This window comes from Primulina tabacum, chromosome 4 (assembly GCF_025594145.1).
Source record: "Primulina tabacum isolate GXHZ01 chromosome 4, ASM2559414v2, whole genome shotgun sequence".
NCBI lineage: Eukaryota > Viridiplantae > Streptophyta > Magnoliopsida > Lamiales > Gesneriaceae > Primulina > Primulina tabacum.
The window spans coordinates 8,528,301-8,670,254 of NC_134553.1; the positions used below are offsets into that span (position 1 = coordinate 8,528,301).

At 33.4% G+C, this 141,954-nt stretch overlaps 8 protein-coding genes and 3 long non-coding RNA genes across 20 annotated transcripts; 8 read left to right on the top strand and 3 right to left on the bottom strand.

Annotated features, from left to right (window-relative positions):
* Positions 1–10,839: 10,839 nt before the first annotated feature.
* On the bottom strand, positions 10,840–14,960 carry LOC142542995 (uncharacterized). 3 transcript variants are annotated; one of them, XM_075649949.1, is made up of 6 exons: positions 14,669–14,960; positions 12,049–13,257; positions 11,911–11,961; positions 11,733–11,831; positions 11,455–11,619; positions 10,840–11,051 (listed from the first exon to the last, which is right to left on the bottom strand). In XM_075649949.1, the coding sequence occupies exons 2-6, from the start codon at positions 13,204–13,206 to the stop codon at positions 10,902–10,904; spliced, it is 1,623 nt and encodes a 540-aa protein (XP_075506064.1). In that variant the 5' UTR covers positions 13,207–13,257; positions 14,669–14,960; the 3' UTR covers positions 10,840–10,901. The 3 variants fall into 3 exon arrangements, with proteins under 3 accessions (XP_075506064.1, XP_075506063.1, XP_075506061.1); XM_075649948.1 differs by having other exon boundaries at positions 12,049–13,233; positions 14,627–14,959; XM_075649946.1 differs by lacking the exon at positions 14,669–14,960 and having other exon boundaries at positions 12,049–13,459.
* A 12,308-nt stretch (positions 14,961–27,268) lies between these two features.
* Positions 27,269–29,743, top strand: LOC142542998 (uncharacterized). 2 transcript variants are annotated; one of them, XM_075649954.1, is made up of 2 exons: positions 27,269–27,420; positions 28,430–29,743. In XM_075649954.1, the coding sequence occupies exon 2, from the start codon at positions 28,436–28,438 to the stop codon at positions 29,516–29,518; it is 1,083 nt and encodes a 360-aa protein (XP_075506069.1). In that variant the 5' UTR covers positions 27,269–27,420; positions 28,430–28,435; the 3' UTR covers positions 29,519–29,743. The 2 variants fall into 2 exon arrangements, with proteins under 2 accessions (XP_075506069.1, XP_075506068.1); XM_075649953.1 differs by having other exon boundaries at positions 27,269–27,409.
* Positions 29,744–31,625: 1,882 nt separating this feature from the next.
* LOC142542996 (uncharacterized) lies at positions 31,626–34,704 on the top strand. 2 transcript variants are annotated; one of them, XM_075649951.1, is made up of 4 exons: positions 31,626–32,897; positions 33,024–33,833; positions 33,920–34,038; positions 34,126–34,704. In XM_075649951.1, the coding sequence occupies exons 1-3, from the start codon at positions 32,192–32,194 to the stop codon at positions 33,925–33,927; spliced, it is 1,524 nt and encodes a 507-aa protein (XP_075506066.1). In that variant the 5' UTR covers positions 31,626–32,191; the 3' UTR covers positions 33,928–34,038; positions 34,126–34,704. The 2 variants fall into 2 exon arrangements, with proteins under 2 accessions (XP_075506066.1, XP_075506065.1); XM_075649950.1 differs by having other exon boundaries at positions 33,024–34,038.
* A 77-nt stretch (positions 34,705–34,781) lies between these two features.
* Positions 34,782–36,420, top strand: LOC142542997 (uncharacterized). The gene is made up of 3 exons (XM_075649952.1): positions 34,782–35,366; positions 35,455–35,563; positions 35,670–36,420. The coding sequence occupies exons 1-3, from the start codon at positions 34,816–34,818 to the stop codon at positions 36,330–36,332; spliced, it is 1,323 nt and encodes a 440-aa protein (XP_075506067.1). The 5' UTR covers positions 34,782–34,815; the 3' UTR covers positions 36,333–36,420.
* A 4,418-nt stretch (positions 36,421–40,838) lies between these two features.
* On the top strand, positions 40,839–42,713 carry LOC142542999 (uncharacterized). Its single transcript, XM_075649955.1, has 2 exons — positions 40,839–41,055; positions 41,392–42,713. Exon 2 carries the CDS (start codon positions 41,417–41,419, stop codon positions 42,653–42,655), a length of 1,239 nt encoding a protein of 412 aa, XP_075506070.1. The 5' UTR covers positions 40,839–41,055; positions 41,392–41,416; the 3' UTR covers positions 42,656–42,713.
* On the bottom strand, positions 41,498–44,628 carry LOC142543001 (uncharacterized). 4 transcript variants are annotated; one of them, XR_012819615.1, is made up of 4 exons: positions 44,415–44,628; positions 42,707–43,047; positions 41,876–41,978; positions 41,498–41,786 (listed from the first exon to the last, which is right to left on the bottom strand). It is a non-coding gene; the product is annotated as an uncharacterized LOC142543001 (long non-coding RNA). The 4 variants fall into 4 exon arrangements; XR_012819614.1 differs by having other exon boundaries at positions 44,411–44,535; XR_012819616.1 differs by having other exon boundaries at positions 42,703–43,047; positions 44,411–44,535.
* Positions 44,629–66,081: 21,453 nt separating this feature from the next.
* LOC142541524 (uncharacterized) lies at positions 66,082–74,907 on the top strand. 2 transcript variants are annotated; one of them, XR_012819365.1, is made up of 3 exons: positions 66,082–66,268; positions 66,347–66,408; positions 74,662–74,907. It is a non-coding gene; the product is annotated as an uncharacterized LOC142541524 (long non-coding RNA). The 2 variants fall into 2 exon arrangements; XR_012819364.1 differs by lacking the exon at positions 74,662–74,907 and adding an exon at positions 72,887–73,000.
* An 852-nt stretch (positions 74,908–75,759) lies between these two features.
* On the top strand, positions 75,760–76,200 carry LOC142541802 (uncharacterized). The gene has a single exon (XM_075648261.1). It carries the CDS (start codon positions 75,760–75,762, stop codon positions 76,198–76,200), a length of 441 nt encoding a protein of 146 aa, XP_075504376.1.
* Positions 76,201–76,897: 697 nt separating this feature from the next.
* Positions 76,898–77,236, top strand: LOC142541803 (ATP-dependent DNA helicase RRM3-like). The gene has a single exon (XM_075648263.1). The coding sequence runs from the start codon at positions 76,898–76,900 to the stop codon at positions 77,234–77,236; it is 339 nt and encodes a 112-aa protein (XP_075504378.1).
* An 8,741-nt stretch (positions 77,237–85,977) lies between these two features.
* Positions 85,978–86,311, top strand: LOC142541525 (uncharacterized). The gene is made up of 2 exons (XR_012819366.1): positions 85,978–86,149; positions 86,238–86,311. It is a non-coding gene; the product is annotated as an uncharacterized LOC142541525 (long non-coding RNA).
* Positions 86,312–101,592: 15,281 nt separating this feature from the next.
* Positions 101,593–107,030, bottom strand: LOC142543002 (uncharacterized). 2 transcript variants are annotated; one of them, XM_075649957.1, is made up of 9 exons: positions 106,855–107,029; positions 106,581–106,773; positions 105,965–106,051; positions 104,938–105,318; positions 103,618–103,774; positions 102,496–102,897; positions 102,115–102,399; positions 101,912–102,042; positions 101,593–101,825 (listed from the first exon to the last, which is right to left on the bottom strand). In XM_075649957.1, the coding sequence occupies exons 1-8, from the start codon at positions 106,923–106,925 to the stop codon at positions 101,921–101,923; spliced, it is 1,698 nt and encodes a 565-aa protein (XP_075506072.1). In that variant the 5' UTR covers positions 106,926–107,029; the 3' UTR covers positions 101,593–101,825; positions 101,912–101,920. The 2 variants fall into 2 exon arrangements, with proteins under 2 accessions (XP_075506072.1, XP_075506071.1); XM_075649956.1 differs by having other exon boundaries at positions 102,115–102,897; positions 106,855–107,030.
* Positions 107,031–141,954: the final 34,924 nt, after the last annotated feature.

Below are 141,954 nucleotides of genomic sequence, written 5' to 3' on the forward strand. Positions count from 1 at the left end.
GTACCTCATTACTTTCTTTGCAGCATTCCAATGGTCTAAACATGGATTACTCTGATATCTTCTCAACATCCCAACAACAAATGCAATGTCAGGTCTAGTGCAAACCTGAGCATACATTAAGCTTCCGACAGCAGAAGCATAAGAAATGTTTTTCATTTGTTCCCGCTCTAGATCATTCTTTGGGCATTGGCTCAAATTGAATTTATCGCCTTTCACAACGGGAGCTATACTTGGTGAACAATCTTTCATCCGATATCTCTCTAAAATTTTGTTGATATAGGTTTCTTGAGACATACCTATAATACCTCGAATTCTGTCTCTATGTATCTTAATGCCAATGACATAAGATACATCGTCAATATCATTCATATCAAAGTTTTTAAAGAGGAATTGTATCACCTCATATAACATACCATTATCATTGGTTGCAAGTAATATATCATCCACATATAGAATAAGGAAACAAATTTTGCTCCCACTGACCTTCTGATATATACATTGATCCATGGGGTTCTAAACGAATCCGAATGAAGAGATAACATCAAGAAATTTCAAATACCATTGACGGGAAGCTTGTTTCAATCCATATATAGATTTCTTAAGCTTACAAACCAATTGCTCACCATTAGTAGAGAAGAATACTTCAGGTTGTTTTATATAAACTTCTTCCTCTAGTTCTCCATTTATAAAAGCTGTTTTCACATCCATTTGTTGCAAATCTAAGTCAAAATGTGCAATCAATGCTAGAATGATACGATGAGAATCTTTTTTAGATACAAGAGAAAAATCTCCTTATAATCGATTCTTTCCTGCTGAGTGAATCCTTTAGCAACGAGTCTTGCTTTATACCTTTGAATGTTGCCTAATGAATCTTTCTTTGTTTTGAAGACCCATTTACATCCAATGGCTTTTACACCATCAGGCAATTGAACAAGATCCCAGATTCCATTAAATGTCATAGAATTCATCTCTTTTTTCATAGCATTAAACCATAGTTTTGACTCATTAAAACTCATGGCTTGTGAAAACGTTTCAGGATCATTTTCGGCTCCGATGTTAAAGTCCGATTCTTGTAAATACACAACATAATCACTAGATGTTGCTGATCTTCTTATTCTAGTAGATCTCCTTAGGTTGTTTGGTTGATCAACAATTTCTTGTTGTTCTTCAGTAACAAGTTGATCTACTGGATTTTCATCAGCAATTTGTGAAACTTCAGTAACTGGTTGTCTAACACTCATTTGGTCTTGAGGGGTGTGAATAACGACCAATCTGTCATTTGAATAAGAGTGTTGTGCATTAATGTGAGCATTCTCAAGAATTATGTCATTTGAATTATCACTCCTATTAATCAAATCATTCTTAAGAAATTTTGTATTTCTTGATTCCACAATTCTAGTGTTGTGAGATGGTCACTAGAATCTGTACCCTTTGGATTTTTCGGCATACTCAATGAAATATCCATTTATAGTTCTTGGGTCCAGTTTCTTTTCATGTGGGTTGTAAACTCTTATTTCTGAAGGACAACCCCAAACGCGTATATGTTGCAAACTCGATTTCCAACATTTCAATAACTCAAATGGCATCTTTGGGACAGCCTTAGTTGGAACTCGGTGTAATATATACACAGCTGTCTTAAGAGCTTCAGTCCACAAAGATTTAGGAAGTTTGGAGCTATTTAACATGCTCCTCACCATATCCAATAATGTTCGATTTTTCCTCTCAGCTATGTCATTTTGGTTCGGAGAACCAAACAAAGTATATTGGGCAACAATCACATGTTCTTGGAGAAACTTCACAAACGGACCAGGTGCTTGTCCATTCTCAGTTTATCTACCGTAATATTCTCCACCTCTATCTGTTCTCACAATCTTAATATGTTTTCCACATTGCTTCTCCACTTCAGCCTTAAAAACCTTAAAGGCTTCAAGTGCTTCGTTTTTGTTATGAAGCATATAGATATACATCTATCGTGAGTAATCATCAATGAAAGAGATGAAGTATTTCGGACTTTGCATGTCCATATCTGGACAACAAATATCTAAATGTATGATTTCTAATATTTCTGTACTCTTCTTGGCACCTTTTTTAGACTTATTGGTCTACTTTCCTTTAATGCAGTCCACACAAGTCTCAAAATCAGTAAAATCTAAAGTACTGAGTATTCCACCATTTACTAATCTTTTAATTCTCTCTATGGAGATGTGTCCCAATCTCCGATGTCATCATATAGAGGAATCTTCATTTATAATACATCTTTTAATACCTCTTTGAACATGCATAGTGATGTTATTATTTTGTAAAAAAATAGAGAAAAGACCATCAACCATTGTACCATTTTCAATAAGATTTGATTTGTAAAACAAATTTATCGATTTATCCAAAAACTGAAATGAATAACCAAAAAGGTACAAGTTTTGAAACTGAAATTAAATTCCTAGAAAAACTAGGAACATAAAAGGTCTTTTCCAATTTTAAAATATAATCAATATTCAACACTAGACAGCAAGTCCCAATAGCCTCCAAATACGAAGACATCTTGTTTCCTGAATAGATGCTCCGTTCATTTTCTATTGGCTTCCTTAGGTTTTGCATACCCTGCAAGGTATTTGTAACATGGATTATAGAACCAGAATCAATCCACCATGTGTTATAAATCATATTAACCATATTAGATTCATAACAGACAAATGAAGTAGGAATATCTTTCTTTTCAAGCCAATCCTTAAATTTGTTACAATCCTTCTTCATGTGTCCCGTCTTTTACAGAAGAAACATTTTGATTATTTCTTGATGTCAGGTTGGGTTGAATTATTCCTTTCCCTTTTCCCTTGACTTTGACTTGTTTCTTATACTTTCCTTGTGTAGTCATAAATACATTATCAGTCGTTTCCATTAACAACCTTCCTTCCTCTTGAACACACATGGTCATTAATTCATTAATCGATCATTTATCCTTATGTGTATTGTAGGAAATTTTGAAGGGTCCATATTGTTGTGAAAGAGTGCATAAAATGTAGTGCACAAGAAAAGTTTCAGACATTTCCACTTCAAGTGTATTTAATCGAGCCGCTATGTCCCGCATTTTCATTATGTGCTCTCGCACACCTCTCACACTGGTGAGCCTTAATGAAGAGAATTTCATAATTAGGGTGCTAGCAAGTGCCTTATCTGAAGACTGAAATTGTTCATCAATAGCCTTCAGTAATTTTTTGACATTATTATGCTGATCGACAGAACCATACATACCAGCATAGATTTTGGTCTTTATGAACATTACATAGAGTCGATTAGATCGCTCCCATTTTTTTAAAGATCAACATCATCTGGAATGATGTTTTCAGTAATAGCATATGGTTCGTCTTTCCGTAATCATAATCAATATCCATCCATCCCAATTGAAGAAGAATTCTTAATTTCTTTCATATTTTATAGTTATCGTCCATTAGTTCGAGAATGTCACATTTCATATCAGAAAAACTCGCAGGTTGCATAACTGCACAAAATATCATATGCTTAAAATTTTGAGACAATATCATGTTTTACCAATGTAATTTATGTTTAAAAAACCTAGTGACATAAAATTTGCTTGTGGGCTAAAATTTGAATTCAATAAGATTTTTCTGTAACTTTATGATAAAACTATCAAAATATATTTTCCTTAACTCTTGTGGGTAAATTAAGAAACATATAATTTGATATTTTAACCTAATTAGTTATATAAATATAATAAAAATCCATGTGGGGTAAAATTTATTATGTTTATATAATTAATTACAATGGATGTCCATTATGTGATCGAAATCCACTTAATGCATAATTTTCCATAATTAAAGATGTTGTGGTTATTCCTCAATTATTTAAAATTATACGGTTCACTGGACAAAATTTTGGCTTTACTTTAATACTTTATATAATAATTATTTAGTAACATATAATCAACATTTTCCAAGAGTGCTACCAGGAAAGATAGGTAGTGCTAAGGCCCTTTAAATACCTAACTCCTAGTCAGAGCAACATTCCTCAGGGAGACCAGTGGCAAGTCAAGGAAGTTTAAACCGATCTATGAAAAACTCTCTCAGATCATGTTTTTTACGTCACCTTATAATTATTATTTAACTTAATTATCCACATTTATGTGAATCTTTGTAAATCAACATTTTTCATTAAATAACTTTATATTCACATTTTTACTTAATATAAACAAATACGTTCCCCATCAGTTTTTCTCTTCAATCAGAGTAGTGATAAAGTGATGATCACATTTATGTGCAAATGTGGGCTCCTTATCAGTTTTTCTCTTCTATCAGAGTAGTGATAAATTAAGGATTATTTGTTCATTTGTGAACATCTGAAATATTTTATAATATTATATTCATATCTTACTTGATATGTTCATTTCAAATTATAAACAACTTAATATAATTTAATATGAACACAATGTGAATATTGATGTACCAAATATTTATTTGCATTTTAAATTTCAAGAATAAATACAAACATAATATTAAATTTGCATGTATACATCAAACATTTATCCATAATATTTGACATTATATCTAACATGCAAAAATAATTTCTAAACATGTATTAGAAATTACGTCGAACTTGGAATTATTTTAATATGTACAAATTATTTAACCAAATACTATATAAATACCAAATTATATATATAAGTTAATTACACATTAATTAATTAATTATTTATTTATTTATTATTAAAAATAATAAAATAAATAATTTTTTTATTATTATTACCAATAAATCCAAGCAAATGTCAAATTATGTGGGTCCCACATTTAAAAAAATAAATAAATAAAAAATTGAATTGATTGCCGACATTATCTGTAGTAGTAATGAAGTATGTTTCCTTTCGTAAAAATTCACAACATATGCACGAGATTAGTGAATTCATTCATTTAGCATTCAAAGTCTTCTTCATCTTTCCTTCTGCAGCTTCTCTCCGAAAATATTTTGCTCTAAAAAATTTTCTCTTTTCATTTTTTTAAGATTCAAGGAAGAACTTCAAACTCCGATCAGAACACAATTCTAAGGTAAGTTTCTTAATATTATTACGTGATCCGATCTTTAAATTTCAAGTTTCTTACGCAAATTTCAGAAAATGAAAAACAAATTTTCAAGGCAGAGGTATCACGGCTCTGATACCAATTGTTATGATTTTTTTCTAAAAAATCATGTTTTTGCACGTATATAAACATGATAAACTATATGCGGAAATAAATCGAGTGTTACCTCCGACCATTAAATTTTTTTGATTTCTTTGTTTTTCCTCCGATTGATGTCTTCTAAGCACTTCACGCTCTCTGTAGATGATGTATATTTCTTATGAGGTGTGTTTAGGGACCTCAATCGTCTCTATTTATAGGCGTTTCTCATACCATCGATGAGTGTATCGGGACCCGAGAGTCAAAAGAAGAATCGTATATGCATCTCAATTTATAAAGTTGAGACGGTGTATGTATCATTTTTTGTCAAAAAATTGTAGGCAATAGCCGTCGCCATTTCCTACACGTCTGTTCTTCTTCTGATATGTGTCAATTTTTCTTACACATATGCCTCTATTCGAGATTCTGTGATGGCATAGGTTTCTTCATTTTTGTGTTAGAATAGGTGTCTAGTGAGTCAACTTGTGACTTGAACTTTATTGACTATTATGTAAAAACAATATTTATTTTAATAATATTTTAGAATTTTATCCAAGTATGACATTTATTTTATTTGTATACTTGTGCAAGCTGCATAGATAAAGTTTTTGAATATATAATAGGAATTATGAAGTCAGCTACCTAAATTAAGGATAAAAGTCGCTTGAACTTGAGACTAGCATATGTGATATAAACATCATCTTTCATTGGTAAGGGCAGGAAGATATTCATTCATACAGATGAGTGATCATTTGATAATAAATTGAATAATCTTCATCGGTATTTTCAAGTGGTTATCACTTATCGAGTAGAATAGTAAGTGGTTATGATTGTATATCATTAATCATTTGACCTGGGACAACGTGGACGGCTCTACGTACTAGAATGCACTGTGATTCATTTACCGACTCTATTGAGGGTCATAAGGTGAAGAATTTGGTGCAATTTCGAAATATGTTGGAGTCGATACATTGTACTCGGGGATTCACCAGCTCACCTATGGGTGTTGATACTTTTGTGATCTGATGAGTTAATAGTGCAAAGGATATCTGACCAGACATGTGCATTTTGGAAAGTTGCTTCCTCAATTGTACATGTCATGTCCCTGTTATTACTCAAAAATATATCACACCACTATCAAATTCATTTGCAATTCTCGATATACCATTGGTTGCATATTTGATCGGAATATATGACTTTAAGGGACCGTATTGTAAGTTAACCATAACTTAATTTTCTTGCACGTACTATCACTGATAGCAAGGGGATCATTGGACGATGCTACTAGACGCTCTTATCATGATCCGATGGGTGCAATCAGACTTGAGTTCTAACATTCTTTATCAAGGGGTTGATTAAAAGAAAAATGCTAATTAGGGTAAGTCTGAATAGAAACAAATATTGTTCTGAATCACATGTAATTGTGAACTCACGGCTAGTTGTATTTTTGAACCATTGAGGGTCATATAAGTATTGGATTTTGTGTTTCCTTTGCGACAGTTAAATTCAATGTGTTGAATTTGGCGACTGTGTTTTAATGGACATCAACGGATAACTTATAAATGAGTTTATATGCTGATTCCATACAATGGAAGTTGTGGAATTTAGCTTAATTGCTAATTAAGTGAGGAGAGTGAAACTATATCTTTTAATGAAGGAGTTCACAAAACTGGCAGTTGCAAAAAAATATATTAGTGAAAATTTGTTTTTCGAAATGTTCATTTTTTATTATACGAATGAAATTTGTACCCTCGATACTTCAACTATGTCTGATTATTGATCATGATTATAATGAGTTCACAATTTTTTTAAAAAAAATAAATTTAGAACCTAAATATTATTAGTAGTTCTGACTACTAAGGGCAAAATTCTTATGAAATATTCTAGAATAATCTAGAATAGATTAATTAATTAATTGAGTAATTAAATAAAAGTCTTTTAATTTAAAGCATATATATATATATATATATATATATATATATATATATATATATATATATATATACACGTGTTATTTTCAAGAGTAGAAAAGACATACATGAGAATTTTGAATGATAGGATTATAATATTCTTATTCAAGAGGATTCCTGACTTGATTAAGAATTAAAATTTATAAATATTTCATGAAGAGTTACATGAAATAACATAATTTTTACACACAAATTTTGTCCACAAAATTTCTCTCTCACACAAGATTTCGGTCATTCCTAATTTTTGAAAAAATAAATAGGTCACCTTTCTTCCATTGTGCGTCGCCGCCGCCGCTTTCCGGAATTTTGAAATTCTGGCGATCAACTCTCGACACAAATTTCGTTTAGATCTCTAGTGCAATTTATACAAGGAACAAAATTCCTGATCGTGGACCTGATTAGGAAACTGGAGAAAGTTTGTAGGAATTTAATTACAAGAAAAGCTATTACCGCCTAAACACCGGGATAAAAGTGGAGCAAGCATTCTTAAATGTAAAGATAAATCAAATCTGAACACCATATGAATGATTTAAGTCATAATACGTTCAAAAATATTTTGAACGTCAAAACAAAATTTTAAATTTCCATTACGTCTTCAATGTTTTGAACGTCAAAACAAAATTTTAAAATTTCTATTACGTCTTCACCAACAATTTATTGTAATGCACTATGCCTAGCTGCTATTAATAATAGATTGAAGGGCTTTAGAATAGAGATATGAGGTTAAATGTAGTTGCTGGGATAGTCACCGAACATATGCTCGCGTGTCCTCAGAATCAAAGAAAACAAAAGTGTATTCCACAAGCAAAACAACACATACGCTGAACTGTTATACTTTCAGTCAATTAGTACTGAAACAAATATAGGAAATTCAGATTTCCTTTCAAATTGAAATGACTACACAAAAACTATATTACAAGCTACGGAGTATATTGTCATGTAAGAGATGCATACTCTGCACACAAATATCGACGAGCCATGAATTCTGGAGGATTAAACCCTTTTAAGTGATAATATAGAGGTACAGATGCTCCAAATATAATCTCAAATCCATTTTAACTCAAAACAAGCTATTTTGTAGAAAGTTTGATCCAGAAAATAATGTTATTGAATGATGGATTTAAAAAGGATTCATGTGACTTAATAGTTGTCCCCAGATTTTTCTTATTTAACAATAAGGTCTGAATCACCTAATGAATCTAACATAAGTTGAGGAAGATTAAGAACGAAACCTATATTTAGGTGACATCAGGAGAAGAATTTCCACATGATGTATTATCCTCCCACCAGTACCATTTCCTTTTTTCGCCATCTTCGAAATAAAAATCAACTTCTAGAATGATATCAGCCACAGGTACAAGCCTATCAAATCATGTTGGTCTCGGGTGCGTTATCTCGAGAGAATTCAATCTACTATAGGAGATACATTAAAATGATAAAGTAATAAGGCAACATAATTGATGCAAAACCACCTTTGACATTGTTCTAGTGTATATTGATGATCGCATTTAAATTTTTAAGAGGTGTTTATAGCTGTTTAATTAATAAGAAGAAGCAATTTATGTAAGTTCAAAACCCTAATGAAGAAAATCCTCCCACTTTATTCGACCACTTTCAATCATTTCAAACATTATCATTTCAAGCATTTTCTCAAGATTGGTGCCATCTCTTCTTCCCATCCTTGTACAGTACTGTTATCAAACATACTAGAACAAAAAACTGAAAACGTACTTTATGTCCATTTTTGGCAGTTCACGACCGTGTGTTCTAATTATTTCTGGGACTGGGAATGATTTATGAAGTGTGCATGTACGATTCAACATTAAACAACCATTTTTACTATGAATGAGGTGAACTTAAACTAGGAAACTCGGTGTTGATGTACACTTCATAGTGTAATTTTCTGTTGCATGGTTTTACTAACAAAATATTAATCATAAATTCACACCTTCTCGCAATATCCCTCTTTTCACAAGACTTACGTGACATCCAACAAAAGAAATACAAAAGTCCAAAAGAAGCCGTACATGCAAACTTAAAAGGGGTGGAAGAATTAAAAAAAATAGTGAATATGCTGACAAACTTTGTTGAGTAGGTCTCTTGTGAGACGATATCACGAATCTTTATCCGTGAGACGGGTCAACCCTACCGATATTCAAATAAAAAGTAATACTCTTAGCATAAAAAAAATACTTTTTTATGGATAACCCAAATAAGAGATCCGTAGCACAAAATACGACTCGTGAGACCGTCTCACACAAGTTTTTGTCAATTTTGTTTTCAAAGCATAGTGAATATATAGAACTATATTGGTAGTATATAATAAGAAAAAAAATTTGAATGTATAATAAATATTTATATCCTTGATCTTCCAATTTTTATTTTATATCAAAATATTCATTTTTCAAATTTAATATAAAAAGAAAAACATCAACGTAAATTTAATTGTAAAAATAATTAAATTCGAGCATATATTTCTTAATTTAAAATAGTTTAAAATTCTTATATTAATTTTAAGCCAAGTTAAATTATATTTAAGAAATATTTGATAGAGTATAAATGTCAATCAACGAAATTTATAATTAATATCGGAACTTTTTTTTCCCAATCTTTTTCCTATGTTGATTGACTTTATTCAATAAAAAATTACTAAAAACAAAACTATAAAACTAAAAAATTCGTCTAAAATCTCAAGTTTGGAAAGGATATTTTATTCCAACAATAAAAATTTAAAGTCACAAATTTACTATTTTCCGGTAATTTTTTAAATGTGTATTGTATCAAATCAACCATTAAACGAAGTTAAGACTTATCAAATTGGGTTGAGCCCGTCGAGTTGATCTGTCCCACAATAAAAATGGGGCGAGCCAGTTGAGAAAATATCAATTAATTTGAAGATGAATCAAACGAGTTGAGTCCACTTGAGTTGTAGGTCAGGATAGAACAGGTCAGCCTGTCAGAATATGATTTTATTTTTTACTTTTTTAATAAAATTGTTTTTAAAGTTTTTTTAAGTTGTATTTGACTTATTTGAATAAATTTTAATAAAATTTATTTTATAATATTTATTTGGTTTTCTTTTTTTTTTTACTAATTAATTTCATACATTCTCAATTTCTTATCGTAATGCATTTAAATATTACTTGAACTATTTGATTAAGGATTATTTTTCATTTTCTTAGCATTTCAAATATTTTTAACATTATTTTATTAAAAAAATTCCATAGCATTTTTTCCAGTTTTTATTTTTAAATTAGGTTGGCCGGCTCACATAACCGGCGACGCAAGGTGAGTTGAGCTGGGTTGACCATTTAGCTAATGACCCGCGCAACCACCACTTTTTATCATAATATTTATCATATGATGAAAAACCGAATTCACAAATTAATCATATCACACTTACACATACTGAAAGTTCAAATCTGGGCATATTTTCAAATTTTCAATCAACCAAGCTTGTCTCAATGATGCTCAAGCCACTAAATATATTATCAGAAAAAGATTTGGAAAAGGGTAACTTATCTTAATAAAACAACCTCGGATGCCAAATAAAGAAATTTGTTTGCCTCAACCCATGAGCACGAGATTTGATAACCATAATATATTTAAATCCAGAAGAAGAAATTCAAATTCTGACTTCTGAGAAAGGTTCTGTACCATCCATCAATTTGCGTTGTGCATAAAAAGGCAGCCAGTGACCATATATACAACCAAATGCCTAGATATCTATCACTAAAATCCAAGAAAAGAGGGGAGGGACTTTTCACTAAGACGACGACGATTCCGATGGGGCCGCAGCAACCTTGCAAATGGGGCACCAATTCTTGAGCCGCAACCACTGGTAAATGCATGTAATATGATACCCGTGCTCACATTCCACCAATGCACCAATCTCATCCCCGAGAGCAAAATCCTCCTGAAAATTATGGTGGTTGTGTCAAGAGTGTCATCTTCCCTCTATTTCTACAACTTTAAAATTCGAACAGTATATGCATGTTCTCCTGGAGCTCTTACAATCAATTGAATCAGAGAATAGTGATCGTAGAGTAACACATGGTCATGCCAAGAGATTAAGATGGTTTAATCATCTAGTGTAAATTTTCAAGTACAAGTAACTCACCTTTCTTTTACATATATTTTTAATCTCTACCAACTAAGCATGGAGCAGGTTAATATCCTCCAAGATTTAGGTTTCAAACAAGATATTCAATAAGTGTTCCAAGTAAATTGTCTATTCTTTAACTTCATAATGTTTCCTCGGAGCTGTGGTGAGGAAAGTACAATAATCACGGTGAAATAACTAACAAAAAATTGATCACCTGACAAATACTGCATTTGATGTTGTCTCCATCTTCATCCATTCCGGAAGCTTGTACTTCTGATGAGGTAACCTGATATATGCTCCTCCTGAGGCATTTTGTCAGTGCCTCTTCAGGAACTGCTGTGCTCACTGAGCCCATCCTATCTTCTAGAGCTAACAGTTCCTGTCAGATGTCATGCATATTGAACTCCATTAAAACTGGTGCAAAAATTCATTGCAAGATATAAGATCACAACTCAACAAGGCATGGTAGAAGTGCATTAAGGCAAAACCAACCTCATATGACATATTATCGATATCCAGTCTCATATCTCTGTGTTGGTCATGGATGTTCAAACTACCCAGGAACAAACTCGAATCCAGGGCAAGGATTTGCTGTAAAAGAGAAGGCAAGGCATGCTCATTAATAAATATTTCAATTTGATGTTACTGGAGAGAAAGGGAGATAAGAAACCTCATGTGTCAGCTCCTCGTCTCGTTCCATCCTCTCAAGAGCTAATAATAACTGCACCATGATTTTATAATTTTTAAAATGATTATAGTTCAGGAAAACAAAATGCTTAGAAAATTTGATGAACTATAAGAACTATACCTCAGTGACTCCATCAATGTTATATCGTTGCAATGCATCATGACTCATGAATTGAGTAAAACCGAGTTCACCCGAAGTGAGAGGCATGAAAGTGGATTGGTAATCATCATTGCTGCTGGAAAGACTATAGGAGGAGCTTGAACCACTAGAAAAGCCGTTTGCTGAAAAGTGCTGTGAGGAACTTGAGCCACCATTATTGATAGGTGTTCCAGATTGAGAAAACTGAGGGCTACCTGAAACAGGTTTCCTAGCAGAGGAACTGTTCCTCATATTTGGTCTGGTAGAAAGCCTTGTCCTGTCGTTTATATTCACTGCCCTCTGAGTCCTGAAGGAAGTGACACCTTTGTTAACCTCTCCAGAAGCTCGACTACTATTTCTTGAATCACGGATGGAGATACTACAATTTGAAGGGGATATATTCCCATCAATGGATGATGCAGCAGTTGTTTTTCTACGAGACAAGAAGCCTTCCCTTTCTGGGATTTTCTTATCCATCAGATTCTTTCTGACTGGCTTTGAAAATGATGATGAACTTGATGGCATGACATCGGGTATGGAATTGCATTTCAGACTCTTGAGTCCATACCTGCTCCCACAACCATCCTTAGATGGGCCTTGTTTTGGGCTTTTAGAAACGGATGGAATAGAGGAAGCTGGCAAAACAATTGGCTTGTGCAAACCTGATCTGACCTGAGATATTTTTTGAGGTCTAATGCTCGATGATGCACTAGAACTCCCAGTTTCGGTCACAGTGAGTTTTCCAGTTTGACTCGTAATGGGTAAAGGCGTTGGCTCTAGAGCTTCTGAACTACCAGAAAGACCACCACCTGATGGATAAGATTCCAACTTTGAAGACACCTTTCTCGTTGAATCAGAATTCAACTCTTTTCCACTGGTTATCACATAATTGCCCCTGGAGGAATCTCCATATGTTTTGTTCCTATTCAAAGAACGTAAAGAAGGCTTAGAACATTTGGATATATCTGAGGTTCCAAGTTTTGCATTCTGACTATACTTAATTCTGCCACTGCATCCTATTCGGTAACAAAATTGAATATTTTGATCCCTTTCAGCAGCTGCATCTTTTAAACCAACATTATATCCTTTCTTGGATTTCGTAAGCCCACCTGCACTTCTTTTACCAGAGCATGCATCCATGGCTATTTGTTGTACTGAGATTCTATCCTGTTCCAGCAAAAGATTTGCAAACTTCATATAAATATTCGCGTGCCTAATTTAAACCACACAAAGGGGGCTCTCACATTTTGTCTGAATAGATAAAAGACCGCATAATTGCTTAAAACTCACAAGCATTTTGCAATTATGGGGCTTGCCAATGGTGAACATTACCCAAGCTTACCTTAGAACAGTTCAAAAAAATATAAAGAGACTAAAGTGTGAGACGAAAAAAGTGAATCGTGCAGATTAAAGAATAAAGCATGAGCAGATTATGTAAATAGTTATAAAACAAATAATTAAACAAGAATCATCCATGATCAAATCCTCCAGCTTGAGTAGTTCCGCTCAACCAACGCCAGCGGGTATGGACTGTTGCTAAACTTTAAATATTTACAAATTGGCATGTGCCAGCATCAATAGAACTTGGTTAGAAAAGGAAAAAGTAACAAATACATCAAAATGCAGGAGCTTAGCCAAAAACTTATCAACATTGTATCAAAATCCGAAAAAAATACAATAATAATCTACAGCCCACCTTAGACATTAAGAGTGTATCCCCATGATTAATATTTACAAACATACTCTACAGAAATATACCATATACACAAGATGAGACAGAAGAGGTCATATTGTCAAAGTTGTATTGCCTATGGAGTTTTCATATTTTAAAACTCCATGAGAGGCGGATTTCGTTCTTCTTTCTTTTAAGTAAATTATCTGATTTGATTGCTTCATACTTTTCAATTCCTCGAGAAATACTTGATCAGAATCGCGCCGTCACAAATTTCAAGCAAATATGACTTTGCACTCTCTTCAATAACAGGCAAGCGATACAAGCTGGAAAAGAGAACAAAAGGTGTGTTTTTCTACAAGAAAATCATCAAACTAAACATAGGAAATCGATGTAAAAACAGTCCCCCCCTATGATCGAACAAAAGCAAAACAAATTTTACAAACATTAAAAATTAAACCCCTCGGCAAGGCTGAGGGAAGAAGTCAAATTCCCAATTGAAATAAGAGGCAGCCCGGTCAATATTGTAAGATTCTATCAACCTTGGCTCAATAACAACCAATGAAAAAAAAAAAAAGCACTGCAGCGATTTTTAAAACAAAAAACCATGTCGGAAAATCAAGCATGGACTCAAAATTTACACAACCCAAAAAAACTCAAGAAACCTTTTAAAAAATATGGATTCCCCAATCAAATTCAAAACTCTGAAAAAAAACTGACCATCTAACAAGAATCAATCAAGAAAACAAACAAGAACTGATCGCAGCACAACCAAATAGATAATCCAACAAAACCAATCAAGAATCAGAACGATGACAATCAAGAAACCAATAAAATTCAAACATATCGATCAAAATGTCAGCAAACTCTATCTCTTCCACCCTTTACCTTTCTTCCTCCTTTTCCACAGTTCTCCCTTTTCTCACCAACACCAGAAAATAGAAGGTTCCAACAACTACACGATCAGGAGAGGGTCTTGGCCTATATTCACATATAAATACAGAAATAGGCTCTCAAGGAAGAGGTCTATCTATGGTCAGATATACTTAAATTTATGTATTTGAATCCATATATATCTAATTATCTTATATACGTATTTCCACGTGTGAACGTATATATGTACAGTGTTAACGATCCGAGGGTAACGGGAGACCGAGTTTTATGCAATTTGGGAAGCCATTAAACATAAACAAATCCTCAACAAATCACCGCTGAAATGCCGTCCACCCTTTTATGTCTCGTGAACAGATTGCGGCCGTTGGATATGGATACGCACATATGGTGGAAGGTCAACGATTAAGGGCGAGTCCACTGCCCTCCCATTATTATTGTCTTCCCCTGTGTCTACGAGTCTCGTGGCGTCAAACAATTATACTCTGGTAAAACTTGTTTGAACAAGTATACGATCTCATGAATTTTTATCTGTGAGACAGGTTAATCTTAGCGATATTCACAATAAAAAATAATATCCTTAGCATAAAAAATAATAATTTTTCATAAATGACCCAAATAAAATATTCGTCTCACAAAATACGATCCGTGAGACCGTCTCACACAAATTTTATCAACTTGTTTTTACTTAATTTTTAGGAAATAGTTAACACAAAAAATCATTCATTCATATAATAATTCTAGCATCTTTTCGTACAAAAACTTTTGATGTTCAATATTTTTTTCTTACTTTTTAAATATTTTTTTTATAATGTTTAAATTTTAAAGTATAGATAAAGATAAAGAGATATATAATTGATTTTAATTATTTTTTTTAAAGTAGATGAGATAAGGCAGTTATAATTAAATTACAAATTTATTAAGATTGATTTTATCTTAAAATAATGATATAAAAGATCAGATTTATTTTTCGTAGTTCCAAAATTAGTTATTCGAAGATCTTCGATCTTATTAATTATATAGCAAAAAAGAAACAATTACTTATGTATATAATTGTAATTTAAAAAATTTGTTTCGAATTTAAATGATTAGAAGTTTACCAATCACTCGTGAGTGATGACGACATGTAAATCAGTGGAGATAAAATAAGGTTTTTTAGGGCCACAAATCTATTCTATTTTATTAAGATTGAACACATGATAGTAACTACCTAGGAGGACATCAACTTTTTCTTCCAATTTTACCCTTATATGATACTAATATTACACTTTTGTTTTTTGTTATTTTGTTTTTTTTTTTATTTCAACACACACTTTTATTTTTTATTTTTGTTATTTCAACAATTCAAATATCAATTTAGTCACTTCATAAATTGTCAAATTACACTTTCGTCCATCGATAATGATAAAAAAAATTTATACAAACACGCATCGCTGTACTTAGCCATAAATAGATAGACACCAAATATACAATTTACTAATATTCACCAAAACCCACTGCCAACCTTAGAGTTGCAACACTTGGCCTCTTCCAAACCAATAAAATTTTGGCACGATGTTGGTAAAATATCGTTATATCAAAAATATATATAAAAAAATTCATGCTTTTGTAATTCAAAGGTCAGTAATTACTAATACTAAACAAATTCATCAAAACAGTCAAATAGACCAGGAAATATGTATACAAAACAAATCCATCAAGACAATAAACATCAACCGCAACATGTGTCTGGAATTCAAGACATCAATGAACACCAAAACTTCAACTGCAACATGTGCGACTTCTTCATCCGCTATCTTTGCAACAATGTCTGAGGTCTTGTGATTTCCGAAGCCTTTCAGTTTTTCAACAAGTCGAAGCTCATCATTCAATCCTCTAGCTAGCTGTAAGGTTAGGCTACAGAGATAAGACTTCTCAAAAGTTTAAATTCTCAACTATGAGTCGAGTTGCTTCACTGAACTTTAATTTGGACTATTCCAACATGATGAGTTCACACAGAAGTTAAATGCTTTATTTTGGTACGGTATCGATATATATTGTTTTATAAAAAAATACCTTATATTTTTAAAAAATTTAATTTTATTATTTAAAAATATTATATTTTTTTAATTTATATATATTATTTCGATATATACCGAAAATTTTAAATTTCATACCATTACCGTACCGAATATTTCGGTATCGGTACCATACCGTACCGAATATTTCAGTATATCAAAAATTTCAATAAATTTGGTATTTTTCGGTATGATAACTTCGGTATACCGAAAATTCGACATTTTTATCCACCTCTAAACTTCCCCCTCAATTGTGCATCCAGCAATCCACTAATCGAATTATTTTTGTGGAGCCTCTATGAGATGTAATATATATTAGCTCACCTTGTATACATGTTGCATATATGTTCAGTCAATTTTTTTTATATAAGTTAGTTTATTAAAAAATGAAATTCAATTTGAAAATTAAACTTTAAGGTTTTAGTGATTTTTTTAGCTTTTGTTTTTTACAATAAATACAATTTTTCATGCCAAAAAAATAATTAATATGGGACTAAAAAAAGAAAGTGTTGAAAATTAATATTTAAAAAATATGTATTGAATATTTGAATGTTGAAAATAAGAGTTGTAAATATTGAAAATTAGTGTGTGATGATGTATGTATGATGAATTTATATTTGAATTATTTGTAAAGAAATTCTATAAATAGATCTCTCATTTGTGAAAAAAATCACAATTGAGTAGAGAGAAAATTTTATAAAGTGTGTAGTTTGGTAAATTTTGAGAGTTTGAGATTTTTACTTTTTACCATAAATTTTTACTTTTTTATAACACGTTATCAGCACGAAGCTCAAAAAGTCCTCCATATTTTTCCAAGCTCCAAAACAGAAGAAAAAGGTAGCAAAAGTAATAATATTTATTTTACTGTTTATTTATTTATTATGTATATATTTAATATATAATATAATGTTATTCAGAAATAATAAAAATAAATTTTTCAAAAACTTGTTATAAATCCTGAGAGGATGTTAAGACGACATCCCACACTCCCGATAAGGGATACAACAAGTATAAAAGCTTATAAGATTTTTAAACAAAATAACTTATGACACCTCATTATAATAATGTGATATGATATACATAATTATTTAAACATGACTAATATTATATACATCATATTATTACCATAAAATTATACAAATACATACATTCTTTTTTGTACACCAAATATCATAAATAGTAAAAAAACGGCTAGTTTTTGCCCGATAAATATGATCTCACAAACACATTCAATCACTCCAACTTTCTCTTCTTCTCTAAACAATTATTCTTCATCAAATTTTTGAAGAAAAAAGATGGCTTTCTCAAGATTATTTTTAATTATATTAGTTATCATACTAACGAGTCTTGTATTTATCGGAGAATATCCTCCTCGTGTGTTTTCTTTATTTTTACGAATGCTTGTACTTTTTGTTTATCCATTACTTTGTATTGCAATATTCATTAACTAATAAAATGCATCGTAATTTTTTTAGTACCACATGTCAAACTTGGCAAAGCTCGAATTCATTGCTCTTGGTATTACGGGGAAAATATTATATGCCATGGACTATGGATGTAGAAATGTATCTTGAGTCATTGGTCTAAATAAGACCATAAAAGAAAATGGCATATCCACAGCACAAGAAAAGGCAAAAGCCATAATATTTTTTGCGTCGACATCTCGACGGGGGATTAAAATGTGAATATCTAATTGAGAAAGATCCCATGGCTTTGTGGAAGGGATTAAAAGAAAGATTCGAACATATCAGGGAAGTTATAATTCCGACCGCCCGGGATGAATGGAATACGTTGAGATTCCAAGATTTTAAAAAAAGTCAGTGATTACAACTCGGCGATGTATAGAATAATCTCGCAATTGAAATTTTGTGGGCACGAGATTACTGAATTGGAAATGCTTGAAAAAACATTTTCCACTTTTCACGCATCGAATATAACTCTACAACAACAATACAGAGTGCGTGGATTTTCGAGATATTCTGAACTTATCGCCTGTCTCCTTGTGGCGGAAAAAAATAACTAGCTGTTAATGATAAATCATCAGGCACGACCCAATGGTTCAACGGCATTTCCTGAAGTAAATGTCGTAAGCAAAAATGAATTTAAATCTGGAAACCAAAATCAAAGTTATAGACAAGATTTTGGTCGAGGACGAAATCGAGGTCGTGGACATGGACGTGGAAGTGGTCGTGGTCGTGGACACGGCCTTGGTTTCGAAAATAATCGAGATAGTTACTTCTATAACTCATATTAAAAGAACGTCCCAAACCATCCACTGACAAGGCATCATGAGAATATGAGTGTTAATGATAATCACTCCAAAATATTTGAAAGTTCTTGTTTTAGATGTGGTACTCCAGGACATTGGTCCCGTATTTGTCGAGCCCCTGAGCACCTTTGTAAACTTTATAAAGAATCAATAAAGGGGAAAGAAAAGGAGACCAACTTCACTGAACACAGTGAACTTTTGAGTGATTCAACTCATTTTGATGCTGAAGATTTTCTGATTGATTTATCGGACAATGATCAATTTGCTGATGGAATAAATATGTAAAATATTTTATTTTTCCATGTACTCGTATGATAATCTTTTATCGTGTGTTATATTTTTACATATGTATTGTATTTTATTTTATTTTTATAAATGTATTGTCAGTAATTTTATTTCATTGCATATTTTTTTGAAGTTCAAATATGGAAAATGATATGAACAAAGCTGAAGTTTGCATACCTGATAGTGGTACAACGCACACTATCCTTCGAGATAAAAGATATTTCTTGGAACTAAAACCAACAAAAACAATGGTGAATACAATATCAGGTCATGTAGACTTGATTAAAGGTTGTGGTAAAGAACAATTTTTGTTACCTAATGGTATAAAATTTTTGATCAATGATGCTTTGTATTCACCACAATCGAAAAGAAATTTGTTGAGTTTTAATGATATATATTTCCATGGGTATGATACTCAAACAATGAATGAAGGGAATGAGAAATATATGTGTATTACCACATATAAATCAGAAAAGAAATATGTGATTGAAAAACTACCAATGCTCCATACTGGATTGCATTATACACATATAAGTCCCATTGAATCAAACATGGTAGTTGATAATTCTTCAATATTAACCAATTGTCATGATCGATTAGGACATCCTGGTTCAACAATGATGCGAAGAATTATAGAAAATACGCATGCTCATCCGCTGAAAGACCAGAAGATCTTTCAGAATAATAAGTTTCAACGTAAAGCATGTTCTCTTGGAAAACTTATTATAAGACCATCACCAGCCAAAATCCAAACTGAATCACCAATGTTTCTTGAACGTATTCAGGGTGATATTTGTGGACCAATTCATCCACCATGTGGAACATTTAGATACTTTATGGTATTGATTGATGCTTCCAACAGATGGTCACATGTATGTTTATTGTCAACTCGAAATGTTGCATTTGCAAGTTTACTTGCTCAAATAATAAAATTGAGGAATCAATTTCTCGATTATACAATCAAGAAAATTAGGCTTGATAATGCTAGTGAATTCACTTCTCAGAATTTCAATGATTATTGTATGTCTATGGGAATCATTGTTGAGTATCATGTTGCTCATGTGCATACACATAATGGATTGGCTAAATCATTGATTAATCATCTGCAACTGATTGCTAGACCAATGATTATGAAAACAAAGCTACCTATTTCTATATGGTGACATGGAATTTTACATGCCGCTGCATTAATTCGCATCAGACCAAGTGCATATCATAAATACTCTCCATTGCAGCTTGCATTTGGTAAAGAACCAGACATTTCTCATCTGAGAATTTTTGGATGTATGGTGTATGTTCCTATTGCACCACCTCAACGAAAGAAAATGGGACCTCAAAGAAAGATTGGAATTTATATCGGTTATGATAGTCCATCAATCATTTGATATCTTGAACCTCAGACAGGTGACTGTGTTCACAGCACGTTTTGCTTATTGTCATTTTAATGAGGAAATCTTCCCAATGTTAAGGGGAGACAAGAAATATACCGAAAAGAAAATTACATGGTATGTATCATCATTGTTACATTTGGATCCAAGAACAAAACAATGTGAAAAAGATGTACAGCAAAATGTGTACTTGCAAAGAATAGCAAATCAAATACCAGATGCATTTACAGATGCAAAATGGGTAACTAAATCATATATATATGCTATAAATGCTCCTGCTCGAATTGAAATTCCAAAAAAACAAATTGAAAAAATTCATGATGTCGTAAAACGCCTGAAGCGTGGAAGGCCAGTCGATTCCAAGGATAAAAATCATCGAAAAAGAAAATTCATAGATAAACACGATCATCACAAAATAGAGAATGATGTTTCTGAAGAAACACATGATGATCACAAAATAGAGAATGATGTTCCTGAAGAAACACATGATGATGAAAATGTTCTGTCAGAACCACAAACTGGCGAGAATCGTGAAATCTCTATCAATTATATTAATACCTGGAAAAATATGGAACCGAAAAGATATAGAAAAAATTGATGATATATTTTATTATAATATGGCAACCGGCATCATAAATTGATGATATATTTTCTTATAAAGCTCGACTTGTTGCACAAGATTTTTCTCAAAGACCTGGAATTGATTATGAAGAAACGTATTCTCCCGTGATGGATACAATTACGTTTCGGTATTTGATTAGCTTGGCGGTATCTGAAAATTTAGGAATGCGTCTTATGGATGTTGTTACAGCTTACTTATATAGATCAGTTGATAGTAATATATATATATATATATATATATATATATATGAAAATCCCTGAAGGATTTAAGATGCCTGAAGCACAAAGTTCAAAACCCAGAGAATGTTATTCTGTGAAATTACAAAGATCATTATATGGGTTAAAGCAATCCGACCGAATGTGGTATAATCAGCTAAGTGATCACTTGATGAAAAAGGGATATGTAAATAATTTAATATGCCCTTGTGTTTTCATTAAGAAAACAACTTCCGGATGCGTAATTATTGCTATATATGTTGATGATTTAAACATCATTGGAACGAAAAAGGAAATTCAAGAAGTTGTGTCATACTTGAAGGAAGAATTTGAAATGAAGGATCTTGGAAAAATCAAGTATTGTCTGGATTTACAAATTGAACAAAAAGAATATGGAATATTTGTTCACAAGACAAATTATACAGAAAAGATCCTTAAACGTTTTAATATGGATAAATCAAATCATTTAACTACTCCAATGGTTGTTAGATCATTAAACATAGAAAATGATCCATTCCGTCCATGTGAAGATGATGAAGATATTCTTGGTCCAGAAGTACCATATCTAAGTGCTATCGGTGCCATTATGTATCTTACAAATTATACAAGGCCTGATATATATTTTGCCGTAAATTTGTTGGCAAGATTTAGCACATATCCAACAAAGAGACACTGGAACAGAATTAAACATATATTCCGTTATCTACGAGGAACGACAGACTTGGGACTTTTGTATTCAAAAGATGCTAATACAAGTATAATTGGTTATGCCGATGCTGGATACTTATCTGATCCACACAAGACACGTTCCCAAACCGAATATGTATTTACTCGTGGAGGCATTGCAATTTCTTGGCGTTCACAGAAACAAACACTCGTAACAACTTCATCAAATCATGCTGAGATTATTTCACTACATGAAGCAAACCGTGAATGTGTGTGGTTAAAATCAATGAGCCAACATATACAAATCTCATGCGGATTATCATTCAACGAGAAGTCTGTGATACTATATGAAGATAATGCTGTATAAGTTGCTCAAATGAAAGAATGATACATAAAAAGTGACAGAACTAAACATATTCCTCTTAAGTTCTTCGCATTCACCAAGGAGCTTGAGAAAAATAAATATATTGATGTTCGTCACATTCAATCAAGTGAAACTCATCAGATCTCTTCACAAAGGCACTTCCTACGACAATATTCAGAAAGCACATATATAATATTGGGATGCGTAATCTACGAAATCTATGAAGAATTGTTCGTGTCAACATAAGGGGGAGTTTACGTGACTGCATTCTTTTTCCCTTACTATGGTTTTTATCCAAATGGGTTTTTCCTATTAAGGTTTTTAACGAGGCAGTATAACAACACGTAATGAAAACAATCATTATGATCATCATCGCAATGGGGTGTATTGAAAATTAATATTTAAAAAATGTGTATTGAATATTTGAATGTTGAAAATAAGAGTTGTAAATATTGAAAATTAGTGTGTGATGATGTATGTAATGATGGATTTATTTTTGGATTATTTGTAAAGAAATTCTATAAATAGATATATCATTTGTGAAGAAAATCACAATTGAATAGAGAGAGAATTTTTATAAAGTGTGTAGTTTTGTAAATTTTGAGAGTTTGAGATTTTTACTTTTTACCATAAATTTTTACTTTTTCATAACAGAAAGAAGTGTATTTTGAAGATTATAAAAATTATACTAAGACACTGTTTTGTCTCTTTTATGACTCAAATATTATATATTATTATACATTATTGATATACTAGTGTTTCGCATATGAGTTGTATGCTTGTATAAATTTTTTTTTTGTAATTAATTTTATTAATAGTAAATAGAGGTAATATTATAATTGTAAAAATTAATAAGAGACAACAATACAATTTGGAAAAAACTAGGGGTGTCAAAATCAGACACGACCCATAACTCGACACGGTTCAACCCAAAAAAAATCAGGTTTGGGTTTGAGACTTTTTGGTTCGGGTCAGATCGGATTGAACCCGATAGCTGATCCGAAAAAATGATCGGGTTGGCTGGGTTGGGTTCAGGTTGACCTGAATTTTTTAATTTTTTTTAAGAAAAATATAATTAATAAATATTTTCTACGTTTTTATATATTATATATTTGAAAAAATATTTATTGTATATTTATATTATAAATTTTCATAATTTAATATTTATTTTGAACATTTTTTATTTTTTAAACAATTTTTTATTTGATTTCGTAAATATACTTTATTTTTCTACAATTAGATTTTCAAATTTAAATCATATATACGAAGGAGATTTTGTTATTATGTGTTTAAATTTTTTTTTTGAATTTTATTTAATTTTCTTTAAAAATTTAAAAAAAATTCAAAAACGAATTGATCGGGTTGATCCGGGTTCGGGTTCGGGTTGAGTGGTTTTTGAATACTCAACTCGACCCAATCCACTCGGATTGACACTCTTAGAAAAGAAAAAAAATAAATTGAAAAATCGAATGAGACATCACAGTTGATGACATACCGTATTTGTCGGTCTAACCCCTTTCGCATAAGATAATATATATTAATCATATTTTACATGTGTTGAATGCTTGTACAATATTTTTTTTGTAATAATTTGATTTATATTAAAACAAAAGTAATATTATAATTGTAAAAATTAATGAGTGAACATGACAATCAAAAATTAAGTCGAAAAGCCACATATAGACACCAAAATTAACGACAAACCGCATTTGTCGGTCTAATCCTCTTGTTTAATATAACACTAGTCACCGAGGCACACGCGTTGCGTGTGTCATGAATATATTGAGCTAATATATTAAACATTCATGATTTGACAACAGCATGACACCGAAATATTTTGTACTGGAATCATGAAAAGCAATGGATTCCAAAGCTTAAATAAATCTGTCAAACTCAATTTGTTACCATACATTATATAGGTTTTTATCATAAAAAATAATATTTTTTTGAAGCCGCAATAGCATCTCATGTGATATAATGATAAATGTCAACGTAAAAGAAGTAAACAAATAGTCGAATGATTTTCCAAAAAATATCATAATATCATCGAACTAAATTTTATTGAATATAAAAACCTCAAATTTGTCTCCTAAATTCAGCTAATAAGTTGACCAAAAACAATTAAAATTATATTTATCTTTAGACATTGTATGCATTAGTTAAACCTTCTATGTTCTAGCGTAATAATCAAATATTCATTTTATTGAATCATACTCAAGTACAACATAAATGTACAAAAGAAATAGAGCACTCTATTAAAATGTGCTATAAAAAAATTGACATGACAGAATAAAATGTAAATTACTGCAAAGATTTCGCTAAATACATGAAAAATAAAGTATAAATTGACAAACTCTTTTATTTACCAAAAAAACCAAAATATTGTAAGTAGATTATTTCACAAATATGAACAATACAAATTCTTGCAATAGTTGAAATAGAAATCAACAATTTAAGTAGATATAACAATGGAAATAATAATTTTGTAAATTCATACTAAGGTCAAGTTTATTACTGTAATATTAAGAATTTTAAAAACCCGTGGCATTGGCTATTTATAGAGACCATTGGTTGGATTCCTGCCTCTATCATCCACGTTTTCCATGTATGAATCGTCGGATTTAAATACATATGCAACAAAGATTCAAATATACCAGATTAGTAAAAATGCAAATGTGCCAGATAAAAGTTCAGATTTTGAGATCGGAACTATGCAACTCTACAACTTTCATTGGAATCATATTTCCAAAATGACGTCGAAAATCAACAACAAAGATCTCCACAAGTATGCTATTTTTTTCATTCCAAATTTCAAGAAAACATTTTAATACTATATTGTGGAAAATTTAAAAAAGATTTAATACTATATTGTGGAATCATATTTCCAAATTGATGTTGAAAATCCACAATATAGTATTAAAATGTTTTCTTGAAATTCGGAATGAAAAAAATAGCGTACCTGTAGAGATCTTTGTTGTTGATTTTCAACGTCATTTTGGATAGAAAACATGTTATTGACATTGTTTTCTGATCTATGTTATCTTGAACTTGTGGCTTTCATTTTTCAATATTTAGATATCTGCAAGAGAAATATATTCTCATTCCATCAAAGTCAACCTAAAGCATAACCTAACATACTGAAAGAAGAACCCATTGCCTAACTATTTAAAAAAATTCAAAATTCTGTCACTAAAAATGATAAATTTATTGCAAGTCGTGAAGAAAGAGTAGTAGAGAAACAGTTGAAGAAGCAGAAGATTAAAGTTTAAATATTTTTTTTTTAAAAAAAAAAGATGTAAAAGACATATGCAATGCAAAATCATGATAAATGGTCCAAAATTCGAGTCCAAATATTAAAAAATGGTCCCGAGTTTTGGTTCACGTTTGAACGCATATGAAAGGTGACGTCTCCTAAGGAATGGAAATATAATTCAAAAACTCTAAAAAACACGTACCTGGGAAGTATGATTCAAGTGCAAAATGGAGTAATACACCAAGATAGCCCGTCTCCACGATCCTCACATCAAGCTTTTATCAGTGAGATACATTCACAATAATATCATAAATTCATTCAAATACCTTAACAATATCAAACTTTTGCCTAATTGCTCACTACAAAAAAAACAATGTATTAAGACCAGGTCTTCCAGGAGCGTTTGCTTAACCGCTCCCAATAAGTGTAGCAGCAAGAGTGGTGGCACGGACCCGTTTGTAATGGGTTCGAATTGTAGGAGCGTTTGTGGAACCGCTTCGCCGGAGCACTTGCAACAACGGTTCACCAAAATCGCTCGTACCGTAATGAAATATAGTTGCGGTTATCCAAAACCGCTCTTATCGTCATGAAATATGAGAGCCGTTTTCAAACAGATTCATTTTTAATCCCGCCGGCACCAAGATTGCAACACTAGATCGATTTCATTGTTAAAAAATCCTAATATACCAGCAGTATATCAATCATAATTATACAATTTTTGTACTTTAAAATATAAATTTGTATAATATAATTTCCCGGCCCTAAAAACACTCACAAATAATACTGTGTATTTACATAATTTAGATGAGAAAGTCGTGAACCACGTGCGTTACCTTAAATTAGAGTTTGAAACTTCACCACATAACACTTGTCATGATTAGTCACCACGACAAGGGAGACAATTATTCTATTTTCTAATTTAATTTAGAATGTCAGAATCAAATATAATTGATTTACAAATGCAAATAAAAGTTATATTAAATAATTAACTAAATTAAATCGTAATTGTACAGATAATTTTCAATTTGACATGAAGCTCCCGTCGAGTAATTGTAAGTCAGATTGAATACCTTCATCGCGCAATTAGAAATTATAAACCATGTTTTAATAAAATCAAAATAATTTATTAATTAATATATATAGCTTTTTAAGAAATATACATTTGACTCGACATCTTATTTATAATATTATAGACAAATCGATATATATGCATATAATTAATTCGTAGAATTCAAGACATCCTTAAGCGAAACAACAATACGCTATCATTTTGCGTTTTATTATTCATATCAAACAGTGTTGTTTCAAATATTAATTAAAGGTTTACGTCTTATAGTAACCATCTTGATCACAAAATGAATATTGCCTAAAATAACCCAATTTTTATATATTAAATTGTTTTTTTCCTCGGTAAATATAGGAAATTTTTTATGATTAAATAAAATAGGAATATAGGAAATTTTTTATGATTAAATAAAATAGTTAGCAGCGGTTTAATAGACTCAGATCCAAATTTCCCAGTTCTTTTACCTACGTCTCACATACTCGCCGGCCGCAAACGTTAATTCTTCTTCTTGCTTTTTCAAAATCCAAGCTTCCGAGGTTCTTCAAAAAATAATAGCAATCCTCTGCGCTGTTGCTGTCGGAAATAAACTCACTTGGTAACACTCATGTAATCCATCTTCTGATTTCGTTAAAAATTGTTTTACAGATGTGATTCAGTGTTTTGTTTTTAAATATGTGATTCGCTATTTTATATTAAGGTACTTGGATACGTGTTTGGTCCGACATCTGTTGCTTATGAATTATTATGCGACATAGAATTGAAACGATACTGAAACGAGAATGATAAGTCCTTTAGTGAGTCTTCTCGATGATCCTGGAGTCGAGGTTTCAGGGGAAGCTTGTGTCGCGCTTACGAAGTTTGCTCTTAGTCGGCCAATTTTTTAAAGATTGCAAGTTAATCCCTATTTGATAGTTTCCGAGTTTCTGAAATTGTACATATAAAATCAGTTAATGTTTTCTAGGATGAGTAATCTACTTCATAGAACATATATATTAGAATGTACTCAAAGTTTCATACATTCATTCAACACAAAACAAGGGCAGAATCTGTTTTCAGCCCTCCATTTTCTTGCAAAGGGATTCAAGAAAACCGCAAGCCTTGCCATGGTTAGTCTCGTATCATACTGATTACCTTACCGTCCGCTAAAACAACATAATCAATTTCATACTAATTCATCAATCAATGACCCGAGCTAACATTTACTCCTTGTTGGATATGCAAAGTGGCCACTGTGAGAAATTCATTTAAAAGTTTGAATGGAGGGCTGAAAACAGATTATGCCCTTGTTTTGTATTGAATGAAGGTATGAAACTTTGAGTACTTATGTTCTACCTAAAACTTTTAGTAAACCTCCAACATATTTACTAAACGAGAAATAGATTTTTTTGGACAATGATTGGGAAAAATTCTTCAGTTTAGAAACATAGAATGTGATTTTAATTGATTTTAGTTGAATTATATTGGCATTCGATAAAGTTTAAAAATTATTGTACTCGATTAGTATAGTATAGATATTTAAAATTCCTTGTATGATTTTTTCTTTATTATGTCATTTACTGTTCGATGCATTCATTATTACATATATGTATTTGAATTACTTAAAATAATTTAATAGGTTCGAATGGAGAAAGCTTGGATGGACTATCCCCACGGTAGTCTTGAGTATCGGGTTGGAGTCCTACACTTTTTACGTTACGCATTTGATGACACAAATGACGAAGACACAAAGCCATGTCCTTGTCGCAAATGCATAAACTCATTGAATCATGATCGTCAGACAGTACACGAACATCTGTTGATAAATGGTATTTTACGAGATTATCGTATTTGGAGTTTTCACGGAGAAAAACTTATCATACAATCTCATGATAGCGTAAGTACCGATCTTCCGGCTTCTTCTAAGGAGGTTTCTAGTATGGCTAATCATGAACCTATGATACAAGACATGTTACGTGAAGCACTTGGGATTCCTGAAGAATCGTTTATGAATAATGAGAACTACGATGGTGCATCAACAAGTCATATGGGGTATGACTCTAATGTTGAAGATTTTTATCGATTGGTAGATGATGCTAAACAACCACTGTATGCCGGATGTACGGAGTTTTCAAAATTGACGTTCCTTGTTGAGTTATTTCAGTTGAAAGTGAGTGGGAAATGGAGTGATAAATCATTCACGACATTGTCGGAGTTTCTTCGCCGAGCACTTCCATTTGAAGCACAGGTACCTAATTCTTTTTATGAGGCTAAAAAATTAATTTCTAAACTTGGACTTGGGTATGAAAAAATACATGCTTGTCCAAATGATTGCATGATTTATTGGGGAGAAAATAAGAATGAACAAGCTTGCAAAGTGTGTAGCCTCTCAAGATGGAAGGACTTGCGGAAAAAAACCAAGAAGTCAAGTAAAGGTGGAAAAAAACGTCTTTTGGTGAAGACTCCAGCCAAGATATTTTGGTATTTTCCTCTAAAACCAAGATTACAACGATTATTCATGTCAACTAAGATAGCTGAAAACATGCAATGGCATTCTAAGAAACGGGTTGTGGATGGAATTCTGAGGCATCCGGCTGATTCACAAGCATGGAAGGCATTCGATGAACGACATCGTGACTTTGCATCTGATGTTCAAAATGTACGATTGGGACTCGCTGCTGACGGCTTTAATCCTTTCAAAAATCAAAGTATGTCACACAGTACTTGACCCATTGTCTTAATGCCTTACAATTTGCCACCTTGGGAGTCCATGAAATCTCATTCAATTATTTTATCCACCTTAATTCCAGGCCCAAAAGCACATGGAAATGATATTGATGTGTACTTACAACCTTTATTGGCTGAGCTGAAAGATTTGTGGGAAAATGGGATGCCAACATATGATGCTTGCACCAAAAAAATGTTTCAAATGCACGCTGCATTACTTTGGACAGTCAGTGACTTTCCTGGTTTGGGATGTTTATCTGGATGGAACACATATGCAAAGAATGCATGTCCAACATGTGCTGATAAGACAGATGCTTTGTACTTGAAGAATGGCAAAAAGTGGTCATTTAGAGGGCATCGTCGCTTCTTATCTCCAGATGTAGAAATTCGAAAAATGGCGAGTTATGGCAAGTCAGAGCTACGTGAGTTAGATCTGACACCGTTGTCTGGATCCAATGTTCTTAAAATGACTCAAAACAAAAATGTCCTATTTGGTAAGAGTGATGCATCAAAGCCAACTGTACGAATAAAAACTGGGTCAATTGAACAGATGTGGCGAAAAAGAAGTATATTTTTTAGTCTTCCTTATTGGAAGTTTAATTTGATTAGACATAATTTGGATCCCATGCATATTGAAAAAAATGTTTGTGACAATATCCTTGGCACACTTTTAAATGATCCAACCAAGAACAAAGATAATGTTGCTGCGCGCAGAGATTTGAAAAATTTAGGCATTATGAAACAATTATGGCTACAGAAACAACCAGATGGTACATATTATTTTCCAACAGCTTGTTATTCTTTGAGTAAACCTGAGAAGAAAATATTTTGTTCGGTTCTTAAAGATATACGTGTCCCTGATGGTATGTCATCCGACATTTCAAAGTGTGTTGATGTTGAACGTGGTAGAATAATGGGTTTAAAAAGCCATGAATGTCATGTCATTATGGAATATTTCCTTCCAATTGCACTTCGTCGAGTGTTGTCAAAAAAAGTAGTTGCACCATTAATCATTTTGTGTGAATATTTTAAGGCAGTGTGCGGAAAGTCCTTACGAGAAGATGAGTTACAGAAAGCTGAAGAAGGGATTATACATTGTTGTGAAAAGCGAGCGCCTGGCTGCGCCTAGGCGACAGGCGCAGCCAGGCGCACCTGTTGCGCCTGGGTTAGGACCCAGGCGCAAGACATTAAAGAAGCTTAACCCAGGCGCAAGACATTAAAGAAGCGCGCGCCTGAGGAGCGCCTCGGCCCAGGCGCGCTGCTGTAGAAAGGCGAGCTCCTGTCGCTTTGGTAATACACCACGCAATTCATAATTTATAACTCAAGCCCAATAAAATTTAAAGCCCAATAACAAATAAAAGCCCTTTTTAATGTTTTAAATAAGCCCTACAATCTGCATGTACGTTACCGTTCCTTGAAATTTTTTCTGGAGTAGCGCAGCGGCCTTTCTCTTCATCTGAAACTCTCTGGTTCTGTTCGTCTCTCACTTTTCTACTGTTTTTCATCTTCTGTGCTAGTTTGCTTCTTCAAAAACTGTGAGTATATAAGAGTTGGTGGTTTTGTGCCTTGTGGATTACAATATAGGATTTATTGTATATGGATCAATGATCATCTTTCTACAATCTGCATGGCTTTGCTTGCTTGATGTCATACACTCATACTGTTGTTGTGGCCTATGATTAGGAAAAGAATTCTGTCTAGTATTTCGAGTCCAATTAGTCACACACCGGTTGTAACTTTTGATATAAAGATAAGAGAGAGGAATCTATCATTTAGTTGATGTCTGATGAATGGTTAAATATTGAGGTATAATATAGTTAATCCAATCTGTTATGTTGCAGGCCGAAGTAAAATATTTGGGGCAATTTTCGCATCCCCATCTCGTGAGTCTGATTGGCTACTGCTTGGAAGATGATAATAGACTTTTGGTGTATGAATTCTTGACTCGAGAAAGCTTAGAAAACCATCTTTTTCGAAGTGGGTTTATTTGGATTATGCAGTAATAATATATAAATCAATCTTGGGCTTATACTGTTGTTGCTGCAGTTTAGTTTTACTATTAGGATTTATAATCGTCTGTAATTATAATCTTGTTGCTTGATTATTATAATCTTGTTTTATTACTAGGATTTAGGATCAAGTCTGTTATTATAATCTTATTATTATAATGTTGCCGCAGACTTGCAGTTTACTTTTCCTTACTGTTGCTTGATTTCAAATTTCAATATTGGTTTATTACTTTATTACTTTCATTGCTTTTCGGGTGATTGGATTAATTAATATATTCTATTGCATCAATATATTTATATTTTATACTTTGTATTTATATTTTTAAATTTTGTATTTCAAGCTCATTAACTTACTGCAGTATTCTAGAATAAAACCTGGTTTTACAGATAAAAATGTCAAATTCTGAATCACAAGTCCTTCGAAAAGATTCAGCATGGAATTATGCAACACTAGAAGACCCAAAAAATACCAATAAAGTGAAGTGCAATTTTTGTGGGAAAACAACTAATGGTGGGATTTATCGACATAAACAACATCTTGTCGGAGGCAATAGGAATACAAAAACTTGCTCAAAATGTCCAGAGCATGTGAAAGAAGAAATTAGTTCTTATATGTCGAAAAAAAAAAGAACTGAAAAATCAAATGGATGTGATTCCTCACTTTGATGAAGTTGCAGAACAACACGAATATTTGGATTTGGAAGTTGAAGAAGATATACCGGCAAAAGGGAAACGACCTAAAACAGTTTCATTTGGTCAGCGTTCTAATCTTGCACCTGATTTTCCCTGGGAAGAAACTAAAACAAGCTGGTCCAATAGATTTATACTTCCGACAAGATGTTGATGAGACTGTATCACAAGGAAAGAAAAAAGATGCAAAGACAGCGAAGTTGTATGATGAAAATAAGAAGAAACTGAGAGAGAATGCTGTGCAAAAGTTCGCTAGATGGATGTATGATGCAAGTATTCCTTTTAATGCCGTGAATTATGATAGTTTTAAACCATTTATTGAAGCTGTTGGACAATTTGGTTGTGGAATGAAGCCCCCTACTTATCATGAAGTTAGAGTTACATGCTTAAAAAAGGAGTTAGAACATACAAGATTGATACTGAAAGAATACACGGATGACCATGTTAAATATGGATGCACTTTGATGGCAGATGGTTGGACTGATAGAAAAAATAGGACATTGATTAATTTTTTGGTAAATGGTCCTAGAGGGACTGTCTTTATAGAATCAGTGGATGGGTCGAGCTATTCTCACACGGGTGCGAAATTGTTTGATTTGTTCAACAAATATGTGCAACAAATTGGGGCAAAGAATGTGGTTCAAATTGTTACTGATAGTGCAAACGCAAATGTTTTAGCTGGTATGGTTTTAATTTTTAATTTTTTATATTAGTTATATCACTTTATATAAATTATTATATTATTTAAATTAAAGTTGTAACTTCTAATGTGTAATTTGTATATTGCATTTAAATTTTAATGAACAGGACGTCATTTGGAAGCACAATATCCTCACTTATATTGGTCTCCATGCGCTGCTCATTGTTTAGATTTGATGCTTAAAGATTTTTTTAAACTTCCTCACTTGAAGAAGGTATATGAAAGAGCAATGATGGTTAATGGATATATATATAACAGGCCCCGAGTTTTAAACATGATGAGAGAATTCACGAGGCAGAAAGATATGGTCAGAGCTGGAAAAACTCGTTTTGCAACCGCTTTTTTGACTTTAAAGCGGTTTCAAAATCACAAAGCGAGTTTGAGAAAAATGTTTACATCTGAGAAATGGACCACTAGTATATTTGCAAAGGAGGCACCAGGTAAGCGGGCAGCAGAGGTTATACTAATGCCTTCGTTTTGGAATATGATTGTTTATGCTGTTAAAGTAGGTGGTCCTGTGGTGAAAGTTCTTCGATTGGTTGATGGAGAAAAAAAACCTCCAATGGGCTATATTTATGAGGCAATGGATCGGGCTAAAGAAGCTATTGTTGCCTCATTTGATAACAAAGAAGATAAATATAAAGATATTTTTGCTATAATTGATCATAGGTGGACGATACAACTCCATCGACCTTTACATGCTGCTGGGCATTTCTTAAACCCGGAGTTCTTCTACTCGAATTCTAATATAGAAAATGATAATGAAGTTGTGACGGGTTTGTATAAATGTATCGCTAGGATGTGTGAAACCGAGGAGTTACAGGATAAGATCATGGACCAATTGCCAATGTACAAAAGGGCCGAAGAACTTTTTGGGATGCCCATGGCAGTCAGACAAAGAAACAAAAAATCACCAGGTAATCAATATTTTATTTTTATTATATGATAATTGATATGTAATAGTTTTAATGCTCAATTTTTTATTTTGTTTCAAAATTACCAGCGGAATAGTGGTTGGCTTATGGGTGTTCGACACTCGAATTGTAAGTGTTCGCGGTGAAAGTTCTTAGCCTTACTTGTAGCTCATCTGCTTGTGAACGAAATTGGAGTGTGTTTGAACATGTGAGTACTAAGTATTAGTCTTTAATGAAATATTAAATAAAATTTATTATTTTAAATCTAAAATTAATTTGTATCAAATTTGTGCAGCTTCATTCCAAAAGAAGAAATAGATTGGAGCAAAAAAAATTGAATGATTTGGTTTACATCAAGTATAACAGGGCTTTGAGGCGCCGATATGATATGCGTGATAGGATTGATCCTATTTCTTTGGCTGATATCGATGATAGTAATGAATGGTTGATGGGAGGATTAGATAATAATAGTGGTGACGAAAATGATCTCGTATTTGATGATGATAGTTTGACTTGGGGTGAAGTTGGACGAGCTTCTGGGGTTGATGAAGATGCCTATAATTTTAGATCTCGAGGCACATCCTCTACAAAAGAAGCAGCGGCTAGTACGAGTACATTAAATACGTATAAAAGAAGATCTACTATCTATCGTTATAGCAATGAAGATGATGAAGAAATTGATTTTGGCGAAAACGATGAGGAATCAGACAAATCTGGAGCTTCAGCTTCTGGAGATGATGATGATGATGATACAGTTGGGGAGGATGCAGATGAATTTGATGATTTAGATTTTTGAAGTTTTTTGGTTAATATATTATGTTGCACTTAGTCACTTACGACTTACTAATGAATTTTAGATGATTGGAGTTTGTTTTTTTTTTTTTGCTATGATTTATGCTACATTATCTGCTAATGAATTTTTATTTATATTTTTTTATCTTTGTCAAAATATTTTATATATGTTGAATTTTAAAATTTGTGTTAAATGCGCTTTACTTCAATAAAGCGTGCGCTTCGCCTCGCGCCTCGCGCCTCAGGCCCCAAGACACCCTTGCGCTTTAGTGCGCCTTGCGCCCCAAATAACTATGGGATTATACTGGCTTTGTGTCAGTTGGAAAGAATTTTTCCACCATCTTTTTTCACAATAATGGTGCATTTGGTGGTATATTTAGCATATGAAGCAAGAGTAGTTGAACCAGTACATTATCGATGGATGCATCCAATAGAAAGATATCTTGGTAAACTTAAAAATTTTGTTAGAAATAGAGCACGGCCAGAGGCAAACATTGAAGAGGCATATTTGGCAGATGAATGTGTTGTATTTTGTTCTCGTTATTTAGAGGGCGATAACTCATTCTACAATAATGAAACAAGACACAAAGAGACATCAAATTTTGAGTTTCCTTCATTATCAATGTTTCCACAAGTAGGACGACCTACGAAAGGGCGTCAAGTAGTCACCTTGGATGTCAAAACTCTAAATCAAGCTCATAGATATATCCTTTCGAACCGTACAATGTTGAACCCATATCGTGAGTATGTATACTTTTTTAAATTTTTTTTGTTCATTGTTTTTATCATCGATGAAAATTTCTAACTTCTAGTTTTTGCTACCATTGAACAGAGAATTTAAGAACGAGTTGAAGAGAAGACATAGATATGGTCGTCGTCCAACTAATTCTGAATTGGATGGTTTCGTACGAATGCAATTTGCGGACTGGTTTGCAAAAAGAGTAAGTAATTTATGATTATGTATTTGTACATCACAGGTTCATCGATAGACAAATCAATTTTTAAGATTCATCTGTGATAATTTTTGAAATTATTTGTATATTGTAGGTTGATCGAACAAATGAACAAATTGATGATTTAGATCTAAGAGCACTTTCATGTGGTCCCAATTCTGTGGCATTCCGTTATCATGGGTTCAATATAAATGGTTTTGCATTTCGCATGGTGGAATCTGAACAAAACAAAAAAAATCAGACTAGCGGGGTCATGGTGCAGTCTGCTCATGATAATGATGATCTCGAGTCAACCTATTATGGTCGATTAACTGATGTTATCTCACTTGATTATGGTGGTCGTGGACGAATCGTTCTTTTTCGATGTGATTGGGTTAATATTGCTAATGGAGTGAAAATTGATCTGTTAGGATTCGAAATGGTGAATTTTTCACGTTTGATACATACAGGAGAACGTGAAGAACATGAACCTTTTATTCAGGCTTCACAAGCTCAAATGGTCTATTATGTATGTGATCCAAAAGATGAGAACTGGAGTTGTATCATTCGTCACACACCAAGAGATATATATAATATGGGAGATGAAGATGATTTTGATACAACGCATTTCACTCATAATAATTTTTCTGGTGTGCAGTCGCTGTTAGTTGATGTAAATGTAATAGATATTGAGTTAATAAGAACTGACGTAGAGGGATCAATAGTTGAGGGCATGTCAGTGCTAAACAATGAAACAGATGATGAGAATTCAGATTGATTTTTCTTTTCTTCTTCTGAAAACTAGGTGCGTATTCTTCATCTTGTTGGGAAACTTGTTTATGGGCAAACAAAAACATTAGCATTTGAAAGAATGCCTTAGTTTGAGCTTTCGAACTAATTTGAAAGAATTGGTTATGCAATAATCCTCAAATCCATTATCCCTCTGTTCCATTTATCAACACATTCTAAATTAGGCACATTTGATAATTTGCGTTATGAATCATTACTACACTAATTTATTTATATTGTAGTTTTTTTTTCGTTTTATTCTCAATTTTATCAATTCGATCCCTTTCATATGTGTGGTTAAATGACATTTATATTGTGTGTGCTCACTTTTATCAATTCTCAATTTCACTTATAAAACTATGTATCAAGACCAATTGCGGGAAAATGGTGGGTTCAGTCGCATTTTTTTTGGATCATTTGCTAGTTCACGTTGATATTTATAAAATTAGAAAAACCATAAAATAAAAGTGTTAGCTAATCAATTCATTTCACTCATTTTTATTTAAATACTCATCTGACCAAAATATAATAACTCATTATCAATCTTATTTTTTTTATCTATATTCTAAAATTATAGTCATATTATTATTTTTATTTTAAATTTTTAGATAGTTCATACATACATATATATATGTGTGTAACTATGATCATCAAATAAACTAATCCCTTTTTAAATAAAGAAAAATATTATATACCTAAATAATTATATTATTTTTAAAACTTTTAAATTATTGATAATTACAAGTTGGGAAAATTTCCAGTTCAGTTCCATCTCTTTAGGGTATTTCTCGATTCAGTCCCAAATGAATATCAACGGATTGAAAATGTCCATAATTATAGTAAAAAATAATAATTTTTAATGGTTCGTGTCGGTTCGAAGATTTGTCTTACAAAATCGATCCATGAGATGGTCTGATATAAGTTTATGTGTTCATTATATGGATGCAATCGATTGAATCTGCTAGCTACTAGATATTGTTTAGCTTGAAACTTTTCATAAAATTGTTCTTTTTCCTCAAATGTAATAGAACAATGTTTCCAAAACTGGATCGGACCAAGTCTATAAACCTTATTAGCGGTCAAACTGGTTAAGAAATGAGTTGGACCAACCTCGAACCGATTAAAAACTGGTCCGACTGATTCACCTCCCTTTTTTTAATTTCAATTTTTTTTAGAATTTGATTATTTCTTATATCTCATCCAAAAAAATTATTTTTTATATTTAAATTTTACATTTTTATTTTTGGTTTTATATATTATGTGATTATTTAGCATCAGTTTTGAAATGCTAAGGTGGAGTTTTTTTTATTATTAATTTTTTAAAAAAAATATTTCAAAATAAAATAAATTTGTAAAATTACTTTCGTGTTTCGTAAATACTGATTAGAGTGAGGTAGAGCATTATCCGTGCTTAGTAAGCACATATGCTCACGGATGCTCCACGTGGACGAGCATCTGTGCTTACAAAGGTATCTGTGTGATGGCCTGTTGTTGAAGAAGGGCCGGTGTTGGATATTAACAGACTAACATCTAACTCACACGCATTGCGTGAACGTATATTTATAAATATATTATTATTATTTATTATACTTTTTAAAAATTAATTTAATTCAAATGAAAAATATAAAAATTTATAATATATGATAATTATTAAATATTTTGTATTATTTGATTGGGTGATTGAAAAATAAGAGATACGAGAGGATTGAAGGGAGAAAATTAAGGAGAATAAAAATAGTAGTCGTTCACCAATACACTAATGAGAGGTTTAACTTTAGCATATATTATCGATAAATTTAGCATATATTATCGATAAAACTTACGCTGAATTATAATATTTTTATTCTATTCCTAAATTTATATTTTTTATTTTCTATTTAAGTTATTATTATTAATTAAATTTCAATCACAACATAAAAATAAATAAATCTATTATATGGAGTGAGATGTGTAAGCACGGATGCTCGTCCACGTGGACGGGCATCCGTTCTTACAAAGCACGGATAATGCTCCACCTCACTTTAATACGTGCTTACGAAGCACGGATTATAGTAATTTTGTAAAATTATTTTATTTTGAATTATTTTTGAAATATTTTTTTATTTTTAAATTAATTAAAAAAACCCGATAAGGTGACAATCACCTATTAGATATGATAAAACACAGAGTTATGCCAAATAAAATCATATAACTGGCCTAAATTTGTCTGCAAGAACACGCTTATAATCTTGTATGCCCTATTTCTTTGAAAATGCATATTATCTGGGAAATTGGGTAAATATCATTCATCACTAAACCAAATTACATGATTTCGGTGTCATTTCGATTTCGAAGATAAGACAATTCTCTACAACATTCATTGGAATAATATTTACAATTTTCCAGAGAACAATTCCCAGAATTTTAAAAAACAATAAGCACTTTGCACTACCGCAAGCCTGATTATGATGTAGGACCAGTTTCAGTAATATGAGCATATCTCTTTCAATTTTCAACCAAATGATGTTAAAAAATTGGCATCAAATTGAAGCAACACAGAGCAGTAGAGGCTTTCTTCAGACCATAACTTCAAATTCCATATGTAAAAGTCGCAGTAACATAAAAAAGGAGCCAATATGCTCTGTTTGTACTGCTACAGAGTACAACTACATGTTTCAGCATAAATTCAAGCCATATGCACAAATAAGCTTAGTTTCGAAATATAAATCCAACATTTACCCATATATCTTCAATAATTTCAGGTTTAAAGCTGATAAGCCTACTTAAATGGATCAAAATTAAATTCTTTCGCTACCTAATTCCGTCAATCATGAAGTAATGCTCTTGGTATTTTTAATTACAGCATCCAGCCGTGTAATTTTATATTCTTTTCATAGAATAATCAACAAACTCCAAACATTATACTCTAACTAATATTCAATGGTTGCAACTACTGTTTTTGTAAATTCGAAGCTCCATAAAACCTGAACACTGAGGAAGGAAGAATTTGATAAGCGAACCTGTTTCAACTGACGTTCTTCGTGATGTTGCACTAAATCTGCAACTCACAATAGAAAAAACACAATCAATAACATTTCAACCAATCATCTAAAAATTTGGTGCAATGAATTATAGAGCATGTAGTATCCAGAGGATCGTGAAGGAGGTTGATTAAAAGTAAATATCAAGCAAAATATGAAATTTAAAAAGTCATCATGCCAGTGTTAATGAACTACAAAAGTTAGCAATTCAGTTCATAGAACAGGTAAGGACCCAGAAAATGAATGAAGTTGATTGACAGAATTAAGCAACCGTAGGGTGTTGCAGCGGCGGTTGTGGGCAGATGAAGTGGTTTTAGATCATGCTCTTCTTTTGTTCAATTGGATGCTTCTCTTCAGAACATCATCTGTCTGTGCTTAGATTTTGAAAGGAAAGATGATACCGAAAGCTCTTCTGTGAAAGAAAGATATTTACCCTGGAAGATGTGGAAAATGAAGAACGCAGAGTGAAATTTGAGTGTCTCGTTTGGCAGTTGGGAGAGTAGAAATAATCTGATTGTATCTTGAAAAAACGTGGAGAGGTTACAGTGAGGGTAATTTAGGTAGATTAAAAAACAGACCAAGACACCATTTAGTTACTCTAAGATGCTTAACTTTAATAAATAGAAAAAAATACCCATTTTTTACACGTATTACGTGCTTCTACAGTTAAAATATTCAATCTAAATATGATAGCTTTTATTATAATTTTCAAATTAATGATTTTTTTCATTCTTTTTGTTAAGAGTGATACACTACTTAAAATTTTGAAAATTTAGATATACATATTAATTTATTTATTGTCACCATCTTAATTTTTTGGTCATATAATATCCACATCTTTTTTTTTTGGCTTGTTAGATGGTCTCACGAACCTTTATCTGTGAGACGGGTCAATTATACTGATATTCACAATAAAAAGTAATACTTTTAGCATAAAAAGTAATATTTTTTCATGGATTACCCAAATAAAAAATCCGTCTCATAAAATACGACCTGTAAGACGGTCTCACACAAATTCTTTGAGAATGGATAGAAATAATAAGTTAAAAAATATAAAGGATTGGGTCTCACGAACTTGTAATGATACGGCATCATGATTGAAGCTTCGAATTATTTTCAAACGAAATTGCGCATCATCATTCCGTCGTCACGGGTCCACTGCCAGTGTACTGTTTTTGTTGTCTCCCTCCGTATTTATTTTGTTAATGTTGTCTCCCTCCGTATTTATTTTATTGTGGATCAACAAATGTATTAACTAAATAATTGTCTGTCCATCGACTCCAAAAATAAGATAGGCAGAGATATTACATTATCGTCTATTTGTGTCTGTCTTGCCTACATGCTCTTTTTTTACACGTACGTATATCCCCACACATGCTTATACCAACAATATAATTGGCGGATTTGTTTCAATAGTATATATATATAGTAATTTGTTAAAAAAGGAAAAAAAAAAAAAAGAAAGAAAGAAAGAAGACTACGTGCTCTCCTTGCCTATTGGAATCTCAGGCTGTGCATGATTTACGCATTCATTCTACCAACAAACCCAACATCCAAAAGCCTCTCTTCGCCAACCATTCATCTCTTGTAATTTCTTTCATATATCAATCTTTAATATCACAATAACTTACCCATGTTCTTGCTATTTCGACATTCAATGGGGAAGGCATTCATCGTTTTGCATTATATAAGGTACGACATTTATTTGTTGCCTGTTTTTGTCTGCAGGTATTTAAATGTGAATTAATACGAATTTGTTCGTGATATCAATAACTTGACATAATACGTGCATTGGGAGTTATGAACACCCCCAAATTATAATTTCGTTGAAACTCGAGTTATACAGAATTGACCATCGTGATAGGTGTATGTGCTCAAATATCAGGATAATAACGTGCATGTATGTTAAATTTGAAGATTTTCTTTGTTTAACGGGGCACCATTTTTCTGTTCTCCCACATACTCCACAAACAGGGCGAGCAGTGGGTTTATATTCACAAGCATGTATATATATGTTCCCCAATGCAGGTAGAATATGAAGTGTTGGTTATAGATGGCAACAAGAACAAAAGACAGTGCACCTGGGATGGAGAAGAGGGGAACATCCCCTTCAAATTCTCCTCAAACTGGAACCGCACCGCAAGGCAGGAGCCGCCCCAGCCCTTCCAAGACAATCTCTCCTGGAAAAAACCGAGATTCAACTACATCAGAAAAGCAAATTCCAAACTATCTCAGGCCCACCTTAAGTTCTGGTAACGAGAATTCGAAGCAACAAGGCAAGAAAACGGTTGCCAGTGAAACTGCCCACAAGCCCAGTCTTTCAAGAAGAAGATCATTTGACAGGCCTCCATCGGCTTCTAGCACACAAAAAACACGGATTTCACCAAGTCCTACTCTTCGATCTTCCTCGTTTTCCAGCAAAACTAGTACGGTACAGAAGACAAAGAATGCTGGAAAACAGAGTTCCATGTATGTCAGGACAGTAAGTATTGTAAAAAAGAGTGGAACTTACGTTAAAAAGCAGGACGCCGGAAGTGGTACTGCCATAGTGAAGGAGCAGGTCACTATCCCTTCTGAGAAAATGGAGGCTTCCAATGCTTATGTCGTCCCGCAACCTGAAACAAAAGAAGAAGATGAAGAATCTGCCGTTGCTAGAGCTGAAGAAGAGGCACCTCAAGTCGAGAGCAACAATGAGATGGAAACTGAAATTTTGGTACTGGAAGACTCGGAGAAGATTAAAGAGGAGAAAGGCGAGGAGGTCAAGGTTGAGACTGAAGAGGCGTATACCGTTTCTGAACAAGATGATGCCTCTTTTGGTATCCAGACAGAAGAGCCAGAATGCGAGTCACATATTGAAGAAACCGGCAGCAAACATCAGGAATTAGAAGAACACACTTCGAACGAAAGTGATAACAATCAAACCGAAGAAAGTGTTTCAGATATTCCCGTTGTTGAAGTTGAGGAGAAGGATGAAGAACATGGACAAAAGGATGGAGAACATTTGGATATTCCCCAGGAAGCAATCGACCTTTGCACCAAGGAAGCAGCAGCCAGTGGAAATGAAGCAATCGAGTCTAAAGAAACGGAAGTGCAGGAAATCGCAGAGGGAAAGAAGCAGGAGACAGAAAGTGTGGGAGTTAAAAAACAAGTACCGCAAGGAAAGAAGGATTCTGCAGTTTCAAATGATGTGATCGAGGAAACTGCAAGTAAGCTTCGGGAGCAGAGGAAAAACAAGGTGAAAGCGCTTGCAGGGGCATTTGAAACTGTCATATCCTTGCAGGAGCCTAAGTAAAGCAACACATGGATAAAGTTCAGAAATTAAAAATATATACATTATACCTACTGGTACTGACAGAGGAATAGTTGGCAGAATGCTTTTACTTGAATTTGTTTTCACAGTTGAACTTCTTGTCTTAAATACTGCAGAGAATGCTATGACAATCAATACGTACTTTCCTCATTTTGCTTTCTTGTTTTTTATTTTTCAGTTCTCTGTACAAAGGCGCTAGTATACTATGTGCAATAGCAAGACACTCACTGATTATTGTTACCGAAAAATTTACATTTCCAATTGATGTTTCCTTAAGCTGTGACCGGAATCTCAGTTAAGTCCTTGGCATTTAACATCTATCAAGCACGTTTCAAGGGATTGCATGTTGCCACTGTGTTTACTGCATGGAATTTCTGCACATTCTCTAAAATTGAGGACCGCTGTACAAGCATGGTTCGCCGGAACGGAACGGGAACGGTGACCGCCGTTCCAAAGTTCCAAGGCAAATCGGTGATTGTTTTGTAGCGCTGTTCTTCGACGTTTTATCGGCGATTTAACGGCTGAGCGGAACGGAACGGAACGGCCGAGCGGAACGGTTTGGTGTTTAAAAAATATGGTTATGAGATATTCATGGTTCATTACGGTAAGGTATGGTAATGATTATTGTAGATGGTTATTGTTTATGGTTATGTTTATTGGAATGGTAATACAATGGTTATGTTATTGGTATTATATTTCATAGTTGTTGATGATTATGGAAATGAATGTGTAGAATAGAAAGTTGATCTTGAGCCAAATAGGAAATGGAAGTACAGAAATAGTATGAAAAATGTGGTAGTAGTTGTAGTTTTTAGTATAATGTCTTGTATATTGATCCAATTGTTGTGAGGTCCACTTCCATTAGAAAGATAAGATATAAGGCTATAACTTTCATGTTTTGATAGATCATTTGATTTTTCAACATCTGGTACACATGGAATTAGACATCGTGGATTTGATTATGGGTCGTCTCAATATATTGGTGATAGATACAATGAATCTTCATCATCTATATGGCGGGGTGTTGAACGTCATGGTCCCGAGTATAGATCTTCAAGTACAGCTGATAGTTCTACTGTGTATCGTGGATTCAGATACTATAATCGTCGTGACGAAACACTATTACAAAATTAGTCATCCTATTCTAATGATCTTTCGTCATCTCAATCTAATCAATATCTCTATAGACAATCACGTCAATATCCAAATGTTCGAAATCAATTTAATCTACGAGATAGTGATGAATAATATAACAATTATTCGCTCCTCCGCGTCACTCTTCATGGTATTAGCTTTGGTATGTTATAATTTTTAGTGTGTATTTCTTATTGTGCTATTATTGTAAAATAGTTTTGTATTGATATATTAATTTGTAATAACTTCATATATTTTATTTTTTAGTATGATGTAATTTATATTTAAATTTTTTTACCAATTTTTTGAATTTATTAATTTTTTTATACAACCGTTCCGCAACATAACATTGAAACTGGAACGGTAGTTGCCGTTCCAAGCACCGCAACCGTTCCGGCTAACCATGTGTACAAGTTTCCCGTCAACTTCTATTAATATTTCATACAAAAATAATAACGGTCTCTTCTATTTTCAACAGAATGCCTTCGCAGAAATGAGACGACAAAACAAGATTAGCCATATTTTGAGCTTTGCAACAAGGAAAACATGAAGCAAGTTCTTTTTCTCTTCAAAATTGAAAAGAGAAGACTTCAGAAATCATACTTACAAATAAATACTGCAGCTACCAAGTTGCATCATCAGAAATTTGCAGTGAAGTCTTCCAAAAAAAACCTGATATATTGAATGAGTTATTGAACTTGCACTTGCCAGTTATCCCATGAAACAATCACCACTCCAACACATTCCAGCAGCAGAAAGCTGAAGATGATCGTGGGCTTTTGTGCTAGGTCTTCTTCCACTGAATCTCCATCTTTAGCAAGTAGCATTGGGGCATTCAAGTGTTGGATCTGCAATCTTAAACATGTTTTGATGTATAGAAATTGCATCCATTTTTCAATGTTTTAGCTATGTGGTAACAAGCCTGATTGTGATGACCCCAATTTTTGCTCCCAAAAGCTCAAGAAGTGCAAGTCAAGGTATTTCAATATTGTCAACTCATGATATATCAAACTTTCAGCTCATGGACCCGGATCTCAGCTTCATTAGCTCGAACCAAGTTCAATCAGCTCAAGCCAAGAAATTCCAATATTTCTAGCTCATGAAGAACCAAAACCTTCAGCTCATGGACCCTTAATTTCAGCTCCAATAGCTCAAAAATAAGCTGTCATTTTAAGCTAGAATTTGGGCACATTTGTGGTGTAAGAATAACCTTTTAGTTAACACATGTGACCCGCAGTTTTGCTCAACTTTGACCACATTAATAAGGGATTATGGGGGCTCGCACAACGTGTGGAATGGGCAGCCAATCAGCCAAAAAATACCCCTCAAATCTGGAACATAATGATACACAAAAGCCTTCAAAAACACTCCAAGAAATCGAGCCATTTGGTGTTGCTAAACTCGTTCTAGCTTAGGTTGATTTTGGAAGCAGCAAGGCCATATTCTAAAGGGTTATTCTTCTCAAACTCCTACTTGAATTCGAGTTATAAAGTGTCCGAACTTGTGTCCAAATTCTGTCTGAAGTTGTGTCCAAATTCTGTACAAGTTCTGACCAAGTTATGTGATTCTGTCAGGATTCAGACCTCTCCTCAATTTTTTCATCCTTTATGCCAATCGCTGCCTGTGGGCAACCAACACTAATATATCCCTGCAAAGGAAAAAATATTTGGCAACTTAACTGTATGCGTATAACCCTTGGAATTGTCGAACATCAATGGCTTAACCAACAGTAGAAGATTAAGAGTTTCCTTTGTCAATAGGTTGAAACTCGGCTGGATGGTTTTCCACCTTCTTGAAGCACATGGCAGTACCTTGCAAGAAGACCATTTGCACGGCGGATGCACTAGATCGTCGAAGACAGAGAGGCAGTGTCAGTAAGCAGGGAAATGAAACTGTAGACAACTAATAGTGAGAGATTACAAGAAACAAAAATTGATCCTGGCAAGATAGATAACTTAGTTGTTCAAACTATCACATTGGCTAAAATTTATTCATGAAAATGGTTATTTTTTGTATTAAAAATATTAATTTTTATTATATATATGGACATATTATAATATAATATCACAAAATTATCAACTAAATACAATGAAATATTTAAAATAGAAATTTTGCTTCACGAAATAATATAAAAAAATGTAATTATTTTCTCGAAAAAAAAACACATCACCCATTCTCTTATGTTTTTCTGAATTTGAGTGTTGTGGATCACGCGAAAACAATGACGTTCATGATGATAATATATTATCAAAAATACCGAATAAAATAATTAACAAGGACATAAATATTTATGTAGTTCACTCAATATAGGCTACGTTCACGGAGCTATTGCAAATTTTTATTCTAGGGAGAAAATATTACAAGTATATACAACAATCAATCTCTCACAATCTCAACCTCGAGTATATCAGAGAAAATATTTTCTCTAACTCACACAAGAATAAGACTCAATTTTTTTCTTCTCACTTGAGTTGCTCTCATGAACTTAGGATGTTTAGAAAGTTTGGATGAGATGTCTAGCAAATGAGCAAATGGGCTCTATATATATCAAACTCTTCAAATGTGAAAGTCAGATGTAAACTCAAACTTTGTTAACCACTATTTGGACGATAGTGAGGCCGTTTGCGTTGGACGACACGAGTAAACATAAGCACAATTTTCTTACATATAATTTTGGTCAAAAATCATAAGTCCAAATCTTAACATTGAGTGTAAGCAATCGTGGAAAATATTTAGCATACAATTTTTCTTATGCTATTTCGAGTGCCAATGTCTAAAAGAGAATGACGATTAATCCTTTATTTAATTTTCTTATATTATTTAGAGAGAACTTAATGGAATATTAATTACCTTCTATTTACTTAATAGAATAACTGATTGTGAAATGACCTTTTCTTTTCTTTTTTTCCCACAAATTATTTCTAAAATATCCCTATCTATGATAGAGAAAATATTTAATTTCAACCAATATCACATATATATTATGTATATTTCATACTAAAACTCATTTAAATTATATAATTAGTTTTAAGATTTTATCATAGTAGCATTTCATAATCAAGTACTAAGATGTAATCAAGTGAATTTCATTTTTAAAAAAATCAAATTCCATCCGTGAGACGAGACAATCCAAAAGCTAGAATTTTATTTTAAAAATCTAATGAAAAATTATTTATAAAAATATTGAGTTTTAGTAAGAATTCGGTTCATGTGATTTAATTGATATTTATTATAAAAATAACCTTAATAAACATTAAATATTCATGTTTTATTCCTAAATACATTACTGGATTTGTTTATTCATTCCTAAATACATTACTGGATTTGTTTATTTATTTTTTTTTTGATCAAAGGGGAGGGGGACACCCAAAAGAAAGTGCCTAACTAATTGGCACTCTCCTACCGACACTCACACCGAGCTTATCTTCTTCTATTATCTCTTTCAATCTTGTCGAAGGGACTTCAATTTCTTTCCAGCCTCTGTCATAATTGAGTGATGTCGAAGCCAAGAAATTTGCTGCTATGTTTTGTTCTCTGTAGATATGCAATGCTTTGACTTCCCACTCCTTATCTAGTAGATTTTTACATTTGAAGATCAAATTATACAGTGAAGAGCATGGCATCCCTTCTCCATGTAGCCACTTTACAGCAACCTTTGAGTCTATTCCAAGCTCTACTTTTTTATATCCCAGCTTCCAAGTTAGTTCCAATCCTTATATATTGCCCATAATTCTGCCTCCTCAATGGTACAGATGCCTATATTGTAAATGAATCCCGTAATCCATTCCCCATTTGAGTTCCTTAAGATACCACCTCCACCTGCTTGTTTACCCTGAAATTTGACACTTCCATCAACATTTAAAGCACACCAATCATTTGGTGGAGGTATCCACCTGATTCTTCGATATTCATATGTAATTCTGTTATGAGGTATAACTCTTTTTGTTAAAAAGGCTACTTGAACTTCCAGATACTGATCCTTTATCCACTTTGCCTTCATCTTGACATCCATCTTCTTATTCTTAAACACATATTCATTCCTCCATTTCCAAATCCACCAAATTGCAATTGCGAACATACTGTTCCAGTTGAAATCAGTATCTTTCTGTGTGGCTTTAGCTAGGTTCGACCACATCCAATCATTAAAAGAGAGTCTTAAATTATCTTTATTCTTGCTTTCGGCAAGTAGCTCTCTCCAAATCCCTTTTGCCTCTTTGCATTTTCTGAAAATGTGGTCTACATCTTCAATTTCCTCTGTACATAAAGGGCAGTGACCCTCTGTAGTAAATCCTCGTTGGACTCGTTCTTCATTGCTCATGATCTTTCTGAGAACAACTAGACATGCAAAAGCTCGAACTCGGTTTGGGACCTGAAGGTTCCATATGGTTTTCCACTTGTTTTATTGTCTGTTGTCAACGGAATCATTAACCATCTCATAAGGTGACTTTACTGTGAATAAGCCATTACTAGTTCTTCCCCAGCAGCTACTGTCCTCAGCATTATCATCGTCCAAAAGGATGTAAGCCGCCAATTTGTTTTGGACATCAATTGGCAAGAGTCCTTCTATTGCTTTCCAGTCCCACCCTTCACCACTTCTCCAATAAGCATTTATTTTCTTGGTCTAATCCATTTCTGTAATGTTCTTGAGCAATACATTTTGCAAAGGTTCCTCAATTAGCCATCTATCCGTCCAGAAACAAGTAGACTTCCCATTTCTAGCAGCCATTTTTCTACCGTTATCCAGCACTGTACTAATTTTGGATATCCCTTGCCAGGAATTTGATGCGCCATGTTTTGCTATGATATTGTTCGGATTATTTACATTGCGCATATATTTACCTTTCAAAACTTTCGTCCAAAGGCTGTCCTTTTCCTTTAAAAGTCTCCAGCCCAGCTTAGTCATGAATGCTAAATTCATGTGGGCTAATTTTCTTATACCCAAACCACCATTACTCTTTGATTTATTCACTTGATCCCATTTCACCATATGGCATTTTCTTTCTCCAAATTTTCCCCCCATAGAAAACTTCTGATGATTTTCTCTAATTCCGAACAAATGCCTTTTGGTAAAAAGCATGTTTGCATAGTGAAGACTGGAATAGCATTTAGCACTGATTGTATAAGAACTTGTCTCCCTTCTAGGCTTAGGTATTTTGTTTTCCAGCCCTCTAATCTCGCCTTTACTTTTTTCCAAAACTTGCTTGAAAAGGCTTCCTTTCACTCTCTCATGAATCGATGGAACACCAAGATACCTACCCAAGTCATTTGTTAGAGGAATACCAGCAAAAGTTGATATAGGATTTGCCAAAGTGATATCGACATTTTTAGAAACAAGATTTGTGAATTCTGACGGTTTATTCTTTGTCCTGATCCTGTGCAGAACTTATTCATGCATTCAAGAATAACTTGTATCTGTTCATTTGAAGCATCCGCTAATAGCACCATATCATCCGCAAAGAAAAGATGCGAAAGAGGCGGCCCGTTTCTTGAAAGCTTGATTGGTTTCCACTTCCCTGAGTTCACTGCTTGACAAATGATATGACTTAGCCTCTCAATACACAAAACAAAAATGTATGGAGACATTGAATCACCTTGTCTAATTCCCCTTGTAGGTCTGAACCAATCAAGTTGCTCCCCATTCCAACTTATTGAAAATCTGCTCGATTCGATACAGCTCATGATATTTCTTGTCCATTCTTGGTTTAGGCCTACGTCCATGAGTGTTTCTCGGATGAAATCCCAGGAAAGTCTATCATAAGCTTTTTCGAGATCTATTTTTATTGCCATATACCCTTTTTTCCCATTCTTCTTCCTCATTGAGTGCAGGATCTCTTGGTATATCAATATATTGTCTGTGATTTGTCTTCCTGGTACAAAGCTGCTCTGAAAGTGGCCAATGATATCAGGCATAATTCCTTTGAGCCTATTCGTCATTGCTTTGGTGAGAATTTTATAGCTAACATTAAATAAGCTAATTGGTCGGAATTGTGTTATCATCTCTGGATGCTGGACCTTTGGAATCAACGTTAATATGGTATCATTTATGAGTCAAACTATGGATATTTTCTCCCTCTTCATACTTCAATATAATGTCTTTTCACATCATGTATATAAATGTTACTTATGCAGAAGAATGATACATATTCAAAACAATAAACAAAAATAATGGGACAGATGGATGCAAAACCAAACAATGCATGAGATCTACTTAATATCTTTGCCCTTTGGAATAATGTATAGGACAGTTACTCAAAAATGGGACGGTCCAAACCATTAAGAGAAATATGTACAGTTATGCAGCAAAAGTTTTTTTTACAATTTATTATATGAGTCAAACTATGCATATTTTTTCCCCTCTTCATACTTCAATATAATGTCTTTTCACGTCACTTCAATTGTGAATTTACTTTGACACCCTTATTAAATAGGAGTTAATTACATACTGTGTATTTATTTGCCACCTTTATTAATTGTGACTTTATTATATGAGTCAAACTATGCATATTTTCCCCCCTCTTCATACTTCAATATAATGTCTTTTTACATCATGTATATAAATGTTACTTATGCAGAAGAATGATACATATTCAAAACAGTAAACAAAAATAATGTGACGGATGGATGCAAAACCAAACAATGCATGAGATCTACTTAAAATCATTGTCCTTTGGAATAATATATAGGACAGTTACTCAAGAATTGGACGGTCCCAACCATTAAAAGAAATATGTACAGTTATGCAGTAAAAGTTTTTTTTTACAATTTATTATATGAGTCAAACTATGCATATCTTTTCCCCTCTTCATACTTCAATATAATGTCTTTTCGCGTCACTTCAATTGTGAATTTACTTTGACACCCTTATTAAATATGACTTAATTATATACTGTGCATTTATTTGCCACCTTTATTAATTGTGATTTTATTATATGAGTCAAACTATGCATATTTTTTCCCTTTTCATACTTCAATATAATGTCTTTTCACATCATGTATGTAAATGTTACTTATGCAGAAGAATGATACATATTCAAAACAGTAAACAAAAATAATGGGACGGATGGATGCAAAACCAAACAATGCATGAGAACTACTTAAAATCATTGCCCTTTGGAATAATGTATAGGACAGTTACTCAAAAATTGGACGGTCCCAACCATAAAGAGAAATATGTACAGTTATGCAGTAAAAGGTTTTTTTTACAATTTATTATATGAGTCAAACTATGCACATTTTTCCCCCTTTTCATACTTCAACATAATGTCTTTTCACGTCACTTCAATCGTGAATTTACTTTGAAACCATTAATAAATAAGACTTTATTATATATTGTGCATTTATTTTCACCTTTATTAATTGTTACTTTATTATATGAGTCAAACTATGCATATTTTCCCCCTCTTCATACTTCAATATAATGTATTTTCACATCATTTATATAAATGTTACTTATGCAGAAGAGTGATACATATTCAAAACAGTAAACAAAAATAATGGGACGGATGGATGCAAAACCAAACAATGCATGAGATCTACTTAAAATCATTGCCCTTTGGAATAATGTATAGGACAGTTACTCAAAAATTGGACAGTCCAAACCATTAAGAGAAATATGTACAGTTATACAGTAAAAGTTTTTTTTACAATTTATTATATGAGTCAAACTATGCATAATTTTCCCCCTCTTCATACTTCAAGATAATGTCTTTTCACGTCACTTCAATTGTGAATTTACTTTGACACTTTTATTAAATATGACTTTATTATATATTGTGCATTTATTTGCCACCCTTATTATTGTGACTTTATTATATGAGTCAAACTATGCATAATTTCCCCCCTCTTCATACTTCAATATAATGTCTTTTTACATCATGTATATAAATGTTACTTATGCAGAAGAATGATACATATTCAAAACAGTAAACAAAAATAATGTGACGGATGGATGCAAAACCAAACAATGCATGAGATCTACTTAAAATCATTGTCCTTTGGAATAATATATAGGACAGTTACTCAAGAATTGGACGGTCCCAACCATTAAGAGAAATATGTACAGTTATACAGTAAAAGTTTTTTTTACAATTTATTATATGAGTCAAACTATGCATATTTTTTCCCCTCTTCATACTTCAATATAATGTCTTTTCACGTCAATTCAATTGTGAATTTACTTTGACACCCTTATTAAGTATGATTTAATTATATACTGTGCATTTATTTGTCACCTTTATTAATTGTGACTTTATTATATGAGTCAAACTATGCATATTTTCTCCCTCTTCATACTTTAATATAATGTCTTTTCACATCATGTATATAAATATTACTTATGCAAAAGAATGATACATATTCAAAACAGTAAAAAAAAATAATGGGACGGATGGATGCAAAACCAAACAATGTATGAGATCTACTTAAAATCATTGTCCTTTGGAATAATGTATAGGATAGTTACTCAAAAATTGGACGCTCATAACCATTAAGAGAAATATTTACAGGTATACAGTAAAAGTTTTTTTACAATTTATTATATTAGTCAAACTATGCATAATTTTCCCACTCTTCATACTTCAAGATAATGCCTTTTCACGTCACTTCAATTGTAAATTTACTTTGACACCCTTATTAAATATGACTTTATTATATATTGTGCATTTATTTTCCACCCTTATTAATTGTGACTTTATTATATGAGTCAAACTATGCATAATTTCCCCCCTCTTCATACTTCAATATAATGTCTTTTTACATCATGTATATAAATGTTACTTATGCAGAAGAATGAAACATATTCAAAACAGTAAACAAAAATAATGTGACGCATGGATGCAAAACCAAACAATGCATGAGATCTACTTAAAATCATTGTCCTTTGGAATAATATATTGGACAGTTACTCAAAAATTGGACGGTCCCAACCATTAAGAGAAATATATATAGTTATGCTGTAAAAGTTTTTTTACAATTTATTATATGAGTCAAACTATGCATTTTTTTTCCCCTCTTCATAGTTCAATATAATGTCTTTTCACGTCACTTCAATTGTGAATTTAATTTGACACCCTTATTAAATATGACTTAATTATATACTGTGCATTTATTTGCCACCTTTATTAATTGTGACTTTATTATATGAGTCAAACTATGCATATTTTCCCCCTCTTCATACTTTAATATAATGTCTTTTTACATCATGTATATAAATTTTTCTTATGTAGAAAAATGATACATATTCAAAACAGTAAGAAAAAATAATGGGACGGATGGATGCAAAACCAAACAATGCATGATATCGACATAAAATCATTGCCCTTTGGAATAATGTATAGGACATTTGCTCAAAAATTGGACGGTCCCAACCATTAAGAGAAATATGTACAGTTATGCAATAAAAGTTTTTTTTACAATTTATTATATGAGTCAAACTATGCTTTTTTTTTTCCTCCTCTTCATACTTCAACATAATGTCTTTTTACGTCACTTCAATTGTGAATTTACTTTGACACCCTTATTAAATATGACTTAATTATATATTGTGCATTTATTTGCCTTTAATTAATTGTGACTTTTTTATATGAGTCAAACTATGCATATTTTCCCCCTCTTCATACTTTTATATAAAATCTTTTCACATAATGTATATAAATGTTACTTATGTAGAAGAATGATACATATTAAAAACAGTAAACAAAAATAATGGGACGGATGGATGCAAAACCAAACAATGCAGGAGATCTACTTAAAATCATTGTCCTTTGAAATAATATATAGGACAGTTACTCAAAAATTGGACGGTCCCAACCATTAAGAGAAATATGTACAGTTATGCAGTAAAAGTTTTTTTTTACAATTTATTATATGACTCAAACTATGCATATTTTTCCCCCTCTTCATATTTCAATATAATGTCTTTTCACGTCACTTCAATTGTGAATTTACTTAGACACCCTTATTAAATATGACTTTATAATATATTGTGCATTTATTTGCCACCCTTATTAATTGTGACTTTATTAAATGAATCAAACTATGCATATTTCCCCCCTCTCATACTTCAATATAATGTCTTTTCACATCATGTACATAAATGTTAGTTATGCAGAAGAATGATACATATTCAAAACAGTAAACAAAAATAATGGGACGGATGGATGCAAAACCAAACAATGCATGAGATCTACTTAAACTTCAATTTTGAATTTAATTTGACACTCTTACCAAATATGACTTTATTATATATTGTGCATTTATTTGACACCCTTATTAATTATGACTTTATTATATGAGTCAAACTACACCTTTATTAAATGTGACTTTATCATATAAGTCAAACTATGCATATTTTCCCCCTCTTCATACTTCAACGTAATGTTTTTTCACAACATGTATATAAATGTTACTTATGCAGAACAATGATACATATTCAAAACAGTAAACAAAAATACTGAGACGGATGGATGAAAAACAAAACAATGCATGAGATCTACTTAAAATCATTGCCCTTTGGAAAAATATATAGGACAGTTACTCAAAAATTGGATGGTCCCAACCATTAAGAGAAATATGTACAGTTATGCAGTAAAAGTTTTTTTACAATTTATTATATGAGTCAAACTATGCATATTTTTTCCCCCTCTTCATACTTCAATATAATGTCTTTTCACGTCACTTCAATTGTGAATTTTCTTTGACACCCTTATTAAATATGACTTCATTATATACATATTCAAAACAGTAAACAAAAATAATGGGACGGATGGTTGCACAACCAAATATTGCATGAGATCTACTTAAAATCATTTGCTTTTGGAATAATGTATAGGACAGTTACTCAAAAATTGGACGGTCCCAACCATTAAGAGAAATATGTACAATTATGCAGTAAAAGTTTTTTTTACAATTTATTATATGAGTCAAACTATGCATATTTTTTCCCCCTCTTCATACTTCAATATAAAGTCTTTTCACGTCATTTCAATTGTGAATTTACTTTGACACCATTATTAAATTTGATTTTATTATATATTGTGCATTTATTTGCCACTCTCATTAATTGTGACTTTATTATATGAGTCAAACTATGCATATTTCCCCCCCTCTTCATAATGTCTTTTCACATCATGTATATAAATGTTACATTTGCAGAAGAATGATATATATTCAAAAGAGTAAACAAAAATAATGGGACGAATGGATGCAAAACCAAACAATGCATGAGATCTACTTAAAATCATTGCCTTTTGGAATAATGTATAGGACAATTACTCAAAAATTGGACGGTCCCAACCATTAAGAGAAATATATACAATTATGCAGTAAAAGTTTTTTTTACAATTTATTATATGAGTCAAACTATGCATATCTTTTCCCCTCTTCATACTTCAATATAATGTTTTTTTCTTGTGAATTTACTTTGACACCCTTATTAAATATGAATTTATTATATATTGTGCATTTATTTGCCATCCGTATTAATTGTGACTTTATTATATGAGTCAAATAATGCATATTTTCCCCCTCTTCATACTTCAATATAATGTCTTTTCACATCATGTATATAAATGTTACTTATGCCGAAAAATGATACATATTCAAAACAGTAAACAAAAATAATGGGACGGATGGATGCAAAACCAAACAATGCATGAGATCTACTTAAAATCATTGCCCTTTGGAATAATGTATAGGACAGTTACTAAAAAATTTGACGGTCCCAACGATTAAGAGAAATATGTACAGTTATGCAGTAAAAGTTTTTTTACAATTTATTATATGAGTCAAACTATGCATATTTTCCCCCTCTTTATACTTCAACATAATGTCTTTTCACGTCATTTCAATTGTGAATTTACTTTGACACCCTTATTAAATATGACTTTATTATATATTGTGCATTTATTTGACACTCATATTAATTGTGACTTTATTATATGAGTCAAACTATGCATATTTTCCCCCGCTACATACTTCAATATAATGTCTTTTTAAATCATGTATATAAATGTTATTTATACAGAAGAAAGATACATATTCAAAACAATAAACAAAAATAATGGGACGGATGGATGCAAAACTAAACAATGCATGAGATCTACTTAAACTTCAATTGTGAATTTACTTTGACACCCTTATTAAATATGACTTTATTATATATTGTGTATTTATTTGACACCCTTATTAATTGTGACTTTATTATATGAGTCAAACTACACCTTTATTAATTGTGACTTTATCATATAAGTCAAACTATGCATATTTTCCCCCTTTTCATACTTCAATGTAATGTTTTTTCACATCATGTATATAAATGTTACTTATGCAGAAGAATGATACATATTCAAAACAGTAAACAAAAATACTGGGACGGATGGATGCAAAACGAAACAATGCATGATATCTACTTAAAATCATTGTCCTTTGGAATATTGAAGAGGACAGTTACCCAAAAATTGGACGGTCCCAACCATTAAGAGAAATATGTACAGTTATGCAGAAAATGTTTTTTTTACAATTTATTATATGAGTCAAACTATGCATATTTTTCACCATCTTCATACTTCAATATAATGTTTTTTCTTGTGAATTTACTTTGACACCCTTATTAAATATGATTTTTGTGGGGACCCGGACGCTAATTCATCTTTAATCATTATTAACGTCAAATAACAATTAAGAAAAAGTGGGACTAAAAAAATTTTCTTTTTAAATTATAAATGCGGAAACATAATGTAATCTATCTAATATACATGTCAGTATAAAAGTACAACACATGTACTACAGGTATCTATCTCAACTAGATTCAGCGTCTATACATCAAGTGCTGAATCCTACTCTGCTTCTGGGCCCGGATCTCCACGCTAACTCTAATCCCTCATCCTCTTCCTGATCATGTCCCACCTGTTGTCAAGCACACATACAAACAAGACAACAGCCGGATAGCTCCGGTGAGAATTACATTCCCAGTATAAATCATGTATACATGCATTTCATATAAACAGTTATAAAAGCATGAAATAAACATTCATAACCTGTATTTAAATCAGAAACATGAATCAATATAAACTCTGAATATAACATGTATCAAATCCGACACATGAATCAACACAAACTCTGAATCACACTCAGTGACTCATGGACTCTGACTCGACTTGTCCTAATCTAGGGATCCCGATCGGAATAAGAACATACACCCACCTACACTCCCGATCGGGGTGGTGGTATGTTCTTATTCACGGACTTTGGCCCTTTCCATATCGAACATCAATAATAGAAGAAACTCCAATTCTATCCACTTCGATATGACCAAACATCCGGTGTCTTGACCTATCCGTCACAGACTTTGGAATTTTCACCAATATCCTATCCGTGACAATGTGCAATGTGCCAGTGACGATTCCATCACTATCCGGCACTACTGTCACAAGATTACTCATTTACAATTAGACGTATCCGCTTATGACTCAAGACATAAATCAATAGATCAAAGATATCAATCTCATTCAATTGTAAATATCAATGCAATAAAGTAAAGTATGTGATTTTGGGAGACTCAAGTTAAATCCAACTCGAGTTGTGCAATCCCACATCAACATTAATTTATACCTTTCTCTTCTCGGTCTGACGAAGTCGAAGTCTCGAAGTCAAATCTGTCAATACCCAATATGTCAATGACAATATCGAATAGACACAATATCAATATACATCTCAATTCAAGGCCTGTTCTGATCAATACGCAAATCAAGGCATAATCTGTTCAATGTCAACGATACAACGATACAATCTCAATCACTACTGAATTAGATCAATATCAATTTGCTGATGCTTCGACGGCATAACAATACAGTCTCAGTAACCCGTCAATCTCAACATCACAGATACAATATCACTGTTTATAATCAATATCTGTATAATTCTGAATCTAACTCAAAATCAACGACATAACGGAATAATCTCGATATCCCCGTCAATACAATATCAACAGATATCAATTACAATCCATAACCAATATCCAATACCATCTAAAATCAATCAATAATCCAAATCTGTTCAATATCTATCAATATACCTCTGAAAAATCATAACAATTTCATAATCAATCTGTTTCTCAATCGGACTTCGATTCTATGATGTCTAACATGTCAAGAACACCATATATGAATCATATCCGATTTTGACAATACCATAATTTCAAGACATATCGAAACGTAGTAAAACTTACATCCGGTTGAAGCTTGTGTCGATAGAAACTCAGTACTGTACTCAGATTCAAAATCAGACGGGCAGATCGAAATATAAAGGCGTAAGGATTTTTCAGCCGTTTCTCTCTTCCCTTTCCTCGTTTCATATGTTGGAAATGAAGTATATATGTATATATATATCCTAAGTTGCATGTTTATGAAACGTGTCTACTTTTCACAACTTTCAGGTGGCGCTCGGGCGGTCATAAAGTACTGCTCGGGCGCCGAACACTCTGTTCGGTTACTCGGCTTGTTAAACACTGGCGCTCGGGCGGTCAAAAACAACCGCTCGGGCGCCAGACTTTCTGTCCAAGCCCTCATATTCTCATCCCATGGCGCTCGGCTTCTCCTCTCGCAACTTCCTTTGCTCTTGAAATCTCAATTATGTTTATTAATCAGCGTCTGATTACAGTAATCTAATCTCGGGCATTACAATTTTATTATATATTGTGCATTTATTTGCCAACCTTATTAATTGTGACTTAATTATATGAGTCAAACTATGCATATTTTCCCCCATCTTCATACTTCAATATAATGTCATTTTACATCATGTATATAAATGTTAATTATGCAGAAGAATGATACATATTCAAAACAGTAAACAAAAATAATGGAACAGATGGATGCAAAACCAAACAATGCATGAGATCTACTTAAATCATTGCCTTTTGGAATAATGTATAGGACAATCACTCAAAAATTAGACGGTCCCAACCATTAAGAGAAATATGTACAATTATGCAGTAAAAGTTTTTTTTACAATTTATTATATGAGTCAAACTATGCATATTTTTTCACCTCTTCATACTTCAATATAATGTCTTTGCACGTCATTTGAATTGTGAATTTACTTTGACACCATTATTAAATATGACTTTATGATATATTGTGCATTTATTTGCCACCCTTATTAATTGTGACTTTATTATATGAGTCAAACTATGCATATTTTCCCCCTCTTCATAATTTCTTTTCACATCATGTATATAAATGTTACTTATGCAGAAGAATGTTACATTTCAAAACAGTAAACAAAAATAATGGGACGGATGGATGCAAAACCAAACAATGCATGAGATCTACATTAAACCATTGCCCTTTGGAAAAATGTATAGGACAGTTACTCAAATATTGGACGGTCCTGACCATTAAGAGAAATATGTACAGTTATACAGTAAAAGTTTTTTTTACAATTTATTATATGAGTCAAATTATGCATATTTTTTCCTCTTTTCATACTTCAATATAATGTTTTTTCTTGTGAATTTACCTTGACAGCCTTATTAAATATGACTTTATTATATATTGTGCATTTATTTGCCATCCTTATTAATTGTGACTTTATTATATGAGTCAAACTATGCATATTTTCCCCCTCTTCATACTTCAATATAATGTCTTTTCACATCATGTATATAAATGTTACTTATGCAGAAGAATGATACATATTCAAAACAGTAAACAAAAATAATGGGACGAATGGATGCAAAATAAAACAATGCATGAGATCTACTTAAAATCATTGCCCTTTAGAATAATGTATAGGACAGTTACTCAAAATTTGGACGGTCCCAATCATTAAGAGAAATATGTACAGTTATGCAGTAAATATTTTCTTTACAATTTATTAGATGAGTCAAACTAGGCATATTTTTCACCCTCTTCATACTTCAATATAATGTTTTTTCTTGTGAATTTACTTTGACACCCTTATTAAATATGACTTTATTATATATTGTCAATTTATTTGCCATCCTTATTAACTGTGACTTTATTATATGAGTCAAACTATGCATATTTTCCCCCATCTTCATACTTCAATATAATGTCTTTTTATATCATGTACATAAATGTTACTTATGCAGAAGAATGATACATATTCAAAACAGTAAACAAAAATAATGGGACGGATGGATGCAAAACCAAACAATACATGAGATCTACTTAAAATCATTGCCCTTTGGAATAATGTATAGGACAGTTATTCAAATATTGGACGGTCCCAACCATTAAGAGAAATATGTACAGTTATGCAATAAAAGTTTTTTTTACAATTTATTATATGAGTCAAACTATGAATATTTTTCCCCCCTCTTCAAACTTCAATATAATGTCTTTTTATGTGACTTCAATTGTGAATTTACTTTGACGCCCTTATTAAATATGACTTTATTATATATTGTGCATTTATTTACCACCCTTATTAATTGTGACTTTATTATATGAGTTAAGCTATGCATATTTTCCCACCTCTTTATACTTTAATATAATGTCTTTTCACATTATTTATATAAATGTTACTTATGCAGAAGAATGATACATATTCAAAACAGTAAACAAAAATAATGGGACGGAGGGATGCAAAACAAAACAATGCATGAGATATACTTAAAATCATTGCCCTTTGGAATAATGTATAGGACAGTTACTCAAAAATTGGACGGTCCCAACCATTAAGAGAAATATGTACTGTTATGCAGTAAAAGTTTTTTTTAAAATTTATTATATGAGTCAAAATATGCATATTTTTCCCCCTCTTCATACTTCAATATAATGTCTTTTCACGTAACTTTAATTGTACATTTACTTTGACACCCTTATTAAATATGACTTTATTATATATTGTGCATTTATTTGCCACCCTTATTAATTGTGACTTTATTATATGAGTCAAACTATGCATATTTTCCCCCCTCTTCATACTTCAATATATTGTCTTTTCACATCATTTAAATAAGTGTTACTTATGCAGAAGAGTGATACATATTCAAAACAGTAAACAAAAATAATGGGACGGAGGGATGCAAAACCAAACAATGCATGAGATCTACTTAAAATCATTGCCATTTGGAATAATGTACAGGACAGTTACTCAAAAATTGGACGGTCCCAACCATTAAGAGAAATATGTACAATTATGCAGTAAAAGTTTTTTTTTACAATTTATTATATGAGTAATACTATGCATATTTTTTCCCCTCTTCATACTTCAATATAATGTCTTTTCACATCACTTCAATTGTGAATTTACTTTGACACCCTTATTAAATATGACTTCATTATATATTGTGCATTTATTTGCCACCCTTATTAATTGTGACTTTATTATATGATTCAAACTATGCATAATTTCCCCCCTCTTCATACTTCAATATAATGTCTTTTCACATCATGTATATAAATGTTACTTATGCAGAAGAACTATACATATTTAAAACAGTAAACAAAAATAATGTGAGGCCCATTTACTCTAACGACAATTAATGATCAAACAATAATGATTTGATTTAAAATTGCAGCGAAAAGAGGTTTAAAATACTTTAAAACGGACCTCAGGGCCTAGAAAAATTTCGGCATGACCTCCCCGTAAGTAGGATATCCCGAAAACTCAAGCAGCATTTTATATCAAAATATACTCCAACTAGAGTCATTAAAACAAAACCAAAGTCAACAACCTATAGCCGCACTGGCCAGGACTAAACAGAATTTAAAACTTACCAAATACTCGCCAGATCATTAAAATCACAGAGTCGCCTCAGAACTTAACCAGAACAACCAAATATCAATACAGATACACGGGGCATCTCTCCGGCAAATAAACTACAATACAAGACTGAACAAACTCAAGACATACATATAGACCAACTGGGAGACTCCACTGAACAGAACCAAGCAATCCAACCTCAATCCCGAGCTCCACTGGCGGAACCTCGGCCTGATGCTGCAAAACGACTCGGGAGATCTACCATGGTGCCCAATAGCAACCACAGCCCCCCCCCCCCCAAGTAAACAACTGAGGTTAGGATTCTGGTATGAAACAGTTCAACAATAACAACAATAAACATAAATCATGCATAATCATATAATAAAATGTAATATGCAATGCATGAAAGGCTCAACGAATAACCGGGATAACAGGAGCCAACAAATGGTACGATAACAACTTGAATAATGCTCGAGCAACAACACAGGGGAGCTACATCGTCATGCAGCCAAACCGCCCTGCCAAGTATGCGATGTATGCCAAGCTGTGCTGAATAACACCTCTGACTCGGCCTCCATACAGCTGATACGATATTACAGGATGGCACAACAAAACGAACTAGATGACACAATCCCAGCGCTCACCTCAAAAGACTGAACTAACCACGAGATTGTTCAATCACATCTACGGTCTCATGTGTATAGGCCTATCAGCCACACAATGATCCCGAGATAAACAACAGTGCTAGATAACAACGGATATCAACAATGGGCTAACAAGAACGATAGGGCTCAACATGAATTTCATAACAATATGTCTGATGCTAAATGCCAATAATATGTCACAATAATAAACATAGATCACAACGAAGGCATTTAACAATTTCCAACAGCCAACAAGTCATACACCCGATCAATGTAACACAGAATGACAATTAAACATAATTTACGTTTTACCGTCGTATGTTACCGAGCTGTAACATACCTATACCAACTTGACAATCAAATAACAACTTCACTTCAAGACTCTTGGCCTAAACAAAGCAACAATAAACAGATCATGAACTACATTCCATACCAATGTCCAATTTGGCACAAAAGAGCATAAAATTCGTATCTCGCTCAATATTAACTCAAATCAATATCCGCCAGTTGGAAATGAAAGATAACTCAAATATCTAACTTTTTCTAGAAAAAACTATTTCCAGAATCCTAATAGATAAATCTCAGAATTATCAAGAAGACACTGCCACTCAACATATTTTCGGGCGGAATCTCGTACTGAGCATTTTCGGAAAAATGAGCATAACTTGCTCAATTATTAATGGAATTTAACGAATTTTATATCATTATGAAGATAACACATAGCTCTACAACTTTGTTTTGAATCACAAGTCCAGAATCTGAGCGCATAATTGACGAAAACTCGAATTACAGTAGGTGTCCTGCACAGCACCATTTCAGAATTCGATTTGACACATTTTGGTAGAAAAATCATATCAATTCCGTTTCTTATCCAAATTTGATGATTCTAGCGGATATAGAAAGCTAACAAACAGAGCTACAAGTTCTTTTTAAGTCATATCTACAAATTCAAGTTGTAAAAATCGCAGCAACACCAAAACTCTCACCCCAAAACCGGAAGAATTCGTGCAGAAACAGAGCACCGGAAGAGCAGCTCGATCTACCCGAATCCTTGCTCAAACTTCGCGATTTCTGACTTGAATCGAAGCCTAGGATGTTAGGGACGGAGGAGATATCGCGACTTTCCCGCAGCTGCTACATGTGTTGCGAAAATTGGGTTGAGGGAAATGGGTTTTCTTCTTCTCTCTTTCCTTTTTCCTTCTTTTAAAGGTAAGTTGTGTGTATGTATATGTGTATATATATATTGTGTATTTGGTTACTAAAATAGTAACTCAAGCCCATCTATCCCGGTCTGTATTTATTTTGCTCTCGTGTGTTATTTAAACTCTATATGTATTTTATATCGTTAAATTCTCTGATATTCTAAAATAAATATTTTTAACACACTTCTAGAATTTATTTGGCATAAATAATTATTTTAATTTACAACTCAATAATTATTCTAATTATGCCAAATTACTGGATAATTAATTACAGGGCCTTACAAATAATGGGACGGATGGATGCAAAACCAAACAATGCATGAGATCTACTTAAAACCATTACCCTTTGGAATACTGTATAGGACAGTTACTCAAAAATTGGACGGTCCCAACCATTAAGAGAAAATATGTAATACATACACTTGATACAGTTATGCTGTAAGCGTTTTTTTAAATATTAAAACATTTATGCTGATTTATTTTATGGAATTGATTAAGAGTTGCATGTCCATGTAAACACTACTTCATATGGTACGGATGGATGCAAAACCAAACAATGCATGAGATCTACTTAAAATCATTGCCCTTTGGAATAATGTATAGGACAATTACTCAAAAATTGGACGGTCCCAACCATTAAGAGTAATATGTACAGTTATGCAGTAAAAGTTTTTTTTTTACAATTTATTATATGAGTCAAACTAGGCATATTTTTCCCCTCTTCATACTTCAATATAATGTTTTTTCTTGTAAATTTACTTTGACACCCTTATTAAATATGACTTTATTATATATTGTACATATATTTGCCACCCTTATTAATTGTGACTTTATTATATGAGTCAAACTATGCATATTTTCCCACCTCTTTATACTTCAATATAATGTCTTTTCACATCATTTATATAAATGTTACTTATGCAGAAAATTGATACATATTCAAAACAGTAAACAAAAATAATGGGATGGATGGATGCAAAACCAAACAATGCATGAGACCAAACAATGCATGAGATCTACTTAAAACCATTGCCCTTTGGAATACTGTATAGGACAGTTACTCAAGAATTGGACGGTCCCAACCATTAAGAAAAATATGTAATACAAACACTTGATAAAGTTATGCCGTAAGCGTTTTTTTACATATTAAAACATTTATGTTGCTTTATTTGTGGAATTGATTGAGAGTTGCATGTCCATGTAAACACTACTGCATATGGGGCGGATGGATGCAAAACCAAACAATGCATGATATCTACTTAAAATCATTGCCCTTTGGAATAATGTATAGGACAGTTACTCAAAAATGGGACGGTCCAAACCATTAAGAGAAATATGTACAATTATGCAGTAAGTTATTTTTACAATTTATTATATGAGTCAAACTATGCATATTTTTCCCCCTCTTCATACTTCAATATAATGTTTTTTCTTGTGAATTTACTTTGACACCCTTACTAAATATTACTTTATTATATATTGTGCATTTATTTTTCACCTTTATTAATTGTTACTTTATTATATGAGTCAAACTATGCATATTTTCCCCCTCTTCATACTTCAATATAATGTATTTTCACATCATTTATATAAATGTTACTTATGCAGAAGAGTGATACATATTCAAAACAGTAAACAAAAATAATGGGACGGATGGATGCAAAACCAAACAATGCATGAGATCTACTTAAAATCATTGCCCTTTGGAATAATGTATAGGACAGTTACTCAAAAATTGGACAGTCCAAACCATTAAGAGAAATATGTACAGTTATGGCGTAGAAGTTTTTTTTTACAATTGTTTACATGAGTCAAACTATGCATATTTTTTCCCCCTCTTCAAACTTCAATATAATGTCTTTTCACGTCACTTCAATTGTGAATTTACTTTGACACCCTTATTAAATATGACTTTATTATATATTGTGCATTTATTTGCCACTCTTGTTAATTGTGACTTAATTATATGATTCAAACTACGCATATTTTCCCCCCTATTCATACTTTAATATAATGACTTTTCACATCATGTATATTAATGTTACTTATACAGTAGAATGGTACATATTCAAAAAAGTAAACAAAAATAATGGGACGAATGGATGCAAAACCAAATAATGCATAAGATCTACTTAAAACCATTGCCCTTTGGAATACTGTATAGGACAGTTACTCAAGAACTGGACTGTCCCAACCATTAAGAGAAATATGTATTACATACACTTGATACAGTTATGCCGTAAATGTGTTTTTACATATTAAAACTTTTATGTTGCTTTATTATGTGGAATTGATTGAGAGTTGCATGTCCATGTATACACTACTACATATGGGACGGATGGATGCAAAACCAAACAATGCATGAGATCTACTTAAAATCATTGCCCTTTGTAATATTGTATAAGACAGTTACTCAAGAAATGGACGGTCCCAACCATTAAGAGAAATATGTATTACATACACTTGATACAGTTATGCAGTAAACGTTTTTTTTACATAATTAAAACATTATGCTGCTTTATTTTGTGGAATTTATTGAGAGTTGATGTCCATGTAAACGCTGCTACATATAAATAGCAAGTACAAGTTGGAACCAATTACAGCTTCCCATTCAAAGCATTCAAACATCCATGGAGTCGGGATCATAGCCAAGTGAAGATTCAGCTTGACATCCATGTATTCATTCAAATGGATCTTACATGCGAACCCCACCTTTGCGTGGTTCTGTTGGTGGACGTTGCTCAATAGTTGCCTTTCAAGTTTTGCATGTATGTCCGTAGAATTGTTTTTTTAAATCTCGTTATATAACGTATTTGATTTAGTCATCAATCACGCTTTGTCATGCGTGGTCGGCGTACCTCTGTAATTTCCACATATGTTGCAAGGTATGTGCTTAATTTAGTTTGTTTATCTATGGGTAGACTTCGATTATATGGTGTTATCATTTAGTTTAATGATTGCAGCAGCAGTCCTGTTGTTGGGTCTGGTGATGCACATGACGATCGGGCCGTCTTTATCTCCATTGGTGAGTTAACTTATTTATCTTTACACTTGCCATCTTTTTTAGAGTTCAAATTTTCTGGTTATGCTTTTGTGAGAAGTGTTTTTATTAATAATTTTGAAAATGAAGTTTTTTTGGTCTTTAACAGTACGCTTGTTTTTAAAATTGAAAATGAGAATCCTATTTTTTCACGGATATGTGGTACGAATTTTACATTATGAATCGGTTGAGCTTTCAAATTTTTTTGGTGTTTTTAAAGAAAAAAGTAAAATTAGTTTCATATATATGATTATCTATATACGAATATTGTAAATTGTGTCTTGGTTTTTACTCAAGTAAAGCTTGGACGTACTACTTTGAACATAACTTTTGAGGGGAAAAAATGTATAAAATCAAATTGTTGATATTAACATTAACTTGCTAGCTACTTCTAAGTGTATCGATTCTAAAATGGTGAAGTATATATTTTATTTTAAATTTTAAGGGTTATTCGAAAACAAAACAATTGCTTTTGAAGATTATAGACACATACTCAGATACTTGCATAAGACTTACATTCAGAACAACTAATTTTGAATATATAAAAATATGTCACTTCAATTGTGAATATATAAATATGTCACTTCAATTGTGAATTTACTTTGACACCCTTATTAAATATGACTTTATTATATATTGTGCATTTATTTGATACCCTTATTAATTGTGACTTTATTATATGGGTCAAACTACACCTTTATTAATTGTGACTTTATTATATGAGTCAAACTATGCCTATTTTCCCCCCTCTTCATACTTCAATGTAATGTTTTTTCACATCATGTATATAAATGTTACTTATGCAGAAGAATTATACATATTCAAAAGAGTAAACAAAAATAATGGGACGGATGGATGCAAAACCAAACAATGCATGAGATCTACTTAAAATCATTGTCCTTTGGAATAATGTATAGGACAGTTACTCAAAAATTGGACTGTCCCAACCATTAAGAGAAAATGTACAGTTATGCAGTAAAAGTTTTTTTTACAATTTATTATATGAGTCAAACTATGCATATTTTTCCCCCTCTTCGTATTTCAATATAATGTCTTTTCATGTCACTTCAATTGTGAATTTACTTTGACACCCTTATTAAATATGACTTTATTATATATTGTGCATTTATTTGCCACCCTTATTAATTATGACTTTATTATATGAGTCAAACTATGCGTATTTTCCCCCCTCTTCATACTTCAATATAATGTCTTTTCACATCATGTATATAAATGTTACTTATGCATAAAAATGATACATATTCAAAACAGTAAACAAAAATAATGAGACGGATGGATGCAAAACCAAACAATGCATGAGATCTACTTAAAATCATTGCCCTTTGGAATAATGTATAGGACAATTACTCAAAAATTGGACGGTCCCAACCATTAAGAGAAAAATGTACAGTTATGCAGTAAAAGTTTTTTTTACAATTTATTATATGAGTCAAACTATGCATATTTTTCCCTCTCTTCATACTTCAACATAATGTCTTTTCACGTCACTTCATTTGTGAATTTACTTTGACACCCTTATTAAATATGACTTTATTATATAATGTCTTTTCACATCATGTATATAAATGTTACTTATGCAGAAGAATGATACATATTCAAAACATTAAACAAAAATAATGGGACGGATGGATGCAAAACCAAACAATGCATGAGATCTACTTAAAATCATTGCCTTTTGGAATACTGTATAGGACAGTTACTCAAGAATTGGACGGTCCCAACCATTAAGAGAAATATGTATTACATACACTTGATACAGTTATGCCGTAAAAAATTTATGTTGCTTTATTTTGTGGAATTGATTGAGAGTTGCATGTCCATGTTAACACTAACACATATGGGACGGATGGATGCAAAACCAAAAATGCATGAGATCTACTTAAAATCATTGCCCTTTGGAAAATTGTATAAGACAGTTACCCAAGAATTGGACGGTTCCAACCATTAAGAGAAATATGTATTACATTCATTTGGTATAGTTATGCAGTAAACGTAACATTTATGCTGCTTTATTTTGTGGAATTGATTGAGAGTTGCATGTCCATGTAAACACTACCGCTTATGGGACGGATCGATGCAAAACCAAACAATGCATGAGATCTACTTAAAATCCTTGCCCTTTGGAATATTGTATAAGACAATTACTCAAGAATTGGACGGTCCCTACCATTAAGAGAAATATGTATTACATACACTTGATTCAGTTATGCCGTAAAAGTTTTTTTACATAATTAAAACATTTATGCTGCTTTATTTTGCGGAATTGATTGAGAGTTGCAAGTCCATGTAAACACTACTACATATGGGACGGATGGATGCAAAACCAAACAATGCATGAGATCTACTTAAAATCATTACCCTTTGGAATATTGTATAAGATAGTTACTCAAGAATTGGACGACCGTCCCAACCATTAAGAGAAATATGTATTACATACACTTGATATAGTTATGCATTAAACGTTTTTTTTACATAATTAAAACATTTATGCTGCTTTTTTTTGTGGAATTTATTGAGAGTTGCATGTCCATGTAAACACTGCTACATATAAATAGAAAGTACAAGTTGGAACCAATTACAGCTTCACATTCGAAGCATTCAAACATCCATGGAGTCGGGATCATAACGAAGTGAAGATCCAGCTTGACATCCATGTATTCATTCAAATGGATCTTACATACGAACCCCACCTTTGCGGGGTTCTGTTGGTGGACGTTGCTCATAGTTGCCTTTCAAGTTTTGCATGTATGTCCGTAGAATTGTTTTTTTAAATCTCGTTATATAACGTATTTGATTTAGTCATCAATCACGCTTTGTCATGCGTGGTCGGCGTACCTCTACAATTTCCGCATATGTTGCAAGGTATGTGCTTAATTTAGTTTGTTTATCTATGGGTCGACTTCGATTATATGGTTTTATCAGTGAGTTTAATGATTGCAGCAGCAGTCCTGTTGTTGGATCTGGTGATGCACATGATGATCGGGCCGCCTTTATCTCCGTTGGTGAGTTAACTTGTTAATATTTACACTTGCCATCTTTTTTAGAGTTCAAATTTTCCGGTTATGCTTTTGTGAGAAGTATTGTTATTATTAATTGTATTTGTAAAATCCAATATTTTTGCATAATCGTGATAATATTTTCGTACTAGGATTTGCGCAATCTTCGGGTATATATCTCATTATTTTAGATGTAAGATTTGCAAGATTATCTAAAGTTGTGTGGATAATTATATCGTGTACAATATTTTTGAGATTGTGCATATACTTTGAACTTGGGATAATAAATAGACCACGATCTAAGGAATTAAATAAGAAATATTTGGATATGAGCAGGTAAAGTCTGGGATATAAATTCAAAGTTGAAAAGATTTTTACGAGATAAAGATTTAAGATTTGATATAATATTGATATCAGATAAAGATATAAGATTTGATATGATAATTATCCTAGATTTAAAGTTTGATTCAAAAATTCAAATGCAAGGATAATACACGATCAGGATAGCAGCCACCTCCCTATAAATAGGAGAAGCTTTCATTCAGAATTTACACCTCATTTACACATCAAATTTTCGAATTTTTGCTCTCCAATTTTCGAAATTTCTCCACAAAATTCTGCACGAGTCATCAAAATTCTGTTCATGTTCAGAAATTCGTTTCTCTCGCTCAGTTAGTCGGAATCCGATCTCCAACGTTCAGAATATGCTTCCATATGTTTGAAACAACATATCCAAATTTCGGCAAAATCCAACGGTTAGTTTTTTGTTTATAGCATTCGCAAGAAAACTGCTCAGAGTTTACGCGGGAACAACATACCTACGGTTTTTCATCCATAAACATGTTAAAACGACTTCCAAACTCGATCTTCACCGTTCATAATGTATTTGACGTAATTTTGAACGTACTCTGAAATTTTGAGCTCGATCCAACGGTTTAATAAGGCGCAATGAATTTTTCAAGACTGCTGATTTTTCAAGCGATGGTGCTGCTGCGTTTTCGAAGTGTCGGTTACATGATTCTTCTATGATTTTCGAATTCTTCATATTTTTCTTCAAGGATTAAGGTAAGTGGGCTTGTTTTAAATGTGTGAATTTCGGTTATGCATTTCGTGTGTTTTAAAATTCGGTTGAGTGCAAATTCTTCTTCTACCCCTTCTGGTTACGATTTTTGGCATGAGTAATGTTTTGACACTATGAGAATTCAACTTGATATGGGTGGGAATCCCAATCATACGTACCCTTACGCGGTGAGGGAGATAACCGCTATACGGCCTCGCCCCCTTAGAGGAGTAAAAATTAGGAACTGATATCAGTAAACCATTGAAAGTAGATGAATCTCAGTGTCTGGTTAATGATGTGCACGTGGTATGAGTCATGTTATGAAAGGTGTGTGTTTCGAATTTTTATGCATTTTGTTATGTTGTGCTCGAACGGCCCCCACTTGCTGAGTATTTCCCAAAATACTCACCCCTTACTCTACCCTCCCAGATAAATCAGAAGAAGAAACAGAGAAAGAAGAATCAGACACCAGTTTTTGGACTGATAGTGGACGCATGAAGAATTTTAATTAAGAATATGTTCTTGTGAGTTTTAATTCAAGTTGTAAACGCTTCCGCAGATTTTTATCTTTTTCAGAGCTACTATTGTAAGGACGACTCCATTTTTATGGTATTTATGATATAAACTGGTTTTGGTTTATACTGTACTAAGAGGCTTGTTGTTTAGCAATTATGTGATTGTTGAATAACGCTGGTGTCGACTAACCCCGGTCTCGGGGCGTGACAGTATTGAAAATGAAGTTTTTTTTGGTGTTTAACAGTACGCTTGTTTTTAAATTGAAAATGAGAATCCTATTTTTTCATGGATATGTGGTAAGAAGTTTACATTATGAATCGGTTGAGCTTTCAAAATTTTTTGGTGTTTTTAAAGAAAAAAGTAAAATTAGTTTCATATATATGATTAGCTATATACAAATATTGTAAATTGTGTCTTGGTTTTTAGTCAAGTATATCTTGGACGTACTACTTTGAACATAACTTTTGAGGGGAAAAAATGTCTACAATCAAATTGTTGATATTAACATTAACTTGCTAGCTACTTCTAAGTGTACCGATTCTGAAATGGTGAAGTATATATTTTTATTTTAAATTTTAAGGTTATTAGGAAACGAAACAATTGCTTTTGAAGATTATATACACATACTCAGATACTTGCATAAGACTTACATTCAGAACAACTAATTTTGAAATTGTATACTCCTTATCCGAAACATATATATGATTTTACAATTACCTCCATAGTATATTAGATTTGAAGAAGGTGTAATTTTATATATGTAAAGGAAAATAAATTAATTAAATATTAAAATAAAACAACCCACAAATTAAAAAATCGATTTATCAATACATTTTAGTTATGCTATAACTATTTTAGTTTCACAATATATCACGGGAGGGAGTGAAAATGTGGATGTCTTCGAGCATATAAATTGTGGTTATAAGCTATACGCCACATTCAAAATGAACAAAAAAATTGTTTTGATTTAATTTTTTTGGCTCATTTTTATGTTTGTTGGGTGCAATAATTATCCCTGCTTGGTAGAGCGATCGAATCGTGGTGCTTGAGCTGTTGTGAAATTTACAAGATTTGAGTTGCACCATTACCATCAGCTATAGCTTTTGGTAAAGCGGCAAGCGCTCGGTCCTACAATTGGTATCAGAGCCAATGTCACTGGTTCGATTCTCATTGATTGCAAGGAGTGCAATTATTGGGAGGGAGATTGTTGGGTGCAATAATTATCCCTGCTTGGTAGAGCGATCGAATCGTGGTGCTTGAGCTGCTGTGCAGTTTAAAAGATTTGAGTTGCACCATTACCATCAGCTATAGCTTTTGGTAAAGCGGCAAGCGCTCGGTCCTACAATGTTCCTTATCATAAGAGAAATTTTTGAATGTTCATAGTATTTAACTTATGAATGAGATCAGCTGACAATTGCACGTATATGAAACCTTTGAAAATAGTATGTGTAATTTTAAAGTTAACTTATGTTGTCATATACATGCTTATAAGAATATAATATATTATTTTTTTATAAATTAAAATAATAAATTACGTGTATATTTTTTTAAACTTATTTATACCCTCATCATTGTAGTTATGTCTTTATTTAATTTAAGCATAATATTCTGATTATCATGCTTTAAAGCTCGTGCTGACTTAGATCAAGATTTAAACTTAGCATTGACTTGATGATTATTTCTCATCATGTGACGTTTAAAGAAAAAATATTGGGTGAAAATATACTAAACGTAAATATTTGAAATACAAAGAATTTAGTTATAAATTACATGGACCGACCGTTTTGTCCACAACATTCATAGTTTCATGTCATTATGTAAGAAGAAATACAGGTGCATCTAGCTTCTAATTGAATATTTATGGTGTCAGGTGTTGCATCCGATGCCTTGTTGCGGGTGGCTTGCTTTCCTGTTTGTGAGTAATTTGTTGTACGGTCTTTTCTTTAAGGATCATTTAGCTTTTTTGGTCTCCGTTTCTAACGTCTATCTATTCGTTTCATCTCTCTTGTTTTATTTCAGTCATAGAGTTGCAATTAGATTATGTTAATACACTCTCTGCAATTCCAGCCTGCCAATTTTTTGGGGCATTAAGATTTCCACATGAACCCCCTACATTTGCTGTGACCGTGGAAAAATTCGTCTTGTGTTGCCTATTGCACCAGTGGATTTGATTAATCTTTTCATCGATCCTTCTTCTCCGATGGATGTAGCATTCCGTAGTAAGATACACTTGTATAATAATATATTTTCATTTACATCATTCGGTATACGGATTGACAAAAGTCTAGCATCTCTTAATCATGGGGTGTACACCTTTCGTGCTGCTGGACAAGTGTTTCATGCATTGCCTCCACTTGCGCCTCAAGAAGGAAGACCTAAGTATTTTCAGCTTTATTTCTGGGATAATGACAATGAGTTACAGAATTGAATATCTGCAGTAAATGAAGATGATGTTGATGAGGCCACTATGATATTATTGATGGATATAATGAAACATAATCCTTATGCAAAGCTCCTTCGAAGAATAAATGAATGTGCTTCTATCCGAGATATTCGACTGCACATAAGAAAGAACGTTCATGCTGATCAGAGGTGTTATAATTGTCCTTTAACTGATCAGGTTGCGGCGTTTGGGTTGAGGGCAATGATAATACTAATATCCCTTACGATAGAGATATAGTTGTGCAAGCGAATGATGGCGAAACCCATCAAATTAGGCACTATTTGATTGTTACGATCCACAACAGTATCTTATTTTTTTCCTTTGTGGTGATTGTGGTTGGCAACAACATATTCTAAAATTTTAAGGAAACTTGCACAATACACTTACAGGCGCAGCTGTGTTGCCATCTGAAAGTTTTTCTTCATTTGATCAAATTGTTGCAAGCGAAAGTCATGGTAAGATTTGGTTTTATGTAAGTTTCTTTTTCAAAATGAGTGTGTCATGCATGTACATTGTTTTAATATATGTTTGTTATTATTTTACATTTTTTGCAGTCGTTCGTGGAAAAAATGATAGGATGGTATCATGTCGAGAATATTATTGTTATAGGCTTCAAATTCGAGAAAATGCATCTTCACTGTTGTTGTATGGTGGCAGATTATTGCAATAGTTTGTTATCGACATGTATATTAAGCTGGAAACTAAGAGACTTGATTACTACATGCGAAATCAAGCAGAAATTAGATCAGAACTATATCAAGGCATTGTTGATAGTGTGGTCAATGGAGAAACACGTGGTCGGGAGGTTGGTCATCGTGTGGTTCTTCCTTCTTCTTTCATTGGGGGCCCAAGGGATATGCGTAAACGGTATCTTGATGCAATGGCGTTAGTAAGGTATTTCGGGAAACCTGATTTATTCATTACAGTGACTTGTAACCCTGAATGGCCCGAGATTAAGAATAACTTGTTTTGTGGTCAAACTTCCCATGACCGGCCCGATTTGATTTCACGTGTAGTTCGTGCAAATTTGGTTGATCTGAGAGATCAAATAATTAAGAAAAAGATATTTTGTTCTGTTGCAACATATGTTTATGTAATTGAGTTCCAAAAGAGTGGTCTGCTGCACTGCCATTTTCTTGTTATATTGGACTCCGAGTTTAAAATTACTTCACCAGATGTATATGATAGATATGTTTCTGCAGAACTTCCCAAAAAGGATTTCTTCCCACACTTATTCGACTTGGTTTCACGGCATATGATGCATGGCCCCTGTGGACGTTTGAATAGAAGGTGTCCTTGCATGGTTAATGGACGGTGCAAACATCACTATCCTCGAGCTCACTCAAATCAGACAATACAAGGGCATGATGGATACGCAATATATCGAAGAAGAGACAATGGCATTTTCGTTGAGGTAAGGGGTTACCCACTAAACTCCAATGGGTTGTCCCTTATAATCCCTACTTGTTGTATTGTTATGATTGTCATATCAATGTTAAGTTTTCTCAGGCCTTACAACAGTAAAATATCTCTACAAGTACATTTATAAAGGGCATGACAAGATATCTGTCCATGTCTCTCCTTCTGGCTCGGACACGTATGTTGACGAAATCAGGAGCTTTTCAGGATGCTCGATGGGTTTATGTTCTCGAGGAAATGTGGAGAATTTTTGAGTTCAATTTGAATGATGTTTCCCCTCCAATGTGTTACGTTTTGAAATCATCAAAACATGAGAAATGTGTTGGATTCTGAACATGTGCAGAAAACTATGTTAACTGATTTTTTTTTTGGATTTGTTATGTAGACATTGATGCAAGGCAATACTTTTATTCAGAGTTTCCTCGTTATTTTATGTGGGATGGTGGGAAGAGAGCATGGAATAAAAGAAAGCAAAAGAAGGTAATCGGTCGGGTAAATGCTGCTAATCCAGTAGAGGGTGAGAGATTTTATTTACGTCTTTTGTTGCTTCACGTTCGAGGCCCTACATCTTTTGATGATTTATTAACTGTTGGCACAAGACTTTGTTGTACGTTCAAAGAATCGGCCCAGGTCAGAGGGCCACTAGAATGCGATGAGAGTAGTTTCCAATGTCTTAATGAAGCCGTTGATTTTCACATGCCTTATGCTTTGCAGAGATTATTTGCAACAATACTTGTGCACTAGCAGCCAGTCGATGTCCGTAACTTATGGGACACTTTTTACCGATCTTTGTTTGAAGATTTTGAAAGGGGTGGCCTCGTAAATGAAGTTGAGATAATGTGTGAGACACTCTGATCTGTGAGTAAAATTTTTTGGATAGCATGGGAAGAAATGCAGACATGTCTGATTTTCCGAAATTTCCATTGGTATCAAGACAACGTGATTTGGTAGAATCCAGAGAAATAAAGGATGAAAAGTCTGTCCCAATACCTTCAAGTGACCTACTTGCTCACCAATCTCTTAATCATGCTCAAGCGATAGCTTACGACATGATCATGGATTGTGTTGATCGAAACTCTGGTGGAGTTCTTTTTGTTAATGGACCTGGAAGAACTGGCAAGACGTACTTGTATCATGCTGTACTTGCAACTTTTCGCTCACGAGGAATGATTGCCCTTGCCACTACTACATCTGGTGTCGCAGCTTCCATTCTACTAGGCGACCAAACAGCGCATTCGCGACTTAAGATCCAATCGAGCTACATGAAAATAATTACTGTTCTATCTCGAAACAGTGTGGGCTTGCTGATCTGCTACGTTTGACTAGGCTTATTGTTTGGGACGAAGCTCCGATGTGTAGACGGTACGTAATCGAAGCAATTGATCGTACTTTGCAAGACCTTGTTGGTAACAAAAACCGTTTGGTGGGAAAATAGTCTTATTAGGAGGGGGTTTTATGCAAGTTCTTCGTGTTATTCCTAGAGCAACAATTGAAAAAACTATTGATGGAAGCTTTAATGAAAATCATTCTTTTACATGAAAACATGCGTGCGAAAAATGATTCTATTTTTGCGAGTTCTTGCTCAAAGTGGATACAAGGGTGGAGCCTGTCGATGATAATGGGAATATAAAAATCCCATCACATATGATAACCAAAGTGTGCCAAGGAAGTATTGAGATGTCAGAAAATAAATTGATTGAAAATGTATACCAAGGGTTATACGATAATGATAACCATCTTTCATCAACTTACATGACCGAGCGATCAATTCTATCGACGAAAAATACCTATGTCGATGCGTTGAATGAAAAAAGTATATCATTGTTTCTAGGAGAAGCCATACATTTCCTTAGCTTTGATGAAGCAATCAATGTAACACATATTTCATATCCAGAGGAGTTATTGAATGGTCTAACGCCTAATGGCTTGCCACCTCACTGACTGGTCCTTAAAAAACATTGTCCTATAATGTTGCTCAAAAATTTAGATCCATCCAATGGCATGTGCAATGGTACTAGAATGGTATGCCGAGCATTTCGTGATAATGTCATCCATGCAGAGATTTCGGTTGGACAACATGCTGGAAAAATGGTTCTGTTACCTCGGATACCTCTATCTCCAGCAGAAAATGAAGGGTACCCATTCCAATTCATACGGAAGCAATTTCCAATTCGCTTATGTTTTGCAATGACAATAAACAAATCACAAGGTCAAACAATTCCAATTGTTGGGGTTTATTTACGAGAACCTGTTTTCTCACATGGACAGCTTTATGTTGCTCTATCTAGAGGGATCTCGATGAAGAATACTCATGTGCTAATCAAACCAGACATTGCCAGTGGTAGTGATGAAGCATGAACGAAAAATGTTGATTACAAAGATCTGCTTGATACTGTTTTTTTGAATATTCATCGTTGACTAATCCTGTTTTTAACTCTTCGTTGACTTCTGATTTATATTTGAACATGTTTCTTTTTTACATTTTTGTATTTTTTTTTTCTTTGATTCGATAAATTTTTATATCGTTTAATTCTGACTTCGTACTCCTATGTTGTTGGAAAACTATACAAACACTAATAAATATAAGTTCAACAGTAATAGATACTTAAACATCATTGTACAAATAATATATTCAAAGTTAACAATATACAGTTGAACACGATATACAATTTTTATTTTTATTTTTTTGAAAAACGTATCAGAGTGGACGGATTTCTTCTTTGTTCTCTAAAACAACTTGTTACACCTCATAATTTATGAATGATGCGAATGAATGTTTACACCTAATGTCCTAAAAAGAAATCCATATCAACTAAATTCTCTGACGAACTAATTTTCATAAAAAAACAAATTATACATATTTTATCAAATTAATATGTATAATCTATTATGTTATTACCATAAAAGATATTTGAATTATACTCAGATTGAGTAGTTGATGTGTTAAATGTTATGTCGATGCATGTGTTTATTTATGAATTTGTTAGTTCGATGTCATTTTGTTTGTTTCCAAATTCCAAATTTTAATATCGTGTGCAATTTTAAACTTTATATATAATATAAAATTTTATTTAAAAAAATTAGTGACAGTTTAAGAAAAATATCATCAAATTTAGCAACCGTTCTTTTACAATTTGTTGCTAGAATTAGAAACAATTATGTATAAAACACCGTTGATCACTTTATGTCAATTTAATGAGAAATCGTCACAACAATTAACCTTGTTAGTCTTGCACGCCCCAAATAGTTACTAAATGGCCACAACCGTTGGTCACTTTACCGCCCGCCTGCTTAACTAATTTTTCGTTAATTAAAAACGAACTAATGTAATTGTTGTTTATTCCAACAACAATTTACGAACTAAATGTCGCAAAAGTATGAGACAAAAAACACCATTCAAAAATATCATCGCAAATCTATCACTAATTTTAATCTTGCGAAGATTCTTCCACGATTTAAAACGTCGTTAAACATCATTTTTCCTTGTAGTGGATTTATTAGAAATATTGTTAAACTATAATTTTTACATTGGTGCAAAAGTACTAAAAAATTGATTTACTTTAACCAAGAAAAGTTGCATTAGTATATGCTTATGTTTTAAATAAATAACCTTGATTATTTTGGATATTCCAATTGCTTTGTTTATATTTAGCTTTTCCCGTAACAGATTTACGAGAAATAAATCTATAATAGAATATAAGAATTTGAAATTTAAAGTTGGATTTTCTATCTATGCTTATTGTTATTTATTCAACTGAAAACTTATCTTTAACCAAATGTATAACGAAAAAACGATTTTGCAATTCTGAAGTACAATTTTTTAAAAACATTTGTCCAAACAAATTAAGTTTCTATTTCCATGCCGCACACACATCTTTTATATGAAAAATAGAGCATCTAAATTATAGATGAATGTATTAATTCATTTATTAAAATAAAATTACGAATTTAATAAGAATATAATATTTTTATTCTAAATATATAATACAATTTTTAATGATTGGACGACTATTTAAAGTATGATTTATATTTCTTAATCTCATTTAGGCTTGACAAAAACTCAAAGAAGTTCATGAGCCATGAATATATTTTTTAAATTAAAATTGAGCTCGCCTTGATTATAAATGCATCAAACTTAAAGACTCAATAATTCTGCTCGACTCAGCTCAGCTCAGCTCAGCTCAGCTCAACTCGATTACTTGCCTACTTGTATGTGCCTTTATTTATTCATTTATATTCTCTTTTTTAAAACTTATATTTTATCGTTCAAACGTTCATTCGTAGGCTAATGAATAAACTGTTAGATTTTATATATATATATATATATATTTGAGTTATACATTTTACAAAAAAAATATAATAGAATCAATTAAATTTATTTTTCATAATAAAATTAATAATTAAAAAATAAGAATATTATATTTTTTTTGTAAAAATATAATTCATTTTTTAAATAAATAATACTATTTAAATTTATGATTTATATTTCTTAAGCTCATTTGTGCTCGAAAAAAAATACGAATCAAAAGGTCGTGAGCCATGATATATTCTTAAAACAAAGTTTGACCTCGACACGATTATAAATGAGTCAAACTCAAACATTCTAGACCTCGGTTCGACTCAACTAGATTAATTGCCTACATTCACGTGACTTTTTTTTTTACCTCTTCATTTTTTTTACCGCTTGTTTTAAAACCTATATTTGATACGGATTTAAAATAAAATTGCAGAAGCTCTACTTCAATATAATTTCTTTTCACATCCTGTATATAAATGTTACTTATGCAGAAGAATGGTACATATTCAAAACGGTAAACAAAAATTATGGGAGGGATGGATGCAAAACCAATTAATGCATGAGATTTACTTAAAATCATTTCCCTTTTGAATACTGTATACGACAATTACTCAAGAATTGGACGGTCTCAACCATTAAGAGAAATATGTATTATATACACTTGATATAGTTATGTAGTAAACGTTTCTTTACATAATTAAAACATTCATGCTGCTTTATTTTGTGGAATTGATTGAGAGTTGCCTGTCCATGTAAACATTGCTACATATAAATAGCAAGTACAAGTTGGAACCAATTAAAGCATCCCATTCGAAGCATTGCAAACATCCAATTTAACCCAACAGCTTTGCACACAACCAATAAACTCATATGGATACACCCCACGTTGTCATGATTAAAGATCTTACGGAAAATCAATCGGATGTCGTCATTGAAGCTCTCATTCTTCGACAAGGCTATGAAACCCAAACAAATAAAAGTTCCCTAAGAATCAGGAAGTCGATACTCATTGACAAGCAGGTATGTAATTTATATCTTATTCAAGCCAAGCATCATAAAATCGTCACCTATGTCAAAATAAACTTATTCACTATTTTTTATATTGCTTCATTGAACTGAATTCAACATCAGCTTCATATATATTTGTAATAACCGTACGTTAGCCTTTATGTGTGTTACCTGTTGCTTTTTATATATTTGTAAGGGACTATGATTTATACTCTTACGTTCTCGAATGTGATCTCACAATTTAAGACCTTGTTGCACACCAATAAAACCTACTTGATTTGTATTCCGCTGGTGAAGAAAATAAACTCCAACTATGTTAATGTCAACCCGAGCTTCGAACTTACTATCCAAACAAGGTCTGTAATTACTGAATTTCAAGCTATGCGACCAACGATGCCAATGGATATCAAATTCAAGAGATTTAATGAAATCACTCCTGAGCTTAACGCAAATGAAGACCAACGTAAGATTCATCTTCGACAATTATTTCAAAATGTTTTCAAAAAAATGCTTCATTAACTTTGTGACAACTTTGCATATATAATTGTTTTTGTCAAGATCGTTTGACCACTTCGTACATTCACGAGACCGAAGACTGGAACAATTGGACATTTAAGAGAAATCGTCCTCATGAATGAACGGTTATTCATGATAAACGATGACTAAATACACCTAAAAAAATTCCTTTTCTTTGCTACTGTTCTTTACCCATTTTCTGCTGCACACTTTTAATTGTTAAATTTTCAACAGGTATGAGACTATAGATATTGGATTGTGGGATGATTTAGCTGTCAATGAAGGCCAATTGATGAAAAAAATGAGGCTCGTGCACCTATTGCGGCTATATGCAACCTCGGAATGCAAACACACAATAGTTATACTAACCATCACTTTCTTTATTGTTTTATCATGCTTACAAGTAATAACTCTCATTTCTGCTCTCGATGGTTAGATGTTTCTCAATTGAAATCTACACCAACGACATACGTTCTACTCAATCCATAATGCTCCAGAGCAGTTGAACTTACCGAATGGTAAGATCACTTTTAATATCTCTTCATCTTGAAGCATTGCATCTATTAGCTATGTTTCAAGTTCACAAACTTTTTCCCCTAGCTAATGTGTGCATCTAAAAGAAACGGTTCTTTCACGTGTCCTGTAGAAGATTTAGGACACTTGTATTTTTTTACTTAATGATATATTCCATGTCTTCATTTATGTTATAACATAACGGGATATAAATATTAGGTTGCACGTGACTGACACTATAGATGGAGTGAATGAACTTTGGACAAAGAAAAAGTTTCCGGAAGCAGTCGAAGTTACTCTAGAACAACTCGCTAAAAAAACGAACACGCTGACTGAGGTATTCTTTGTTTCGTAATCATTGCATAATATTAACCACTTCCTATATCTAAACTATGAAATCAACAAACACTACGACACTATCAACTTAGTGCTCTCGAAATATTATGCATGAAACTATAAAATAGCATAAAAGATATATAAAAAAATAACTAAATCTGCTCTCTCTGTTTTTTTTATAGAACAACTACTATTGTGTTCAGGGAACAATAAAGAAGATCAAAAACAACTCATCTTTATTTTATGATGCATGCAACCACTGAACAAATCAGCTACAAATACAACAAGTGGAATGTCTTGCTTTGAGTGTACGAATATACCCATTGAAATAGTTCCAATGTTTTAATTAACTCTACTTTCAATATTTGTTAAATATATTGTAATGACTACATATAATAATGCGCCTATTACATACACTCTTAGGTATAAACTTACTGTGTTGATTGAAGATAGAACTGGCATCGCAAAAGTAACTATGTTTGGAGAAATTGTCACATTTTTCATTGGCCGTCCTATTGAAGAATACATCAAAATCCGCAATAAGGTAGGAACAAATACGTGTAAATTACGTTTACTGCTTATTGGAGAGAAAAAACATTTTTACATCATCATATCATTTTCGAGTGTATAATCTAATATTTATATATCTCACATATGGTGCAGGACATCGATGATATCATCACTGGCAACAAAGAGAGCCATATATTTATGTTAAAATTGGATATGACGGTCACAAACAGTGAATACATGGTTTCAATAATTGATGAAAGTGTTCAAAAACCACGCCCGATTCAATCAAAAAATATCCAAACAAAAAAACAGAAATCAATAGGAAAGCTAAATAATGCAAGCAAAGAAGGATCAAAGAGCTACGCTTTCACATCTTCGAAGAGAAACATTCCCGGTTGAAGTGAAATACACGACACTACTATAGAACTTAAGGACGACGAGCTTCTTAAGGACTATAGAAAACGAATTAAGTGGCGGACTGCATGAAAAAAAAAACAAACAGTGCTTCTATGACGACCAAATAAGGGAGACGTTAAGAGATTTCTCATTGTGTTATCAACACCTGTTTAATTTTTTTAAGTACTCGTTTCACTTTTTATTTAACAACTTTCTATATTTTTTTGTCTTATTTGTATGTTTACATATCATATAATATAATTAGTTATACAAAAAATCAGTTTTGCTGTCTTAAAAAAACACGGTTTCATTATTATCACATGTGCAGCCAGTGGCGGAGCCACATGTGTAAATACCCAAGTTTGTTTAAAAAAACAATTGTATGTAAATTTTGTATAATTTTGGATTAACACGATACTAGTCCGTGTAGATCAATTTAAAATATTAACAGATTTTATAGTTTAAAATTCTAGCCCGGACAGAGCCATATTCCTGGCTCCGCCACTGCGTGCAGCGCACGTGCATCTTCTTAGTGTATATATATTCATTTTACACAACCAAAACTTCTAGCGGCAACGTAGAATTTGGCTTATGGATCATGATTTGCAAAACCAAAACTTCTAACGGCGACGTAGAATTTGGCTTATGGACCATGAATCAAATCGCCGCCCGTACACCACCGTTTCTCAAACCTAGACGACTCCAATAGCCAGGGTATATTTAAGATCCTGGGTCCGCCATTGATTATGGTGTACATTTTGTTCCTCTTCCAATCTTTAAGACATACACACAAAGCAATTTGTTCCAAGTAACTGGTGATCCAGGCAAGCACCATAGGCTACAATCTTGTGCATGCACAGTGGCAGTATCATGTTGCGCTGCCTGATAACATGGACAATAAAACAAAAGTTGGTAATCTTTTCCACTGTCTTATGTTTAAATTACATTACACCGAAAGTTCTCATACCCTAAAATCCAAGCTGGAAATTCTCGTCTTCACATGATACTTTGCGCCAAGTGTTGTTTTATTGAAGATTGCTTCGATGTCTTTGGCATTGCCATCGGCCCATCGGTCCACCCCTGCAAGCAATCGGATATTAAAAATGAGCAATAACCATTTCCATTGAATGATAAACCAAGAAAAAGAAATGTGACGATATCTAAGTTGAATAGGGTACATCATTATACTCTCTGTAATCATTCCTACTGCGATAGAACAAAGGCAAAAGCAACAGTTGCAGTTAAACCTAGAATATATATATATAAAAAAAAAAAGAACACAGAAAAACATAACAATGAGAAAAGAAATTAAAATCATGAACAAATAACTTGAAACTTTAGCCCTTCTTTTTCTCCACAAGCTTGTTTTGCCCAAAAAAATGGCTAATTGTTGAACAATGTTGACTGTTACAGTTATGGAAAGAGTCAAATTATGAAACAAAATGACATCAGAACGAACAAAACAAAGACTAGCCCTTAACTTTCACAACAACTATCCACCAATCGCATCAGCAAGCTCAGAAAAAAGATACAAGGACATTTCAGCATATTCATAAATAAAACTGACACTTTTATATATACAAGCATGGTGCACGTGCGTTGCACGTGAAATGTAATTGTCGGTGATTTATTTGAAAGGAGTGTACATAAATTTGTGTATTTTTTGAGTTTGTTTAATATTAACTTTTTTCTCAATGATAATGAAATTTCATGTAATCTATATATATATATATATATTTATAAAAGCAGAGTTTTTGCCAAAAATAGTAAGTTCCCGCCAAAATGACAATTCTAAAAAAAGAAAGATATATATATATATCATGAATATTGAAATATGTGTACTGTAATAAATGATAGTTTCATTTATTGTTTGCATTGATTATATCAATTCATTTAGTTCAAATTTGAAGTTAATTCATTTTTATATTAATTCAAACATACTTTATGTATTATATGTCTTTTATTATTTTTTTATTCAAAATGAAACTAAACTCTATTAAAAACATAAACTACATTAAAACTTTTGCATTGATTATATCAATCAATTTAATTTGTGATATGATTTGAAAAAAGTATTTCTCATTAGTTTTATTAAATTTGATTTAAAAATATTTATTTATCAAATGTTAAAAAATAATAATATATATAGTTTCTCAAATATTAAAGAATTAAATATGTATTTAGGTTGATAGTCGACATTAATATTTTAAACACGATAATAACCATGTCATTGCCTTAGGGTAACACAATTAGTCGACATACATTTATATTTAAGAATTTTTTTCAAAATTAGTGAAAAAATAGTTTTTTATTTTTATTTTTTTACAATTTAAATATCTATTATTTTTTTATAATAATTAGTTTTTAATAATATCATCCCGTGCATCGCACGGGTTAAATACTAATATATATTAAGAACATTGGATTATAAGCAAATATGTTTTTTTAAAGTAACAAAAGTCGAAATAGGTTCTTTCAAATGGCTTGATGGGTATCCTCAATATAATTTGCATATATACATATTTAATGCACCAAAAGTTATTATCCCTATTTTTCTTGTTTGATTTGAAATTTTCCTAGCAAATTCTTTGATTTTGACGTAGCTTACGAACTTATCCTTTTTGTATAATCTCCCAATGTTTCATCGTCGTCGATCTCTATTTGCTTCTTATTTCCTTTGGTGTTTTTTGGCGAGTTTATTGATGATGTATTTGTTCTCTTCTTGTCTTCTATGATGATAGATTAAGATCTGCCTTACTTTTCTTCGCCAATTTCCGTTTTCTGATATTCCTTTCTCTGTTCAAATTGTCATCGATTTTGTCAACACCTTCAGCTTCTATAAAACATATGGGGCCACGTTTGTCTATGAAATGATTTAATTTAAACAAGACTTTGTAGTTTTCATTCAGCAATGCGTCAATGGGATTTATAATTGTGGTATCAGGGGCAAGATGAAGGCAATAAGAAACAAAAATGTTTAGATTTATTGGGATGATAAGAATTATTACCTATATGAAATATATTGTAATATTTAGTTTTTACTTGATTATGAATCTTCATGTAGTCTTCAACAGAATATCCAATAATGCCTCGACAACTTCTTCAAAGATTGTAATCCTAGCAATATTTTTGTACCATCATCCAACAAAAATGATATTTAGGACCATCATCGCTGGGCACAAGAGGTGGCAAAGAATGAAACATCTGTCCCGATACACGAAATGTATACACTCCACGATTAAGAGACGCAATATCTTTATCATCAAGGCGAACTACGAATGATGTGAATGAAAATAAACTATTATACAACCGAATTTTCCAGTGAAACGAAATAGTTGAAGGACACGATACATCAGTAAATAAATCACGAAGACACGAAGGATAATAGGGGAGGTGAGCTGAATCTTGCCAGAATTAACCACAACAAAGTGTAGGGGATTCGTGTAGAAACCTCTATGCTCCACGATAACGACATTTTGGAACCACTGGAAAATTATGCAAGTGATCGATGTCCTGCTCGATAACTTGAGGATAACAAAAAAGTGATAAAATATACAAGGAGGGATTCCCGAAAAACAACCTTGATCTGAAAAAACAAGGAAACCAACCAATACCAAGAATACGAAAACATAACCTACAATGGCTTAAGCATCCCCGACCAATAGACGAACCACCAATTGCACAACATGTGATTTGTAGATAAGAGAGATGAAAGCAATTGTAAAACCCATAAATCCATTTCGAATTTTAAAAACTATAATTACAGAAGCTAACCAATCGGAGTAGAGAGTGTGTTCTCGCAACTCGATGAACTGTCCAACATTTCACTGCAAAAACACGAGGGAATGAGTAAGGAGGAACTAAAGAAGAAAAACCATTACAACATTGAGGAAGATGCGAGCAAGCGAATGGGAAAAAGCGACACACCACCCGCTGGCTTCAAAAATAGAAAACCGAATAACCGAAAGCCATAAAAATGACTGAAACAAAGTACACGAGAGCAGCACTTGGAGACAAAAGCAGAATTCGGCCTAGGCTTTCGACCACGAGCCATGGCTGGAAACAAAAGGCAAGCGTGAAGCGTGATGGAGTGACAGCAGAAAACAAGAAGCCACATGCAGCCAAGAACAAAACGAATTTGTGTATGAGGTGCTGGGGTAAAACGGGAGGCAAACACAGAGCCAACATAACGAGAATAAGGGAGTCAACACTTAAGCACAAATATTAATTTTTAATTAATGATAATGAGTAATTAGTAATTAATATGAGTATTAATATTAATTAATAATACTGAAACCGCGGGAAGAAAAGAAGGATCTTGTAGTCAAGGGCAGCCAACAAGTCGGATAATTAAATAAAAATTAATAATACTTAAAGTGTTGGAATTGGAATAGAAGAAGGGCAATGAGGTTAAAACACAATTAAAACTGGTATATTTATAAGGAAATATAGATAACTAATAATTAATATTAATAATTATTAATAATACTTAAAGTGTTGGAATTGGAATAGAAGAAGGGTGATGAGGTAAAAACACAATTAAAACTGGTATATTTATAAGGAAATAAATAAATATATATTTATAAGGAAATATAGATAATTAATAATTAATAATACTTAAAGTGTTGGAATCGGAAGACAAGAAAGGCAATGAGGTAAAAACACAACTAAAACTAACCCAACTATGGATTTCCTATTGTCACGACTGGAATACATGAAATTTGTCTTAATCTTGTGGTGTATGAGCATGAGGGTGTTAAATTTAGAAGCCTCGACAAAGAGAGTTCTTCGAGCAATATGATGTCTCAAAAATGCTTCGAATGTAGAAAAGTAGAAGCTCGGAATCTGAGACACCTATCAAAGAGATCAAAAGTGACCAAGCGTGACAGAATTGATCCCTCCTTGTCGAACATATGCTCTGGTATATCCAATTTTCTTGGGCATGGGAACTCTTCTTCCACCGATTTCAAATGATTTGAAATTTCCAATTTCCATTGTGTGGCTTCAAGAAACCCCTCCTGCAAACGAAGGATTTCCAGCAGTTAAAAATATCAATTTTTCCCAATAATTTGAAAATTGGTTCAATTTTTATTTTGGAAAATTGATTTTTAGAAAATTAATAATTTTTTTGTGAAATAAATAATTAGAATATGATTTTAATTATTTATGGTAAAAATGAGTTTTTACAAGAAATCAATTATTATTGATTTAATTGAAAATTAAATAAAGGAGTTTATTTAATTTATTAAATTTTTAATAATTGTGTTGGTTAGTGATAACATTATTAGATATATGATTGATCAATTAATTAAATTGATGTTAATATTTGATATTAAATGCATGAAGGATGATCGAGAGCCTTGACCAATGTGTTAGGTGTATGTTAGGATATTTTACTGTTTTATTCGTTTTTTTTTTAATATTTGATATTATTAAAGTGGGCCTGGTTTATGGCCCGTTCCCACCCCATGAGATGTATCCCTTATGTGCCATGGCTATTTAAATGTAATTATTAGAAATAGTGGGAGATCAAGACTGGAAGATGGTGGGCCCGATGAACGAGATGAAGACATGTAAAATATTGGAAGCTCTTGTAATAGTTGCATTTGCATCCCTGCATTCACCTAGGTTTTGGACCTGGATCCATGTATGGCTCACATGGATCTAATAGTATTGGCAATCGATCATCCTTATTTATTGTTGAATGTCATATTATGATATATGCGATATATAGTAGTATGCATGTATGTATATTATAAGATAATATAGTTGCATGAATCCGGCAAACATACAAACTCGTGGCACGCGATTTTTAAGTTAAAATGATGAGACAATTTTAAAATTAAAATCCCTCATTTTGAATATGATTCAAAATTTATATCAAACCGAAAAAGTAAAAATTAAAAGAGTTTAATTTTTTCTTGCCTTCCATCAACCGTGGTTGCATGTTGATTGCTACCCGCGGACAGTGTCTGGCTCATATTATTGGGGAGGCCTGTACGCCGGAAAGATGTGACTTCCACCGGACATATGATGTGAATTGAGTGGAACTCCCATGACTTCGGCTCATATTATTGGGGGAACTCATGGCGACCGTCTACTACAATTCAATATTGATGGGTCAGTTTGACACGCGAAAATAAACGGCGTCATATTATTGGGTCCTTATTAAACGTGAGGCAAAACACGCGGAGGTTGCATAGGGATGCAATTGGATTCTACCTTTTAGAAATTATAATTGGCTGATATTATTCGGGATTATAATTGGCTAATTGGACTCTACGTGCCCACTAAGGAAATACGATTTCTCTTTTTTCATCAGATGGTGGTGGAAATGTCAAAATAGTGGGAGGGAGATTTATAAAATAAAATCCATACTTTATATCTTAAAATTATTTTAAAATAATCAGCAACCATTATTCTGTTTCCATATCAGTATATTTTTCGATTTCGTCACGTAATAAATTTTTATTATTAACAAGCTAATCGAATCTAATTTTCAAGACTGGTTGGGAAAATTGTTCTGAATTCAGAGAAAATGACATACACACTAATGTCAGTCTTGTTGAACTGACAATGCATGCAAGATGGTAGGACCATAGTATGCAAGCTAAAGTGTGATGTGCTCGCTTCTATGTCAAATGAACTGTAGGGACAGTTTGAGGAAATTTTGAATGCTGCTGACATTCGAATGCACGTGCAAGAGTTACATGGTGCATGAAACTATGCACACCACTTTCAAGGAGCTCATGACTACGTGCATGCAAGATGGGGCTCTGGCCCATGAGCGTGGTGTACATATGATTGGGCTTATTGAAAATGTGGTGGGCTTGAAATATGTGATTCCTAACGAGTTAATTGATAACATCAATTTGTTGTGTTTATCTTCCTCATTTAACGGGGTTATGGTGAACTTCAAGTTTAATAAGATATTTGATAGCCTTGAAGAGCTAGTCAATATGCTTATAACTTATGAGATCACCATAAAATAAGAAAAATCGTTGTTTTTCTAATGGGCCTCTCGTCAGACGAAAATGGCCCACAAGGTAAGGGAAAGAAATGTTCTGCCCCTCACAAGAAAAACAATCCCAATAAGAGGCAAACTCTGAAAGACACTTAAAAGGCCTACAAAGCCCGATAAGTTAGAACATATTTATTTCACTGCAAGAAGTCCGGACATAAGAAATTATATGTGCCAGAAATGTTCTGAAAATGATAAGTGAATGTCCGAGTAAACATGATTTCAACAACAAACAAAAGAAAGTTAGATGATCCAAATCCCACACAAATATGGCACGCTAGACTAGGTCATATTTCCCAAAGAAGGATGCACAAGCTAGTGGGAGAAGGCATGTTTGACTTGTCAGACATAAATTCTCTACATGCTTGTAAGTCCTGTCTAAAAGGAAAAATGACTAAGACTCCATTCAATGGAAACGTGGAACGTGCACATGGTCTACTGGATTTGATCCATACAGACGTTTGTGACCCGCTAAGTGTTAGCACAAAATATGGGCAATCCTACTTCATTATCTTTACTGATGACCATTCGAGATATGGGTGTGTTTATTTGATAAAACACAAATCTGAAGCATTTGAAAGGTTCAAAGAATTCAGATCTGAAGTAGAAAACCAGCTGGAAAGAGTATTAAGACATTTCGATCTGATCGAAGTGGAGAATACTTGAGTGCTGAATTTTTGGGTTATCTAAAAGAAAATGTGATTCTCTCACAGTGGACTCCACCAGCAACACCACAATTGAATGGTGTTTCTGAACATTGTAAGCGAACCTTGTTGGACATGGTTTGATTAATGATGAGATTCACTGAATTGCCTACATCGTTTTGGGGCTTTGCGCTTAAAACTGCGGCAATGTTGTTGAATAATGTCTATACTAAGACAGTGGATAAAAACCCATATGAGATATGGATGGGAAAAACTCCCAAATATTCTTACATGAGAATATGGGGATGTCCTGCTTAAGTGAAGCAGACATTGGGAGACAAATTGGATAGTAGATCCACTTTGTGCTACTTTGTAGGATATCCAAAGAACTCTGTTGGATATTATTTCTATTATCCCAATGAAGCAAAAGTGTTCGTTTCAAGAAATGCCACTTTTTGAAAAAAAGAATTTCTATTAGATAGAAAAGGCAAGATGATAGAACTTGAAGAAATTCAAGATACTCCCTCAACTATAGTAGTTGAACCTAATCTCCAACAACCAGTAGTTGAAGTACAAGCTCCTAGGAGGTCTGATAGTGTTATTAGACCACCTGCTAGATATATGCTTCTTCATGAACAAGACCATGATGAGTCTTGTGTTGGATATGATCCAATGAACTTTAAGGAAGCAATATCTGATACTGATTCAACCAAATGGCTTGAAGCCATGCAGTCAAAAATGGACTCTATGTATTCAAACCAAGTCTGGACATTGGTGGATCAACCTGAGGGAATCGTTCCTATAGGGTGCAAATGGATCTACAAAAGAAAGCTTGGGACGGATGGAAAGATAATGACCTTCAAAGCAAGACTGGTTGCAAAAGGATATACTCAAAGGCAAGGAGTTGACTATGAGGAAACCTTTTCACCAGTTGCTATGTTTAAGTCCATTAGAATACTACTAGCCATAGCAGCATGGTACGACTATGAGATATGGCAAATGGATGTAAAGACTGCATTCCTCAATGGAGACATCAAAGAAAAAATTTATATGTCTCAACCCGAGGGATACACATCAGTAGGAAGTGAGCATAAGGTATGCAAACTTCAGAGATCAATATATGGTCTCAAGCAGGCATCAAGGAGTTGGAACCTCAGATTTGATAGCACTATCAAAGAGTTTGGTTTTGCTAAGAATCCTGAGGAACCGTGTGTGTACAAGAAAGTTAGTGGGAGTGCAGTGACATTCCTAATACTTTATGTTGATGATATCATGCTCATTGGGAATGATGTAGGATTACTGCAATCAACTAAAGTATGGTTAGCCAGTAAATTCTCCATGAAAGACATGGGTGAAGCATCCTACGTATTGGGAATACAAATCTATAAAGATATGTCAAGAGGATGCTGGGGCTCACCCAAGCCACTTATATCGATACCATTCTGAAGCAATTCTCTATGGAAGAGTCCAAGAGAGGATACTTACCAATGTGTCATGGTGTTACTCTATCTAAAGCTTTGTGTCCCAAAACAGATGAAGAGATAGAGATGATGACACGTATTCCATATGCGTCAGCTATTGGTAGTATCATATATGGTATGATATCGACACGTCCTGATGTTGCTTACGCTCTGAGTGTTACAAGCAGATATCAGGCAAACCCTGGTCCAATGTATTGGAAGGCCGTGAAAGATATTCTTAAGTACTTGAGAAGGACTAAGAACTTGTTCATGGTCTATGGGGTGGAGAATTGAAATTGGAAGGCTACACTGATTCTAGCTTCTAATGTGACGTAGATGATTCGAAATCGACCTCTGGCTTTGTATTCATGCTTAATGGTGCAACTGTCTCTTGGAAAAGTTCCAAGTAAGACACCGTTGCGGATTCCACCACTGAAGCTGAATATATTGCTGCATCTGATGCAGCTAAAGAGGTAGTTTGGATGAGGAATTTTGTCCAAGAGTTGGGCGTTATTCCTAATGGAGTTGATCCAGTCCCGTTGTACTGGAACAACACTGGTGTCGTTGCGCAAGCAAAGGAACCAAGGTCTCATCAGCGATCCAAACATGTACTGAGTAAGTTCCACATCATACGTGAGATTGTGGGAAGATGAGACATATCAGTCGAAAGAGTCTTCTCTGCAGATAATGTTGCTGATCCACTTACATAGCCCTTGCCAGGGCCATTGTTTGAAAAGCATCGCGAAGCAATAGGATTAAGGGTAGTTGGCTCTAGGGCAAGTGGGAGATTGTTAGAGTAGATGCCCTGCAAGCCAACGGTTGGCTAGGGAATTTATTGACTCAAGTGTAATAAACAATCTTTATTTTAATATAATTTAACTTTTTATGGTCTTGTTATACTTTATCTGTATACCCATGCAAACAGCATAGATAAAGTCCTTGATTATGCTTTAATACAAATGAATCGTAATTCGATGTTGAAACTCATTTGTAAACACTGCATATTCTAAATTCGTTCCTAGTCGATTCAGCCGCCTAAAACAGGGATAAAGGCCGCTTGAGCTCGAGACTAGCATCTGTGATGTTGTGTACTGTGTTTCTTGGTAAGGGCATAGAGATGTCCAAACATGCAGATCGGGTAGTCATATGATGATTATACCGAACAACCCTCCCTCGGACTTTCCAAGTGGTATCAGAGCCAAGGTTTTTCTAAATCGTATGGTTTTGATATTGAATAATTTATTTCTAACCACACAAGAAAATTTTTCAGAAAATTGTAGCACCATTAAAATTTATTTTTTCCAGAAAACAAAAAAAAAAATTTAATCTGCCCGGAACTGTTCCTGGCAGTCGTGTGCGCAGGGACGCCAGCGTAGCGCGCGCGGCGTGGGGACGCCAGCGTGTTCGTGTTCGTGTGCGCAAAAGGATATACTCTAAATCGTGTTCGTGGCAGCGCGTAGCGCGCGCGGCGTGGGGACGCCAGCGCGCGGCGCGCCCGGCGTCCTGCACGCCAGCGCGCAGCGCCGCGCGCACCTGTGCGCGCCTGAGCGCACAGGGGCTGCCGCCACTGCCCGAAACGTTCGGGCAGCGGGCGGCTGCCCGGGATTGTCTCGGGAACCGTTCTGGATAATGGGCTTGAATTGTTTGGGCCTAGGGTGCGATTTTCTGATTTTTCAAATTGACTTTAATAAATAATTATATTTTAATTGAGTTAAAATATATCTCATTAAGTTTTATAAAATATGGTATTGATTTATGTAATATGAAAATATTCATGATACCATGATTTTAAAATCTTTACATACAAAGAAAAATAATGCGTGATATTCTCATAAATATATGCATTAAAAGAAATCGAGGTTGGCTATAGTTGACATGCATTTTAGAATCTTTTGTTGACTTAATTAATTAGATTAATTATGTAAAGAAAAGATTAGAAAAAAATATGATAATGATTTTATAATGCAAGATTGTTCGGTGGACACAATATATCTTGCAAGGGCATGGATTTTGGAATATATAGTTTACTTAATTAATCTATCTAATTAAGTAAATGATGGATTAAAAAGAAATAATTAGAATTCTTTATTCCAATTGCACAGAATGAATTTTCGAGAGTACGGAGAACTCATTTTTTCGGCTCTTCCAAAATTCCAATAGGATGCTCTTGAAATCTATTTTCTTATGCAAGAAAAGTTCGGCTTGAATCGATTTCTTCTTCGTGTATCATCTCTACGCAAAATGTCTTCTAATTTTCTAGTGCAAGTTAGAAGAGGAACAAATAATCCGGTCGTGGACCTGATTTGAAGTTAAAAGAAGTAGATCGAAGAACGTTCGTAGGGATTTTCATCAAGAGCTATCTCCGCTAAACCCGGATTAGTTGGTGTCCAGTGATTTATTCACCAAAGGTATAATTTTTCTGACATCCTATGTATGTTTGATTATGAAAACCATACGAGCGTCCAAATATTATTTTGTTTTTCAAAATAAAATAAAAATTTTAAATCTTCCGCTGCGTTTGGGCACGTAGAAAACCGGGATCCAACAGATTCAACAATCTAGAAAATTTCAAACCATCTTAACTCCACATATGTAGACACCCCAAAAAGTCATGACAATCATCAACCAAGAAAATTGCAAATACACAGAAATAAAAATCTGGGCTAGTAAACCTGTACGCCTTGTATGAAATGGCTAGGACAAGAATGGTATATATTTGCATCCAGCACAACAGATGTTGAAGTTTGGTAAGTTTTTGTTAAGTTTCGAGTTCATACGAGTCAAAACCAGGATGTACCTCTAAGTTTAAAAACGAATCAATGAATCTATCGAAAAGCTAAGATCTATCGAAAAGCTAAGTAGCCTAAGGAATACTTATGGGAGTGTTTTAAGGTCATATGTTAAGTTTGGATTGATTCGGAACGTCGTTTCGATGTCTAAGGATAAATACGAAAAAATATGCTACTAGGAGTAAAATGGTCATTTTACAACCAAAACTTGATTAGGCGTCCTGGCAGTGCCCTGAATACTGTAAAATATAGTAATATGTTTATTTTAAATATTTACGAAATTTTATGATGAAACGTTAAAGCTAAAAGATTTGTTGCATGCTTGGTTTAAAAGAAAATTGATGTGTATATATATATATGCATGAATTTTTATAAATGGTGAAAATATGAAAAGTTGAAGGAGGTTAAATAATTGTGACTACTACGATGAATATGATAATATGTAAGGCCAAGGTTCAGCTGACGGGTGAGAGCAGTGGCGGAGCCAGAAATATGGCTCTGCCCGGGCTAGAATTTTAAACTCTAGAATCTTTTAATATTTTAAATTGATCTACCCGGGCTAATATCATATTATTTCAAAATTATACAAAATTTACACATAAATTTTTTTAAAAAAATTGGGCCACCTGGGCTAAAGCCCGGGTACAAGAGCATGTAGGTCCGCCCCTGGGTGAGAGTGTCGCTGATGTCCCCGTCGTCCAGTACTGTGGTTACATGTAGATGAATCCATCAACCTTCAGCTGATACAAAAGTCACAATTAACGATCCGAATTTAATAAAAAGGAAAACGTATACGTAAATGATGAAAAAGGAAATGAATATGATGAAAAGAAAAATGTTTAAATTTATGCATGTTCATGAAAAGTATTTTATATAAAAGTATTTTCACTGTTGCGTGTGATTGTATATGTATTACTTGTTATCATGGTTAAGGTTTGTTGGGTCAATAGACTCACTAGGTGTGATCGATGCAGGTGAACACGATATAGATGTTGTGGAGGGACTTGATGGTTGATCTTATTGGACTGAAGGTGCACATAATCCGAGGATCAGCGCTAGTTTTCCACAATTTAAATTAAGTTTATGATTTAAGTTTACGTTAAAGATTTTTTTGACTTTTATGATGTTTTTCAGAAGTTTTTGAGAGGATGTTAGAGTTAGTTTTATTTTAAAATATTGCTAAGTTTAGGTTTGGTAAATGATTGACGATTTTATATTTTGAATTCTTTCCTTTGAATTTTCAAATATAGTTTGTTGTTTTATTTTTAAAAATGGTGCAAAGCTGATTTAAAAATACATGTATATGTATATGTATATATATTCGGCCGTAGTAAAAGAGGGGAAAAAAATTTAGTATTTTATAAGAAAAACGAATAGTGGACGTTTCAAGTACGATCCCTTGATCTCATATATCATGATCGAATCTACTATAATTGATATATCGAGGGTTGATCGAGATTCGATAACTATGTGAAGCATATCAAAGAATACCTAGTGGCATCGTGCGTGCAACTAGAGAACCTTTGTGGGGACCCGGGCTCTAACTCACTTCCTTTCGGGATTTATAGGATCTTTATTCAAAAATGTGGGTCAAAATTTTGCTTTTTAACATTAATTCAAATGTAAACACTAAACATAATATCTTTCTTTATTTAATTACAACACATATAATATACATGTCATGTCTTACTACCAACACATCACTAGGGTTTAATACAAACCATAAACTACGAGTAGTACAAATCTAGTACAACATCACTAGTGATCTTCTGCGCCCGTGATCACCACGCTATGTCCATCTCTCATCTCTGTCGTGACCCTGATCCTACCCCACCTGTTGTTATGCACACATACAGACATAACAACAGCCGGAAACTCCGGTGAGAACAAATCCCAGTATAAAACATGTATACATGCTGATACGAAATCATAAATCATGCGTGAAAGCAATAACAATGGCTTCATAGTCTATGAAACCGATCTATCTAAACATGCAACTCAAATCAAATCATGTCCTCACTCGAATCGACTCTACTCTAGGGATCCCGGTGTGAATAAGACGTCACTATCTGTCACCTACCCTCCCAATCGGGGTAACTGTACGTCTTATTCCTAGACTTCGGTCAAGTCTGTATCGAATGTCTGCAATCGGAGTGAATCTGATCCGAAGCGTCGATACCACCGAACATCTAGTTTGGCAAGTCTGCCAATGACTCTCCTATCTCAAAGGCTTGAATATAAATCTATAAACAAGGCATCATCATATCAAGAGATTTGAATATAAATCTATAAACAAATCACAATCATATCAAAAGATAAACAATAATTCTAGTATGTGATTTTGTTGGGAAACTCAAACTAAATCTCATTTGAGTTGTGTCTTCCCCAAACAAAACATGAATTATACCTTCTTGTCGTCGAATAAATCGAAGTCTCGCAGTAGGGATATTGAACCTGTCAATCCAAATCTGAAATGACAATGTTGAGATGCACAATATCAAATCACAACTCAAACTAATACTAGTATAGCTCAATATCAATCTTGATACAATTCGACTGTATAACGGTATAGTTTCTCGCTACCGGTCCATTCAAATCTCAACATATCTCAACAATCATAATCCTCAACTCATAATCAGCACAATCTATGTGTCATATCTCAAAATCTGCATAAGCTCATGCACATGAAAGCTGAAATTCCATACAAATTGCATACGACATCCAATAACCGATCCGTTTACGATTCTACGACATCTATAATCTCAAGAACATATAATCACAAACATATCTGAATTTCCTCCACATGTTAACTTCAAAACATGCTGAAAAGATATAGAAATTATACCCTTTTGGAGCCCTTGTCAAGAGAAACAAGAATCTCAACTTGGATTAAAATTTGGATATGTAATTCTTTCAAAATCACAACCTTAAAGCATAAGGAGTTGAAGCTTCTCCCCACTCTCTCACGTTTTTAGCTGATGGAAATGGTGAAAGTGAAGACTCAGCACAATCAGATATATATATATATGCCATGTGTCTTCATGGAATTCAAAGGTGGATTTCTCGCATGCAGCACCGCGGGTGCGGTCACTCTTTACCGCGGGTGCGCTATGCCCACGGCATGCCTTTCATTTTCTAAATTCGACGACCGCGGGTGCGGTACATATAAGACCGCGGGTGCGGTGACATTACCGCGGGTGCGGTTACGTTTGCACCGCGGGTGCGGTGTCATTTTTGTAAATAATTTCCAACTCTCTGTCCATCAACCACGGGTGCACTCGTTCTTGGACCGCGGGTGCGGTGACCCTACTGTAACATGACTAATTTTCTGTCCATGCACCGCGGGTGCGGTGCTTCTCTAGGCGCGGGTGCGGTCCCTTTCTTCAAGCAACACTTCATCTTTTCATTTTATCCACATACACTCTAGGGCATTACATTTCTCCCCCTCTTAGATATTAGTTTGTCCTCGAACGTGAAATCAATTAATCAAAGTATGTACGAACAGCAGTAAAGTCAAAAGCAATAACAATGGCTTCATAGTCTCCAGATATGATATGACCCAAAATGTCTTCTAATTTTGGGTGATTAGATAAAGGGACCTGAATTTGGAATTAAACTTGCTGGATATGACAATCGGTGAATATTTTTGAACCTTCTGCAGAAAAATGACATCCCAGATTTCATAAAAACCTTGAATAATGATTCCATGGTAATGTTGGGAATTCAATTATAGGAAACATTACAACAGTTGCTCCAAGTATTTGTGTTCGAACACCGAATTTTCTACAATCATGTATATAATTGAACTTGAAATCCTCGTACGAGTCCTCAGATCTCTTCATGATCGCGAAGCTTTTCTTAATTCTTTCTGAACGAAGCATAGTGTCAACTTCATGAACATCGAAAGTCTCTTCGAAAACTCGTCCTCTGCTGTTGGGTTTAAAACCCGACAATTCGTAGGTTTGGAGAGTTTCCGTTCCTTTGTACTTAGGCGGATGATTTGTGTTTGAAACCTTTAACAACGGTGGAAAGAAGTGAAATTTCCATGGTGTAAGGCCATGTCCAAGGGACGACGTGCTTCAATGATCCAAGGAATTCCTCGTCCTACAAGGGTTTCTAGAGTTCCCTTTCCCTTGCACTGAGGTGGATGATTTGGGTTTGTAACCTTCATCAATGTGGGATGAGTTGAAATTTCCATGATGTAATCCGGTGATCGACCAATTTCTCCTTTCCATAAGACGACCATCAACTAATAGATTATTGGCAAGCGCCTCTGTAGTGCTTGAATTGAGGGAATCAAGCCGAATATGTGGCTACAAATGGAAATAAATTTTAGAAAGAGTTGATGGGGCTCAAAGATTGCATCAAGATTATTTCGACAATAGTCTCATATACAGTGAGAAATATTTTCGAAGACGGTTCCGAATGAGGAAATCTTGTTTATGAGAATTGTGGAAATTTTTTAAACAAGTGTGCCTTTTGTTCAATGGAAGAACGCAACCGGTAAGCTCGGATTGTCATCATTTTATAAGGTTTCTTTTGCGGTCCGACTACTTGCATATGATGTTGCAGGCGATGCTGTTGACGAATACCTGGGAATGGGTGTATCGACATCGTTGAAATGTTTGAAAACATTTTGCAGTGAGTGTATGATTTATTTTTTGAGCATTATTAATTGAGGCAACCAACACCTGTGGACGTTACTCGGATAGCTGTTGAAAATGCTGGAAGGAGATTTCCTAAGATGCTTGGAAGCATTGATTGTATGCACTGCTTGGAAGAATGTTTGACAACTTGGGCAGGACAATATCAAAGTGGAAACCAAACAAACCTTCAATCATACTAAGGGTGGTTGCATCAAGAGATTTATAGATTTAGCGTTCATAATTCGTCATACCAAAATGCAACAACGACATCAACGTGCTGGAGAGATCCAATTTGTACATAAATCTTGCAAATGGTGAAGCTCATCCACTGAGTTTTGAGGTAAACGAGAATGAATACAACATGAGATGTTATCTCTCCAATGATATTTATTCATCTTGGGCTGTCTTTGTGAAAATCATCCCTCAACCCATCTTGCAAAACATTGGGTTTTTACACAATATCAATAGGGGGCGTAAAAAAAATTTGAGCGAGTATTTGTTATACTCCAAACACGTTGACATATCACTGAAAGTTTCGTTTCACATATAAGATCTAATTGATTTAGATACTATAATAAAAAGATGTATCATTCTCAATAACATAACAAGATTGTGGAGGACGAAATAGAAGGTATGCTTGAAAATCGTGATTTCTCAACTCGAGATGATGAATACGTATTCACGGATGTTGTCCTTTCAAGAGATCCTACTTTAGAGTTCAAAGTCTTTTTAGAGTGACTTGTTGTCATTCAGCACTGATAATTGCATTATAGGTTTCAAAAGGACTTGATCGAACATATTTGGAGTTTACATTATGAAAAATAGTAGAATTCGAACACTTTTTAATCAAATGTCATTTTTAATTATGTGTGTTTTTTTATTATTTGTATTTTTTAAAAAATTAAATGTAAAATTTTAATTTTAATTATGTGTAATTGTATTTTTTAAAATTATATGCATTTAATTATATTTTAAATAAAACTTTATTGAATAAAATAAAATATAAATATTTCAGCATCATCTATGTAACATCATCTCACCCCTACAGAACTATGAGATAGAGTTATCAATGCTGACAACACCATGAAATGAAGTTACCATCCTTGAACAAGCTCTAATTGAGTTTTTAAATATAATAAATGTTATTTTAGTAATTTGGGTTGTCAAGGAGTTCAAACAAATAAAAATCATGGACTTTAAGTCCCAACTTGGGACCGACTGACATCAAAGTTTAGTTTGATATTTAGAGCAATTTACCCAATTTTCTATATCCATAAAAATTCAAGTGTAAACTCTCTGTAATAAATATTAGTAATTATAAACCAGTTAATACCTTGAAATTTTAAAATTATTCTCGATATCAAGTCAACATGCTTTCAGTAGTTGTTACTACAATTTAAAATAATGATAATTTTTAAAATTCGTCAAAACAAACTTTCGTAAACTATACATAATTATGTTTTGAGTAGGTATCGTATGAGACGGTCTCACGGATCTTTATCTGTAAGACGGGTCAATCCTACCGATATTCACAATAAAAAGTAATACTCTTAGCATAAAAAGTAATATTTTTTCACGAATAACCCAAATAAGAGATCCGTCTCACATATACGACCCGTGAGACCGTCTCACAAATATGACCCGTGAGACCGTCTCACACAAGTTTTTGCCTTATGTTTTTTAAACTTTCCACTACATGGTGCCGGTAGTCATCAGATAATAAGAGCATAATCGGTACATGAGAATGAGGTGGAAATGTAATAGGCATTCTCAACCTCGTTCCCATTTCCGTATTTGGTTCTCCCTTTGAATGTAAATACATATTCTAAAGAGAATGACTTTATCGAAATATCCTATTTGCGAACATGTAAATTTAAAAAAAAAAAAAAAAAAATCAAAACGTTAATCTAGTCACAATCCTAGGTTCTTGTTTGGTTGGGTAGTGGAATTCAACTCCAAGATCAACCACTAATTACATATTTCACAAATCAACTAGATGAAAATAGTAATTATGTATACAGTATTATATTTTTCTCTGTATTTCTTTAACATAAATCATTACACTATTTTACATTTTTCATATGCTATAATTAAATTATACTTTTTATATAAAAAAATTTATTTTCACAATTTTTTTTAAAAAAAATTGTGTCTGATTAAAAGAGCACATCGCATGCTAGGAAGTTTAGGTATTACTGGTTGCACGTTGCTTTTGGACTCGGGACTAGGTAGGTATGATTTATACCGTGATGCGTAACACGCATTTCAGTTTCAAACTATGTTGCAAATTGAAAAGCACGAGAGCTTCACAAAAAGATTGTGATTCAAAAGCTGACATTTGACCACACAAAGGGAAAAATACTCCATGTATACTATATAATAATTCCCATATACCTCAATGTTTACTATTTTCTCGTTTCGCCCCCTAAATAAGAAGGTTAACTCCGCTACAGGTTTGCCCTCGCTGTGATAACAAAAACGAACCAGCCCCTCCATTCACCCAAAGCGGATTTGGGAAACACGATTACACATTCGTTTAGGTATCGAAAAGGGACAATAATCTGGGTACCAAAGCATGTAACACAAGTGCTCAACCTTTAATTATATACCAAGATAATTTTAACATTTTTTTAATTATTGTCATTGCAAAACAGCCATCTTAAATCATGTGGTCAATCTCTCAGCGTGCTGAAATCTTACATAGAATATGAATGTCTCCAGCTTATATTGCCATATCATCTTGCATTAAGAAACCAACAAGACATTCTGGATTGCAAGTCAACTGCAATGAATTTGGCTTGCAACTTCATTCTGCAAATGTGATTTTAATTTACGGGAGTTGTCAAAATTAATGTTGTAGCATCTGATAACATTAACAGAATGATAAAAGATCTTACATGGCTTATTTATTCTCCCCCGCTTCCAATGTTGGCAGTTGGATTGCTTTGTAAATCATCATCCTTCATGTTTGGTTTAGGATTCTCCTGAATTTCCTTGCTTGCACACAGGTTTTCTGTCTTTGTTTCACCTAACGCATCAAGATTAAAACAGTCAGTTTGCAATCATAAACTTATCTTCAGGAGGTACCTGATATAATTACCTTCATCGACTTCTATGCATGGGAAAGGAATTTGATTGTCTGGAGTTTGATCAGAAAAGGAAAAAGTATTTTGATCTCCTGAAGCACTTTCCTTCGATATATTACTCGAGGCAGAGGATTGCTGTTTTTCGACTTTGTCTTCTGATTGAGATGATTGATCATCAACTGGAATATCATCTTGATTACAGCCTCCATCTTTTTGGTTGGGATCTTTCATCTCACTTGCCGAGGTAACAACTGCAACATCTTCTGTAGCTTTGGCAACTTCAGCAGATGGCATAGAAGCTGCAGTATTTGACACCCCAGCTGACATATTCAAGGCTGGGATTGTCCCGACTGGGTTAAGCTGAACTACTGGTACAGCAGGTTTGGTAGAGTTACCTTGTATTTTCGAAGCTTCGCCGGGTCTTGAAACAAGTGGTGTAGCAGCAGCAGGAGAGGAGATCAGAGCTTTTGCCAGGCCATTGCGAATGAAATGTACATTACTTGGCAGTTGATTTGTCGTGCTTGTAGAAGAAGATTTTATCGCAGAAACAGCTCCAGTTTTTATATGGACAACATTCTGAGAACGAGCAGCCTCAAGTAGAGATGAAGCATCAGTAGCCGTGGCTATGCGTGCCCCAGCAGCAACTGCAGCAGCTTTGACCATTGAATCTGCACTTGTGATAGGGTTAATTGGCAGCCCTTTTGTTGGAACTGAAGGTTTTACAGGCATTGCTGTTCCAGACTGTTCTGGTCTTGATGCCGAAGCTTTTAAAGATTGAAGCTGAGGTTTTGTGCCAACTGATTATGTGGGTAAAATGGGAATGAGAAACTATTGAGGCGCATTGTTAAACTAGTTAAGCCCAATTTCCAAACAATTAATAAAGTACTCAGGGGGGTGGGTTAGGACCATAAGCAAAATCTACCAAAGAGGATTGAGTTGGAAATAATTAAATGGAGAGAAAACAAGGAACGCCAAAGAAAGCTAATAGAAACTCAAGAACACAACCGGATTAATATCAACATAATCTATAAACCAGTTTTACACATGGACAACAATTATAAACAAATATCCACAAATTTTCTTCAAATGATTTACAATCTAAGTTCTGAAAGAAGTGCAAATGGCCAAAACAAGAAAGTGAATGTAGGAATTCCACTGCTGTAACATTAAGTCCACGGCAGGCACTAACAAAATGTGTCCTTTCTTAGAAGCAATTTAGATGTCAAACCACAGCATATATTCAATGAGATCTAAATAATCCTGAATCTATATACAAAACAGCAACCACAACCACAACCACAACCACAAATATGCACATTAGACCAACAATAATGAAAATATATAGAGATAGACCAACTTTTTAACTGCATCAGCTAAGGTGTTTAGGGCCTTTGGCATCAACCTACCCTTAGAGCACTGGCATGGTATTGCCAGGTCAAAGGGAGCTTTGTGCATGAAGATTTTCCTAAGCAACACGATGACAATAACAACAGACAGAATGAGAGATAGAGGGTTACTGGTATTGCTTTGACCGGCCATTTTCAACGTATCACCCATCGGCATATCAAGGGCTAAGGACATTGCCCGATGAGCGGCAGCCAGTTGAGTTTCAGAAAGTTGTGAACTGGTTCCCACATTTGAGTTGCCTTGTTTTTTCCTGAGACTGGCCCACCTCTGCAAATTTACATTGCACTTGAGAAAGAAAGAGCAAACCTTTTTCCCAAAACATATGAAACCTACTCAATGTACATACATGCTAAACGTTAACGGTGCTATTTTAACTGTCACTAAGATCCACAAGCAATTTATAGAAGCCTATTGGAAAAATAAAAGTTAATTGAAAATCGAGTTATGATTGATTTCGAGTAAGGCCAAAAATGAAAATACCGTACTAGGAAATTCAGAAGGGATCAACTTTACCCCAGTTCAAAATCGACTTGTAGTTAAGGGCAACATTTACTTCGTATCACATTAGGAGCACAATACTAGTTATTTTGAACTCAAGATTGTTTTCTTCGGTTTTGCATAATTTCATCGGGATTTTTTATGGAATAAACAAAACTTTTATTAAGCCAATACTATATTGTTAGTTTGGGTTTTTCAAGTAGTACAAGGTACAAACATTTGTTGTAGGGCACAATGCATACTATTATTAAACATTCCAAGTTTTCTTCAACTTAAGCATTTTCCCTTGCGTTCTTGTTGGACAAAATATTTGTCAAGAGTTGTTCTCGTGGCATTTAAAATCTTGATTTCTCATTTGTAAATCATACTCAAAAACCAAATTGAAATTCATTTTATTTTTTATATGATCATTGGGTCAGTTTATCATCTAGTTTACTAGATTGTGGTTTGATATCATGGTGTTTGTCATTGATTGAAGACATTATGAAGTAGAGTACGTGATCCACATCCCAATAGATCTATTTTTGGGGGTTTTATCAGGTATCTAATATTAACCAATCATTGAGTTTGGGTGGATCCGAAGTACTACAAGATGACAGATCAAATGTGATAAAAATAATCCCAAATAAGCTTGCTGTGTCGAAGACTTGGATCACATTGTATTGCATGAGTTTCTTAAACTACATAAGGGGAAAACATCTAATCTTTCAGGATTGATATGCAAGCATACAGTAAGAGCAGGATAGAAGCAATAGAAGGCTTTTTTTCTCTCAAATTATAGCCTTTTATGCCAGATAAACAGAACCCGTCCGTTTTTCCAGCACAAAAAGAGGACTTCGAAGAAGTAATTTACCGGTTAGTCCATCTATTAATTGTAACGGTAACAAAACAATAAACATTATTAGAGAGAGTGATTGCAATAAATCGAGAACCTGAGATAGCTCTGATGCTTTCCTATCATTCTTAAAATCTCCCCTAGCAATACTGGTCCAATTTCGTTCCCCAAATTTTTGCACAGCCGAAGTAAGCTTTGCATCATCTTCAGTAGACCAACCCCTTCTTCTTTTGCGGGGAGGAAAATTAATTTCAGTTGACCCATTGGGCCTTTTTTCACCACATGTTCCAGATGACAGTGGCTGTTTTTGAACAGTAACAGGAATGCTGACATTCGTCCCCAGAAATGCACAAGCGATAGATGAACTATCCGAAGTGGCAGTGTGTGCCTTGCTGTTCGGTATGTTAATAGTTAACGGTGCATCGATAGTAGAGCTGTTAGGGAGATGCAAATCATTTTGACCAGAAGCAATTAGAACCTGCAAAAGATAGCTATTCCCACATTAGATGTACAAAATAGGATTGGCATTGGCAAGCCAGTTAAAAGAAGAAACCATTTGTCATTATAATTGAAGATTGGGATAAAGAATTTTCCTAAAATACATTGACATGATGAAATTGTAGCAAAAAATAAGTATAAAAGTAAAAAAAAAATATTGAACTTAGCAAGAATTGATTTCCCATTGTAGCAAACAACATTCAATTTTTAAAAAAGAAATGACAAGGTGAACATTTGACTTTATGTAATTCACAAGATGTGGTGACGACAGTTTTCAACAAGAATTGGTTTTGCAAGTTAAGTTTAACCATAATACAGAATAGATGTATTTCACATATTGATAGACACTGAAAAGAAGAAACGCAGTAAATAATTTGGTAACTTGTAGCTTAAAATGTCAAGTGTAATTCATTGGACCCTAACATATCTAAAATCTAAGATTACAAAAATCTTCCAGTTTTTGGTAGATAAAGCCTTCATGCATGGTCCACAGAATGATAATTATCGGTCAGTGTATTCCTGTAATCAAGACAACAAACTTTAGCTTTCAAATATCCGGATAAGGGACTTGCTCTAGACATGTACGTCCAGACAACACTGTTGCTATCTCAGTGGAATCAACATACTTTAACACAAGCTGCAGCCTCCGCTGAAGCTTCACGGCTGACCGCAGGTGAGGCTTCCCGCTCATATTCCAAATCACTATCGTCATCCTAAATCCACAAAAACGTCATCCATGACAAAGTCAGATAACAGTGATATCCATAGATTTTTGAACCATTGGCATGGCCTAATCACAATAAATATTAATGTGTTTTAGTAGAATCCATCCATACAAGGAGAAATATCATCAATAAGCCTATTGGGATAGTGAAATTACAGCCAACAACATCGGCCACATCGTAACCAATTTATAAATATAATTCGTTACGGACATAAGACAAATTATTCCATATTTTCTATTTCAAATGATTCATGATACACATGAATCAAAAGTTGATGCCCACGCATAGTTCACGCTCGAACACTAAATATGAAATGAATATAACTGTGAACACAATAGCAATCAATCATACTTTGTGTACCGTGAAAGAACAAACTAAAAAATTTAATTTTTAGACAACAAAAAGGCAAGAATACTACATTTATCAATTAAACTTCAAAAAAAATCACATGATATAATTCACACATTCCCACACTTGCTAAAGTAAACAATAGATATCATTGCGACAAAGGGCTTGCCATAGGGTTTTCATCATCGTCTGACTGATCAAGTAAGTTTTGCCCATATGCAAGATGGCGCCACAGCGCTTGATACTCCTTAGCACTGGAAATTCCAGTAGCAGTGTTCTTCACAATTGCATTCCAATCAATTTTGTCCCCAGGAACTTGCGCCACCTCTTGCAGCAATGCCAGAACCGTTTCCACGGAGTACCTAAGATGCGGAATCCTTTGCGCATCAATCTTTGAAATTTTAACTAATTAGTCAGATAATGCTTGCGGAAGGAGAAGTTACCTCTGTATGAGATTGGAAGCGTCTTCTTCCGTGATAGTGCTCTTCTTTTGCTTCTTTGATTCATCAACCATTGCTGAATTGCTGATTCAGTAATTAGGGCAAAAGTTTATGTTTTGATTCAAGAAATCAGGGAGAACTAGGACGAGAAATTAGAAAATTAATTGAAACTTCTTAAAAAATAACAAATAAAAATCAATTTAAGCGTAGTAGAGAGCCGAACCAGTGAAAAACCGAGCTCGACCCACTTATTTTAGCTAGGCCTAATTGAAATAAAACTGGGTCAGAGGTCCTAATTCCTAAACTTGGCTAAATTTAATGAGTAAGTCTCTTGTGAGACGGTCTCACAAATTTTTTCTGTGAGACTGGATCAACTATACCGATATTCACAATAAAAAGTAATACTCTTAGCATAAAAAGTAATACTTTTCATGGATGACACAAATAAGAGACATGTCTCACAAAATACTATCTGTGAGACTGTCTCACACAAGTTTTTGCCAAATTTAATATTTGAATAATAATTTTTTTATTTCAAAAGATTAAACTGAGATTAAAATATTTACAATTATGAAAAAAATAGATAGAGTAAAAAAAAAATAATTTCATAGATTAGAGTGTGAAATCTTAACATAATAAAAAAGATTCTTAGCAAACCTAAATAAATTTTACATATATGTAGGGATTTCATTTATAAAGATATTTTATAACAAAAACTATTCTTTCTTGATACTATGTTTACAATTTTTTTAGGATTTTCTTCCTTAACAAGATTATTTTTTTTAGTAAATTATTAATTCATGATAAATTTACCATTAAGTCACACAAAACAAAGCGTGATATTTTCTTGCAATATAAGTTAGGATCGAATAGGAATATAATGCGATGCAGTTATTAAATTTCTAAATATACATATAACGTTTATACAGCATATAATTGTGCAATAAATTCTTAAAAATGACCAATATAACTTCTGCTCAGCTTTTTTTTTTTTACTTCAGAGATGAGGTTGTTACAATTAAGTTTTGAACTCGAATATTCATCCAAATATGAAACTTTGATGTATGTGCTACCGTCGTTGTTACTGAGAGTTTATTTGTTTAACGTAGAAATACATAAAATATTTAGATTGTGTGCATCAGATTTTGGGTGTTGTGTGCGAGTGTTGTAATATATATCCACAATACACAGCGAAATAAATTAATTAAACACACAAATAAACTTTAATTACTAAAATAAGACAGAATAAATCGTACACATGTATAAAAATTGAGTGGTGTCTCATAACAAAATATTCACTAGAAAATTGTAAATAGTTTACAACACTAATACTAGTAAAACTACGAAAAACGATATTACTTAATATATCATGGAAATAAATTGCATCTCAAATAAACAATTACAAAATTGTGGATGCAACGACTGTATTGTCTAAACTCGGAGTCACGAATAACTCTTGAACCAACAATTAACACAAGTGTTGTCTTCGAATGTCTCCAGACAACGAATGTCTCCAACATCTCACGACAACATAGCAAAACAACGTGAGTCAATCACGCGAAATCTTTACTTATAAATTCTTTTCTCTTCTTGCAATTCTCGAACATCACAAACAATAAAAGTCTCTGAAGTCGCAATGAGCTGCTCTCATGTTCTCTTATTTATATCATCTTTTTGTTCTAAACACATAAGAAATCAAAAATTTTATTAAGAAATAAACTCATTAAGATAGTAATATAATATCTACGGATCTTATGATTAATATCAATAAAATAACAATATTATTGAACAAAAAAATATCAATATGAAATCTGATAGACTTAATTTAATTGTGGTGATGATAGTCAAAACCTGTAGACCGCGTTAGTAAAATCAGAAATAGTATAAAAGCAGAAGTTCTCGTATCGCCTTAACAAAGCAATACTCTTCGAGTACTTATCAGCCTAGATAAATAGAAGCAGAACTTGACTTTTACTAAATCAGAACTTATCGAACATATATTAAATGTTACCGTTACTTTATCAAGTACGAGTATTAAATGCATCATTAATGCTGAACAAAGTCATTTAATACGTTTTATCAATTGTGGTATGAAACAAGACTGACTGTTCTGAAGCTTTTTGCTGGAACCTTTTTAGGTAATAAAGCTGATTCTATCAGAAGTCAAAGAAGCCGTTTTGTTTATATACGTTGGATTCAAGACTTCTATAAATACACAAGATCAACGACGTTTATAGGTTACCAAAAACAACGATCACATTCTCTAATATACGAACGTCAATTTGAGCATTTAGAACTACTTATCATCTTCAAGCTCAATATACAGAAAAGCACCACACGCTTCATAATAGTTATCTGATCCTTCGAGATCATATTGTGGTGACTGTTTCTTACTCTTTCTATAAGCTATTCACGTTACCATATATTTGAGAAGAGTCTGTAATCTGGAAAAGAGTCTTTTCCAGAACTTTGTTGTATTTGTTTTATTAGTGTTGAGAAACTAAGAGTTTCAGTAGGCAAAGGATAAGTCCTGCTGAAGTGGGTGTGTACAAGTGTTGTACTGTAAAATCCAAAGCCTTTTAGTGATACCTTCTGAAACAGAAGAAGGGGAGACGTAGAAGATTTCATCTTCGAACTTCCATAAACAACCATTGTCTATTGCCTACTGTTTTATCATTTTCTCCCTTAAACCATCATATCGTTTCCGCACTATACTATGGTCTGCTGGTTATATACTTGAACAAGATAAGTTATAATCTCTAACAGGATTCTGGCACCGTTTGCAAAAACAACCGTCAAAGGAAAGAGTTTATTAATCCCCCTCCTCTAAACTCTATATCGATCCCCAACAAGTGGTATCAGAGCGGATTTTTCTTGTTCTATATTTACAACAGATATGACACATTTTTGCAAGGTTCTCATGTTCTCAAAAGAAGACTTTGATGACTGGAAGATCCGGATGCAAGCTCATCTTACAGCTCAAGACGATGACATGTGGTTTGTCATCACAGATGATCCTTTGAAGATCTTAAAATCTAACACTGTTGTTGCTGTTACTGAGGGAGCACCCCAGATGGTTGAAAAGCACAAAAGTGAATGGACTGGTGAAGATAAAAAAAAGCCAATCTTGATAATGTTGCGAAGAACATTCTTTACAAAATCCTCGACAAAAATACCTTCAGCAAGATCAAAATGTGTTCTACTGCCAAAGAGATTTGGGAAAAACTCATCCAAATCTATGAAGGAAATGAGCAGAAGAAGGAGAATAAAATGTCTGTAGCAATGCAGAAATTTGAGAATCTCAAAATGAAAGCTGGAGAAACTCTGAATTAGTTTGATGAACGTTTCAGAAGCTTGGTTAATGAACTAGCAGCTCTTGCGAAAGAATATGGCAACAGAGAAATAATACTCAAAGTGATGAGAGCTTTACCCAGGGAATGGGACGTTAAAACAATGGCTATGAGAGTCTCTAAAGATCTAAACAAGTTGGAGCTACATGACTTGTTTGCTGACTTAAAAGCCTATGAGTTCGAACTGGAAGTGAGAAGCGGAGAAGAGCCCTCATCAAATCTACCTACCAAGGCTCTTGCTGCTACTACGACTACTACTGCTGCTGCTGCTGCTGTTGTAGTTGTTCCACAAGCATTACCTGCTACCACCATTGAGAGCACTTCTGAAAAGACTGCTGAAAAGATCAGCAATGATATTATGTCTCTATTTGTGAAGAAATTCTCCAGATTCATGAAGAAGAATCACCAAGCTTACCAAAGCCCTAACTGGAACTTCAAGAAGAATTCACCAGAACTGGATAAAGGCAAAGAGAAATTCATTCACTTTGTCAAATCCAATGTGGTATATGAACATGTAGTACCAACTGTTCGAGTTGAAAGGACTGTAGATCAGACGAAAAGAAGGAAGCATTATGGTCTGGGTTATGTTGAACCTAAGGGAAGAGTTCACCAGAGTTCTGGATCCAGTAGAGGATTCAACTCAGGAGGACAACCCTCTATGAAGGTTAAAAACTATAAGTACTATAATTCTAGACCTGTTCAGAAGAGATACAGACCAGACAACAAAAACAGAAGGGAAGAACAACATTCTAAGATGCATTCTGTTAGAAATAGTAGACCTTATGTTGCACACACCTCTTTGGATACCCGAAGTACAAGGTAACCTAGAATTGTACAAATGTGGATTCCTAAAGGACTGATAAGGATTGGACCCAAATAGATTGGACTAAAATTTGTGTTTGCAGGAACAGGAGAGGAAAGCCAAAATCAGCAGCTCCACATGGTATCTGGACAGTGGATGTTCCAGACACATGACTGGATAGAAAAATCTACTATCAGAAGTAATGAGTTGTACTGGACCAAAGATAACATTTGGGGACAACTGAAAAGGTAAAACCGTGGATAAAGGTAAGATTATCCATAGTAACATTTCTATCAATGATGTACTATTAGTTGAAAATCTTTGTTACAATTTGATTAGCATTAGCCAACTGTGTGATAATGGTTACTCTGTAGCTTTTCAAAAGCACACATGAACAGTTAAAAATGCTGATGAGTCTACTGTATTAACTGGAAAAAGAGAAGGCAACACTTACAAAGTTTCATGGAATAAAGATCATATTAATGTTCTTACATGTTTAGTTGCATCTCTTAGTGATAAACATTGGCTATGACACAAGAGATTGAATCATCTGAATTTCAAGTCAATCAATAATCTCAAGAAGCAGAACATAGTTGATGGTTTGCCTGCTATTAACTTTGTTAAGAATCATGTATGTTCTGCATGTCAACTTGGTAAGCAAGTCAGATCTAGCTTCAAGAATAAAGGTAGTAAATCAACTTCAAGGTGTTTGAAATTATTGCATATGGACTTATTTGTTCCAATCTCTATCATGAGCTTAGGGGGAATGAAGTATACACTTGTTGTTGTTGATGACATTATCTTCGGGTCAACTAACCCCAAATTGTATGCAAAGTTTTCCAAATTAATGCAGGAACAATTTGAAATGAGCATGATGGGAGAATTAACATTCTTCCTAGGACTGCAGATCAAGCAACTTGATACTGAAATATTCTTAAATCAGGCTAAGTATACTAAGGAACTACTGAAAAAGTTTAGGCATGGAAACATGGTCTGTTGCTTCTACTCCTATGAGCTCATCTACTAAACTTGACAAGGATGAAAATGGAATTTCAGTAGAGGTAACTCAGTATCGTGGTCTTATTGGTTCACTGTTATATCTTACTGTCAGTAGACCTGATGTTATGCTTGCTGTCTGTATTTGTGCAAGATTTCAATCCAACCTTAAGCAGTCACATTACATTGCTGCTAAGCGCAAACTGAAATATTTGAAGGACACTCAAAATGTCGGCTTATAGTATCCTAATGATTCATCTTTCAATCTTATTGGATATTCAGATGCTGATTATGCAGGTTGCAAATTGGACAGAAAAAGCACAAGTGGTTTTTGTCAATTTCTTGGTGATAGGCTAATCTCCTGGTTTAGTAAAAAGAAGACTTCTATAGCTACGTCTACTGCAGAAGCAGAATACCTTGCTGCTGGAATTTGCTGCTCTCAAATACTGTGGATACAACAACAACTTAAAGACTATGGAGTTCAAGCTTCTGAATCACCTATTTTCTGTGACAATACCAGTGCTATAGCAATCACGCAAAATCCAGTACTTCATTTCAGAACAAAGCACATAGATATCAGACATCATTTCATTAGAGATCATGTGCAGAAGAAGGAATTCGTCTGGAATACGTTTCTACTGATCAACAAGCAGCAGACATCTTTAAAAAGCCTCTGTCTGAGAATAATTTTTCTTATTTTTGCAATGTTCTCGGTTTAATTGATTTAACTAGAGTATATTGTTGCTATCAGTTTATTAATTATTATCAGTTATTTGTTACTCATCTAATAACAGTGTGTTTATAAGGAAAAGAGACAATTTGGGGCAACTACTGATATTTTATTGAGAATAAAATCGATGCCATACAACACTATTCAAACTACTTTCTACAGCATATTGCCACATCATCAACCAGTTGTTCAAATCATGACTCCTAATATTCCGAAAGTTTTCGAAATTGACAACAATATCAAGCAACTCTCACTCCCTCGACACCATCATGTGTAACAGCACGTCTTCCTTAACTAGCTCGGATATGTGATCAACTCGAGCAAGCCTCTTGAACCTCCTTGCAAGTGACCTCTGCCTAGCAGAAGCAGGAAATTCTCCGATGTTGATTAATTGGAGGTCATGAGCAGTAGTCCAAATGGACATAACCTCCGCAAAGATGAAGTCTTCAGCACCTCGTTTTAATTCTTGCAAACGTTGAGGAGTCCATGAAGGATGAGAACATGTGTGTTGCTTTCACAATCCATTGGAGTACAAATTTCATTACGAGCAGAAGTGATCTTTATTTATAGACAAGACTTGAAGAGATAATGGGAAGACAAAGAGTCATTTGGCCTTAAATTATTCAGACTAAGTTTTTCTGGAGGACATCATCATCAGGTTGAATCATCTTTCAGAAGCCAAAATCCTCAGGATGAGGATGCACTGTTCAAAGATATCGGAACTGATGATTAATCTTTTTGATTAATACTCTTTTGAACTCTGCTTTACTGCTTATTTACTTATCAATTATTAGGTTATAATTGCTATTTGTTTTTTATATAATTGTTTTTCATCATCATACTAACTTCTAGGTTTTGGCATCACCGCAAAGGGGGAAATTGATAGACTTAATTTAATTGTGGTGATGATAGTCAAAACCAGTAGATCACGTTAGTAAAACCAGAAGATAGTATAAAAGCAGAAGTTCTCGTATCGCCTTAACAAAGCAGTACTTTTCGAGTACTTATTAACTTAGATAAACAGAAGCAGAACTTGACTTTTACTAAATCAGAACTTATCGAACATATATTAAATGTTACCGTTACTTTATCAAGTACGAGTATTAAATGCATCATTAATGCTGAACAATGTCATTTAATACGTTTTACCAATTGTGGTATGAAACAAGACTGACTGTTCTGAAGCTTTTTGCAGGAATATTTGTAGGTAATGAAGCTGATTCTATCAGAAGTCAAAGAAGTCGTTTTGTTTATATATGTTGGATTCAAGACTTCTATAAATACACAAGATCAACGACGTTTATAGGTTACCAAAAACAACGATCACATTCTCTAATATACGAACGTCGATTTGAGCATTTAGAACTACTTATCATCTTCAAGCTCAATATACAGAAAAGAAGCACACGCTTCATAATAGTTATCTGATCCTTTGAGATCATATTGTGCTGGCTGTTTCTTACTCTTTCTATAAGCTATTCACGTTACTATATATTTGAGAAGAGTCTATAATCTGGAAAAGAGTCTTTTCTAGAACTTTGTTGTATTTGTTTTATTGTGTTGAGAAACTAAGAGTTTCAGTAGGAAATAATAAGTCCTGCTGAAGTGGGTGTGTACAAGTGTTGTACCGTAAAATCCAAAGTCTTTTAGTGATACCTTCTGCAGGGACGGATATAGGATTTTACTCTGTGGGGGCCGCTTCAAAATACAGACAAAATATTAAAAAAAGAAAGACAAAAATTCTATCAGTTATATTCAACTAAACAGAAATAGTACAGTTTTTAACAAGAAAATTTCTAACTAAAAGGAATTCGACGTTCCTTAAAATTTTCAAAGTCTTCAATAATAGTATCTATACAAATATTTTTAGCAATTTCTCTTTCAATAAATATCATCAATACATCCGAGAGAAAATCATCCTCCATTTTGCTCTGAAGCCTAGTTTTGACGATATTCATAGCTGAGAATGACTGTTCTGTAGTAGCAGTAGAAACTAGAAGAGTCAATACAAGCACGATCACTCTAAAAACAAGGTCATATGTAGTAGCTTTTTAAGTCTTCACCAATCATTGACACAACTCGGAAATGGTTGAAAGACTTTTGTAGTGTGACCCTTTGACTACATTATGCTCATAGTGCTTCAACTGCATCTCTAATCGTTCTTTTTCTTCACTAGTAAAATCTTGTGGATAAAACTTTTCAACCAGTTTGCATATATCCATATATCTCAATGAATCACTTGTATTTTGAGGATTTAAAACAGAACTAAGCATGAGTAACTCCATCGCGTCTTCACTAAAACGCACATTAATTTCTTGCAGTTGTGAATCTATAGTGGCATAAAAAAAGTTTACCCTATAATGATGCTCAATGGTGAAATTGCCTTGATGACGACGGGCTCGACCTCGCCTATCAACATACTGAGCACTAAAATCAGGAACATCAATGTTACGAGCCACACAAAAAGACTTCACTTTTTCAAGCAAATCATCCCATTTGTCATCCCTTAGCTCTTGAATTAATTTTTTTGTAGATGAATCTAGCTCCATTACATTCAAAATATCTTAAGACTTACTTTGCAATATCTGACAAAGCACATCTGTGATCTCCATAATCTCGTTCATTAGATGCAATATGAATACAAAATCAAATGAATTCATTTCATCATAAACAGACGTTTCTTCTGCTCTTTGGGAAGGAAGTCCATCTTCCATAACTTTGAGCAATACAGTACATGCTCCACTAAACATCTTGATCAAGCTCGATAATGATCTAAAATGAGAACTCCAACGCGTATCAGCTGTTCGTTGTAAATTACATATCTGATTAAGCCCACGTCCTGTCTCGAGTTCATTAATAGAAATCAAATAAGCAATGTCATCTGCGTGAGCTTCTTTCAATTCATCATTACGCTTGCACGAAGCACCAACCATATTAACTATGAAAGTTAATTTATCAAAAAACTGATGAATGGGAGTTACATTTTTTGCTGCCGCAACAAGAGCCAACTGCAATCGATGGGTAAAGCAATGAACATAATAAGCACTCTTACAATCTTTCATAATCAAAGCTTGCAATCCATTGAACTCACCTCTCATATTGCTAGCACCATCGTAACCTTGACCTCTAATATTTTGGACATCCAAATTGTAATGACTCAAATAAGAATATATAGCATTCTTTAATTTCAAAGCTATCGTATCTGACACATGAACAAGCCCAAAAAAATGTTCTTGTATGCATCCATTTTTGTCCACGAACCTCAACACTATAGACATTTGTTCTCTTTTTGACTCATCACGGGCTTCACCGATGATAATGCAATACTTGCTGTCTGCAATTTCTTCACGAATTACATTTTTCACTCTCACTGAGAACATGTGAAGTATTTGCTTTTGAATATCATGACATGTATACTTGGCATTTTTCGGAGCTTTATGTATTGCATCTTAAAGCTCATCGTTATATAAGGCCACCACATCAAGAAATTCAAGAAAGTTTCCACGATTAGATGAATTAGAGCTCTCATCATGACCTCTGAAAGGAACGCCCTGAAGCGCAAGCAACCGAACTACATGTATACCAACTTTCAATCTAAGGCGATTCCTTGCAACTGCTTTTGAGCTAATTTTGTTGAAAAATCTTGGTATATGTTGAGGTTGGTTGATTAAATCCTCACATGCTTTTTCAGCCATACGAGGAGGTGAAGATACATTATCTTTCCCAATATGACATTGGAAAGAACATGTTTTTCCACTTTGAGCCTTCTTCCAATTATCAATTCCAACAACAGTAAATGCAGTTTTCTTAAGAAATCCTGATGGCTTGTTAAAGATAAAGCAAGGAAAACAGAAAGCTTTATCTTTTACTGGAGAATAGTCCAACCAAGGAAAAAGCTCATACCAGGATGATTGAAACCTGCGGGGATGAAGATTGTTTTTATTTAGTGGATATTCTGAAAGTATAGGCTGATATGCTTTCAGATTTAGATAAGCCCGACGAATTTCTTCTTGCTCGTTGGGAGAGTATTCTCATATTTGTCGACGTAATTCTGGATCATGCTCTAAGAAGTTAAGATCAACCCCTGCACTTTCAACCTTTCTTAACTTTTGAGAATGAACCTCTGGTGGAAGATTATCATTTGATGGTATAGATGGGGCTGTAGAAATGGGAGAATCTAGTTGATTAGACCTCTTCCTCTGAAAGAATTTATCAATTGTAACAGATTTTCCATTTATGAATAAAATCACACCTGACACAATAAATAAAATCAAGTCATTTAAATATACTAACACCATAAATAAAATATCTGCAATAATACATTATCAATACTCACTGCTAAACTACAAAATCTCAACAAAATATAATAAACAAAGTGTATAAAAAAAATATAAACGAACAAACATCAAAGATAATGTATTAATGATAATGCTGGTTGAGTTTTAAGCAAAAAATACTCATAAAAAAGCATCAAAGATAATGTATTAATGAAATATAAAATAGATATAAGGAGCAGTATTTTTGATTCATGGCTTCCTCATTTTTTTATGTTATCTATTTTTCATGACCCCAGTTCTCAAATTATATACCTTTAGTCAAATTCGAAATAAGACCACATATTGAAATTGAATTAGCACTAAATATCCATTTTCCCATTTAATTGAATCGGCAATTGTGCATGTCATTAGCTAAGTCTTAACCATAAATTTAAATAACCTTCTACTTAAAAGTCATACTAAGTTGTCAAATTACATTGGAACTCCTCCCGTAAACATTCTGAAATTTCATGAACTTGATTACTGAAATTAACGAGTAGCAATTCAGTTCTTAGGATCATCAAACCAACATTAATAAATTATATTTTATGAACACCAAAACTTAACATTCCCAAATTCACTTGTTATCCTTTCTAAAATATTTGTCAACATATACATCAAGTTTCGAAAATAATACAACAAATCAAAAGAGTAATTGTGCTTACCTTAAAATAATAAAAATTAGAGGAAAATAGGAGATGAGTAAATTTTCTTCCTAAACCTTACTTCTCTGTGATAAAAGAAGACGGCGCTATAGTTTTGATGAGGCTGTCTCTCTCTCTTTTTTCATCAGTTTTAATAATATATAGGCTTTTACAAAGAGATTCTCAATTCATTGATGGGCCTAATCCATTTCTTTAGTATTTTAACTTAAAGTCCACTAAACATTTGATTAGTATTAAGATTAGGGGGGCCTTGGCCCACGTGGACCCTAACATAATTAATATAAACTAAAAAAATTTAAAGCCCACTAAAAAATTAATATAAACTAAAAAAATTAAAAATTTAGGGGGGGCCGTGGCCCACGTGAGCCCTAGCATAAATCCGCCTCTGACCTTCTGGAAACAGAAGAATGGGAGATGTAGAAGATTTCATCTTCGAACTTCCATAAACAACCATAGTCTATTACCTACTGTTTTATCATTTTCACCCTTAAACTATCAGATCGTTTCCGCACAATATTGTGGTTTGCTGGTTTTATACTTGAACAAGATAAGCTATAATCTCTAACAGGATTCTAGCACTCTTTGCAAAAACGACCGTCAAAGGAAAGAGTTTATCCTCCCCCCTCTAAACTCTATATCGATCCCCAACAAAATCTAATTAATCTAAAGGTAAATTTCAGAAAAATACATCTGTCAATCTTTCAATTAAGATTCAGTACCTAGCCACAATTTTTTAGGAATCAGTACCTGACAAATCTATACTTTTTAGTTTTAACTCCTCACAAAGCAAGATTTACATTTTTACACTTTATTATTTAAATAAATATATTATTTTATCTACAAAAACTTCATGTGTCGTATCCATTTAAAATATAATTTTAAAAAAATATTGTTTCTCAATTATCATGGAATAAAAGTAAATAAATATTTTTACATATAAATTACCTATTATGTGGTTTCAGATACTTGATTTCGCTATTTGAATACTCCAAATATATAAGAAAATATTATATCGAGCATTCACCATAAATTCAGTCATTGTTGGTCTTTTCATGAAAAATGCATTAGGATGACTTATTCATGTCATTTTATTTTTTAAAAAAACATAGGTCATCACTCATCGTGAAATAAGATTAAGTATTTATTTTGACCTACAAAATACCTATTTTGGAGTTTCAAATGTTTGATTTTACTCTTTGAATACTCCAAATGTGTAAGAAAATACTGGATCTTTGAGCTATCACAATAAATTAAATAATTGTTGGTCTTTTCATTGAAAATGCATTAAGATGACTTATTCATGTCATCTAATTTTTGAAAAAACACAGTTTCTCACTCATTGTTGAATTAGAAAAAGTACTTATTTTGATTGATAAAATACCTATTTTGGGGTTCCAAATATTTTATTTGGCTATTTGAATACTTCAAATGTGTAAGAAAAATACTTCAGTTTCAAGTAATATTAAGTGGTTTTTGATGGTGTCATTTGTGAAGTTAAAATGTGATACTTAAATTGGTACAAATAGTATCTAATTAGAGTCTATAAATACATTATTCTACCCCGTAAATACTCATATCAAATTATTTGAAGATGCCAAAATATAATTTGAAGTTAATATGAAGTGACACCGATAATGATATTCGTGAAGTAAAAATTTGATACCTAAATTAATACAAATAATACATAATTCGAGTACACAAATACTTGATTTTACCTTTCAAATACTCAAATTCGATTGAGTATGTAAAAATATATAGTTTGAAGATAATATTGAATGTTCTTTGATGATGATATTTGTGAATAAAAAACGTGCTACCTAAATTGGTACAAATAGTACCTAATTTGATTTCACATATACTTAATTTGATCCTTTTAAGACTCAAATTTGATTATTTTGGATATAAAAAATATAGTTTCAAGTAATATTGAGTGACTTTTTATGTGTCATTTGTGAAATTAAAATGTGATACCTAAGTTAGTACAAAAAGTATCTAATTCGAGTCTATCAATACTTAATTTTACTCCCGAAATGAGAAGTAATTAATTTGAGTTTGTAAATACTTGATTTCGTAAATGAGATACTCACAATATGTATTGAAATATTGAATATTCGAATAAGCAATGTAAGTTCGCCAAATGTTGCTATTTTTATGGAAGATACATTTGGATGATATATTCATCTCATTTAATATATATTTTTTTAAAAAAATGCTCAACTAAGCATGAAAAATTTAAAGTACTTATTTTTACTTGAGAAGTACATAATTTAAGTTTGCAAATACTTGATTTCGTAAATGAGATACTCACAATATGTATTAAAATACTGGATATTCGAATAGACGTAAGTTCACCAAGTATTGTTATTTCCATGGAATAAGCATTTGGATGAAATATTCATTTCATTTAATATTTTTTTATAAAAAAAAAACAAATTCCCAACTAAACATGGGAATTTTAAAGTACTTATTTTTATTTGAGAAATGCCTAATATGAGATTGCAAATATTTGATTTGGTACATGATATACTCATAAAATGTAATAAAATACTGGATATTCGAATATGCAATGTAAGCTCACCAAATGTTTATCTTTCCTTGGAAGATACATTTGGATGACATATTGATCTCATTAAATATTTTTTTAATAAAAACAAAAACAAATTCTCAACTAAGTATTGAAATTTTAAAATACTTAGTTTTACTTGAGAAATATCTAATTTGAGTTTGCAAATACTTGATATCTTGAATAAGATACACACAATATGTAATGCCCGAAAATTTAATCCTATTAATCTGTAATTATTGATTTATAATTTGATATGATTATGAGAGGAGTAATCGAGACACGATTTGATTCAGCATGAAAAGATGTAAGTGCGAGGACAGTGCCTTTCGCGCACATGCGCGACATGAGACGCGCACATGCGCAAAACGGGCAGAGGGTCTCGCGCATATGCGCGGTGGGTGTGCGCGCATATGCGCGAGCTGTGCGAGGATTTAAAGTCAACTCCAGAGAAGTGGGCGCACATGCGCGACGGGGAGCGCGCACATGCGCGAGATGTCCAGAGAACCTCGTGCATATACGCGACGTGTATCCGCGCACATGCGCGAGGGTACCCGAGAGTTGGGTAAAATGAACAAAGGCCTCGCACATATGCGCCGAGTAAGGGCGCGCATATGCGCGAGGTGCTGTGCAGAGGACGCGCCGAGACATATGGTCTCGCGCATATGCGCCGAGTGATGTCGCCCATATGCGCGAGACGTGTTGCTTCAAGGGATGTGCCACCTAGTCGAAATCATGCAATATATATATAACCTTCTTGCCCAAATCTTCAGAATGAAAAACAAGAGGAAAACGAGAGCTTCGAAGAAGATTTCCAATTCATGATTTTAGAATTCAGTTTGTGAGAAATCCGTCCGTCCGAATTAGAATCCGACTTCAGTACTGTGTTCCTATCAACGCAGGCTACAACTGGACGTAACTTTTGTTACGATTTGATATGTCTTGAAATTATGATATTGTCAGAATCGGATGTGGTTCATATATGATGTTCTTGACATGTTAGACATCGTAGAACCGAAGATAGATTGAAAAACAGACTGATTATAGAATTGTTATGAATTTCAGAGTTGATTGGGTTGAGATATGATATCAGATGTGTATCGTTATTGACCATGAGTTGCAGAAATTGATATGTATCGAGTTGTATGGCTGGGTATATTAAGATTGTGCAGTTATGCTGTTGAAACAGAATTTGATTGAGTTCTGATTATATCCAGTATTGATTGAGGAAGGTATTGATATTTTATTCCTTCGATATTGTCATTGCCAGATTGATATTGACAGGCTGTGAATCCGAGACTTCGACAGAGTCAGATAGAAAGCAAGGAAGGTATAAATAAATGTTGATTCGGGATTGCACAACTCGAGTTAGCTTCAACTTGAGTCTCCCAAAATCACATACTGAATGATTATTGCATTTGATATTTGCAATGCTTGATATTGATATGCTTATTCTATTGATTATAACAAAGCATGAGTCAGAATTGGGCAGACCCGCCTAGTCTTTGGCAGAACCGCCAAGTCACTGGACTTTTGGATATATATCGATAGACTGAGGAGAAGACCGACTCCTATTGCAGATCTTTGATATAGACAGCCAAAGTTTGGGACTAAGAACGTACCACCATCTAGCTGGGGTAAAGTAGATGGGAGAATGTTGCGTTCTTATTCAGATCGGGATCCCTAGATTAGATTTAGTCGAGTCAGAGTCTAGGAGTCACAGAGTGTGATTCAGAGTTTGTATTGATACATGTTGTTCAGATTTGATACATGTGATTGATATGTGTTTCATGCTTTTGTATATGCTTTTATATGACTGCATGTTTACATTGTTTATACTGGGATATTTATCTCACCGGAGTTATCCGGCTGTTGTCGTGTTTGTATGTGTGCATGGCAACAGGTGGGACAGGTTCAGGGTCGAGGAGATGAAGGGAGATCGTGATTAGAGTGGAGACTACGGACTTGATTAAAGATAGGGTTTAGACACTTGAGATTTATATGTTAAACCTTAGTTGAATGATTGTATGTAGTACAAGACTTGTACCTTTATACTGATATGTATATTAGATTGAATTCCATTACGTTCCGCATTTCATATTGTATTTAAAAAAAAATTAGACCCTGTTTATTATTAGTGATTAAATTGTCCCAAATGATGATTAAGATTATGATTAGCGTCCGGGTCCCCACAACAGGTGGTATCAGAGCGATAGATCCTTTAGACTGAGATAGGAGCTAGTGAGCGGGGTAGATTGAGTTTCTTTCCTGCTTTTGATTGCTAGCATGTTCTACTGCTTTATAACGCATGTTTACCTAGTTATCTGATTTGATTTGGTAACGTGTTTTATTGAGAATGAATCAGAACCGATTCTTGATCAACAGTAAGATGATCAGAGGAGGACCGAAACAGGTATGTTGTATTTGGTTACTAATCCTTTTGGTAATCAGATATGCCTCCCCGAAGAATACCAAAACAGGGTAGTACTTCGAATCCTCCAATGGACGTGACACCAACACCGATGGAAACACTGTTAAAGAGGTTTCAGTCATTTAAACCGCCAACCCTGAAAGGAACAGAGACTTCTGTTGACACTGAGAGCTGGTTAGATGACATTGAAATGTTGTTTGAATCTTTGGACTACACTGATGAGCGGAGAGTGAAACTGATAGGGCACCAGTTGCATGATGTTGCAAAGAACTGGTGGATTACAACCAAGCGGGCCTTGGAGCATCGAGGTACAGCTATTACCTGGAACGTATTTAGAACTGAGTTTTATCAGAGATTCTTTCCAGTGTCATATAGGAAGGATAAGGGAGCGGAATTTGCAAACTTGAGGCAGGGTCAACTGAATATTGAGGAATATGTGACCAAGTTTTCTACCTTGTTGCGATTTGCTCCACAAGTGGCCGAGAATGAAGAAGCTATTGCTGATCAGTTCATCAATGGTTTGAACCCCGAGATCTTTACATTGGTGAACACAGGGCGACCGAATAATTTCACTGATGCCCTAAACCGAGCCAAAGGAGCAGAAGCTGGTCTGATTCGACAGAAAGGAGCTTCCTATGTTTCTCCAGCACCGAGACCCCAGCAACCACCTCCCAGATTTGAGGGTGGTAGCAGCAGTAGTGGAAATAAAGATTTCTTGAAAGCTAGAGGAAAGCAATTCAAGAAATCAGGGAGCAGTTCATCTAGCTCGGGTGGTTCTCGACAGAGCCAGAGCTATACTGGAATGTACTGCAGAACCTGCGGAGGGAGACATCCGACTGAGCAATGCCAGGGAGTGACTGGTAGTTGCAACGTCTGCAAACAGCAGGGACACTTTGCTGGGGTGTGTCCACAGAGAGGTTCCCAAAGATCTCAGGGAGCCGAATCATCTGGATCAGCGGCACAGACTGATAGACGACCCGCTGCTGTTCATTCATTTTAGCCAGCCCCAACTCAGTCACAGCAGAGGCCTGGAGGTAGCCAGACAGTGAGCCAGCCTCTTAGACAGCAAGCCAGAGTATTCGTTTTGACAGAGGAGCAGGCTCATGAGGCACCAGATGATGTTGTTGCAGGTAACTGTTTTATTTCTGGTTACTCTGCTTATATATTGATTGATACTGGTGCTTCTCATACATTTATTTCTGAGAAATTTGCATTGAGTCATGCTTTGCCCATTGAGTCATTATCGTCTGTAGTGTCTGTCTCTTCTCCGTTGGGGATAGGTTTAATATCAGTGAATTCTGTAAAACATTGTATACTACAGTATGATGGGCATGAGATTGAGTTAGATTGCATCGTACTTGGATTGTCTGATTTTGACTGTATTTTCGGGATTGATATGCTGACCAAGTACAGAGCGACTGTTGATTGTTTCCACAAGATTGTGAGATTCAGACCAGATATGATTGATGAGTGGAAATTCTACGGTAAGGGTTCTAGATCGAGAATTCCTTTGATATCCGTATTGTCTATGACTCGATTGTTACAGAAAGGAGCAGAGGGATTCCTTGTGTATTCAGTTGATTTACTGAAATCGAGTCCATCATTGGCAGACCTGCCAGTGGTGTGTGAATTTGCTGACGTCTTCCCAGATGAGATTCCTGGATTACCTCCGATTTGAGAGATCGACTTCAGCATTGAGTTAATGTCAGGTACAGTTCCGATTTCGAGGGCTCCGTACAGAATGACACCGATTGAGTTGAAAGAGCTGAAAGAACAGTTGGAAAATTTACTAGCCAAGGGGTATATCAGACCAAGTGTGTCTCCTTGGGGTGCTCCAGTACTTTTTTTGAGGAAGAAATACGGTTCGATGAGACTCTGTATCGACTACCGGCAATTGAATAAGGCTACGGTAAAGAACAAATATCCTTTGCCTCGTATTGATGATTTATTTGATCAGTTGCAGGGTTCATCTGTGTATTCCAAGATCGATCTGAGATCTGGATACCATCAGCTGAGAGTCAGAGATTCTGATATCTCAAAGACCGTATTTAGAACCTGGTATGGACATTATGAATTTATTGTCATGCCATTTGGTTTGACGAATGCACCTGCTGTATTTATGGGGTTGATGAACCGTGCCTTTCAGAGGTATCTTGACGATTTTGTTATTATATTCATTGATGATATCTTGATTTATTCGAACAATATGATTGAGCATGCTGAGCATTTAAGAACTGTGTTGGAAATTTTGAGGGCTGAAAAATTATATGCTAAACTGTCAAAATGCGAGTTTTGGTTGAGACAAGTTGTATTTCTGGGGCATATTATATCCGGAGATGGTATATCAGTTGATCCCAGTAAGGTTGAGGCAGTGATTTCTTGGCCGAGACCAATTTCAGTACCCGAGATTCGTAGTTTTATGGGTTTGGCAGGATATTATCGACGATTTATTAAAGATTTCTCGAGTATTGCCAAGCCGATTACACAGTTGACTCAGAAGAATGCTCCATTTGTTTGGTCTGAAGAATGTGAGACCAGTTTTCTTGAATTAAAGAAAAGACTGACCAGTGCACTGATACTGACTATCCCATCAGGTACTGGTGATTTTGTGGTTTATTGTGATGCATCTCATCGAGGATTGGGTTGTATTCTGATGCAGCGAGGACATGTGATTGCTTATGCCTCAAGACAGCTGAAACCACATGAGACTCGTTTCCCAATTCATGATCTTGAATTGGCGGCCATTGTCTTCGCTTTGAAGATATGGCGACATTATCTATATGGTGAGAAGTTCGAGATCTATTCTGATCACAAGAGCCTGAAATATCTATTTTCACAGTCAGAATTGAATATGAGACAGCGAAGATGGCTTGATCTGCTTAAAGATTTTGATTGTGAAATCAAGTACTATCCGGGGAAGTCTAATGCAGCAGCAGATGCACTGAGTCGAAAGGTATGTTCTTTATCCTTATCGACGATCGGTGTTTCGAATTTGATTGAAGATTGATGTTTGTCCGGATTAGTATTTGAGACAGATTATAGACCGCTGAGATTATATGATGTTCAAGTTGAACCAGAACTGATTTTGATAATTAAAGCGACTCAGAAAGTTGATCAGAATATTCAAAATTCGATATCGATGGTTAGAGCAGGGCATCGATCTGAGTATCAGGTACGGGATAGTGTACTGTATGTGAATGATCGTCTGGTTGTGCCGAATGTTTCAGAGTTAAAATGACAGATTTTGTCAGAAGCACACAACAGTCGATTCAGTATTCATCCTGGTGGCAGAAAGATGTATAATGATTTGAAAAGACAGTTTTGGTGGAAACAGATGAAAACTGATATTGCTGAGTTTGTATCCAAATGTCTGAATTTCCAGCAGGTGAAAGCAGAAAAAAAGAAACCAGGAGGACTGTTACAGAGTCTAACTATTCCTGAATGGAAGTGGGATCACATTTCCATGGATTTTGTATCAAATCTACCAAGATCCTCCCGAGGTTGTGATGCGATTTGGGTCGTAATTGACAGATTGACCAAATCCGCATGTTTTATTCCGTACAAGATGACGTACCGACATGACCAGATGGCAGAAATTTATGTCTGAGAGGTGGTCAGATTACACGGAGTGCCGAAGTTGATTGTATCAGACCGTGATCCTCGGTTTACTTCACACTTCTGGCAGAGTTTACAGCAGGCTCTAGGTACGAAATTGAATCTGAGTACCGCATATCATCCACAGATCGACGGACAGTCAGAGCGGACTATCCAGACATTGGAGGATATGCTGAGAGCGATAGTGCTTGATTTTAGCACTAGTTGGCAAGATGCCTTGCCACTTTGTGAGTTCTCGTACAACAACAGCTATCAGACGAGTATTGAGATGGCTCATTTCGAAGCGTTGTACGGTAATAAATGCAGATCCCCTCTGTTTTGGGATGATATCTCTGAAGTTCCTGAGATTGGACCTGATATGATCAGGGATATGACTGAAAAAGTGAAGCTAATTCAGAAGAGAATGAAAGCAGCCCAGGATAGACAAGCCAAATATGCCAATGTTCGATGTAGACCGTTGGTATTTGAGGCAGAAGACCGAGTATTCTTGAAGATTTCACCTTTCCGAGGAGTTGTCAGATTTAGCAAGAAAGGAAAATTGTCTCCACGATATATTGAGCCATATGAGATTCTTGAAAAGATAGGAGATCGTGCCTATCGATTAGGCCTACCGCCTTCATTATCTAGAATACATTATGTCTTTCATGTATCATTATTGTGGAAGTACATGCCAGATGCTTCACATATTATTCAGCCAGACGAGGCCGAATTGGACGAGACATTGAGCTATTTTGAAAAGCCGATTCAGATTCTTGATCGGAAGGAAAAACAGCTCAGAACGAAGACTATTCCACTTGTGAAAGTTCAGTGGAGTCGTCATGGCGTTGAAGAAGCTACCTGGGAAACTGAATCAGACATGAGACAGGAATTCCCAGCATTGTTTCACTGATGTAAGTTTCTATTCCGTTTCTATTACATTCCTTCTTATTGATATAATTGATTGCCTGTGATTTCGGGGACGAAATCGTATCTTAGGAGGAGAGAAATGTAATGCCCGAGAATTTAATCCTAGTAATCTGTAATTATTGATTTATAATTTGATATGATTATGAGAGGAATCGGGACACGATTTGATTCAGCATGAAAAGATGTAAGTGCGAGGACAGTGCCTTTCGCGCACATGCGCGAAACGGGCAGAGGGTCTCGCGCATATGCGTGGTGGGTGTGCGCGCATATGCGCGAGCTGTGCGAGGATTTAAAGTCAACTCCAGAGAAGTGGGCGCACATGCGCGACGGGGAGCGCACACATGCACGAGATGTCCAGAGAACCTCGCGCATATGCACGACGTGTATCTGCGCACATGCGCGAGGGTACCCGAGAGTTGGGTAAAATGAACAAAGGCCTCGCGCATATGCGCCGAGTAAGGGCGCGCATATGCGTGAGGTGCTGTGTAGAGGACGCGCCGAGACATATGGTCTCGCACATATGTGCCGAGTGATGTCGCGCATATGCGCGAGACGTGTTGCTTCAAGGGATGTGCCACCTAGTCGAAATCATGCAATATATATATAACCTTCTTGCCCAAATCTTCAGAATGAAAAACAAGAGGAAAACGAGAGCTTCGAAGAAGATTTCCAATTCATGATTTTAGAATTCAGTTTGTGAGAAATCCGTCCGTCCGAATTAGAATCCGAATTCAGTACTGTGTTCCTATCGACGCAGGTTACAACTGGACGTAAGTTTTGTTACGTTTTGATATGTCTTGAAATTATGATATTGTCAGAATCGGATGTGGTTCATATATGATGTTCTTGACATGTTAGACATCGTATAACCGAAGACAGATTGAAAAACAGACTGATTATAGAATTGTTATGAATTTCAGAGTTGATTGGGTTGAGATATGATATCAGATGTGTATCGTTATTGACCATGAGTTGCAGGAATTGATATGTATCGAGTTGTATGGCTGGGTATATTAAGATTGTGCAGTTATGCTGTTGAAACAGAATTTGATTGAGTTCTGATTATATCCAGTATTGATTGAGGAAGGTATTGATATTTTATTCCTTCGATATTGTCATTGCCAGATTGATATTGACAGGCTGTGAATCCGAGACTTCGACAGAGTCAGATAGACAGCAAGGAAGGTATAAATAAATGTTGATTCGGGATTGCACAACTCGAGTTAGCTTCAACTTGAGTCTCCCAAAATCACATACTGAATGATTATTGCATTTGATATTTGCAATGCTTGATATTGATATGCTTATTCTATTGATTATAGCAAAGCATGAGTCAGAATTGGGCAGACCCGCCTAGTCTTTGGCAGAACCGCCAAGTCACTGGACTTTTGGATATATATCGATAGACTGAGGAGAAGACCGACTCCTATTGCAGATCTTTGATATAGACAGCCAAAGTTTGGGACTAAGAACGTACCACCATCTAGCTGGGGTAAAGTAGATGGGAGAATGTTGCGTTCTTATTCAGATCGGGATCCCTAGATTAGATTTAGTCGAGTCAGAGTCTAGGAGTCACAGAGTGTGATTCAGAGTTTGTATTGATACATGTTGTTCAGATTTGATACATGTGATTGATATGTGTTTCATGATTTTGTATATGCTTTTATATGACTGCATGTTTACATTGTTTATACTGGGATATTTATCTCACCGGAGTTATCCGGCTGTTGTCGTGTTTGTATGTGTGCATGGCAACAGGTGGGACAGGTTCAGGGTCGAGGAGATGAACGGAGATCGTGATTAGAGTGGAGACTACGTACTTGATTAAAGATAGGGTTTAGACACTTGAGATTTATATGTTAAACCTTAGTTGAATGATTGTATGTAGTACAAGACTTGTACCTTTATACTGATATGTATATTAGATTGAATTCCATTACGTTCCGCATTTCATATTGTATTTTAAAAAAAAATTTAGACCCTGTTTATTATTAGTGATTAAATTGTCCCAAATGATGATTAAGATTATGATTAGCGTCTGGGTCCTCACACAATATGTATTAAAATACTGGATATTCAAATAGACAACGTAAGTTCACCAAGTGTTGATCTTTCCATGGAAGTTGCAATGATCGATACGAAGAGTATCTATATTGGTGAAGTTAAAATATGATAGCTAAATTGGTACAAAGAGTATCCAATGCGAGTTCACAAATACTTGATTTTATTCCCTAAATACTTATATCCAACTATTTGGGGATGTCAAATTATATAGTTTGAAGATAATATTGAGTAGTCTATTATGATGACATTTGTGAAGTAAAAATGTGATACCTAAATTAACATAAATAATACCTAATACGAGTCCACAAATACTTGATTTTACCATTTAAATACTCAAATTCTATTATTTGATGATGTCAAAATATATAATTTGAAGTCAATATTGAGTGACTTTTGATAATCAGATCCGTGAAATAAAAATGTGATACCCAAATTGTTACAAGTATTACATAATTAGATTCAACTGATAATTGATTTTACCTTTAAAAACTCAAATTTGATAATAAGTATAATGAAAGAATATTGATACATATAATGAATGATTATCAATAAATATTATGAATGAATACTAATGAAGATGATATCAAATGAAGTATTGTCTTGTCATTTAACTGAATACCAACAATTATTGTGAATGAATATTAATGATATTATAAATTAATAATCATAAGTATAAAGAAAAAAATAATAATAAGTATAATGAATAATTATCCAATAAGTATTATGTCAAATAAGTCATTCAATGAATATAAAAAAGTATTGTAAATTAATATTGATGAATATTTTATAAATCATTAATCCAAGAATTGATAGTTATGCTTTAAGTGCAAACTTCAAGCTCATTTACGAATTATGTTCATAATGCATCTCCCAATTAGTCCATGATGAATAATGAACTATGTTTATTTATTTAAATGACATGAATAAGTATCCTAATGAATTTTCCATGGAAATATTGCCTATTCGAATATCCAGTATTTTAATCCATATTATGAGTATCTCATTTACGAAATCAAGTATTTGCAAACTCAAATTAGGTACTTCTCAAGTAAACTAAGTACTTTAAATTTTCATACTTATTTGAGAATTTTTTTTTACCAAAAAAATATTAAATAAGATGAATATATAATCCAAATGTATCTTCCATTAAAAGACCAATACTTGGTAAACTTACGTTTCATATTCGAATATCCAGTAGTCTACTACATATTATGAGTATCTCATATATCAAACCAAGTATTTGCAATATGAAATTAGGTACTTCTCAAGTAAAATTAAGTACTTTTAAATATTGATGCTTATTTGGGATTTTTTTTTTAAAAAAAATATTAAATGAGATGAATATGTCATCCAAATGCATCTTCCATAAAAGACTAACACTTGGTGAACTTACGTTGCATATTCGAATATCCAGTATTCTATTAAATATTATGATTATCTCATGTATCAAATCAAGTATTTGCAATATGAAATTATGTACTTCTCAAGTAAAACTAATTACTTTAAAATTTCCATGTTTAGTTGGGAATTTGTTTGTTTTTTTTTTTACAAAAAAAATATGAAATAAATGAATATGTCATCCAAATGCATCTTCCACGTAAAAGCCAACACTTGGAGAACTTACGTTGCGTATCTGAATATCCAGTATTCTATTACATATTATGAGTATCTCATGTACCAATCGAGTATTTTCAAACTCAAATTAGGTACTTCTCATCCAAATGCATATTCCATGGAGATACCAATACTTGGAAAATTTACGTTGTCTATTCGAATATCCAGTATTTTAATACATATTGTGAGTATCTCATTTATGAAAACAAGTATTTGCCAACTCAAATTATGTATTTTTCAAGTAAAACTAAGTACTTTAAAATTTTCATGCTTATTTGGAAATTTGTTTTTTTAATAAAAAATATATTAAATGAGATGAATATGTCATCCAAATGCATCTTCCATGAAAAGTCAACACTTGGTAAACTTACATTGCATATTTGAATATCCAGTATTCTATTACATATTATGAGTATCTCATATATCAAATCAAGTATTTACAAACTTAAATTGGTACTTCTCATCCAAATGCATATTCCATGGAAATACCAACACTTGGAGAGCTTACGTTGTCTATTCGAATATCCAATATTTTAATACATATTGTGAGTATCTCATTTACGAAATCAAGTTTTTGCCAACTCAAATTAGGTACTTCTCAAGTAAAACTAAGTAGTCTAAAAGCTTCATGCTTATTTGAGAATTTGTTTTCTTTTTTACAAAAAAAATATTAAATGAGATTGATATGTGATCCAAATGCATTTCCATTAATTACCAATACTTGATGAATTTACGTTGTCTATTCGAATATCCAGTATTTTAATACGTATTGTGAGTATCTCATTTACGAAATCAAGTATTTGCAAACTCAAAATAGATATTTTTCAAATAAAACTAAGTACTTTAAAATTTACATGCTCGGTTGGAAATTTGAATTTTTTTACAAAAAAATATTAAATGAGATGAATATCTCATCCAAATACACCTTTCATGAAAAGACAAATAATGACTGAATTTATGGTGATCCTTCAAGATCCAATATTTTCTTACACGTTTGGAATATTTAAAGGATACTTTATATGTCAAAATAAGTACTTAATCTTATTTCATGATGAATGATGAACTATAATTTTAAAAATAAAATGACATGAATAAGTCATCATAATGCATTTTTAACGAAAAACCAACAACGACAGAATTTATGGTGATTGTTTGAAAATATAGTATTTTTTTGCACATTTGAAGTATTCAAATAACAAAATCAAGTATCTGAAACCCCATAATATGTACTAATATTTTGGTAGATGGAAAACAAATAATTATTTTGGTGGATAAAATTATATATTTATTTAAATAATAAAAGGGCACAAATGTAAATTTATCTTTATAGGAGTTAAAACTAAGTATGTAGTGTTGTCAGGTATTGATTTATAAAAAAAATTATCTAAGTACTGAATCTTAAATAAAATATATATATATGTATTTTTTTCAAATTTGCCCTTAATCTAAACAAGTAAAATTTCATATTTAAATATATTAATATTGTTAACAAAGAAAATATTAATTAAAGAATATTTAAGAATAAAATGTTAACAAAGAAAAGATTAATTAAAGAATATTTAAGAATAAAATAAATTTTTTCAGTAATTTCTGCTCAGAGTTGCTACTGGTGAAATTTTCTATGATGCACCAGATGCAGGCCGTAAGATGAAATGGGTCCTCCGAAATATGGAGACCAACCCCATGTTTTGTGGCCAGTAACTCCATCGCAAATTCGGAAATCAACAGGGAAACCATGACAGATTTTTTTCACTCACGGGCCAATCTCTAATCGATGGGTTTGAACTGACAAGCTCACCGACAACATCGAAGAACGAAGATTTATCGGGTGATGGTCAGATTCTCACTGCTGGACATCACGCTGCCATTTTTATTTCTTCCAAGTCATTGAGAAGCTCGCAGAAACCTGTTTATTCGCATTGGTTTACTTGGTTCAAGATAAGCATTTTACGTTTATTTTGCAAGATTTACAGCATTTTATCTGGTTGTTTCTGCAATGAATTTTTTTTTTGTTGCATTCTGCTTAAATCGGTCTAAATTCATTGATCACCACCATAAACTGATGTATGTAAAATCACTTTTGAACTCAGATATCTACGCTCATCTTGGTACTTTTCGGAAAAAGCTAGAAAAATAATCACTAGGAAGAGTGTTCAAATCTGTGACATCAAGATTTTGTTTGTTCCTACCTGCCTTTAATTTCTATTATATTATGTCTCCCAACATATTAATTTTGATTTGAACAGAAAAAATGTGGAAAAAACCGAGATATTATAAGCTCACACATTACTGCACTTTAATGTCTTCTTGCTGAATTGTTTATTCTTGTCAATTGTGATGTTTATTCACTAGTAAACATTTTGGAGATTTAATAAAATTAAATCAATAAATCATGTGATTGAATCTATATCAGAATATGTAAGAAAATTTTATAATGTTGTACGGTTTAAAATATTTGAGTTGAATCATTAACACCAACTATAACTTTTGGTAAAGTGGCAAGCGTTCTGTTTTACAATTAATCACTGTAAAGTTGAAAGCCGTCTTAAGTTTGACACTATTGGCGGCGTGCGATTTACGCTGCGGTTTAGTCTAATAACGGCGTGCAGAGTATGCTATTGATAGTTAAACTATTGGCAGCGTGCATATGTACGCTGTTAATACAACTTTCTGCAGCGTGCACAAGTACGCCTTTAATAGTCATAAAACAAAAAATATTAGCGACGGTTTTGACACAACCGTCGCAAACGGGCGACAGGCCAAACCGTCGAATTTAGCGACGGTCTTAAAATTTAGCGACGGTTCGCTAAATTTAAAAAAAAAATTACTTTTATAATTTATTACATTTTTATAAAAATACAATACTACTATAATAATAATACTCATGATCTTAATTAACAATTAAAAAATACTCATGATCTTAATTAACAATTAAAAAATTAACCAAAAATTGAAACAAAAACAAGTATTTAAATCGAAACTAAAATCATGTAAGTAGAGAAAAATTTTAAGTGTTGTGAAAAAAATGGAACGGAGATCGGGAATAAATAGAGAATTTACGATTTTTTAGCGACGGTTTGTTACTAAACGGTCGCCGATGTAAGTTTATTAGCGACGGTTAACTATTAACTGTCGTCAATTTAAATCGGCGACGGTTTTTTATAAATCGTCGCTAAATGTGGCCTTAAAATCGTCGCAACTTTAACTTTAGCGAAATCGGCGACGGTTTATTAGACCGTCGCTAAATGTGGCCTTAAATCAGCGACAGTTTCTTGTAAACCGTTGCTAAATGTGGCCTTAAAATCTAGCGACGGTTTTACTAAAAGCCGTTGCTACGTTAAAATTCGAACTCATTTTCCGCAGCGTGCTTATAATATGCATGCCGTGAATAATACTATTGACGACGTACGATTAATGTACGCCGTTAATGTCTGAACACGATTTTTTTAAAAAAAATGATTTACTTTTTGCAGCACACATAACTTGCACACCGTTGATAATACTATTAACGGCGTGCCTTTATTGTGCGCTGTCGTTTATATAATTTATTAACAGCACACATAAATGCAAGCTGCAGATACTACTATCCGCAGCGTGCTTTTAATGCACGCCGTTAATAGTATTAAGTTACTATCCGCAGCGTGCTTTTAATGCACGCCGTCAATAGTAATATCCGCAGCGTGCTTTTAATGCACGCCATTAATAGTATCAAGTGCAACACTATTAACGGCGCACATATGGGTGCACGCCGTGGAAAGTAGTATTCGCAGCGTGCGTTTAATGCACGCTGTTGATGACGTGCTGCGGAAAATCATTTTTCTTGTAGTGAATATCAGAGTCAAGGTCACGAGTTTGATTCTCATTGTTTGCAAGAAGTGCGATTATTCGTAAGGAGATTATTGGGTGTAATAATTGTCATAATCATCATCTATATCTTTTAGTAAAACAACATACTATCGATCCTATAAATTGTCTTGAAATGTTATATATCAAATACACTAGTATACGAATAAAATTAGCATATGACGTCTTACATTGCTCTTTGAAGCCGAACAGGAACTCGTATTGTTGCTCGTTTGCTACTTTCACTGGCCCTAATCGGCCTAACATGGGTATGAGTTGAGACTGGAAGTTCCGTTCTGTATTACTTCGAGAAGTAGGCATCTTCTGAGACGCTCTCACAAATCTTTATCTGTGAGACAGGTCAACCCTATCAATACACAATAAAAAATAATAATATTAACATAAAAAGTAATATTTTTTCATGGATGACCCAAATAAGATATATGTCTCATAAAATACGACCCGTGAGACCGTCTCACACAAATTTTTGCCTACTTCGAATCTATGCCGTATTTTGTGGCTACATTTACCATTTACCGAAGGAATGAAATTTTGGTACAATTTTTAAACTCGGCGAGTTCTAATGAATATTTGTTGTAGTGTCCACCTTTTCGTTTGGGTTACATTACATAGGGCTAGGGAACCTTATGCTTTGCAGTATGAGTAGGTCCCTTATGAGACGGTCTCACGAATCTTTATCAGTGAGACGAGTCAACCCTACCAATATTTACAATAAAAAGTAATACTCTTAGTATAAAAAGTAATATTTTTCATGGATGACTCAAATAAGAGATCCGTTTCACAAAATACGATCCGTGAGACCGTCTCACACAAGTTTTTGTCATAAATTGGTCCATTTGCCACCACTGCTTTTTACAAAACTTTAAATAAATGTATATTATAAATTAATATTTTTCACTTACCAAATAATACTTTTATGGAACTAACTAATACTTTTATATCAAATAAATATATATAACAAATTAATACTTTACAATGAACAAATAATATCTTTGCGATGACTTAAAAAATAATATTTTTCAGGTTACATTACATCACATCTTTCGTAACACAACTAAAAAAATGATATTTTTGCAATGAAAACTAATACTTTTGACATAAAAAAATAATATTTTTCTCTCAAATAAATATATATTACACAATTTTTTTCATAATACAACTAAAAAAATTATATTACCCTGAAAATAATGTTTTTGGCCTAAAAGTAATAATTTCATCTCAAATAATCATATATTATAACAAAAAATATACTTTTTCAATGAAAACTAATATTTTAGACCTAAAACTAGTATTTTTCCATCAAATCAGTATATAAATATTTTTGAACTAAATCACTAAAAAAATAGTCATTTTTTGATATAACAATAAGCAATAAAAAAATGTAACCATCGACATATAATACAAAGCAAATCAAAATATATTCATATTTATTGAAAAGATATATACTGAAATAAACCTTTTTCTTAAGTAGAAAAATATGACACATTTCTCAAATGATAATCATTTCTCCAACAAAAACAAATATAGTTTTATCATATTTCACGGGTATATATGTTTTGATTCAACAGCAAGTAAAACAACAAAAGTAATTTGAAAACAATATGCAACAAAAGCTTCACTTCACTCCCTTGTTTGTAATCAAACTCTTCATGCAAATTTTTTTTAAAAAAAAAATGAAATAGCTTTAAACCCTACACTGACGATATGAGAATCATGATGCAAAAACATGACTTTGTACCACTTCTTATTCATCCTAAAATACAGTAACTTCAAGGTAGGAAAATATTCAAGCCCTTGAGATGGTACTGAGCAGACGTCTAGTCTGATCTGATACAAAAACCAAATCTTCTATGGTACTGACGATGCGTCTAGTCTAACTCCTCTGATCCTGGTTAAAAAAAAAACCCTCCAAGATAAGTACTCAAAGATTGTAAGAATCGACACAGAAGGCCATGAAACTATAAAGATTGAAAATGTCAATCGAAATAAGTAAATAACTGCATGCCTAGACTCTGAGATCTTCAAATCATATTAAAACATGATGATCCAAAAATTATATATCAATAGTAAAAGCGGGGAGAAAATACCGAAACAGAACACATCCCAATTTTTGTTTCTTAAAACCTATAAATGTCTCCTGTTATTTCAGTTTTTTTGTACATCATTTATAAATCAAAATTAGTTGATATTATCTCAATGTTTTTTGTTGGTCAAGGTTTGATTTTTACGGCCTATAATACAACATTTTAATTAAAAAACGAAAGGAAGAGAACGATATCTATCAATTAAAGCAACCGGAAAAAAAGGCAGAAAATCAAGTTATAATATAAAATGTGTATTCGTTGTAGAGATTCGCTGATTTTTTTTCAAATAACAGACTTAGTAGAGTTTATAGATTTCTACTGGTTTTTGAAGAATCTCACAGATTTCTAAATATTTTAACAGAATTTTTTAGATTTATTTTGAATGACTTTTATTGACATTTGTAAACTTTTTCATAGAACTCTCTATAGATTTTGTAATTTATTATTATGATTTTTTAAATTTATTTGAATTAATAATTGAACGTGAATAAGTTTTATTTGTTAAAAATATTTCTCTATCTCAATATAATATTTTTTACGTATTGTGTTAGGATCGGAAAAGAGTTTAAAGGAGGGGTAAATGAACTCTTTCAAATTTTCTCGTGTAAAATGTTGGGTTCGCCCGTTTTTAGGCGGTTGAAACAATTCTTTCTCAAACGGTTGGAAACGTGAACCACTGTTTAGTGCGGAAGACGGTTCATAATTTTCAATAGAAACTTGAACACGTTAACAAGTTTATTCAACAATTAGAAACAAAGAAAATGCTTGCGATAAGTAAAGTGACACAAGATTTTTTATGGATGTTCGGAGAATGAATACTCCTACGTCACCCCTTCTTCCTTCTTAGGAAGGTTTCCACTAAAAGACTTTGGCTCTACAAACTCTTTGCAACAGCCCACTCCAATCAGGACTTATCACATTGCCTGTTTTGGAACTCTTAGTGATCACTTTACACTTCTGGGTTTTAAGAACACTTAGTTCACTAGATACCGAGACTAAATCTAATAACCAAAAGGTTACTGATATGAACAATCAGTTTGTTTTGAGTAGCACGAAATTGATCCTTAGAAGATCGAATGTAATGATGTTTAAAGCGTGCTGAAAGAGCGATGAAGTATGTATGCTTTTGATAGCGCTCTGAGATCTTTGTGTATGCTAGCAACGAGAGTTTTAGCTGTGGATCAAGAGGTGGTCTTAGCTGCACACTCCTCCGTTAATATACATGATCTTCTTAACGGTCGGAAAGGATGCAGCAACGTTAACCTGATCCACTGAACAGATGTGTTGATGTCGTCTTTATGAGCATTAAATGATCTTTCGTAAAAGCATTTAATGTTCCTTTTGCTCAGCGTAGTTCTGAAGCGCTTTTCCTGAGGAGTTCCTTTTATGGTAACTGTCTTTTAGCATCAGAACTTGAATTCTATACTTGGTCTACCTTTTCTGGGATAGAGACATAAATGCAAATCATTCTTGGACCTGATGTATGTATACGTTGACTTCAAGGCGGTGTAATACTTTGAATGCATAAGGCTGCTGATTGCCCGAAGAGGAAAGCACCTACTATGGGACGAACTTATGTTATGAATGCTGAAGAAGCTGAGGAGGAGGCAGACACTACACTCATTACGTGTAACCTAGTCGTTTAACATTTTTATATTGATCTTATTGCATGAAATGTTAGATTGGTTATTAAAATTGAATTGGGATCAAGTTTAACCTAGTGAAAAAATTATTAGGTTGTATGTTCTACCTTGGATTTAAGATATGATTTTGAAAATCATAGAGTTTGGTTTGAATTTTGTGCCTTAATTTATGCAACTCTTTAATGATCTGGTTCTGATGATCATTAATGTCCAAGCTGAATCTGCTAACGGTCTGAAATAAGCGGTTGAGACTTCTTTGAGCTTTAGCCGGTTTAGGAAGATATTCCAGCTGATGAGCTGAGCGGTTGAACTGATGCATATCTCATATATAAACCGCAGCTGTTTTCAAGCTGTTTTGTTTTTGTCATATACCAAAATTATTGGGAATAATATTTTCTTAACATATTGATTTTATGAAAGACAACAAATAATTGTACCTGAAAATGAATAATAATTATTTTAAAATATTTCTAATTAGTGTAAATTTATATATATATATATATATATATATATATATATTAATTCATTTAAGTTTATGAAAAAATATTATGTGCAAAAATATTGAGTTATAATTAAAATAAGATATATATTAACTAAAATTATAGAAAATAATTAAATATCAAATGTTATATAATAATTAATAAATAAAAATTTAATTTTATTAATTAAAAGTTATTATTATTTTCAATTTATAGGTCAACAAAATATTATAATTTTTTTTGTTATATAGTGTAATAAATTTTTTTAACAAATCTGATTTTAAATTTTATGAGATTTTGTGACTGGAATTCCAAAAATAAAATGTACAATGCAAATAATTTTGATTTTAAACTATTGTTAGCAATAAAAAAAAAGTTTTAAAAAATACAAATAAAAGAAAAAATATATGGATGAGAAAAGAATGAAAATTAGCATTTGTATTGAGTATGTGAGTTTGAGATATTTTTTAATTAAATGCATATCTAAATCTTTAGGTTGAATAAAAGACATTTTTTGACATTTTATTGTGATAACTTAGGCCCAAGTTTAAATATCACGTGACTTTTTAAAATTCTACAAAAATTTACATTGAATACCACTAAACTTTTATAGAGTACACAAAAGTTTAGATTGAATACTTCTAGACTTTTAAAATACATAAAAGTCATCAAAAGTCTAGAACCAATACACATGTATTCGACAAGTCAATTTGTGGCTTGAGTTTTATTGATTCTTATGTTAAAAATGATCTTTATTTTAATAATATTTTATACGTTCTAGCATTATTTTATTTGTATACTCATTTAAAATGTATAGATAAAAACCTTGAATATCATGAAACACATTAAAAATTATTGTATATTCTACACTTGTTCCTAGTCGATTCAGCAGCCTAAAATAAAGACAAAACACTACAAGAAAAAGGCCTATGACAATGGTGAAAAACCGTTGTCGTAAGTCTTTTAAAACTGTTGTTAAAGCTCCTGTGGTTAAAGGGTGCCCTCAAAGACAACGGTTTTTTGCCGTTGTTGTAGCTACAATTTACGACAGTTTTTGAAAACTGTCGCCTACAACATTAGCGACGGATTTATGTAAAACCTTCGCTAATTAGCGACGGATTAAAAAACTGTCGCCTACAAATTTAGCGACTGATTTAAAAAACCGTCGCTAAAATTAGCGACAGTTTGTTCATGATTTCCGTGGCTAATTGTAGCGACGGTTGCATAATTTTCGTCGTTAATATTCTTAACAATATATCATAATATAAGCAAAAACTTGTGTGAGACGGTCTCACGGGTCGTATTTTGTGAGACGGACCCGTGATAAGTTAATAATTTGATATTTGAGATTTGGCAAGCTGAAAATTCCTAATCCTAGAGCATTCTAGAAGGATCCAAGTTGATTTATCACAAATAATAAATACATGTAATCAAGAGTTCATACAATATAACACAATCAAGTTATGATATATATATATAAAAAAAATTCTAGACTTGAATTTTCTCTCCTGAAAAACACAATTTCGGCCACCACCTTATTTTCTATAAAGAAAATTCGGCCACCTACTTGTATTTGACATTGAAATTTCGGCCACCATTTCCCTCACAACCGACGGCCACAGCTGCACCGTTGTGCTGCCGCCATCACCGATCGTCTTTTCTTTTTCTCAACGCACTTTTTTCTAGTTTCTATAATGCAATCTAGAAAAAGAATAATGAACTCAATCGTGGAATTAATATTGTCGATGGAACAAAAGGTGAATCCGGTTGAATTTTTGGAGGGAAATAAAATAAGAGTGATCTCTACTTAACATAGAAATAGTTGGAACCAAGCGTTTAGACGCTAAAAAGTAACAATGAAGCAACTTATTATTTGATTTTATGTGACATATGAATGATTTAGGCAATCTTTGGAAACGTTTGAGCCTTTGAGCCTATCAAATCAACATGAAATATCCCTAGTGTCTCATTTTGAGCCTGCTAAAAAAATCAAGTGGCGTATGTCGACGACATATAATTAGCCCCCACTTGTATCTATTCTACATCCCTCAACAACTACCTAATGAAGCTTATACACTTAGTGTCCTACCTAAATTTTGAGGTAAATAAGTTAATTGGTGTTGTAATGATTCGAATACTCCTTGAAAAGAAAAAGAAAAATTGAATGCGAAAAAAGAAGTTCAAAAAAGAGACAAGAAGAAAAAAAAATGTGAATCAAAGGTGGGGAAAAAGAAATATGGAAAATGAAGGATATGAATGAGAGAAAAACAATAAGTGGACGATGAAAAGGGAATGAAAATGAGTTAAATTGATGAAGTTCAAATATTTCTCTCAAATTTTGATTTTCGCACTTTTAATATAGCCATGAATCGTAGCCTAACGTTAGAATCATACAACTCTCAAAGAAATTTTGTATGACAAAAATTAAAATTTTAAACTTTCATCGTGTCTTAGTCCGAAAAAATGATATACCAACAAATCCAACGACAAATCACAAGAATCAGTGCGGCGTATATTTAATTGAGAAGTAACCGAACCATCCATCGGGAATGCCAGAGAGGTGCAGCACAGTCATCCCAAATGATGAACTCTTTAAGAAAAACCAAACAAAACAATGTATCCTAATATTACAGAGATGGGGCACTAAATGAGGACGACTTATTTGAAGCAGCGAGGAAGATCTTTGGAAGAGATGAGCGGAAAGTCTGAGCTTCTAATTAGGTTCGAATATTAACAGCAACTTCGGAAGAGATGAGATACGGATTCGAAGCGAGGAGACAGAGAGTCGAAATCTGCTAGCGTTTTGCATCACAAAATGGGTCAAAAGCTCCGGTCGCGTATATAGTTTTGAACTAGTCTGGATATAATATGTCTTACAAATTAGACTCTCAAAGACAGGTCTCAAACATATTTTTGTCAATAGAATAATAAGCAAAAAAAACTACTAATTTAGTATTTTTATAAAATTTAAGTTGTCTTGA

Excerpts from the sequence above, each read along its gene's own strand:
- LOC142542995 (XM_075649946.1), bottom strand. The coding sequence starts at position 13,263 with ATGAAGTTTGCAAATCTTTTGCTGGAACAGGATAGAATCTCAGTACAA. Across the intron at positions 11,832-11,910 it reads ACGAGGAGCTGACACATGAG|CAAATCCTTGCCCTGGATTC; the intron begins GTTTCTTATCTC and ends TCTCTTTTACAG. Across the intron at positions 11,052-11,454 it reads TCAAATGCAGTATTTGTCAG|GAGGATTTTGCTCTCGGGGA; the intron begins GTGATCAATTTT and ends CATAATTTTCAG.
- LOC142542998 (XM_075649954.1), top strand. The coding sequence starts at position 28,436 with ATGGAGAAAGCTTGGATGGACTATCCCCACGGTAGTCTTGAGTATCGG.
- LOC142542996 (XM_075649950.1), top strand. The coding sequence starts at position 32,192 with ATGAAGTTGCAGAACAACACGAATATTTGGATTTGGAAGTTGAAGAAG. Across the intron at positions 32,898-33,023 it reads AAACGCAAATGTTTTAGCTG|GACGTCATTTGGAAGCACAA; the intron begins GTATGGTTTTAA and ends TTTAATGAACAG.
- LOC142542997 (XM_075649952.1), top strand. The coding sequence starts at position 34,816 with ATGCGCTTTACTTCAATAAAGCGTGCGCTTCGCCTCGCGCCTCGCGCC. Across the intron at positions 35,367-35,454 it reads ATGTTGAACCCATATCGTGA|AGAATTTAAGAACGAGTTGA; the intron begins GTATGTATACTT and ends ACCATTGAACAG. Across the intron at positions 35,564-35,669 it reads CGGACTGGTTTGCAAAAAGA|GTTGATCGAACAAATGAACA; the intron begins GTAAGTAATTTA and ends TGTATATTGTAG.
- LOC142542999 (XM_075649955.1), top strand. The coding sequence starts at position 41,417 with ATGGCAACAAGAACAAAAGACAGTGCACCTGGGATGGAGAAGAGGGGA.
- LOC142541802 (XM_075648261.1), top strand. The coding sequence starts at position 75,760 with ATGGGAAGAAATGCAGACATGTCTGATTTTCCGAAATTTCCATTGGTA.
- LOC142541803 (XM_075648263.1), top strand. The coding sequence starts at position 76,898 with ATGGTATGCCGAGCATTTCGTGATAATGTCATCCATGCAGAGATTTCG.
- LOC142543002 (XM_075649956.1), bottom strand. The coding sequence starts at position 106,925 with ATGGTTGATGAATCAAAGAAGCAAAAGAAGAGCACTATCACGGAAGAA. Across the intron at positions 106,052-106,580 it reads ACGATGATGAAAACCCTATG|GATGACGATAGTGATTTGGA; the intron begins GCAAGCCCTTTG and ends TTGTGGATTTAG. Across the intron at positions 103,775-104,937 it reads AAGCATCAGAGCTATCTCAG|AGGTGGGCCAGTCTCAGGAA; the intron begins GTTCTCGATTTA and ends GTAAATTTGCAG.